Consider the following 142,473-nt stretch of genomic DNA (forward strand, 5'->3'; position numbering starts at 1 on the left):
GATTTACTGTTGTAAATAAAAATGACAATTGCTTTTGTAGAGAAGATTTGAGATTTGCTTTCAAACAAGAGTGAGACAGATGCCATATAAATAACATTTTTATTTTTGTAATTGGATTTCAAGACAACGCAAGATCGGAGCTTCCTCTTGGCTTCAAAAATAGAGGTAATTTTGGGTGAAAAGAAATAGAGAAATAGCCTCCAAAGATAACATTGACTGTCCAAAACAATATTACACAACTTGTAATTCAGTGAAGAACCAACAAAATTAGAAAATGAATCATTCTAATCAAACAGTATTTACATGGTATCACTAGCCCAGGATTTTAACTGTAATTCATCCGTATCACTGAAAGTCACACTAAATTGTTTAAAAGCCACATCAACATAGCTAATCACCTAGCGAGAGAGAACAAAGCATTGCTACAGAAATATATTCCATGAATAAATTAACTTTGTATCAAAACAAAAGGGGAAAAAGAGGTGAAGCACATTCTGCCTGTGATCATCAGACATTAAAGAAACAATTTAATTCCAACCAAGCGGTTAAGCGTGTGAAGGAGCTTGTCGATCGTTGGCATTTGAAACACAGTACATGTAATCAGCTCTTTTAATCTCATCACACAAGGGTTCCAATGAAAATACCAAACTGGGGTACTGAGGACGAGCCACCATTTTGTCCTCAGTGGACAGATATGAGTTAATCTCCCTCTCAAAACTCTCCCAGTGGGGGGCCAGGCAACAGACAGGCCACACTCACTTAATCACTGGTCACCACTGTTGTTGTCTGGCTGCATGAATAGATCCTCAATGCTATGCTATCCTCTAGTCCAGTTGATGCTATCTGTTAGTTGCTTAGGTGGTGATGTACTAGACAGTTTTTATGAATTCCAGGTCTGCGCTTACTGGTCAGACTGGGCTAGAGGTCAGAGGTCAATTTCTTCTTTGACCTGGGCCCCAGATGAGCAGACACTTAGCCAGGCTGGGAAGAAAAGGATAGGAGACCATTGCGGTGTCCCAAATATATCTATTTTTAGTTAGGGACATAATTGCAATTGAAAGGGGAGTTTTGGAGCGTGGAAGTTGGTGCAATTTAGCACTATGTGATGCAATATAGTTGAATATCATGCAAGCATCATATTTAACTGTGTTTTGACCAATTCTCTGTTGAGAGATAATAATAATAAAGTTCAGGGAGACAACCCAAATATTGACCTTCTGTCTTGGTTTATAAACTCCTCCACACTATATAGTCTCAAAGGTTTCCTACTGTATAGGAATACATCACACAAGCAGAACAAATATTTTGCCATTACAATTAACAACACTGACAATATCAACCCCCATCATTTCCTGTTTACAGAAAACAAACTTAAAGAAATACAGAAAACAAACTCTGATCATAAACTGTAATGATCACATCTCAATCCACAATCTGACAGATGATGCAGTCCATCCAGAGTTGAAAATAAGTTGTCAAGAGTATCTATCACAAATAAGAAATTGCACCCACATATCTGTTATAGAAACCTCACAGGATCTGGCAAGACTAGGGAAGAGAGAAGTATTGGGCCTGCTGTACAAAAGATGTCTTTGACATCATGTTTACTATGAATGTACTCAATCTAAAACACTTGGGTTGTATTTCCCTGAGGTATGTCAAGAACGTGTGTACTTTTCAGGGTTGTAGAATGATTATAATGGATAGACAGGTGGATGAAAATGCCTCTGAATAAGGTATGGTAGTAGGTGCCAGGTGCACTGGTTTGAGTGTGTCAACGCTGCTGGGTTTTTCACGCTCAACAATTTCCTGCGTGCATAAATAATGGTCCACCACCCAAAGGACATCCAGCCAATTTGACACAACTGTGGGAAGCATTAGAGTCAACATGGGCCAGTATCCCTGTGGAACGCTTGACACCTTATAGAGTCCTAACACCGACCAATTGAGTCTGTTCTGAGGGCAAAAGGGGGTCCAAGGAATATTGTACACTCAGTGTACAGTGGATATCATGAGTATTCCACCACCTTGGATGTCTTCACATTGTATTGCTTTAGTGGGATTAAAATGGATTTGTCATTTTTTGTCAACGATCTACACAACATACTCTGAAATGCATAAGTGAGATTTTTACTTTTTACATTTCTTCAAATGTAATGAAAAATAATATACAGTACCTTAATTGGATAAGTATTCACCCCGAGTCAATACATGCTAGAAACACTTTTGGGCAGCAATTACAGCTGAGTCTTCTTGGGTTAGTCTCTAAGAGCGCTTCAAACTTGGATTGTGCAATATTTGCCCATTACTCTTTTTAAAATGTGTCAAGCTCTGTCAAGGTGTTGGGGGTCATGGCTACAAAGCCATTTTGAAATCTTGCCATATATTTTCAAGCAGATTTAAGTCCAAACTTTCACTTGGTCACTCAGGAACATTATAACGGTCTTCTTGGTAAGCAACTTCAGTATAGATTTGGCTTTGTGTTGTAGTTTATTACCCTGCTGAAAGGTGCATTTGTCTCCCAGTGTCTTGTGGAAAGCAAACTGAACTGTTTTCCTCTAGGGTTTATCCTGAAAAATTCCAGTTTTTGCCAATGTCAAGCTTACCCATACCATGATGCTGCCATGCTTGAAAATAAGGAGGCAGTTACTCAGTGATGTGTTGTGTTGGATTTGCCCCAAACATAAGGCTTTGCAATTAGGCCAAAAAGTCTATTCCTTTGCCGTGTTTTCTCGCAGTATAACTTTAGTGCTTTGTTGCACACAGGATGCATGTTTTGGAATATTCTGTATATTTATAGACTTCTTTTCACTCTGTCATTTTAGGTCATTATTGTGGAGTAACTAGAATGTTGTTGATCCATCCTTAGTTGCTTTCTCCCATCACAGCCATTTATCTCTGTAGCAGTTTTAAAATCACCAATGGCCTCATGGTGACATCCCTGAGCAGTTTCCTTCCTGTCCTCCAGCTCAGTTCAGAACAGCAACTGTTGTGTCTGGGTGGTTTAATACATCATCCACAGCATAATTATTCATTTGACCAGGCTTAAAGAGATATTCAATGGCTGATTTGTTACTCATCTACCAATCACTGGCCTTCTTTTTGAGGCTTTTTTTGTGGCTCCCTGGTCTTTGTAATTGAATCTGTGCATGAAATTCAATACTTGACTGAGGGACCTTACAGATGTCATTTGGAGGACAGAGGAAGGTGTAGCCATTAAAAAAAAATCAAATCTATTATTTCACACAGAGTGAGTCCATGTAATTCTTGTAATTTGTTAAGCCAAAATTTACTCCTGAACTAAATTTAGGGGGTGAATACTTATGCAACGACTATATTTGAGTTATAAAATGTTTATTTGTAGAATTATTTTCATTTGACATTGAGTATTTGATGTAGTATAATGACAAAAAAAAAAAATCACAATTACATCCATTTCAATCCCACTTTGTAAATACATCCAAGGGGGATAAATATTTATGATACCCACTGTAATGACAGCCTAGGTATTCATTAGCATTTCTAAGACTTGGCGTTCATATGACAGTACCTGCAAATGATTTCTATATTTCTAACTACCATCGTATGTTTAAAGTAGCTGTCCAGTGTTTCCTGATTTCTATTAAATATTTCTATGATCTATAATGAATTACAATATGAATTAAATAATGTCCACATTTTGGAAGGGAAACTGTTAAAAATCAGATTATCTGTGTTTGAATGATGTGGGGGTATTACCGGTCAATAAAAGTATTCATGACAAGTAAACCGCTGATTGGCCAGCTCAGCCAATGAGACGTCTCGGCCAAAAACCTGACGTCCTCCTCCATGATGAAATAGCAAGCATTTTTTAAGCAGTCTGTTTCAGATATGTTTTTGAAGTGTTTTTTTTTCTCCCTCAAATGTATGCTTTGGCCACAATTACAAGTGTAGGACGAGTCAACAACATTATTTGGCTATGAGTGAACAGATGAGCTTTTAAAAGTGAGCTTTTCCCTGGACAGTTAATTTAAGTTAGATGATAGAATGCTTATGAATGTTGACAGATGTTTCTGTCAGGTAATGGTGATGTAGACCTAAAGGGGTTTTCAATTTGCAAAGTGTAAACAAATGTGCCATGAAATCCTGAAATCTCATTTTGTGGACAGTGTCTCTGCCTTAGTTTTCACTGATTTGATCTCCTATTGCCCCATTAACAATACATTAATGCAATGCCAAACAGATCATCATTACTATCATCACTATTATTATTCATGTGTTTGTTTTTTTATGACCATGTTTTTATTTCTGCTTGCATTTTGTATTGATGTGTTTATTTTCTGTAATTCAGGGCTAATCTGTGAATGAGACATTGGTCTCAGTATGACTCCCTGATTAAATAAAGTTTGAGAAACATAAAGGACTGCAGTTCTCGATGACTCATGGCAACTGATCATGATAACTGACGCAGTATTAAAGGCTTAAAGTCCATCTTAGGAAAATATGACCGTCACAGTTAGCATTTTTTGCTGACATTACAGATAAACCATAGTGATTGCAGAGCTGTGCTGCCCAAAGGACTGTGTTGGCAGAAATGTCTGTCCTGGCAGTGGGTAAAGCAGGGACACTGACCACCAGAGCAGAATGGCAGGTAGTTACAACAGCTCAAAATAACCTCAAAACCTCTGTACAGCAGTTGGAGTAACCGTGAACACAAATAGCGCTCAAATTAACAAAATATCCTCATACTATCTTTTAGAAAATATGGTCATCCAACATTTACATATTTCAAATGTTTATAAGAAAGACGAGAGCACTGGAGAAGAGGATGTTTCTGGGTATACTGCAGGGGTTTGTGGGCAAGTAGTGGGGATCCCTCCCCCCATGCAGAACATCAGGAGAGCGAGCAGGAGAGGACTGTTGGAATACAGACATATCCGTGGTCGACATCAGAGGTATTTCATGGAAAGGTGGGTACTTGCTCGGTTACTATGATGCCAGGTGAGGGCGAAGGTACATGGCTACACTACTATGTGATGCCCATTTCTGCCCCGAAGTCCACTCAAACCGAGAGTCTGTTCAAGACACTAAGGGTTGGTCTGAGTCAGTCCTCAGAGATGCCCTCCCAACGCAGGGCATGCTAGTTAGGATACGTACAAAAGTAAGGCTGTGGTGGGTTGACTGACAAGAGGAAAACTACCCCCATATTACAGTATATCAGAGCATAAAATAATTGAAGGTAAACCAGGTTCAACAATTAAGAGAATTGTTACACATAGGAACAAATAAGAAAATGTGTGTATTTACAAATGTGTGCCTCCTCCATACTGTTCTCTGTTGGTAAGGAGTGTATGCAGAGAAAAACACAGCATAAATAATCCCAACCGTGGTGGTACTGTGGGACTTGCTCCAGAACCTTCTCAGTGCTTTAAACCTTGACAATAACCTCATCTTCAAAGCAAACATTGAAGTATTCACAAACGCACACACACAATAAAATGTGACTTGACTTGTGTCATGAAGTGAACATAATGTCATATTTTAAATAGCATGACACCTCGAGACCTTGGGACTATCTGCGCAAAGCAGTTCTGAGATATTGAGCATAAAAGTCCACACATCTCAGAACTGTTTTGTAGTGAATTATTCTCTTAATTAACATTCATCACATTTGTTAAAGCGAAAGTTCCCCAAAATGGCAAATACACTATATCCTACAGAGAACTAGTAACATTGTTAAAGCTTAGCTATGGATACTGATACTGTTCTGGTCTTTGACACAAGGTCAGTAAACTACTTGCTATTAAATCGATAAAATCTGGTAAATTTATAATTTCAGTGAAATAACCTCCATGGAGGTTTTCGTATTGATATAGAACAAGACAAAAACAGTAATGCCTCTAAGTGCCTAAAATATGCTCTAATGCACCTGTATTTATTAGTTTTTACCTTACATTATGGCCATTGTTCTGAAAAAGTGGTGAGAAAAAAAAATTGAATTGAAAAAGAGGACCAGAACCTATGATCTAATAATCAAGAACTTGGGACTATAAGGTTATCTGCAAAATCTATCATTTTTAGATGGAGTAATTTTCAAGTCCCAGATCTCAGAACTGTTTTGCGATGTCTTACTCTTTTATGACTCAATAAGTATATCACCTTACATGCAATTATTTTTGATTGACAACCCAGCATTGTGAATGGATTGCAGATAGAACCTTAAAGTTAAAAAGGTGTTTGCGCAAATAGAACTAACAATGTATTCATTTTCTTTCCATTACAAACCGGACCTCTCTCTCACCTGTAAAGGACCACCAAAAGACCAACTATCTGAATAACTCATTTTTGACCAAAATGTAAGATAGAATCTGATAGTCGCAAGGTCCGGTCTTTCATTCAGGGATTTAAATGAAAAAATTACCATACAAAAAGGCGTGGGACTTCATTGTTAGCAAACAAGCTAACCTTCGTTCAGTCAGGGTATAAACAACAGAACTTGTGACTTTGGAGAAGTAACATGCTTTTGTTGTTTGAGAATGTAAATATTCAACTTAAGTTTGTTTTACATTTGTTGTTTGTATTGTCATACAGAATCCATGTGAATAACTAGGCACTAGGGTTTTACCGAACAGGGGTTACGACAGGTTTCATACCATCATTACGAAGGCATTATGAAACCTTTATGAAACGTTATGATGACCAAAAATCTAATCTTTCTTTATTCTACATGCTGGACAGATATGCCTACAATCTCAGGATCAATTGCCTGAGTGTACAAAACATTAGGAACATCTGCTCTTTCCATGACAGACTGGCCAGGTGAAAGCTATGATCCATTATTGATGTTACCTGTTAAATCCACTTCAAATCAGTGTAGATGAAGGGGAGGAGATGGGTTAGCGAAATACTTTTAAGTCTTGAGACAATTGAGATAAGGATTGTGTACGTGTGCCATTCCGAGGATAAATGGGCAAGACAAAACATTTCAGTCTCTTTGAACAGGGTATGGTAGTAGGTGCCAGGCGCACCGGTCTGAGTCAAGAACTGCAACGCTGCTGAGGTATTCATGCTTACAGTTTCCTGTGTGCATCAAGAATGGTCCACCATCCAAAGGACATCCAGCCAACTTGACAACTGTGGGAAGCATTGGAGTCAACATGGGCCAGCATCCCTGTGGAACACATTCGACACCTTGTAGAGTGTCCATACCCAGACGAATTGAGACTGTTCTGAGAGCAAAAGGGAGTGCAATTCAATACTAGGAAGGTGTTCCTAAAGTTTCGTACACTCAGTGTATATTATACACACAACTTCTCAGTTACAGTGTCATCTTCATTTCATACACACTCTGGGCTTAACATAGGCTTGTTTTAATAAGCATGACATACTTATGGAAATGGTTGCGTTTTGCAGCTTACTGTTTTGAACAGTAAGGAGTTGGTTCGTAGTCTGTGTAATCCTTTAGCAGAGCATGAGCAACCCCTCAGCTCACACTAACCCAGACTGGGAGGCAGTGCATTGGTCACCATCAGGCCCCAACTCTGCCCACATGCGTCTCTGAAGCCCCGATTTGTCCACTGTCCAATTTACTGAAACTTGATTCGCTGTGAGGATTAGAAAGCTGCATCTGCAGGGGCCACTGGCTGTTGAAGTGGAGCTTCTCTGAATCTGCCGGGTGGAAGCAGATTGACGGACCGCCTCTTCTTACCCTGGGCAGTGCCCTCCTTGCCTGGCACCGGTTGGCTGGGCAGAAGAGGTGGTGGGGGTGAGTGGGGTGGGAGCAGTTGAAGAGGGATGTGGGGTCCTGGGAGCAAGGCAAACTCACCTGGGCACAGGTAGGGAATCAATCATTACAAGCCCACCACATGTAAGCTACTGTACACTGTCTCCAGCACACACAATGAGAGAACAGGCACACACCTTGAAACTACGCTACAGGCCAGTCTCCATTCAAGCATTATGGGGAGCCAACAAGGCTCAAGCAGCAACACACACACATATATCCTCTCGATCTCCTACCTGTCCTCTCACACACACACACTCTACTGCATCACACAGCAGTCAGTAACTGTATACTGGTTTGTGTGTAAGTCTGAGAACGAGAGGTGTAACTTCTACGCACGGGTGTGTGTGTTTCTACATCTGAGCAGCTCAGCACATAGAGATGGTGACGTTGATCCCCAGGTTGCCGTTGTCAGCAAACAGGTGAGCAATGGACGTGTCAAACACCAGACAGTCGCTGTTCATGATGGCGGCCGCCACGCCGTCGTGGATGGAGCGGGGCGTGGCCTCCCAGGTGAGGCGCCGCCGGTTCCCGTTGAGCTCCAGGCGGTAGGCGAAGTTCTCTGCCTGCTTCCTCGTTCCGATGAGCAGCACCACGGCAAAGAACTGCTGGTGGCCCTCGTACTTCTCCTGCTTCTCCAGGACCAGCATAAAGTGGTGGCCGAAGCAGGACTGCATCATGACCCAGTCCACAGCCCCCGGCAGGTTGATGTCTGTGGCCAGGAAGACGATGTCCTCTCCCTGCAGGGTGGTGATGGACTTGTGGGCATGCATCAGGTGGGGCATGACAGCCTCCAGGGAGCCCTGCCACTTACAGGAAGCTCCGGGGCACGGGCAGGTGTAGGGACGGAACTCACACACTTCCTCGTGTTCAGGCTTCTCACTGTGGTGGAGGGACAACAGGCAGCCGGCTGATGCGTACTGGAGGGGGGAGAGCGAGAATGACAATTGTTTACAATTTGGTTTTAGGTATGTTGATTGATAACCTATTCTTGTTTATGACAATAAGCTTGAAGTGGAGTGGAGTTGAATGAGCCACAGATGGGAGAGGAAAGATAGAATGGGAGAGGGAAAAGAAAAGAGATGACAAAAGGAGATGGGGGAGGGGGGAGAGGAAATGAAGGAATGATGGTGGAGAGGGAACGAAAGAAGAACAAATTGAGAGAAAGAAAAATGTGGGGGAGGAGAGAGAAAAGAGGCAGGGAAAGAGTGCAAGAGAGAGGGAACAAAGACATGGAGGAGGGAGGGGGTGTGAGGGAGAGCATGTGAAGAGTAGTAGATAAAATGAGGAGGGTAAGGAGTGGGGGAGGAGAAGAACATGATCAAGATAAATGTTCATCAAAAGACCCATGACATTGTAATATCACCAATTACCATTCATGAGACATTACTGTCCAACCAATGTCATGCATAGAAAACTAAGGCTATACAGATGATGGGAGCCAAGGTTGAGTGTAAATGCCAGCTGCATTCCGTTTTCAGTGAAAGTGTCAGGGTACGAGTGTGTGATGTGTACGTGTGTGGTGTGCGTGTTTGTCGACGAAGCAGCTGCCTATAGATGTTTGTGTGTGCATGCTTATGAGCTGGTGTGAGGCATGCATGCATGCTCTTTAAAGGAGGAGAGGCTCAGGTCAATCAAGAAGAGATGAATTGCATGGCTCCAGTACAGGGCTTTCTCCTTGATCATCTTCGACAGGGAATACCAATGAAGGTCATACTGGTATGCTCTCCCTCCCTCTCCTCCTCATACAGCTGCTTAATCTAGTTGAACAGCAGCAGCACCTCTAGACAAACCCTCTGGCACTACTACAGCTTCCAAACACATCAGTGGAGATGTTAGGCAGGACAAATCTTAGAAGATTCGATGGTAATGAAACAATGTACGAAAGCAATGCAATACAAGGCCATTCAACTAAATGAGACACATGACATCGTTAGCAGGGATGTTTTTAAAAGAAATGCACAATCTGAATCATCAGCAGACAACAGTAAAGATCGAGTGTAGCAGGAGAGGAGAGACAGTATGGGAAGACATGTCATGTGCGTAGCTCCTCCATTTCTGGGAGTGCTGGGGAGGTATTGAATGGTTGGAGTAATAAATGGATTATCTAATGAAAGGTGCGTAGAGGCGGCGGATCTGGCTGTTTGGCCTTGATTAGACTGGAGGGAGAGGGCTTCTGCTGAACTAGAGCGGGACTCACGTCCTGAAGGGCTACTAACAAGGCCAGGAGATCCATTTGATGTCATTAAGGTGGATAACCTGGGATAGATAGACAATAGGTTGTCTATGATGGAAAGCTTGAATTTGAAGTTCCTTCAGGAAGGAATTGAAGCAAATGTCACTATATACCCACTCAGTTCTGTAAGAACAGTCATTACTCTAAGCAAGGTAGGAAGGAAGAAATGATGCATCTTTCTAAGCATTCCAACAGGGCCTATGTGCTGTGTCCTCCTTTTAACCTGGGATTGAAAAGATGGGAGCGTGTGAAGGAGGAGGACCGAGGGAGGATGTGGGGTGACATGGTGTGAAAGATGCTTGTGTTTTGGCCCCAGTTAACCAAGGTCAATTCAGAATTTAATAGAGAATGACTCAAATTCCAATTGAATTATTGGATTTTAATTTTAAATAGTAAACATGAATTAAAAGGAAATAGAATGCAATGAAATTCAAATGCCTCTTCTATTCTATATCAATACACATCTTGTACATAAAACATGTCGTTATACACATGCATATAAAATATGGTTGACATTTTCCAGAATGCATTAGTAACCCTCAAATTATAATGGACTATTCTAAGCACTAAGGTCAAAAGAGTATGAACATTGTTTCCATAGAAAAGTGATATATTCTTTGGTATCTGGAAGTGTGTCAGATACAATGAAAATCTCATGTTCTATGACGGAGTGGAATTTCTTTGAATTGCACTGAATTAAATTCTACTTCCTAAACCTCAAATTCTACATCCTGTGGGGTGTGGTCAATCAAGTCAAATTTCAACTCATGAGTTGAATGGGAGTCAATTCAAAATTCTGAATTGAGCACAACCCTGCAGTTAACTGCCCTAGGGGGCAAGTTTTAATATTTGCCCCATTAAATATTAATCTATGTGGCAGATTAGAGGCTTCCCACTTGGTGTGATCTAACATAGCTATTGGACCCACTGGACCATTTGAGAGAATAGAAGCATGACCGACAAACCGTGCGTTATGTATAAGGTAGCTGGGTATTAAAACCATCAGGGGCCAGACACGCACAACTGCAACTGTTTGGGTTAGAACATGTTGGTTAAAATCAAAGTGATTTCCCTCTCCATTAAACGTTTCCCAATTATTAACCTAACAATGTGGTTAAACGTCATTCCATTCGGATTTTCAAATGGGCCTACTTGCAGTCACGCAAATTCCTCTGTATCCTTTCTCACCCTCCCCCAGACCAAATATTTGTATAGAAGTCAGTCTGTTTCACTGGTTGAGTCCCTGGGGGAAGCTGATCCTCTTATCCACCTTTATTAATGAGTGATTGACAGGATTTGTTGCCATAATCCTGGTCGGCAGGCCGTCTGTGATAAAGCTCGCTCCCTCCTCTCCCCTCCTTGATGAGGGGTGTGCGCGCTGGGGGGTTGGGAGGGAGAAGGGGTAAATGAGGACCTCTGGAAGAGTGCCCCAATGTTGCCAATTAATTTAGGCAAATATAATTGAAAAACCTTGCCCATCAAAAATGGTCACATTTCCTTAGAGCCACCAAAACATTAACACACGCTAAACAACTGAGCAGTGTTCACATTACATCTCATGGAATGTAGCGTGTCCCTGCTCCATTTGGATCAAACCCCTTGTTCTCCTCTTCATCTCTGAATACAATAAGTGATTGTACACCTTGCCCTACCTCCATCTACTCCTCCTCCAGTGTGTGTGTGTGTGTGTCGGACCAGAGTCATAGCCCGGCCTCTCTCTGTGGGGTGCTACAGAGTCTCAGGGTTTTCATGTCAACTTCACTTCTCTACACTGTCAATGATGTAGTGCGCACACACACACACACAACCCCCTGACACTTATTCACCCATAAAATTTAAACTGTCTAAAATTTAAAATCTAAACCAGGGAGTGAAAAACCAACTGGTTTGTTGGCAATCCCCTGACATTAACAAAAGCTGGTAAATTCGCCCAGTGGTGGTAAATGCTATTTTCTTCCTCGCACTTATTTTAATTAAACCTAATCTAGCCCGGGCCTGGGCTCTGGAGGCCTGCTAAAATCCTAACTAAAGCATTCTTTCTAGTACTGGCTGGCTTGGGATAACTGCATGGTGGGGGGCGATATGGTGGAGGCTGGGGGAATAGGGCTAGCAATAGGGATGGGACTGGTGCTGGGCAGATAGAGATGGGGCTGAGGCTGGGGAGATGGGGATGGAGATAGGTCTACTAGGGTATGTGGGCTGGAGCGGAGGCATGGGGCCAAGGTCTAGAGCAGGGTTTCCCAACTGGCGGGTGGTTTTATTTAAAAAAGGAAATGGCCTGCGGCCGAATCTAGTTGATGGTCCCTGGTCTAGAGAGATGGGGCTGGGTTCCTGCCAGGAAACGGGCCAAACCTTTGAAGAGGCACAAAGGTCAGCCCAGCCGCTGGCTGCTGAATTAATGAATTTACACATTTAAGTTGCAAATCATGTGCAGTGAGCTTGGCCAGCGAGGGGAGTCTGACTGGAGCTGCTGGTGAACGTTTCCTAGACTTATGCGTTCACGTTAAATCAAAACAGAAGTTCGATAAACCGCCTTGGCTTGTATCCCTCTGCTTTGACATTCTTAAAATGTACATTTTTTTCTGAAATTCTGTATGCTTCTTTGTTGGCTTGATGACAGCTTTTGACTTGAGGGTATTTCCATCAAAAAGGAACCATGAGCTTCAACATGAAGTTCAAAGGAGCTTGTCGAAAAGCTAAAAGTAAATCTATTTATTTGGGGGAAATTAAGGCATAGATAACATTTTCAACCATTTCCCATTTTTAAAATTTGGCATAATTAAAGGCTTGGATTTCTGGATAAACAGGTGTAAAAAGGGTCTTAAAAAACATCTGCCAGAAAGTCTTAAAAAGGTATCAGAAATACATAAAAACACAATAATGTTGATGTAAAGACCCCTGCCAACTAACATCAACACATATTTAGTTTTGGAGAAGCTGTTTACCTTCTATGAGTTAATGAAATACTCTGCCTTGTCTCAGGATGGTAAGTGAGTGGTTATAGATATCCCTCTAGCGGAGTGGGGGCTGTGCTTTGGCAAAGTGGGTGGGGTTATATCCTGCCTGTTTGGCCCTGTCCGGGGGTATCATCGGATGGGGCCACAGTGTCTCCTGACCCCTCCTGTCTCAGCCTCCAGTATTTATTCTGCAGTAGTTTATGTGTCGGGGGGCTAGGGTCAGTCTGTTATATTTGGAGTATTTCTCCTGTCTTATCTGGTGTCTCGTGTGAATTTAAGTACGCTCTCTCTAATTCTCTCTTTCTTTCTCCCTCTCTCAGAAGACCTGAGCCCTAGGACCATGCCTCAGGACTACCTGGCATGATGACTCCTTGTTGTCCCCAGTCCACCTGGCCGTGCTGCTGCTCCAGTTTCGACTGTTCTGCCTGCAGCTATGGAACCCTGACCTGTTCACTGTGATTACTATTATTTGACCATGCTGGTCATTTATGAACATTTGAACATCTTGGCCATGTTTGTTTATAATCTCCACCCGGCACAGCCAGAAGAGGACTGGCCACCCCTCATAGCCTGGTTCCTCCAGGTTTCTTCCTAGGTTCTGGCCTTTCTAGGGAGTTTTTCCTAGCCACCGTGCTTCTACACCTGCATTGCTTGCTGTTTGGGGTTTTAGGCTGGGTTTCTGTACAGCACTTTGATATATCAGCTGATGTAAGAAGGGCTATATAAATACATTTGATATATTGCCTTGTAATTCCACTAACGAAAACTACCACATATCTAAGATATTTTCTAATCTCTCCACCTCATGGGGGAGGATAATGAAAGTTCACAGAATTAACAAGTAATGGTAGACCTACCAATAAATTGGTGATTCTACTGATATACATGGTTTATTAAGTGATTAAAACTTGTTACCAATTTAGTTACTGAATTACCAACAAAAAAAATATCAGTAACGCCATTACTGCAACTGAATTGGCTGCAATGGGAAATCATAAGACACAAACCACTGTTGGGCCACCTTCTACCGTCCTTTCACTGGCATACTGTTTTTAAAAAATGTTTTCATTTTATTTCACCTTTATTTAACCAGGTAGGCTAGTTGAGAACAAGTTCTCATTTGCAACTGCGACCTGGCCAAGATAAAGCATAGCTATTCGACACATACAACACAGAGTTACACATGGAATAAACAAAACATACAGTAGAAAAATTTAAAAAAAACATCTATACACAGTGACTGCAAATGAGGTAAGATAAGGGAGGTAATGCAATAAATAGGCCATGGTGGTGAAGTAATTACAATATAGCAATTAAAACACTGGAATGGTAGGTGTGCAGAAGATGAATGTGCAAGTAGAGATACTGGGGTGCAAAGGAGCAGGTGGCGAAGTAATTACAATATAGCAATTAAACACTGGAATGGTAGATGTGCAGAAGATGAATGTGCAAGTAGAGATACTGGGGTGCAAAGGAGCAAGATAAATAAATAACAGTATGGGGATGAGGTAGTTGGATGGGCTATGTACAGGTGCAGTGATCTGTGAGCTGCTCTGACAGCTTGTGCTTAAAGCTAGTGAGGAAGATATGAGTCTCCAGCTTCAGAGATTTTTGCAGTTTGTTCCGGTCATTGGCAGCAGAGAACTGTAAGGAAAGACGACCAAAGGAGGAATTGGCTTTGGGGGTGACCAGTGAGGTATACCTGCTGGAGCTCGTGCTACGAGTGAGTGCTGCTATGGTGACCAGTGAGCTGAGATAAGGCGGGGCTTTACCTAGCAGAGACTTGTAGATAACCTGTAGCCAGTGGGTTTGGCGACCCGTATGAAGCGAGGGCCAACCAACGAGAGCATACAGGTCACAATGGTGGGTAGTGTATGGAGTTTTGGTGACAGCTCATAACTGTTTTCTTTGTCTTTCTGTTGGTCAAACCAAAAGTGTTTAAACAGCCAGTCTCGACAACCCTTCTCTATCACCCCCTCTCTGCCTCTCTCTCCTGTTAATGTCACCTCTCACAGTTCTTACTGACACCTACCCATGAGCCCCCTCTTTCCATTTACTGTAAGCAGCATCCTCACCCACTGAGCACCGACCGACACTGGAGGTCCATTGCCATTGAAAAGTAGTTGAAATTGTCAGTCTACCCTGGCCTTGATGTTAATGGATTGTACCAAATCTGAACCCATCATAGACGAATGTTTCACAAGTTTGGATATCACATTACAGTTAAGTGAGTAGAGCACAGTAGAGTAAAGTCAAATACAATAAAGTAAGGTACAGTTATTGTACTGTACTCTACTGTGTTCTGCGATGTCCAATTATGCATTTCTGTGTTTTACACATCAGGGACCCATGATTTAATTCCGTTAGCAGGTGTTAATCCACTTCAAACACATGGTGCCATGACATAGCATGGCCATGACGAATTGCAAACGTCGCTGAAGTTTGAGACTTATCTCCCTCACCAACTTTAAACATCTGCTATCTGAGCAGCTAACCGATCGCTGCAGCTGTACATAGTCCATCGGTAAATAGCCCACCCAATTTACCTACCTCATCCCCATACTATTTTTATTTATTTACTTGTCTGCTCTTTTGCACACCAGTATCACTCCAGTGTTAATCTGCTAAATTGTAATTATTCGCCTACCTCCTCATGCCTTTTGCACACAATGTATATAGACTTTCTTTTTTGTCTACTGTGTTATTGACTTGTTTATTGTTTACTCCATGTGTAACTCTGTGTTGTTGTCTGTTCACACTGCTATGCTTTATCTTGGCCAGATCGCAGTTGTAAATGAGAACTTGTTCTCAACTTGCCTACCTGGTGAAATAAAAAATAAATAGCAGACACCGTATTCTTTCTGCAGACATCTTTGAATCTTAAGTCGAAGCAGATATTTAAGAGTTTTTTGGAAACCACGTTCGCATATAAAACTGAAGGGAGATTCTGTTACCAAAGTTTACATTTGCACAGTTCAACCACAACATTTTTTTTCAAATGTTTCAGTGTAAACTGTTAAGTAGTCCTTGTGCATGGAGTTGTATGGTTTATGTATGGTTTACTATGAAATCAATGGTGTTTTTTTGGAATACATTTTAAAGTGAAAAAAAAAAAAAAGAAAAAAGTCCATGATTCTCACTCTTAAATTCTGTCCAAAAACCAACACAGCCAACCTCAATTATAAGCTAGTCAGCAATCAATTAACACATGACATGTAACCATCTCAAATTTGAGAAGATGAATATAAACACCCAGTTGTGTGACCATTAACTGTGAGGACATTGCTAGAAAATTAATTTACGGACAACCTCCTGAAGCAGCAGTAAAACACTGCCAACCCCACCTCAATTCAGCTGCGAGACCCAGCTTCTCTCCCACCACTACCTCTTGTGATGACCAACTCAAAGTACACAAACTACCTGCTCCTGCTGTGCATGAGTGGAACAGTCAGGCCTGTTCTAACAGTTAAAAGTTGTTAGCTACACTGAATTATTGAACAGCTTCTCAGACTAAAACAACGTTCACCTGGGCAACTTCCTCACTGCTGTGCCGGGCTGGGTTGGTATCGACTGACTGGCTGAGGCACTTTGGAAGCACTCCTTCTGAGGTAGGTGACTTGTCCTCCCTCCAGGATGTGTTCCATCAGGCCTGTGAAGTTGCAGACTCATCAGTCCTGCTAAGTGGCTAAACTTCACAAGGCAGCAGGGCTGGCTGGGAGAACTGGTCCAGACACTACAAGGTACCTGGGTTAATGGGCCTCAGACTAAGCTGATGGAAGACTTTACAGGTCAGTCGATTAGAGAGTCTGGGATCACAGCCCTGGAGTAGTGTACATTAGTGCCATTTTAGTCGTTGTGTTTAAAAACAGAACTATAAACTAGAGGATGCCCGATTATGATTTTTCAACGCCGATGCCGATTATTGGAGGACCAAAAAAAAGACGATACCAATTAAATCAGCCAATTGATTGAGTGATATACAGATATATATATATATATATTTGTAATAATGACAATTACAACAATACTGAATTAATAGTTTTAACTTAAAATACACATAAAATCAATTTAGTCTGACATAAATAATGAAACATTCAATTTGATTTAAATAAAGCAAAAACAAAAGTGCAATATTTGCCATGTAAAAAAGCTAACGTTTAAGTTCCTTGCTCAGAACATATGAATGCTGGTGGTTCCTTTTAACATGAGTCTTCAATATTCCCAGTTAAGAAGTTTTAAGTTGTTTTTAATAGGAATTATAGGACTATTTCTCTCTATATCATTTATATTTCATATACCTTTGACTATTGGATGTTCTAATAGGTATTTTAGTATTGCCAGCCTAATCTCAGGAGGTGAATGGCTTCAAGTCATAAACAGTGCTGTGCTTCAAGCATTGCTAAGAGCTGCTGGCAAATGCAGGAAAGTGCTGTTTGAATGAATGCTTATGAGCCTGCTGCTGCCTACCACCGCTCAGTCAGACTGCTCTATCAAATCATAGACTTAATTATAATAAACACACAGAAATACGAGCCTTAGGTCATTAATATGATCAAATCTGGAAACTATCATTTCGAAAACAAAACGTTTATTCTTTGTGAAATACGGAACCATTCCATATTTTATTGAAGTGTAAATATTAAATGTTACATTGCACATCCTTCAATGTTATGTCATAATTATGTAAAATTCTGGCAAATTATTTAGTCTTTATTGGGAAGAAATGGTCTTCACACAGTTCACAACGAGCCAGGCGGCCCAAACTGCTGCATATACCCTGACTCTCCTTGCACTGAACGCGAGTGAAGTAACACAATTTCCCTAGTTAATATTGCCTGCTAACATTAATCTTTTAACTATATATGCAGGTTTTTTTTAAATATACTTGTGCATTGATTTTAAGAAAGGGATTGATGTTTATGGTTAGGTTCATTGGTGCTACGATTGTGCTTTTTTCACAAATGTGCTTTGTTAAATCATCCCCCGTTGGCAAAATAGGCTGCAATTCATTTATAAATTAACAGGCACCGCATTGGTTATATGCAACGCAGGACAAGCTAGTTAAACTAGTGATTGTTAGATTAATTGTTTTTTTATAAGGTATGTTTAATGCTAGCTAGCAACTTACCTTGGCTCCTTGCTGCACTCGCGTAATAGGTGGTCAGCCTGCCACGCAGTCTCATCGTGGATTGCAATGTAATCGGCGTACAAAAATGCAGATTACCAATTGTTATGAAAACTTGAAAATCGGCCCTAATTAAATCGGCCATGATGATTAAATCGGTCGACCTCGACTATAAACGGAACGATTTATTTCATATTGACAGAGCAGATTGGAGAAAGTGAGATGGTGGCACGGATACTGTACATTTGTGTGTGTTGTCTAGGCAGATCCTCTGAGACAGAGCCCTGGGGGGGGAGTGATGGTGGTGCTGAGGGGACTTAACTCCTTGGAGCCTGACTGCATCATTAACCGCCATCAGACTCAGAACACAAACCCTGCTAGCTAGCCTCCATCCTGCAGCTCTCTCTCTTCTCCACGGATGGCTGGAATGTCCCACGAGACAGAGAGAGGGAGGGAAAATAATGATCAAAAGGGAGAGAGAAGATGGATGAAGTAAGCAAAAAAAGGAGAGGGAAGAGCTCAAGAGAAGTGTGAGGAGGGTGGCGAGATCAAGAGAATAACCAAGTGGATGTAGACGTTCCCTAAAAATAAAAAAATCCCACTGAGCTAATTTCAGGTCTACTGAGCGCAAACTTGAACGTTGTGAAAATTCTGTGCAACTTCCAGTGCGTGTTTACTGTGAACACTGAGGCTGTACCCGCTTTAAGTTAGTTTTAACAGTGGCCAAGTAGACTACTGTGGCTATTTGATCATAAATGTAGACCTAACAGAGTGGTCTACCATCATCAATGGAGAAAATGCATCCCAAATGGAAATAGCTCACAGTAGCAACCAAAGTGTGGTGTTTATTGTAGGCCTACATTCCATGAGACGTTTGAACAAAACCATGCGGAGCTTGACATGAACCTGTTGACATGAACCTACTTGTCCTTCAGACAAGGTGAGTGAAAATGTTTGATGCAAGAAACCACTTTACAAAATAAAATGCATCATTCCCATACCATTATTCTATAGAATCAGACAAATGATGTTACCCTCTACCTATTTTGCCTATTCAAGTCCGTCTCAAAATACAACACGACCCCTTTACTTGACTTGATTTTCAAAGATGTCTAGAAATGTACACGTTTTGTGCTCGTAGGAAGCAATCAGTACAAATGATTTATAACTGGGCTAATCTCTCACACGTGGCTACATGCAGCTCTTGCTTTGATCTCAAAACAAGCACATCTACTCTGTGTAAACACAGTCCAGTTCAACGTAAATGGCACAGATTCATATATGGCAATGGTCCATTTGCATAGGCCTACTGCAGCTCTGATTGGTTATCCTGCGCTGGTCTGTGTAGAATCCTTCTCCGATGCGTTCTGCCTACAACAAAATCTCTTGCATATTTACTTTTGCATACTCAGTCTGGCATAGTTTGTTTTGGTAGGTTGCATTGAAAGTGGATAATATTGCGCTGATTCGATCACAATTCCCACAGTAAAAGGAAACGTTGATAGTGTTAACTAACATGGAAAACTCTAGAAAGTTGAGTGAAGTTCAAGCTCATGTTTCTCTGCGGAAGGTGATATTTCTTCTGCGCGCAGCTTAGAGGAAACAGATGTAGAGGTAGACGGAGAGAGAAACAAAAGGAAAAAACAATGGTGAACTGTAGAAGAAAAGCAAGAAGCTGGTGAGGAATAGAAAGAGAACAGGTGTGGTCCTCTCCTGTAGTTCCAGTGAGAGGCAGTGACATCATGGTTCTCTGCCTGGGAAGCGTGATGAGGTCATAATGACAGACTACTGAACAGAGTATCCAGAGGCTCATGTGTCCCGAACAGTCATCCAGCTGCCGGACCAGGGGTGTTTGATTACCCTCTTGGCCAGGGAATGAGTCACAGAGGGCTGTCTGCATTCTCTCCATCTCCCCCCATCCCCAGCCATTACACCCACCACCTCCTCTCCATTCCTCTTCGCACACTAGGATCAATAGCAATCTGGCTAAAAGTTTGGGATGAGATTGGCTGGCAGTGAGAGACTGTCTAGTAATTGGGTTAGAGGCATCACATTTCCCGGATCGAACACCACACGTTCCATTACCTGTTCTTCTCATCCAATTGTTTTTCCTTCAGTCACACTGGCTGCAATAGCAGGCTTCAAAATGAGATACAGCAACATTGTTTTGATGCCATGGTGAGGAGAGCGCTTCTAATTTTAGTACAAGACTTTCCTTCATCTGCTGCTAAATATTCAACATCATGCAGAACAGAGGCAAGAATTTCATCAAACGAGTTACATTCTGGTGGTAAAAACGGTTCTGGGCATAACAACCCTCACATCAGCAGCAAGACCCCCAAACTCTTCTCAAAAGAATACAGAACTCTGAGGGGAGAGAGACCTAAAAGATGGGGTTTATAAATTATTCATTGCTCTTTTAGCAGTATCTAGCTGATCTAAAGTGTGGTGTAAAAATACTAGGTTTAAACTGTCTGAAAGGTTGCTGAGTAAATTAAGGTACTCACCTTGCGCCCCTGTTGAGGATTGGTGCGGCAGATTGGTCGAGTCGTGTCCCCCACCGCAACCCTGACTTCTGACCCCAGCCCAGCCCCTGCCGTAACCCCCGTGCTGACCCCGTGATGGCGGTGCCACCCCAGCAGGCAGCGCCACTGAGCCATCTCCCTCAGGAGAGGCAGGCAGGATGCAGGGCACAGCATGACGTGTGAGAATGGACACACACACACACACACACCCCCTCTGTCTGACACACTATCCCTCAACCAATTTCACGCACCACTGAGTCTTTACTATACCCCCCCACGAGACCCATCAATGACCGCGCTCTTCCTTCACAAGTGGATCCAATCCAAATCTCAATTCCTGTATACCAAAGTCCTGCTGAATTCAGTCTCAAGTAGTTTAGGTGCTAAATCCCTTCTGCACTCTAAGGATAGAATACCTCTCCGGCTCCACCATAAGCCAGGTAAGAGAGATGAGGGGCTCCACAGCTGGCCTGCTGGCTACATAAAGCAATCTGAGTATCAGTCCCCAAAGCACACTGCTGTAATGTAACGGCAGCCTGAGGTGTAAGGAGAGCTGCCTGCCTAACTGACTGCTCTAATGGTGCAGTAACGGCTGAAAATACACAAAGTCCCTAATATCGGTTCCACACAGTCAATGGCATGCATGTCTCTCTAAGTGTGAATGAATCGGTGTTGTGTCTGTCCGGTCCACAGTCACACTAAGTTACCTCTAGTACTCAGGCACCAGCCAAGCTCAGCTCACATATTTATTGTGCCTCTGACTGAACACACTGAAATCAGCCCAATGTTTCTCTCCTGCCAGACAGCCTAAACAAAGCCACGAGGAGCTCCGAACCTCTCTGCTGTGGGGGAATTCAGTCTCTTCTCGCTCTCACACAAACAGTCTGATGCGAAGCACACAGTCAGCTGGGATCCATGCTGCTAGCTACCTCGCCGTCTGTCCTCTACCCAGAGAGAACATTCAGTACCGCCATTGTATGACTTCAGCCTGGCTCAGGCATGTGCTGTATCAGCCACACAGCTAAACACTAGCAAGCAGCATCTCTAGAGAAGATGAACAGACCAATGGACATGGAGGGTAACATCTGTCTCTCTTTCACTCGTTCCAGCACTCCCCCTTTCCTGCTCCCTCCCTTCCTGGCGGTCTCCTGCTGCAGTCAAATACAAACAGCCCTCAATGACAGCTCCTCCTCGATGTCTTACCGAGCTAAACACACGACCAACAGCAGAATAGTGGCTGCCACACACAGCAAAAGCGCCTACTGAATCACCTGAAGCTGGACAGAGGAATGCCTGCATAACACACAAACACACTCTGCTGTGCTCTCCTTTCAGCTCAGCGCGGTGACAGACAAGGCGCCGCGCAAAAACATTCCCCCATCGAACGACTGCAGCACACACACGAATGGAGGAGGCGGGGAGACACACTGCCTGTGTGTGTGTGTGTGGGTGGGGGGGGCCACTGTGTTCGTCACGGCAGCATCCCTCCCTCTGCATATTGAGATACATCCTCAGTGTAAATCAGTTTATACTCCAGAGTTTGTTCACTGGATTTCCATTGAATGTTCTATATGTTTACTATGTGTCTATTCAGTTTGTACATTGTCTATGTCAACAACCCCTGGCCTTCCTCTCCCATGTTTTTCTTTGTCCTTCTCCCTCTGCATCCATCTGCCCCTGTAGGTCAGACTGTTCGGACTCCAGAGCAGAATCACCATCCTCTGGCCTTTTCCTTGCAGATTGTGTGTGTGTGTGTGGGGTGGGGGGGGCTGGTTTCATTGATTCTGGCAGGTAGCTGATCGAAGAGCAGCTGGCCTTGGCCGACTGACTTTCCATTTCCCCAGCATCTTTTCCATTGTGTCCCCCCTATCCAAGGCCAGCCTCTAATACCTCCCTCAACGGGATGTGGATGAGATGCCGGAGACACATGTATGCGTGTACACTTGTGTCTGGAGGCTAGGGACACACCTCAGTCTAAAAACAACAACAGATTCAGCAGGTCCTGCCAGAGGAGAGGTTCTGCTAATGCAATGCCTTCAGAACACCCACCACCTCCAAGTTTATAAACAAGCGGTATGGCAGTAGGTACACATACAGTGTGTACACACTCATAAAGACACCAAAATGCATATGGATAGATGTGCAGACACAGACAACCACACCCCTACATAAGCTGCATAGCTAACTGTCAGCCTCCCTGCAGCGTACATGGCTAAATATTTAGTGTTAGCTGTGGGTGACAGTATCAGGTGAGGTTACAATTAGGGAAAGGGAGATACCTAGTCAGTTGTACAACTGTATGCCTTGATTGCCTTCAACTGAAATGTGTCTTCCCCATTTAACCCAACCCCTCTGAATCAGACAGCTGGAGTCGTGTGATGTAATGAGGCACACGCATGCACACACACACAAACCCATACACTGCAGTGCAACATGGACAAGTGCCATGGACAAGGACAAACAGGATGCCCCTGAAGCCAAAAAGTACCAGGAGCCTCCATTACTGCCAGATAATGGATGATTAAAGAGTGAGAGCAAAGGGACGGAGATGGGGAGCAAGACTAGAACAGGAAAGGAAAGCACTCCCTATATATTAGCTTCATTCTTCTGGATTTGATTTCTCCTGTTACTATTTCTATAATTTTTTCTTTCACTCCGCATCGTTGGAAGGGCCCGTGAGCAAGCATTTCACGGTCAAGTCTACTCCCGTTGTATGACGCGTGTGACAAATAACATTTAGTTTGAAAGAGAGAATGAGGCCTTTTGCCAGGTCGTTATTGTAACTAAGAATTTGTTCTTAACCGACTTAACTAGTTAAATAAAAGGGTAAATCAATAGATAAATAAATTATAAATGAGTGATAGTGAATGAGGAAATAACAAGAAAAGGCATGAGACAGGAAGAGAATGACGAGTGAGAAAAGGCATGAGACAGGAAGAGAATGACGAGTGAGAAAAGGCATGAGACAGGAAGAGAATGACGAGTGAGAAAAGGCATGAGACAGGAAGAGAATGACGAGTGAGAAAAGGCATGAGACAGGAAGAGAATGACGAGTGAGAAAAGGCATGAGACAGGAAGAGAATGACATGAGAAAAGGCATGAGACAGGAAGAGAATGACGAGTGAGAAAAGGCATGAGACAGGAAGAGAATGACGAGTGAGAAAAGGCATGAGACAGGAAGAGAATGACGAATGAGAAAAGGCATGAGACAGGAAGAGAATGACGAATGAGAAAAGGCATGAGACAGGAAGAGAATGACGAATGAGAAAAGGCATGAGACAGGAAGAGAATGACGAATGAGAAAAGGCATGAGACAGGAAGAGAATGACGAGTGAGAAAAGGCATGATTAAAAAGACCCACATCGCGCAGAGACAGACGGGTGCTCAGTGTTCTTAATCACCAGGCAATTCAATTCAGTGCTGACGGGTTTATGGTGCAGTCAGGTGTGAATGACTCCTCACACAGGAGAGAGGGAGGAGGAGGAGTAGAGATAAGGGGAAGGAGAGGGAGGAAGAGTAGAGGACACACTGAAGATCTGGTCATTGTGATTCAGCAGTATAATAGAATAGGACAGGTGTGGTGGTAGCTGGGCTAGGAGCTCATAAAGCAGATAAATCATGTTCTTTTGTTTTCATGATGACATTCATTCAAGTACATCTCACCCCCACTGAGCCCAGGCTGCTAATACAGCATGATGAAAACAGGTTCCAGTCAAATAAATCCCATTCAGGGGCTTGGTGAACACACACAGCAACCACACACACCCTACCGCAGTGGTCACCAACCGGTTGATTGCGATCGACAGGTCGATCTCCAAGGCATTTCTAGTCGCCAAACATCTGTAAAAAAAATAAAACGATAAAGCCTCGAGTTCCCCTCAAAAAAAAAAATTCTCGCACAGTTGGCGGTAGAGTGCACGTGTCTGAAGGTACAAACTCTGCCTTCCCGGCGGGCCCGGAGAACCAATCAAGCGCACTACTGTTCTCTCCCGCGCTGAGACTGACCATCAGATGCAGGCACCATCAGCCCAGTTAAATAAAAAGCTAATTATTTAAAATGTATGTTCACTCAGCTGTGCCTCATAAGTAATACAACTGATCGATTGCCGGTGTGATCAAATAGCCGACCAAAAAAATGGTCAGGACAATGCATTGGCAGGGCAATTCAAGCAAAGCCAATATGCGTGATAATGTATTGGGCCTGTGTGTGTTCACCAAGTCCCTGAATGGGATTTATTTGACTGGAACCTACTCCACAAACCTCATTGCTACAGTAATGTTTTTAATAGCTTCATGTGGCATAGGATTACATTTTTTAAGTCATGTTTTAAAAAAGTCTAAGCGGAAGATCTCGGTTTGTATTTTGATTCAGAAAGTGATCTTGACTCAGAAGGTTGGTGACCACTAATCCTACCGCAAACATCAGTAGAATGAAATATTGAGATGGAGTGGTGTTTTTCAGATATACAAGACAGTTCTATACATTTATGCAAGGGAAAGCATATCACACTACTGGAACAATCAATACGACAGACAGGTAGACATGTTATCATATGGCTCCGGCTAGAGACTCTCCCCTCAGCTATAACCCCAAGACCGCAACACAGAAGCACACCTGTCAATCACAACACTGACACACACACACAGGAGAGCAACACTTCAGAGGGGGAGAGGGGATGGGGTTGGATTGGCAACCTGCCAGCGCGTGTGTGGAAACACACACACACACAGTGAAACACACCAACTGGAGACATGAGGAAATGTATTTGTGCATAGGATGATATTTTCAGGTTGACTGAGTGTGAAAATGTGATGATGTTTTTGAGAAGGAGAGCTGAGGAGATGCAGGGAAAGACTGACGAGGAGAAAAAAAGAGGAGAGGAGATGGAGGGAAAGACTGACGAGGAGAAAGAAGAGAGGAGAGGAGAGCTGAGGAGATGCAGGGAAAGACTGACGAGGAGAAAGAAGAGAGGAGAGGAGAGCTGAGGAGATGCAGGGAAAGACTGATGAGGAGAAAGAAGAGGAGAGGAGCGCTGAGGAGATATAATGCCCCAGAGTCTGCTCACGATCCTCTTCATTAAATCACACACTTAACAATACTGCAGTAGTGCGATCCAGACAGCTAATGCTGGTTTAATCAAATCCCCATTAGAAACCCCCATGGTGAGACATCACATCAGCTGTAATAGCTAGTAGAGGTCGGGTATACTGACTCGCAGGATCTACTACATACTCCCTGCATTACAAACTCACATTTTATTGGCAATTCCATTTCATCTCCAAATGATGTCTATCATTTTAAATTGATAGTCTAAAAAATAAACACTGCAGTTCCGTTTCCCTTTAGGAGATAGCGGCACTACAGACATGTTGCTGTACAGAGCAGTTGATACATTCACTGAAAAACAACCACAACAAACATTGCACCGTCCTACTTCCTAACACCTCCCTTGACTTGACATCCTAACAAATGAAAACAAATAATGAATGAATAAAAGGTCATGCAAAAGTATGCAACCAACGAGACTGCTAATACAAAAACCACCAAAGTAAGGAAGCAGCTCTCACACAAATACTGTAAAACACACCAAATGAACAGCCATTCCATCCACACCACAACTGAGCTGAACTACCATCTGCCATACATCAGCCCTGCTCTCTCTCTAACACACGTCTCAGCAGGCGTCCTGCTTTATCGACTAACCACGCCACAACTTTAACCACACTTCACACACACACAGACTGCCTGCTCCCTCCCAGCAGAGGTCTCAGCTCGGAGGCAGAGGAGTATGCAAAGCAGATGTCACATAGCCTGCTTCTAAAAATAACATGGGGCCATAGAGGCAGAACTGAAGTGAGGAATCACATGCTCAGGAGTGACGTGCCAGGCCAGCGCAGCACCACAGGCCATGCAACCGCAAGGGGGATGCTGTAGGGTGGAAGGACCAGACATAGTTAGCATTTCATAAATAGTCCATCAATACAGACCTTACACATCCAATTAAAATCTGTACTTGTATTGGGATAACCAATCATGAAATAAGGGGAAGACGATTCTCGACCTGCTAACAGTTTTACTGCTCCTAAAAAGAGAATGTCCCAACAACACCTGGACCCTGAAATCGAGTTTTAAGCTTAAGGTTTTTTATTGAGTGGAAATGCCAAATATCCTGAGTGGAATTAACCAAGTTCGAGTTCCTCTCCATTCAAGTGCGTTTATTCAGTCGTAAACTCATTTCCTGAAAATGAGTAACCAGAACTCCCTAAGAGGATTTTGTTTTCTTCGATAAACAGGAAATAGTGCATCTTTCCTGCTAAGACAATTGTCTCATGGTGTGTGTGTGTGTGTCTGTTCACATGGCCCAATGCCTGATTTCGACAAAAGCTGCAAGGGCACATGGGTCACCCTGCAATCAGCGAAACTGTGAAATTAGCCAGAGGCAGCAGGCTAGGCATCCTCACTCCCTCAGCCATATTATGGAGGGAACACACCTCAGAAAGGAGGGGAACAATGTTTGCATGTGTTTGTGTGGGAGAGAAAGAGATAGGCTAATGAGAGAGAGAGAAAATGAATGAGCAAGAGTGTGTGTGTATGGGCTTTTGATCTGCTTCTAAGCTCAGCTGAAGTGTGAAATGTTGCAGATTTCTCATTAAAATCTCCATTATGAGAGTGGAGGGGAGTGGAGGTAAGTGTGTGTGGGAGGGAGTGTGTGAGAGGATTTGTGAGTAGGCCTACCTGTTGTGTGTGTGTGTGTGTGTGTGAGAAAGAGAGAATATGAGACATTACTATTATGATGCATAAGCGACTCCTAGTGTGTATAATGATGTTTGTGTGTGTTGTTCCCCGTCTGCTGCAATGAGGCTCTGCCATTCTAAATTACTCAGATAAGGGGTGTGATTAGAGGGGTCCAAAAAGGTGTGCGTTTGTCTGTCCGCACCCGAGCGTCTGTTAGAATCAGCTTTCGTAGCCAACAATAAACTGTCAGGAAGGCAGTTGAGTGCCGGCAGTTGGCAGTGTGTGTGTGAACAACCAAAAAAAACAGGAACCCGTCCAGAATAGACTGACTCCTACCGAAATAAACTGTCAGCCCATGCAGGCAGGGAGGCAGGCAGGCCTGGGGCTCAGCATATCCGTGTCTAATCCCATTACGTGGTTGCAGGCCAACGCTGAGACCGTTACAACAGGAACACCAGGAGAGGATCTGGTTGGGAAAAGTCCAAAATACATCAAAAGTAGCTGCATAAAACAGAGCTCACTGAATAGAGGCAGGATGTCCAGACAGACCATCAGTGATGTAGCCTAAACATTGAGCTGCTCCTGAGGAAATGGGCATGCATAAAACCACCATATAACACCTCTATGTGCAGTGGAGAAGTGGGCTGAGGCTTTAGAGAAGATAAACACAGACATTCAGAAGAAAAACTACTGGAAGAACAAGAGCTGTCATGTTTGGGTCAAAGGGTCTGCTTAGTCCTGTGCTGTTATCGGTCATAGTGATACCTGTCCGCAGTGGAAGTTAGAGAAGGTTAAGGGTACCGTGTTGTTGGTACTACTGAGAGATGAGGGCTGAAGATGGTTCGGCTGACGACTGAGGCAGGGCTGGGAAGGACAAGGAAGGTTAAGGGTATTGTGTTGTTGGTACTACTGAGAGATGAGGGCTGAAGATGGTTTGGCTGACGACTGAGGCAGGGCTGGGAAGGACAAGGAAGGTTAAGGGTATTGTGTTGTTGGTACTACTGAGAGATGAGGGCTGAAGATGGTTCAACTGACGACTGAGGCAGGGCTGGGAAGGACATGGCAGGGCAGGGCAGGGCTTCATACAGCTTTCAAATGTTCGTCTCAGCAGGCCTGGGTCTCGCAGAGGCCTTAGCACCCCAACGAAAACACTTGAGGACATATGGATGTACAGGCAGGTATTAAATACCAAATTACTGACCTTAGTCTCTTTATCCCCGCTTCTCTCTGACACAGCCTTTAGCTTCAGCCAGAGAATGAGAAGATGAAGCAGGGATCCCCTTTCAAAGGATTGTAGCACCACAGAGCGCCGATACATCTTTAATGCGGCCACAATGCAATTACAGCACCATTAAGAGGCAGGAGCTACTGCCCTGGCTGACAGAGAGAGGAAATACATGTGTTTCACACTACCATGAAGTCAAGCGATGGCTTGACTGAGTGGATCCAAGCAAGCATGAATGAGAGTAGTGAGAGCCAATTTAATGGTACACATTAAGCCTACTCTGCTCCATTTTGAATGTCGGAATCCAAAGGGATTCATGACCCTCAGGACCCTGGGACATTGAGGGAGTTATTTTACGCTGGCCCAGTTTGAACCGGGCAAAAGCCTGTCATGTCATCAGTTGAAAGCGGGGAGGGAGGAGAGCCCTTCTCAAATCAAACTGAAAGGCATCCTTTTGTCAACAAGGCAGCATGGTGCATCATCCAGAAGCTCTTTCCATAAAATACATTTTGAATTTTCCAACTAGTTCTCACTGGGAAGGCAGATAAAGCATATTTATCAAAAGCAATTATCTTTTGCGTGGGAAAACACAGAATCTTAAAAATTACAACACATCCTTAATTATGTCACTTTTGTTTTGAACTGACTTTGCAGTTGAACAGAGGGGCACCTGGCTCACGCACTGGGGAGGGGGGTTAAGAGTGATGATATCAGCACCATCTCAGCAGGTCCAATGAAAGGGTGTGAACTACAAACTGAACCTCTTGATTTGTAAAGGTCATTTGAGCAGTCATAACTGTGTGAATGATTGAGCGGATTTACAGAATGTACTGTTGATGATTCACAAAGACAATGACAACACATCTGGTCCTTATGACAACACCAGATACTTTATCTGACAATGTTAGTTCAGACAAGCATTCTACAATGTTGTGGTCCATTCAATTCTGGTCTTCTCTGACAATTACATGGCAAGTGACTAACCATGACGACAACACAGTATAGATCATAACTAGCTACTTCCCAGTAGTAAAAAAAATATTTAAAAAAGCAGAGATGCAATAGCGTGGCGTCAACGTCCAAACCTTCAATTCGAAAACACTTTGTTTGTTATAGACTAATTTATTTGACCTTTATTTAACTAGGCAAGTCAGTTAAGAACAAATTCTTATTTTCAATGACGGCCTAGGAACAGTGGGTTAACTGCCTGTTCAGGGGCAGAACGACAGATTTGTACCTTGTCAGCGCGGGGATTTGAACTTGCAACCTTCCGGTTACTAGTCCAACGCTCTAACCACTAGGCTACCCTGCCGTTGTCAATCTAACACTGGATATCTGATGGGAAAGATGCAGTATGGAGAGTTACAGACCTGGACCTTGTATCATCATCAGAACTCGTTTTGATCTAGTTACCGGAGCGCACGAGGGACTCGCACACACACTTGTGAAAGTCACTACGCGCTCTTAGCTGTCAATCTAGTTATTAATTGGCAATAAGTACAACAAGCTAGTTAAAATCAGATATCTGCGTATTTCGGATTCCATGCATCTCTGTATTTTCTTACCTTACAAGGAAACGGTAGAGTAGAGGCAACTTTTTCCATAGCCAAGTTCCTGATACTCGGGGTAAGAGGGCCTCGACAAGTTGGACAACAACTTAGCTTTTGACGACATTGGTTGCAAACTAGATGCCCGGCCTGGCATTGCAGAATCGGTGGCAGAACGTAGTCAAAACAAACCGGGCACTCAAACAAGGCTGTAAGTTCAGCAGATTGTCCAGGTAGTGCTGCTGAGGGCAAGGAAACAACAGCGGCAGGTAGAGCCGAGACAGACCCGGCCACAGCTCCTACTCCGGCGGCCGCGGCGGCGACTGCAGCAGCGGCGGCCGCAGCTCCTCCCGAACCTCCGTGCTTTCCTCCTCCTGCTTTCCCGGCACCAAGTCCTCCGCCCCCGCCGCCCGCAGAGGACGGGTGGCTCATAGCGATTAGTTCAGTTCTTTAGGATAAACCCAGCGCGAAGTTTGAAGCCCAGAACACTGTTTACGCACTCCTCGGCGTGGCAGACTCCGCTCCAAGAAATCTACAAGCCCCCGGGGACAGAACATGGCGGCCTGTGTTTGACAGAAAGCAAGTGGTCCATTGGAGAGCATGGTTTGGACTGACAGCTTCTGCGCCAATTAGAAAGTGAGCCTGGGCGGTTATATAACGTGCCCAGGCTTTGCTGACGCTTCCCAGATCTTCCAACGCCTGGATAGGTATTTTATGTATCAGCTAACCACATGCTATAGCAATCTGTCAGTCGCTGACAGTCGACGTGCCAAGCAACCAATGGTTGATGCATGCAACGCCTGAGCAGGGGACCGCGACCGTAGTCACGGGGTAAAATGAACCATGGGATCAGAGGTTTTGATAAACCATTGATCGTAAAAAAACATATCGTGTAAAACATTTAGAACGCTGCATAATTTATTGGACAGTTTGAAGTCCAAGTTATTCATGTGCAATATGATTGTTGTATCCTAGTAGCTGGGTAAGGTTTGACAGGACAGTCGTTTCTTACTGTTCATCTCAGGACTATATATATTTTAAAAAAGAGCACCAGCCTACTGCTTTGATATTCAAGTGTATATTGCCAATAAAATGATAATCAGATTAGGGAGCCAGACTGAAGTCTCCCTCTATTGGCCACTAAATGGAATACATCTGAACTATGCCCAAACAACTGGAAAACCCCTATTGTATTCACTCACTTCTTGCTTTCTTCATTTTAAGTCCCATTATAACAGTTAAAATGGACTAGACTTGCTATTGGAGGTGGCAGAAAGCCTAGCAGTTAAGAGTGTTGGGTCAGTAACTGAAAGGTTGCTGGTTTAAATCCCTGAGCAGACTAAGTGAAACAAATCTGTCAATGTACCCTTTTCAGCAAGGCACATAAAGAGCAACTTATAGGAGCAATTGGGGTTATGTCTGCTAAATGACAAATTTATTATCTTCGTCACATATCTTTATTTGTATGTACAAAATTTTGTGGCAAACGGGCATGACAGTTAATCATTTTACACAATGTGATGGGAGAATTGTAAACTGGCTGGCTAACCTCAAAACTAACTTCTACAATATTTACAGCACACAGCTTTCATCTAGCCGATTCCTCCCTGCTTTATCTACTTATCCATGAGGTCATAATGCATCATAGTCATCATCTTCGTGCTTCCTTTTCAGCGATTCACTGGCCAAGTTCTGTGACACCATGTTGGTGGTGATGAGGATGTTCTTAGAGCCGATCAGGGAGGGATTGATTAGGACGTTTTGAACCGTTGGGGTGGATGGTGTGGCTGTCGGGAAAACAAGACAAAAATAATGATTTATTATTAACATTTTGAAATTACATTTTATTCACTGAATAAATGCTAAGACAATCCCCACAAACTACTGAATTGAAGCTTCAGAGACCTGAATTACTCTAACTTTAAATCTCTGAAACTGGAAACACTTATCTCCCTCACTAGCTTTAAGCACCAACTGTCAGAGCAGCTCACAGATTACTGCACCTGTACATAGCCCACCTATAATTTAGCTCAAACAACTACCTCTTTTCCAACTGTATTTAATTTTAATTTATTTAGCTCCTTTGCACCCCATTATTTTTATTTCTACTTTGCACATTCTTCCATTGCAAAACTACCATTCCAGTGTTTTACTTGCTATATTGTATTTACTTTGCCACCATGGCCTTTTTTGCCTTTACCTCCCTTCTCACCTCATTTGCTCACATTGTATATAGACTTGTTTATACTGTATTATTGACTGTATGTTTGTTTTACTCCATGTGTAACTCTGTGTCGTTGTATCTGTCGAACTGCTTTGCTTTATCTTGGCCAGGTCATAAATTGTAAATGAGAACTTGTTCTCAACTTGCCTACCTGGTTAAATAAAGGTAAAATAAAATAAATAAAAAATAACGATGTACAGTGCATTCAGAAAGTATTCACAGCTCAAGCTGTGTATGCAACTGGTTCACCTCTGATGCTCACAGGCAATGTGTATTGGAAGAGATTTCTGAATGTTCTTCCCCCAACATACACCCCTCTAACCAGACATGCTTTATCTACTAATTTGCTGGATGCAGAGTTCAAGTGAAGGTCCAACAAATCATAGAGAAAGCAGACTGTATTGCAATCATCTCTGATGGGTGGTTGAATGGTCGTGGGCAAGGAATAATTAACTACATAATCTCCACCCCCCAACCAGTATTCTACAAGAGCACAGACACAAGGGACAACAGACACACTGATCTCTACATTGCAGATGACAGACAATGCTGCAAACATGAAGGCTGCTTGGTCTAAAGTGGAGGAGTCCTACACTCACATTACACCCATTGGCTGTGCTGCTCATGCATTGAATCTTCTCCTCAAGAACATCATGGCACTGAAAACAATGGATACACTCTACAAGAGAGCCAAGGAAATGGTTAGGTATGTAAAGGATCATCAAGTTATAGCAGCAATCTACCTCACCAAGCAAAGTAAGAAGAATAAAAGCACCACACTGTAGCTGCCCAGCAACACCCGTGGGGTTGGTGTTGTCATGTTTGACAGTCTCCTGGAGGGGAAGGAGTCTCTCTAAGTGTCCATATCGCAGTCTGCCGATATGGACAGCCCCATCAAGAGGATCCTCCTGGATTATGTATTTTGGGAGAGAGTGGTAAGCAGCCTGAAACTCCCAAAATCTATAGCAGTAGCCATTGCACAGATTGAGGGAGGCAATGCCATCCTGTCTGATGTTCAGACTCTGCTTGCAGATGTAAGAGAAGAAATCCATACTGCCCTGCCCACTTCACTGTTGCTCCAAGCAGAGGAAACTGCAGTTCTGAAATACATTAAAAAGCGTGAAGACTTCTGCCTGAAGCCCATACACGCCGCAATGTACATGTTGGACCCCAAGTATGCTGGCAAGAGCATCCTGTCTGGTGCAGAGATCAACAAGGCCTATGGTTTCATCACTACTGTGTCTCTCCACCTTGGCTTGGATGAGGGCAAGGTTCTTGGCAGTCTGCGAAGTACACTTCCACGCAAGGGCTTTGGGATGGAAATGCAATATGGCAGTCGTGGCAACATCTCATCAGCCACCTGGTGGAAGAGACTTTGTGGATCTGAGGCTCTTTCCCTGTTGCCTACATTTTCCAAATCCCACCAACATCAGCTGCCTCAGAGCGCAACTGGTCCTTGTATGGGAATACACACACCAAATCAAGCAAGATGACCAGGGTTGAAAAATTGGTGGCCATCCGGGCAAATTTGAGGCTTTTTGAGCCTGACAACGAGCCATCCTCAACAAGGTTGGAAAGTGACAGTGAAGATGAGGCCTCAGAGTCTGATGTTCAAGAGGTGGACATTGAGGTCATCCATGGAGAAGACATGGAAGCCTGAGGGGAAGACAACCAAAGCTTTAGTTTCTAGGCTATCGTTTTACAGATGTATGTTAAACGTTTTTGGGAGATACGATGGATCATTGGGGATCATTCAATATTATTTTTCTTTTGTTGTTCAGTGAAATCATCCCATGTGAAGAGTCACCTCATTTAATTAAAGTTAAATTTGTAACTTGTTTTTTTTTTTATATTGGAAGGATTTAATCATTTGCAATTATGTCTACTTATGATCATGTAAAAGGTCAATGTTTGTCTCCATATGATATGGTAAATATATCCAATGGAAAAAAACATCTACATTTAAATGGTATTAATATTAATTCCCATGGAAAGTTTCCATGACTGAATATTCCCCAAAATGTGCAACCCTAGTTACAGCCCAAATAAAAAACGGATTAAATTGATGATTAGTAACCCATCTACACACAATACCCCATCATGAAAAAGTAAAAACATGTTTAGAAATTTTAGCAAATGTAATGAAAATGAAATACATAAATATCTCATTTACATAAGTATTCACACCCGAGTGAATAGATGTTAGAATCACATTTAGTAGCGATTACAGCTGAGTCGTTCTAGAACTACAGGATTAAGATTGAATCCTACTACACCGGCTTTGACGCTCGTTGGATGTGGCAGGGCTTGAAAACTATTACGGACTACAAAAGAAAACCCTGACACGAGCCTACCAGACGAGCTAAATGCCTTTTATGCTTGAGGCAAGCAAGAATGAAGCATGCACGAGAGCACCAGCTGTTCTGGATGACTGTGTGATCACGCTCTCAGAAGCAGATGTGAGAAAAACCTTTAAAAAGGTCAACATTCACAAAGCCGCGGGGCCAGATGGATTACCAGGACGTGTACTCAAAGCATGTGCAGACCAACTGGCAAGTGTCTTCACTGACATTTTCAACCTCTCCCTGACCAAGTCTGTAATACCTACAAGTACCTACAAGTTTCAAGACGACCACAATAGTCCCTGTGCCTAAGGAAGCGAAGGAAACCTGCCTAAATGATTACTGCCACCTGGCACTCATGTCGGTAACCATGAAGTGCTTTGAAAGGCTGGTCATGGCTCACAACAGCATCATCCCGGATACCCTAGACCCACTCCAATTCGCATACCGCCCCAACACATCCACAGATGATGCAATCTCAATCACACTCCAAACTGCCTTTTCCCACCTGGACAAAAGGAACACCTATGTGATAATGCTGTTCAGTGACTACAGCTAAGCATTCAACACGAAAGTGCCCACAAAGCTCATCACTAAGCTAAGGACCCTGGGACTAAACACCTCCCTCTGCATCTGGATCCTGGACTTCCTGACGGGCCACCCCCAGGTGGTAAGGGAAGGCAACAACACGCCTGCCACGCTGATCCTCAACACTGGGGCCCCTCAGGGGTGTGTACTTTGTCCCCTCCTGTACTCCCGGTTTACCCACGACTGCGTGGTCAAACAACTCTAACACCATCATTAAGTTAGCTGACGACAGTGGTAGGCCTGATCACCAACAACAAGGCGGTCTTTAGGGAGGAAGTCAGCGTACAACAACCTCTCCCTCAATGTGAGCAAGACAAAGGAGTTGATCATGGACTACAGGAAAAGGTGGGCCAAACAGGCTCCCATTAACATCAACAGGGATGTAGTGGAGAGGTTTGAGAGTTAAGTTCCCTGTTGTCGACATCAACAACGATCTAACATAGTCCCAACACACCAAGACAGTCGTGAAGAGGGCACAACAAAACCTATTCCTCCTCAGGAGACTGAATTGTTTTTTCATGGATCCCCATCTCCTCAAAAGGTTCTACAACTGCACCATCGAGAGCATCCTGACCGGTTGCATCACCACCTGGTATGGCAACTGCTCAGCATCTGACCGTAAGGATCTACAAAGGGTAGTGTGTACAGCCCAGTACATCATTGGGGCTAACCTTCCTAAAATCCAGGACCTATGTAAATAGGCAGTGTCAGAGGAACGCCCATCCAGTCATAGACTCTTCTCTCTGCTAACGCATAGCAAGCGGTTACAGAGCACCAAATCTAAGACCAAAAGGCTCCTCAACAGCTTCTACCCCCAAGCCATAAGACTGTTGAACAATTAATTCAAATGGCCACCGGACTATTACATTGACCCCCCCATTCGTTTTGTACACTGCTGCTACTCGCCGTTTACCATCTATGCAGTCACGTCACCCATACCTACATGTACAAATTACCTCAACTAACCTGTACCCCCGCACACTGACTCAGTACCAGTACCCCTGTATATAGCCTCGTTATTGTTGTGTTACTTTTTATAATTTATTTGGTAAATATAGGACTTCTAAGTAAGCATTTCATGGTAAGGCTACACTTGTTGTATTCGGCACATGTGAAAAATAAATGATTGAACTTTGCACACCTGGATTGTACAATATTTGCAAATAATTTTTTATTAATCTCTGTGAAGTCGGTTGTTGGTCAGCCATTTAAGTCTTGCCAGAGATTTTCAAGCCAATTTCAATCAAAACTAACTGAGCCACTCATGAACATTCAATGTCGTCTTGGTAAGCCACTCCAGTGTAGATTTGGCCTTGTGTTTTAGGTTACTGTCCTGCTGAAAACTGAATCTCTCCCAGTATCTGTTGGAAAGCAGACAAACCAGGTTCTCCTTTATTTTTATCCTAAAAATAAATAAAACTCCCTAGTCTTTGCCAATACATATCCTTGCCACATTTTTTTGCAGTTTTACTTTAGTGCCTTATTGCAAACAGGATGCAAGTTGTGTAATATTTTTATTCTTTACAGGCTTCCTTATTTTCACTCTGTCATTTAGGTTAGTATTGTGGAGTAACTACAATGTCGATCCATCATCAGTTCTCCTATCACAGCCATTAAACCCTGCAACTGTTTTTAAAGTCACCATTGGCCTCACAGTGAAATCCCCGATCGGTTTCCTTCCTCTTCGGCAACAGAGTTAGGAAGGACAACTGTATCTTTGTAGTGACTGGGTGTATTGATACACCATCCAAAGTGTAATTAATAACTTCGGTCAAAAGGGATATTAAATGTCTGCTTTTTAAAATTGTTAACCAATCGACCAATAGGTGCCCTTCTTTGCAAGGCATTGGAAAATCTCCCTGGTCTTTGTGGTTGAATCGGTGTTTGAAATTCACTGTTCGACTAAAGGACCTTAGAGTGTGTGGGGTAAAGCGATGAGGTAGTCATTCAAAAATCAGTCCATGCAACATATGACTTCTTAAGCAAATTTGCACTCCTGAACCTTCAGGCTTGCCATAACAAGAGTTGAATACTTACTGACATTTCAGCTTTTAATTTTTAATCAATTTGTAAAAATTTCTAAACGCATAATTCCATTTGGACATTATGGTGTATTGTGTGTAGGCCAGTGACACAATCTCTAAATTCAGGTTGAACAAAAATGTAACATTTAAAAAGTGTTAGTCCCATGTTTAATGAGCTCAGATAATAGATGCACAAATTTAATAGGTACACAAATTTGTTGAAATCCCTGTTAGTGAGCATTTCTCCTTTGCCAAGATAATCCACCCGACAGGTGTGGCATATCAAGAAGCTGATTAAACAGCATGATCATTACACAGGTGCACCTTGTGCTGGGGACAATAAAAGGCCACTAAAATGTGCAGTGGTGTCACAACAATGCCACCGATGTCTCAAGTTGAGGGAGCGTGCAATTGGCATGCTGACTGCAGGAATATCCACCAGAGCTGTTGCCGGAGAATTTAATGTTCATTTCTCTACTATAAGCCACCTCCAACAATTTTTGAGAATTTGGCAGTACGTCCAACCTATGTCACAACCGCAGACCACACGTAACAAAGCCAGCCCAGGACCTCCACATCCGGCTTCTTCACCTGCGGGATCGTCTGAGACCAGCCACCCGGACAGCTGATGAAACTGAAAAATGTTGGCACAAACTGTCAGAAAACGTCTCAGGGAAGCTTACTTGCGTGCTCTGTGTCCTCACTAGGGTCTTGACTTGACTGCACTTTGACATAATAACTGACTTCAGTGGGCAAATGCTCACCTTCAATGGCCACTGGTATGCTGGAAAAGTGTACTCTTCATGGATGAATCCCGGTTTCACATGTACCGGGCAGATGGCAGACAGTGTATGATGATGTCAACGTTGTGAACAGGGTGCCGGTGGGGTTATGGTGTGGCCAGGCATAAGCTACGGACAACGAACACCGTTGCATTTTATCAATGGCAATTTGAATGCACAGACATACTGTGATGAGATCCTGAGGCCCATTGTCGTGCCATTCATCCGACGCCATCACCTCATGTTTCAGCATGATAACGAGACATGGGACCGTACAAGGACCTGTACACAATTCCTGGAAGCTGAAAATGTCCCAGTTCTTCCATGGCCTGTACACTCACCAGACATGTATCAATTGCGCATGTTTGGGATGCTCTGGATCGATAGCATGTTCCAGTTCTCACCAATATACACAAACTTTGCATAGCCATTGAAGAGAAGTGGGCCAAAATTCCACAGGCCACAATCAGCCTAATCAACTCGATGCAAAGGAGATGTGTCACGCTGCATGAGGCAAATGGTGTTCACACCAGATACTGACTGGTTTTCTGATCCACACCCCTACTTAAGTTATCTATATTCTCAGTATTGTGAAAACCATAGATTTGGGCCTAATGATTGTATTTCAATTAACCGATTTCCTTATATTAACTAACTCAGTAAAATCATAAATTGTTGCGTTGATATTTTTGTTCAGTGTACATAGTATAAACCTAATAGGACTACAGTAGACTTGTTCACCAGCCGTCTGAAACATGTTAGCAGTGTGAAATGAAGGATAGTCTCTTACAGGACTTGGAGGCTGCAGTCTGTGAGGATGGAATCTGAACGGTGAAGCGCTGCCCCGACAGAGACATTGGCGTCCCCACTTTGGTAGTGACTGACTGAACTGAGGGAGTGCCTGGAAACATGCAAGAAGAAAGGAGTCAATGTTTTTGTAATGAAACAGAAAATACATCAGATATGGTAGCAACAGGGCTGCACACCAAAAGGCCAACCCAAATCCCAATGTCAAATGTACGTGCTTGGGACAATGTGTTCGAAAAAATATGTAATACAATGAAGAGATAACTGAAAAGTTAATGCACTAAAGGGTCCCTCACCAAAGGTAGGTGTGCTGGACCTGCTGGATACAGCTGCTACACTGAGACGAGGCACTGTAATTCTCCCCGCGGATGAGGACATCTGCACAGGAGAGGAACAATCAGAAAGATTCACAAAATAGAACAGAATACAATAAAGATGAATTGCAAGTGCAGAGCAGATCATGAGGTTACCTTTTTCTGTATGGATTTGAGCCTGTAGTTAGGAGCTGTTAGACAGTAACGGTCTGGGGGCAGGCGGGGCCCAGTGTATGGCTTAATTAAAGGCAGCGGGGTCTGGTTCTTCTGCCTAGCTACCTCCAGCAGGAACTACACAAAGTCAACATAGTCAGGTGTTAGTCTTGATCATATATGAACACCTGAATAGGCAAATAATGATGTCGGCCTTGACACTGCTACTCAATCTTACATCTCGTGGTGGTGGGGAGGTGAAGGACTGGTCCATGCGACTCTGGATCGCCAGTCTTATATCGTCAGCATCCACATTGTTCTTCTTAGCATGTGTTGCATAGATTTTGGCATCCTCGATTATGGTTGTCACATATCCTGTAAAATCAAATTACTTTATTTTCTTGTAGTGCTCAGTGATCAACCAACATTTGAGTTATTTTGGGGTTTTAAAAATGTATTGACCGACGTCTGTTCAATTATTTAAATTCCATTTCGTTCTTTTTTTTTTGTGAGCGCAACGTGCAGTTTTTCTAGAGATGAATCAGGTCAAGTCCGATCTGTGCGATGTAGTACAGAGTTGTAATTTCCAACAGGCCAATATTATAAATAGCTTAGCCCAGAAATCGTGGTAATGAACTACAATGACCATAATCCATTGCACGCCTACTTGTCTGGTCTGAGACGGAGAGAAGAGATAGAAAAACGAGCGATCGAGATGGATAGAGCACTTGCTTCCTGAGGCATCTTCTCTACCTGAAAAAACATTATATAAGAATAATAGTTGGTATTCAGCAGTCAAAAATATGCCTTATTTACTTTCAAAAACTACTAAAATAGTGATTGTCAGACAGCAGCTCTATAGAGATATGAAATAATAAAGTCATCAAATAGGCCTAAAACACTTTTTTTTAATATATTTCAGTTGTTTATTTAAAGTAAACTCATGTGAATAAATGATGGTTAATAACTGATAAGTAGTAATGGGCAATCAATCACAACCATCAGTCATTGCTTTTATTAATTGCTTTATTCTGTGTCATTACAGCATTCAACCCACATAATACATTTAGTGTGTAAAAGAAATTGACTCTGAAATCCACTGAAACGACCACAAAAAGCACTAATCCCTCAGCACTATTGTTTTGGTACGTTAACGTTTGTCTTGTAGCTGCTAATATGTAATATTGCACACAGAGCATAACAAACAAGGGAGTGTTGAATGTATACTCACTGTAGGTAAATTCCAGCATTTGATTAATCACTCTGGGCTCATACTCTGTTATCCCCATGTCTTTGAGGATTTGAATCATAACCTTTGCAAAGGAAGAATTAGAGGATAAGAAGCTAGAAAAGCAGTATACTGTGTCATCAACTCGTCAATGCAGACATTAGCTTTGAAGTCCCATGGGCAATTCAGACAGCTGACAGGATTTTTATAATAAAGTATGTGTTGGTTTGAATTGACTTTTTGTTCTTAATGTGTTCAATTGTGTATATTTATCTATACCTACCTGTTTATGTGCTTGTTTGTGTATTGTGCAGGGCTCAATTGTGAAATAAACTTTATTTTCAATATGACTTCCTTGTTGAAATAAAGATAAATAAACTAGCTAAGAGCTAGATACAACAATAAAAATTATGCTGGCTGCTGACGTTAGCCTGTTAGTTATCAGTACAAACTAACGTTAACTAGCTACTATAGCTAGTTAAGTTACTGTTCCCAATACAATAGGCAAGTAGATGCATTATGTAAATACATCCAAATAGAATGACATGGGGTTATATTTCTGAACAGCACCCTACATAAATGGACTTTGAAAAAGAAAGTCTTATGTTCTAGTTCTAACGTTATCTACCTAAAAGATAAATAACTGTCTAGCTACCTAGCTCGCAAGCTACCGTAATTTAGCTAACGTTAGTTAACTTAACTAATGTTAGCCACCTAGCAAACGTTAGCTAGCGAGATAATGTGCTGAAAATCCTGCAAAAATCTACTTAAAAACTTAAGACAAAGCCACAATAGACATTTAACTAAACACTCATCATTATTGTGAATGATTGAGACTATGACATTTCACAAATTGTAACTAGGTGGTATACTCCTACCTGTGCATCTTTAGGAACAGTTTTCGGAGTAGCCATTTTCACGTTTGTTCCTTTCCCGCGCATCCACTTCCGCACTAAAATCTAGGTTGAAGATGGGATAATAATAATAATAATAATAACAATAATATTCTTCTGTATTATGCCGGTCCGGAAACAGATGTTGTAGGTGCAAGACGCCACCTATTGTATCAACCTACTATTCTGCAGTATGATTTTATTACACTTTGCGGGGAAAAAATCCCTACCAATTTACCCTACCGCCATTAAAACCTCACCATTATTCCACTAATTTGGCTCTATCTGATGCTACACGAGTCCAGCAGCCAGAGAGGATGTTCAAAACACCTTGTAACTCTTCTGCAGTAAAATCTCATACACCCAAGTACTTCTCTGCAGCTGCCACCACAATATCTATCCTCTGTGATAAACATTCCCTTCCTGAGGTACAGTTGACAACCATGGCCATGAATGTAAAAAAATATATATACTTATTGAACCACACGTAATTCCTATCACTTTCTATTGGCCTTGGCCTACTCACAGGGATTCTCTTTGGACCCATCTTCCTCTACTACTCAATTCAATTCAAGGGGCTTTATTGGCATGGGAAACATATGTTAACATTGCCAAAGCAAGTGAAGTAGATAATATACAATATTGAAATGAACAATAAAAATGAACAGTAAACATTACACTCCAAAAGGATACAGACATTACAAATGCCATACTATGTATATATACCGTGTTGTAATGATGTGCAAATGATTAAAGTACAAAAGGGAAAATAAATTAACATAATTATGGGTTGTATTTACAATGGTGTTTGATCTACACAGGTTGCCATTTTCTTGTGGCAACAGGTCACAAATCTTGCTGCTGTGATGGCACACTGTGGAATTTCACCCAGTAGATATGGTTGTTTATCAAAATCGGGATTGTTTTGAATTCTTTGTGGCTCTGTGTAATCTGAGGGAAATATGTGTCTCTAATATGGTCGTACATTTGGCATTAGGTTAGGAAATGCATCTCAGTTTCCACCTCATTTTGTGGGCAGTGTGCACATAGCCTGACTCTTTTGAGAGCCAGATCTGCCTACGGCGGCTTTTCTCAATAGCAAGGCTATGCTCACTGAGTCTGTACGTAGTCACTTTCCTTAAGTTTGGGTCAGTCACAGTGGTCAGGTATTCTGCCACTGTGTACTCTCTGTTTTGGTCAATAGCATTCTAGTTTGCTCTGTTCTTCTTGTTAATTCTTTCCAATGTGTCTAGTAATTATCTTTTTGTTTTCTCATGATTTGGTTGGGTCTAATTGTGTTGCTGTCCTGGGGCTCTCTTCAGCATATAACACCACCTGCCTTTCTCTCACCGGACACCTCTGATCTCCAGCACCATGGGTACCCCTACAGTTTACACACACAACTTTTTCCACGGATACTACACATTCCTTTGTATCATGTCCTCCTGCACGCTTCTCACATCTAGGAATCTCCCTCCCACACATTGCTGCCACATGACCATATGCTTGACACCTAAAACACCATACTGGGTTCGGGACAAAAGCTCTCATGGGAAAACTGACACATTCTAACTTGACTTCATCTGGTAAAGACTCTGCATCAAAACTCAGTAGTACAGACAGTGTCTTATCTGATTCACCAAGCTCTTCAGCAGGTCTGTGTTGCACCAAACGACGGGCGTCACAGACACCGGGAATCTTCAACTTCAGTTGACCATCCTCAACACTTAACGCCACTCCAGTTATCACTCCATTCAACAGCGCCCTGCTCCAGAGAGGAAAGCAAGTCACAGTTCTTGTCCCCAGTCACGTGGTCGAAGCACACGCTCCCTCTGGATGACAGAAACACAAAAAATCAACACAACTCCACTTGGAGTTACCTTTACCGACCCAACATTCCCCAATATCTTCTCCACCCAACCTGACAACACATATGGATAAGCCAGTAGGCAAGGGTCCATTCTTTTCAAATATCTCACTCCCACTGGGCCAAAAATCACCTTTATCACTATTGGGATGAGGATCAAACTTAGCTTCACTGCACCTGCCACTGCAGTTAATTTACCCTCATTCTCATCATGTTCAATTTCCTTCTGTAGCATTCCATATTTACTCTTAATATGTTCCACTTTATTTATTTTTTATTTATTATTCCCAACCTACAGTTGAAGCCAGAAGTTTACATACACCTTAGCAAAATACATTTAAACTCAGTTTTTCACAATTCCCGACATTTAGTCAGAGTAAAAATGACCTGTCTTAGGTCAGTTAGGATCACCACTTTATTTTAAGAATGTGTAATGTCAGAATAATAGTAGAGAGAATTATTTATTTCAGCTTTTATTTATTTCATCACATTCCCAGTGGGTCAGAAGTTTACATGCACTCAATTAGTATGTGGTAGCATTTCCTTTAAATTGTTTAACTTGGGTCAAACATTTCGGGTAGCCTTCCACAAGCGTCCCACAATAAGCTGGGTGAATTTTGGCCCATTCCTCCTGACAGAGCTGATATAACTAAGTCAGGTTTGTAGGCCTCCTTCCTCACACATGCTTTTTCAGATCTGCTCACACATTTTCTATAGGATTGAGGTCAGGGCTTTGTGATGGCCACTCCAATACCTTGACTTTGATGTCCTTAAGCCATTTTGCCACAACTTTGGACATGTGCTTGAGGTCATTTTCCATGTGGAAGACCCATTTGCAACCAAGCTTTAACTTCCTGACTGATGTCTTGAGATGTTGCTTCAATATATCCACATAATTTTCCTGCCTCATGATGCATTCTATTTTGTGAAGTGCACCAGTCCCTCCTGCAGCAAAGCACACACACAACATGATGCTGCCACCCCCGTGCTTCATGGTTGGGCTGGTGTTTTTTGGCTTGCAAGCCTCCCCTTTTTTCCTCCAAATATAACAATAGTCATAATGGCCAAACAGTTCTATTTTTGTTTCATAAGACCAGAGGACATTTCTCCAAAAAGTACGATCTTTGTCCCCATGTGCAGTTGAAAACCGTAGTCTGGCTTTTTCATGGCGGTTTTGGAGCAGTGGCTTCTTGAAATGAAAACTACACATTTACTGTGAATACATTGCTCTTATAGAATATAAAGCTATTCTATGTTGCAAAAATATGGTGAATTTCCAAGTGTAATGAATTAAATAATCTCACTAGGTGGTGCTGTGAAACTTTAGGTTAATTTAGCTGGCCTTTAACAATCATCAAAGAAGAATTTGTGTGTGTGTGTGTGTGTGTGTGTGTGTGTGTGTGTGTGTGTGTGTGTGTGTGTGTGTGTGTGTGTGTGTGTGTGTGTGTGTGTGTGTGTGTGTGTGTGTGTGTGTGTGCAAATTACTTCTACCTATTTACATATTGATTGCCAAAGCCTGGACTTAATTGACATATGGAGAGTTAAAAACCCTGGAGAGAAACAATACACATGGAGTAATAGAGATCGTTCACTACAATCAAGAATTGACTTGTAGGTGATAACCTCTAGTCTTGAGCCCAACACTGTAGAGGTAAAAAATACTGCCTGCAGTCCTAACGGATCATAAAGTCATATGGCTGACTTTCAGAATGTGCAGTAACGATGATTAAAAAATACTCTGGTGGTTATTGGAAATTAAACAACTCATTGTTATTGCATGATGATTTAGAAAATGTGATTAAGAATCTAATTTCTGTTTACTGGAATCTATCTACATCTAATGCAGAATATGGGAAATATTGGGAACTGCTGACATTTCAAATCCGCTCAGCCTGTATTACTTGCTTTAAACGGCTTGCTTTAAGAAGGAAATGTGAGGTAGCTGAACTCTCTAAGACAGTTGCGGATATCACAGAGATTGGGCATCTTGATCTTAATGAGAAAGCTAAATTGAAGGATTCACAGAATCAACTAGATACATTTTATGAGGAAAAGGCTAGAGGAGCCTTCATAAGATACAGAAAACAATGGTTTGAGGAAAAAAAAGAACAGTAGATACTTTTTTACCACTGAGAATGGAGAGTTGTAATCAGACTTTAACACTAAGTTTTATGAGAATCTTTACTCCTTAGATAACAATTTTAGTGACTCTAAGGATCGCATTGATTCTATAGAGAATGTTAACTGGTTAGTGAAGAATTAAATTCTCTCTTTGGTTAGGTCAGGGTGTGATGTGGGGTGGGCATTCTACGTTCTATTTTCTATGTTTTGTATTTGTTTGTTTTGGCTGGGTATGGTTCTCAATCAGGGACAGCTGTCTATCGTTGTCTCTGATTGGGAACCATACTTAGGCAGCCCTTTTGCCCACCTGTGATTGTGGGTAGTTAACTTTGTTTGTGGCATTTAGCCCTGTTGAGCTTCATGGTTGTGTTCTTGGTGACATTTATCTTAAATAAAAAGAAATGTACGCTGCACCTTGGTCCAGTTCTTTCGACGGCTGTGACAGCTGCTCAATTAAAAAATAACAAATCTCCAGGATGTGATGGATTAACCTCTGAATTTGACAAAACCTCTGAAGAAATAGCACAATTTTACTTGAAACCTTTAAGGAGGCTAAAAAGTAGGGCGAACTACCTGCCTCTCTGAAGCAAGGGGTTATTACTCTTATACCTAAACCACACAAGGATCTCTTATATATTGATAATTGGCGTCCAATCCCACTTCAAGTCTTGCTTGAATGGAATATTATACATCATTTTGTTCTTCAGAAGCTCGTAGGGCTTAATTTTTTACTACAATGTCCCTATATTGTGGGTTAACTTCCTGTGAAATTGTCGGCTTTTGACAAGCAGGCTTTAATATGCTGGGCTTTGCTGTTTAATAAACAACTTTTTACCTCAAATGTTTGATATAGAATAATGGGACGATATTACATAGAAACAAGATGTTATTTTACCGTAACTGGTTCTCGAAAAACAATGTCCTTGTCAGCCAATCAGTTAGTATTAGTGGGAATCTTTTTACGCTGAGAGAATTTATGGAAAGATACAACTTTGAGGTTTCAAGCACGAAATATGACACTGTTATAAAAGCTATACCTAGTGGGATAAAATCTTTACTTCAGAATAATGCATATTTTGGAATATCTCCTATTGTAAGCAATATCCAGGTGAATGGCATGGGTTTACTAGATAAGAAATTCAACAATCGTTTAAGGAATATTTTCTTCAGGAAGTCTATTCCCACTGCGAAATTTTGTTGGGCTTTATCATTTGATGTAAACTGATGCTGTGCTTGGCTCACTCCACACACATTTATGGTGACCAATAAAGGAAAGAAGATCTCCTTTAAGATTACCCATATATTCTATCTGTGTAATAGCTTGATTTCCAAATATAAAGCTGAAGTTACCAGTGAATGCAGTTTTTCTGAACGAGAAACTGAATCTATTGAACACTTATTCTGTCATTGTTTACATATTGAAGTGTTCTGGACTGATACAAAACTATATCTTGGCAAAAGAAAATCTAAGTTTGACATTATTTTACTACACTGATTCCACAATTGAACTTGAGTACGTCAAATCTCTTTATTTCATTAGGATACACAAATCAACATTTATGAAGAAAAGGTCCCTTTATTTTCTGATTTGGAAAACTATTTAGAATCATTAAAACGTATACAAAAAAAATGTCCCAAAAAATGATTCACTACATGTCTGTATTAGAATTGATATGTGGATTTGTATTATTATTTTTTTCTTTCTATTTCTTTGTGGAATCCCTCTGGCTGTTCTGTTTTTGTGTTTTGCATGTTACTGTTTAATTTTAAAAATGTAAAAATATAAAGGGATTTTGTTTTGTATTATTAAGTAAGCAAGCATCCTGTAGGAAAGCAAAGTTCCACTCCATACTAAATCATGACATTTGAATTTACAGTTAGCTACTGTAATGTGGTAACGTCAAAGACTAGGAGTCACATTCTAGCCAAGTCAAGTGAGTAGGTTGTTCTTTGGCTGCTGGTACATTAATCTCAATAATTGTGAATCACAACCATTGGAAATGCTGATCTTTGACAGTCTGAGCACACAGTAGTTTAGTTGATGTCAAGCTCTTTATACTATTGGACCTTGCTGCATTTAGCAACGCTAGTATTTACACTAGTGTTGATAGGAAATAGCTTACAAAAAAAATAATGTCCTACGGAAGCCAGAAGTTAAATACAATTCAATTTCAATTTACTCGAAGAAAGAAAAAATTGTAATAGAAAATAAATTAAAGACTTTCCAAACGGGTGTCTGTTGTAGACCCAACTCCTCTCCATTTACCTCATGTCAAAATAAAAGTCCCACACGTGCACAATACCTGAAAAAAATAACTTGTTGGGGAATTGTATTTTGACATGAGGTAAGCAAATAGGAACTGACCTTGCTGAGGTACTGCATGGGTCTACAACAAACCAACTTTTGGAAATGCTGTTTAATTACACAATCTAGTAGATCTATTTTTTTAATCTCAAATTTCCCCCTGCAAAAGGACCAAGCCTAACGAAAATCGACAGATTAAGTTGAAATTGTATTTGATGTAATTTCCGGCGGACTATTCAGTTTTTTTTTCAAGCTTATTCCCAGCAATGCTATAGTGTGTAAATACTAGCATTGCAAAAAGCAGCTAAATTGGATATAGGTTGATGTTACCCATTAAAGTTAACATGCATTGTTTTCTTATTATTGTTCTCCAGGAAGATGAAATCCCAGGTGTTCTTTTCCTCTGAAGGAGATGACCTCATCTACAAAGACTGTATCCTCCTCCTACAGGCCTGTGTCACTCCTCAGCACCTTATCTAAAGTTGTTGAGACTGAGATTAGTGTTTTATCAACTTTAAGTATACCTTCTCAAGCATAAACTACGGAGACTGATACTGACATTATAGACCTTTTTGAGCACATCAAGCAGGAAAGTGAGAAGGGGAACTATACAGGTATGGTCATGTTAGACTTGCAAAAAGCATTTGACACTGGACAATGACATTCTTCTGATGAAACTGAAATGCATAGGTCTAAATGATATAGCAATGGATTGGTTTAGGTCTTACCTGACTTAACAGAACACAAGGATGTAATGTTATTAATGTTATAATAAATATCCTGTGGCGTACCGCATGGATCAATCTTAGGGCCACTCTTATTCCTTATATACTGTATGTCAATGATATGCCATCTGCAATAAAGTGCAAACTCATGCTTTATGCTGATGACTCAGCCCTATCAGGGAAGGGTACTGCTTATATAGAGGAGACCTCGAGTAAGGAATTGCATTCTGTTAGAGATTGGTTGGTTGACAGCAAAGTGTTGCTATATTTGGCCAAAACTGAATCTATTTATCCAGGCATTTGTCTGTGGAAGGTTTACTTTTGGACAAGATTGTCTAACTAAGAGAAACCACTCCACTGCCCCCTTGTGACATCTATGTTACATTTGTAATTTATTCTGAATGTATTACAAGGCTTACGTACTGGGCGAGTACATTTTTGAAGTAATCTGCCCATGTCAACAAGGATGATGACGAAACATCACGTGATTCCTGTGACTTGTTCAATTGCATACAGATAAGATCATTTTTTATAGACAAAGCTACAGTACAAGCTGTTTTCAGACAGGTCACACAGCCAGTCGTGTGTGTGCAAACGCACCAGCCGGGGGAGGCTTGCAAGCCGAAGAACACCATACCAACCGTGAAGCACGGGGGTGGCAGCATCATGTTGTGGGGGTGCTTTGCTACAGGACGGACTGGTGCACTTCACAAAATAGATGGCATCATGAGGCAGGAAAATTATGTGGATATATTGAACCAACATCTCAAGACATCAGTCAGTCAAAGCTTGGTCGCAAATGGGTCTTCCACAGGGACAATGACCCCAAGCATACTTCCACAGTTGGGGCAAAATGGCCTAAGGACAATAAGGTCAAGGTATTGGAGTGGCCATCACAAAGCCCTGACCTCAAGCCTATAGAAAATTTGTGGGCAGATCTGAAAAAGCCTGTGCGAGCAAGGAGGCCTACAAACAAGGCAATGCTACCAAATACTAATTGAGTGTATGAAAACTTCTGACCCACTGGGAATGTGATGAAATAAATGAAAGGTGAAATAAATCATTATCTCTACTATTATTCTGACATTTCACATTCTTAAAAAATAAAGTGGTGATCCTAACTGACCTAAGACAGAGAATTTTTACTAGGATTAAATATCAGGAATTGTGAAAAACTGAGTTTAAATTTATTTTGCTAAGGTGTATGTAAACTTCCAACTTCAACTGTATGTATGTATGTATTCAAAACTGTATTTTCCCTTCTGTCTTCAGGGAGGCAAAAACAAGATATTTGTGAATGTGATTGAAAGGATGTCTGTAGTCATTGGTGCCAAATCACTTTTTATTGATCGCAGACACACATTTAGAAGATGTTATTGCTGGTGTAGCGAAATGCATGTGTTCCTAGCTCTAACAGTGCAGTAATATCTAACAATGCACACAAATCCAAAAAGTAAAATAGTGGAATTAAGAAATATAGAAATATTAGGACGGGAAATGTCGTGGTCCGGAACGGTAGTGTATACAGTATATACACTGCATTTCAAAAGTTTGGGGTCACTTAGAAATGTCCTTGTGTTCCATGAAAACATACATGAAATGAGTTGCAAAATGAATAGAAAATATAGTCAAGACAAGGTTATAAATAATGATTTTTAATTGAAGTAATAATTGTGTCCTTCAAACTTTGCTTTCATCAAATAATTCTTCATTTGCAGCAATCACTACAGCCTTGCAGTGATTGCTCCTTCCACTACAGCCTTGCAGTGATTGCTCCTTCCACTACAGCCTTGCAGACCTTTGGCATTCTAGTTGTCAATTTGTTGAGGAAATCTGAAGAGATTTCACCCCATGCTTCCTGAAGCACCTGCCACAAGTTGGATTGACTTGATTGGCACTTTACGTACCATACGGCCTAGATGCTCCCACAACTCAAAAGGGTTGAGATCCGGTGACTGTGCTGGCCACTCCATTATAGACAGAATACCAGCTGACTGCTTCTTCCCTAAATCGTTCTTGCATAGTTTGGAGCTGTGCTTTGGGTCATTGTCTTGTTGTAAGAGGAAATTGGCTCCAATTAAGCTCCGTCCACAGGGTATGGCATGGGGTTGCAAAATAGAGTGATAGCCTTCCTTCTTCAAGATCCCTTTTACCCTGTACAAATCTCCCATTTTACCACCACCAAAGCACCCCCAGACCATCATATTGCCTCCACCATGCTTGACAGATGGCGTCAAGCACTCCTCTAGCATCTTTTCATTTTTTTTGCATCTCACGAATATTCTTCTTTGTGATCCGAACACCTCAAACTTCGTCTTTCCATAACACTTTTTTCACCATCTTCCTCTGTCCATTGTCTGTGTTCTTTTGCCCATCTTAATCTTTTCTTTTTATTGGCCAGTCTGAGATATGGCTTTTTCTTTGCAACTCTGCCTAGAAGGCCAGCATCCTAGAGTTGCCTCTTCAATGTTGAGACTGGTGTTTTGTGGGGGGCTGTTTAATGAAGCTGCCAATTGAGGACTTGGGAGGCGTCTGTTTCTCAAACTAGATACTCTAATGTACTTGTCCTCTTGCTCAGTTGTGCACCAGGTCCTCCCACTCTTCTTTCAATTCTGGTTAAAGGCAGTTTGCGCTGTTCTGTGAAGGCAGTAGTACACAGCGTTGCACGAGATCTTCAGTTTCATGGAATAGCCTTCATTTCTCAGAACAAGATTAGACTGACGAGTTTCAGAAGAAAGCTCTTTGTTTCTGGCCATTTTGAGCCTGTCATCGAACCCGCAAATGCTGATGCTCCAGATACACAACTAGTCTAAAGAAGACTAGTTTTATTGCTTCTTTAATCAGAACAAAAGTTTTCAGCTGTGCTAAATTAATTGCGAAAGGGTTTTCTCATGATCAATTGGCCTTTAAAAATGATACATTTGGATTTGCTAACACTACGTGCCATTGGAACACAGGGGGGATGGTTGCTGATAATGGGCCTCTGGACGCCTATGTAGATAATCCATTAAAAATCAGCCGTTTCCAGCTACAATAGTCATTTACAACATTAACAATGTCTACACTGTATTTCTGATCAATTTGATGTTATTTTAATGGACCAAAAAATTTGCTTTTCTTTCAAAAACATGGACATTTCTAAGTGACCCCAAACTTTTGAACGGTAGTATATACAGTATATGTGTGATTGGATGTATGGACAACATGGACAGTATATGGATAGAATATATAGTATATCTGAAGAATAGTATATGTACAGCAATAGTTAAATAGGATAGTCCTTGACTAGAATACAGTATATACATACGAAGTGGTTAAAACCGTATGTAAACATTATTAAAGTGACCAGTGTTACTTGACTATGTACATTTGACAGCAGCCTCTAAGCCTCTAGAGCAACTGGGTGGTAGCTGGGTAGTAACTAAAGTTCGGGGCAAGGTGGAGGGAGGTGGAGGCCGGCTAGTGATGACTATTTAATCTCAGCTCACTGGTCACGATAACAACACCCACCCGGAGCACTCGCTCCAGTAGGTATATCTCACTGGTCATCCCCAAAGCCAACACCTCCTTTGAACGCCTTTCCTTACAGTTCTCTGCTGCCAGTGACTGGAATGAATTGCAAAAATCGCTGAAGCTGGAGACTTACATTTCCCTCACTAACTTTAAACATCAGCTATCTGAGCAGCTAACCGATCGCTGCAGCTGTACATAGTCCATCTGTAAATAGCCCACCCAATCTACCTACCTCATCCCCATATTGTTTTTATTTACTTTGCTGCTCTTTTGCACATCAGTATCACTACTTACACCATCATCTACTCATCATCATCTGCTCATCTATCACTCCAGTGTTAATCTGCTAAATTGCAATTACTTTGCTACTATGGCCTATTTATTGCCTTACCTCCATGCCATTTGCACACACCGTATATAGACTTTCTTTTTTCTCTATTGTGTTATTAACTGTACGCTTGTTAATTCCATGTGTAACTCTGTGTTGTTGTTTCTGTCGCACTGCTTTGCTTTATCTTGGCCAGGTTGCAGTTGTAAATGAGAACTTGTTCTCAAGTTGTTTACCTGGTTAAATAAAGGTGAAATAAAAAATAAAAAACAGTCTGATGGCCTTGATATAAAAGCTGTTTTTCATTCTCTGTCCCAGGTTTGATACACCTGTACTGACCTCACCTTCTGGATGGTAGCGGGTGAACAGGCTGTGGTTTGGGCGGCTGAGGTCTTTGATGATCTTATTGGCCTTCCTGTTACACCGGATGCTGTAGATGTCCTGGAGGGCAGGCACCACACCCTGGAGAGCCCTGCAGTTGGGAGCGGTCCAGTTTCCGTTCCAGGCAGTGATACAGCCCGACAGGACGCTCTCAATAGTGTATCTGTACAAGTTTGTGATGGTCTTCGGGCACAAGGCAAATTTATTCAGCCTCCTGAGGTTGAAGAAGTGTTGTTGTGCATTCTTCACCACACTGTCTGTGTGGGTGGACCATTTAAGATTGTCAGTGATGTGTATGCTGAGGAACTTGAAGCTTTTCACCATCTCCACTTCAGCTCTGGCATTGTGGATGGGGGCGTGCTTCCTCTGCTGTCTCTTGAAGTCCACGATCATCTCCTTCGATTTGTTGACGTTGAGGGAGAGGTTATTTTCCTAGAAAAACTCCGCCAAGGCCCTCACCTCCTCTCTATAGGCTGTCTCATCATTGTTGGTTATCAGGCCTACCACTGTTGTGTCGTCAGCAAACCTGAGGATTGCGTTGGAGATGTGCGTGGCCACGCAGTCATAGGTGAACAGCAGTGGAGGCTGCTGAGCGGAGGACGGCTCTTAGTAGTGGCTGAAATGGAGTAAATGGAATGGTATCAAACATGTTTGATTTCATTCACTCCATTCCAGCTATTATTATGAGCCATCCTCCCCTCAGCAGCCTCCACTGGTGAACAGGGAGTACAGGAGGGGGCTGAGCACGCACCCTTGTGGGGCCCCTGTGTTGAGGATCAGCGTAGTGGAGGTGTTGTTGCCAACCTTTACCACCTGGGGGGGGGCGGCCCGTCAGGAAGTCCAGGATCCAGTTGCACAAGGCAGGGTTTCGGACCCAGGGCCCTAAGCTTAATGATGAGCTTGGAGGTTACTATGGTGTTGAAGACTGAGCTGTAGTCAATGAACAGCATTCTTACATAGGTATTCCTCTTGTCCAGATGAGATAAGGCAGTGTGCAGTGCAATGGCGATCATTCGTGGATCTATTGCAGTGGGTCTAGGATGTCGGGAAAGGTAGAGGTGATATGATCCTTGACTAGCCTCTCTAAGCACTTAATGTTGACAGAAGTGAGTGCTACAGGGCAATAGTAATGTAGTTCAGTTACTGATAACATGGTGGAGCCATGCATGTGATAATTATCTCCTCCTTAACCTATACTTCCTTTCTGTACTTACGTTTTAAACTGTACCAGGTCAGAAATATAATTTAGGTTTTTATATTTCTATAAGGATACACTCTAAGGATTATATATTTATGAATGATCATAAACTGATGAAATTCCCTCACTGTTCTCCAGGGATTCCTGATGAAATCAGACAATGAGGGAGAGATTAGAGTGAAGTGTTACATGTCAAGCTGCTCAGGTGAGCTTTCTTGTTTAAAGTCTTCATTTTGAATAATGTGCTGTCAGAGGCAAGTACAACCTTAAATAGGTTCTGACTCTTCCATGCCTAATTTTTATTTATTTTATTTATTTCACCTTTATTTAACCAGGTAGGCAAGTTGAGAACAAGTTCTCATTTACAATTGCGACCTGGCCAAGATAAAGCAAAGCAGTTCGACAGATACAACGACACAGAGTTACACATGGAGTAAAACAAACATACAGTCAATAATACAGTATAAACAAGTCTATATACAATGTGAGCAAATGAGGTGAGAAGGGAGGTAAAGGCAAAAAAGGCCATGGTGGCAAAGTAAATACAATATAGCAAGTAAAACACTGGAATGGTAGTTTTGTAATGGAAGAATGTGCAAAGTAGAAATAAAAATAATGGGGTGCAAAGGAGCAAAATAAAATAATTAATTAAATACAGTTGGGAAAGAGGTAGTTGTTTGGGCTAAATTATAGGTGGGCTATGTACAGGTGCAGTAATATGTGAGCTGCTCTGACAGTTGGTGCTTAAAGCTAGTGAGGGAGATAAGTGTTTCCAGTTTCAGAGATTTTTGTAGTTCGTTCCAGTCATTGGCAGCAGAGAACTGGAAGGAGAGGCGGCCAAAGAAAGAATTGGTTTTGGGGGTGACTAGAGAGATATACCTGCTGGAGCGTGTGCTACAGGTGGGAGATGCTATGGTGACCAGCGAGCTGAGATAAGGGGGGACTTTACCTAGCAGGGTCTTGTAGATGACATGGAGCCAGTGGGTTTGGTGACGAGTATGAAGCGAGGGCCAGCCAACGAGAGCGTACAGGTCGCAATGGTGGGTAGTATATGGGGCTTTGGTGACAAAACGGATTGCACTGTGATAGACTGCATCCAATTTGTTGAGTAGGGTATTGGAGGCTATTTTGTAAATGACATCGCCAAAGTCGAGGATTGGTAGGATGGTCAGTTTTACAAGGGTATGTTTGGCAGCATGAGTGAAGGATGCTTTGTTGCGAAATAGGAAGCCAATTCTAGATTTAACTTTGGATTGGAGATGTTTGATATGGGTCTGGAAGGAGAGTTTACAGTCTAACCAGACACCTAAGTATTTGTAGTTGTCCACGTATTCTAAGTCAGAGCCGTCCAGAGTAGTGATGTTGGACAGGCGGGTAGGTGCAGGTAGCAATCGGTTGAAGAGCATGCATTTAGTTTTACTTGTATTTAAGAGCAATTGGAGGCCACGGAAGGAGAGTTGTATGGCATTGAAGCATGCCTGGAGGGTTGTTAACACAGTGTCCAAAGAAGGGCCGGAAGTATACAGAATGGTGTCGTCTGCGTAGAGGTGCATCAGGGAATCACCAGCAGCAAGAGCGACATCGCTGTTGTATACAGAGAAAAGAGTCGGCCCGAGGATTGAACCCTGTGGCACCCCCATAGAGACTGCCAGAGGTCCAGACAACAGGCCCTCCGATTTGACACACTGAACTCTGTCTGAGAAGTAGTTGGTGAACCAGGCGATACAGTCACTTGAGAAACCAAGGTTGTTGAGTCTGCCGATAAGAATGTGGTGATTGACAGAGTGGAAAGCCTTGGCCAGGTCGATGAATACAGCTGCACAGTATTGTCTCTTATTGATGGCGGTTATGATATCATTTAGGACCGTGAGCGTGGCTGAAGTGCACCTATGACCAGCTCGGAAACCAGATTGCATAGCGGAGAAGGTACAGAGGGATTCGAAATGGTCTGTGATCTGTTTGTTAACTTGGCTTTCGAAGACCTTAGAAAGGCAGGCTAGGATAGATATAGGTCTGTAGCAGTTTGGGTCTAGAGTGTCTCCCCTTTGAAGAGGGGGATGACCGCGGCAGCTTTCCAATCTTTGGGGATCTCAGACGATACGAAAGAGAGGTTGAATAAGCTAGTAATAGGGGTTGCAACAATTTCGGTGGATAATTTTAGAAAGAGAGGGTCCAGATTGTCTATCTCGGCTGATTTGTAGGGGTCCAGATTTTGCAGCTCTTTCAGAACATCAACTATCTGGATTTGGGTGAAGGAAAAATGGGGGCGGCATGGGCAAGTTGCTGTGGGGGGTGCAGGGCCCTTGACCGGGATACGGGAAGGCAGGTGGAAAGCATGGCCAGCCGTAGAAAAATTCTTATTGAAATTCTCAGTAATCGTGGATTTATCGGTGGTGACAGTATTTCCTAGCCCCAGTGCAGTGGGCAGCTGGGAGGAGGTGCTCTTATTCTCCATGGACTTTAGTGTCCCAGAACTTTTTGGAGTGTGTGCTACAGGATGCAAATTTCTGTTTGAAAAAGCTAGCCTTTGCTTTCTTAACTACCTGTGTATATTAGTTTCTAACTTCCCTGAAAGTTGCATATCGCGGGGGATATTCGATGCTAATGTAGTACGCCACAGGATGTTTTTGTACTGGTCAAGGGCAGTCAGGTCTGGAGTGAACCAAGGGTAGTAATTTATTTAACTTTGTCTCCTCGGTAAGAAAAGCACCACTTATTTTTAAAATTAGGAATCCAATGTGCCATTTGTTTATTTCTGTGTTTACGTGACTAATGCTACTACTTTTTGGAAAATGTGTTGTATATCTGTTCCTGGTTCTAATTTTTTTGAATAGGGCATGCTTATTTAAGATGGTGAGGAAAGCACTTTTAAAGAATAACCAGGCATCCTCTACTGACGGAATGAGGTCGATATCCTTCCAGGATACTCTGGCCAGGTCGATTAGAAAGGCCTGCTCGCTGAAGTGTTTTAGGGAGCATTTGACAGTGATGAGGGGTGGTCGTTTGACCGCAGACCCATTACGGACGCAGGCAATGAGGCAATGATCGCTGAGATCCTGGTTGAAGACAGCAGAGGTGTATTTGGAGGGCAGTTCGGTTAGGATGATATCTATGAGGGTGCCCGTGTTTACGGTTTTGGGGTTGTACCTGGTAGGTTCATTGATAATTTGTGTGAGATTGAGGGCATCAAGTTTAGAATGTAGGATGTAATAGTTGTCATCTACAATTAACTTATTTCCAGAATGTTCATATATAATAGTGTAGAACAGGAAATGTTTCACTATACTGTAAAAAAAATATAACATTTTTTTTTAAAGGAGCTCTGTTCTACACATTGCAATTCTGTTTGCAATGCTCTGAACGTTGCATCCCCAAAAGCACTACCATTTGGGCGTAGCGCCTTCTGATAGTGCGTAGGTATTGCGCAATGCTACAGTACTCTTCCCCAAAAGCGCATCTTTATTGCTGCACGGATCGGATGAGTTCCTGCTTTTGCGGAAGCGAAATTGCTAGCGCTAGAGAGCAAATAAGCTTGCAAGGGTGGAAGAAAAGACACCATAAAATTAAGTGAAAAAAATAGGAAAAATACATCCATCTACCGAAAGCCCGTCGAGGAGATGGGGGATAAGGCCGGCACCAGGTAAGGATGAATTCCCCCGCAATCTCGTATTTGCTGGTGCCTTGTGTGGAGGCGAGGGTACAGCGAGCTAGTTACACTAGCATTTGAGCTAACTAGCGAGACATTGGACTACTCAGCCTTCTCCACATGCATCAACATCATATTGGTATTTACTAAGGCAAGAAGAGGACCTAGCTGTTTAATTAAACATTGGAGAGTAGCTAGATTATTAAGACAAAACTCCTATACTCGTAACATTTCGTTGATCGTGTTTTTATTACAGTATACAAAACAGAAACAGGTAGACCCGTGTGTTCCCTAGCTAGTTAGCAGCGGTAACTAGCTAGAATTGTTCGCGCGGGAGACTTCGCTTTCCTCTTGAATGCCTTGTACATACTAATGGCGATATCATCTTTGTAGTTTTAACAAACATGTTCTAACAGCTAGCTGCAGGGTGGGGTCAGCTTTGATGGCCAGCGTGGTGTGTGGGTTAAGTTCTCTCACACCAAAAACAAGCTAGCTCAAAATGAATAAATGAGCTGACCATATGATTGATAGCTATGCTGTTTTGAGTAAACGAGCGTATAATTAGCCGTCGTTTCTCTTGTTTGACACAAGTGTTGAATGTTGATGATTATTTGTCCCTCATCAGTGACGTATATTTGACGTAGGTTTTACGCATAATCGCCCACATTGTACTTTTATAAATATCCTGCATGGAAATGTAAACAAACAAGCACACACTTCTGTCCAGCTATTGATATCATGTGCCATACACGTGATGGTTACTGTATATAGCATGATGTTGTAAAGCCGCTGCTGTGCACTGTCCATATCAGGCCAGGGCAATTTACCATGCAACTATTCATACACTTGCCTGCCTGACACATTTGATCACTTCAAAGTATTTTGCTCTTGGTAATCAGCTGCTTGCATCTGCCTCAGTATGTACAGTCTGACTCTGAGCAACTGTACTTCCCCACTAGGTTATTTTGGATCAGTGTCTTCTGCAAGTGACTAAATAATGTGGAATAGAGTTGGTGGTTGTGCAGCATGATTCACTACTGACATTAATTGATTTGATGTTGAAATTCCTTGGTTATTCTGCTGTGGGCAGAGTCCCTTTATTCACAATAGTTTGAAATAAATGGTCAGGTTGTGTTTAGGGTCAAGGTCCTGTGGTTGAGAAAGTCCAGGTTAATAGATGATTTTTGTGTTGTGGTCTCTGAAGCGTCAGCAGCACTGGCAAAAGGTAGTGGGCCTGTGGCGTGTTTGAGGGGTCGTGTTTGGCTGATATCTGGTGGTGAGGTATGAAATATACCACTGGCTCGTAAATGAAGAGACGGCAGAGCTCTAGGCCAAGGAGATCCAAACTGAGTGTTTGCAGAGAAGACACATTCACCCTGGACCTGTGCTAAGGGGATATGCACCATGTAGTCTCAGAAACCCAGACCCTAGCTTGCTAGCTACTATTTGTATCCGGGGGATGTGGGCAATGAGCGGATAAGGCAGTGAAGTACACTGAACAAACCTATAAACGCAACATTTAAAGTCTTTGTCCCATGTTTCATGAGCTGAAATAAAAGATCCCTGAAATTTTCCAAATGCACAAAATACTTATTTCTTTCAAATTCTGTGCCCAAATTTGTTAACATCCCTGTTAGTGAGCATTTCTCCTTTGCCAAGATAATCCGTCCACTTGACAGGTGTGGCAAATCAAGGAGTTGATTAAATAGCATGATCATTAAACAGGTGTACCTTGTGCTGGGGACAATAAAAGGCTACTCTAAAATGTGCAGTTTTGTCTCACAGATGTCTCAAGTTTTGAGGGAGTGTGCAATTGGCATACTAACTACAGGAATGTCCACCATAGCTGTTGCCAGATAATTGAATGTGCATTTCTCTACTATAAGCCGCCTCCAACGTCATTTTAGAAAATTTGGCAGTGCAGACCACGTGTATGGCGTCGTGTGGGCGAGCGATTTGCTGATGTCAACCAGTGCTTCATTTGTAAATCGGGAGGTGCCGGAAACAAAAAGTGAGCGCACGATGGGGGTGACCTGGGGAGCTCTGAGGTACCGGAACGCATGAGGGGAGGCGGGGTTGAGGAATTAACGAAGAGGCAACTCGATTGAACTTAGATTGCCTTTATTTAAATTTTTACATTGCAAAAAGTGACAATTATTTTTAATTCCACGAGAAGTATCCGGCCAAATATGTTCTGTAACGAAACAGTCCAGATCCTGTTCCGGCAGGATATGGCAGGATATGCCTCAAATTAATCACTGATGTCAAAATTTTGAACAGAGTGCCCATGGTGGGGTTATGGTGTGGGCAGGCATAAGCTACCGACAACAAACACAATTGCATTTTATCGTTGGCAATTTGAATGCACAGATATACCCCTGAGGCCATTTTTTTTAGGTGTCTGTGAACAACATATGCATATATATATTCCCAGTCATGTAAAATTCATTGATTTAGGGCCTAATGAATTTATTTCAATTGATTGATTTCCTCATATGAACTGTAACTCAGTAAAATCTCTGACATTTTTGCATGTTATTTATATTTTTGTTCAGTATAGTTCCACTATTTCAAACTGACATTTTATCGTACAGATTTATAAGCCAGAACATCAAGCACATTGTGGGAGGCAACCTTGCTGTCTATATAGAGAATGCACCATGCTCTGTGTCCACTACACACTCACTAAGGTTAAATAATATATAAGTCAAACTTAGTACCCTATGCTGCTAGTGTGCTTATGTTCTCCATCACTGGTGGGAAAGAGTGGAGCATTCACCTTCCTCCCCTAGTCTTGCTCAGAAATAGACTAGTCAGTGGTCCCCCTTCATTCCCATATTGTCAATGAATTGTTGACTTGTCCTTATCAGACAGTGGCAGTAACTGGGAGGTTCGATGCAAAGATATTCGATCTAGATATTTTCATTTATGACAGAGACAATAGTTGTTCAATGCTCGCCAGTTAATATCCTCTTTCCTCTTACACACACACACTGTGTTACACCTCGCCACATTCCCAATGGTTAGAACATGGTGCCTGGGACTCCTGAGTGGCGCAGCGGTCTAAGGCACTGCATCGCAGTCACTACAGACCTGGGTTCAATCCCAGGCTATGTCGGAACCGGCCGCTACCGGGAGACCCATGAGGCGGCGCACAATAGACCCAGCGTCATCCGGGTTAGGAGAGGGTTTGGCTGGCTGGGATGTCCTTGTCCCATCGCGCTCTAGTGACTCCTTGTGGCGGGCTGGGCGCATGCACACTGACTTCGGTCACAAGTTATAAGGTGTTTCCTCCACCACATTGGTGTGGCTGGCTTCTGGGTTAAGCGAGCAGTGTGTCAAGAGTCAGCTTGGCAGGGTTGTGTTTCGGAGGACGCATGACTCTCGCCCTTCGCCTCTCCTGAGTCCATAAGGCAGTTACAGCGATGGGACAAGACTGTAACTACCAATTGGGGAGATAAGGGGTAAAAAGTAAAAACTTTCAAACATCTGAAAGCCAAAGGTTAATTTTGTTAATTTGGCCGCAGTGTAGGTTTGTGGTCAGTTGTTATATTGAAATGTCACACGCATTTACTTTTACTTGTACTTTTATGCAGGCTCTATTTTAATCAACATACCTTTATTCATGTATCTCTGTTTCCTTATGACAGCGTGAAGTAGTATCACAACCTGTCCAGTAGATGGCAAGGTGTAGGACTGTTCAAAGCATTGAAAATCATATCCGGATTCTGTTATCTTGATGTTGTGGTATATGGATCAGAATGAAAAACCTTCTCAACAGCCAGATCGATCTGATCCTGAATAGCAAAAAAGAGGATTAGAGTCCGGATCATTCTGATCCAGATATAGAGTTTGGAAAAACTGGGCCCAGAGGTGTAAAAATCACACCCTGTACTTTATAGGGGCCTCAAACTCAACTCTGGACCTCAAAGCCAGTTCCACTGCTTTGTTTCATTGTTCCCCTCTAATCAGGGAGCTGGGACACCAGGTGGGTGCAATTAGTTATCAGGTAGAACAGACCCAGCAGGCTCTGGACCTCTTAGGTTAAGAGTTGAATACCCCCTGTTATAAACTAGATCTTCCTGCTTGATAATCTCTTTCTCGCTTTCTATTTTCCTTATCCTTTCCCAGAGTCTTTAAGAAGTCAAGCCCCAACTGCAAGGTAAAGGACATGAGTATTGCATTTTTAGTTGTATCCTTTGATGCTTGACTTTGTTATTCATTGTGATATATTTGTCTAAGTACCTCTACTTCCCTCCTGTCTGCAGGTCACAGTATACCTGGGAAAGAGAGACTTTGTGGATCACCTTGACCAGGTGGACCCAGTCGGTAGGTGTAGGATGATCAATGAATTTACTGGTTAGAGCAGTGGTTCCCAAACTGGGGGCTCGCCCCCTAGTCGGGGTCACGAGGGGTCGGCAATGGGGGAGCGAGGAATCAGATGATCACTCCTAAAACGGCCAAATTCTTGTGTTTGTAAATAGTGTTTCAAACAATTAATATTGTCTCAGCAAAACCTCACCTCTTTACATTTTCCTTTCTTACAGATGGTGTGATCCTAGTGGACCCTGAGTATCTGAAAGACAGGAAAGGTATGGCGTCTTCCTCGTTCTCTACACAGTTTTGTCTCCTCAATGGTTTGACATTTGATATCACCCTCTTCAAATCCCTCCTCCCCAGTGTTTGTGACCCTGACGTGTGCGTTCCGCTACGGCCGTGAGGACCTGGACGTGCTGGGCCTGTCTTTCCGGAAAGATCTGTACATCTCCACCTTCCAGGCCTTTCCCCCCATCGCAGAGGAACGCAAAGCCAACAGCCGCCTGCAGGAGAGACTACTGAAGAAACTGGGCCAGCAGGCACACCCCTTCTACTTCACTGTGAGTCAAGAAGACACCCACACGCACCAGACCTGGGTTCAAATACTATTTAGGGCAGGGATGGGCAATGTTGATAGGGGTGGGGGCCACATACACTTTGCCATAGGGTGGAGGCAAATGTTTGCAGTTTTTAAATGATAACTGATGATCAATGGGCCTCACGCTGGTCAGTAATTCAATCATGCTTACTACAAGTTTAGATAGCTGGCCGCTAGACTAACTTACAAATCCCCCAAAAATGAGTGACTGATGATGCACAACCAAATTTCGAAAATTGCACATTGTGTATTCTATTATTCTAACTATCAATGTTTTTATTATTATTATTTATTTATTTTTAAAGTATTTTATTTTGAATTGGTCTGCGACCTGCGTGCAGCCAGTTGCTCATCCATGATTTAGGGTATTTAAATAGTGTTGAATATTGGAATGTATTTGGAAATACACTTGGAAAGTATTTTAAAATGCACTCCCATGCATTTAATCTAGGTATTTGAAATGGGTATTTGAAAATACTTTCAAATTGTAGGCCGCTTATAGCAGAGTATTTGAAAATACTTTGAATAGAAGTAGTTGTTTCTAGCCACATTATTTGAAAATACTCAAATACACAGAAAAAAGTATTTAAATGATCAAATACACGTGTGTATGAACCCAGGTCTGACTGACACACACACACATATACTTTGAGCCTGTAAAATAATACCAACAATATGGCAACTGTGTCTGTCTCAGATTCCCCAGAACCTGCCGTGCTCAGTCACCTTACAGCCAGGACCAGAGGACACAGGGAAGGTACAGAAGCTTCAGCAGCACTTTATGCAAACGTACACATTATAATATATGACTCCTATCTAAACGTAGGAATTTTCATGCCTGTAGAGTCAACAATTCAGACCCACATCACACTAATAATGCCTATTCTATAATTGATGTTTCTGTCTCTCCTCTTTTCCTTTCCTCCACCTTTCCCTCTTTAGGCATGTGGGGTTGACTTTGAGATCAGAGCGTTCTGTGCCAAATCGATAGAGGAGAAGATTCACAAACGGTACGAAAACCATTTTACTTTGTGTGTGTGTGTCTTCTGCAGGAGCTGTTTAGGGTCTGTGGTCCTTGAAAGTGTGTGATATGCATGTCTATTCTCTGTGTGTTTTTAGTTAGTCAGCAAAGGTGGTGATCTGTACAGAATAACGTGTGTGTGTGTTGTGTAGGAACTCTGTGCGGCTGGTGATCCGTAAGGTGCAGTATGCCCCAGAGAAGCCTGGGCCTCAGCCCATGGTGGAGACCACACGGAGCTTCCTCATGTCGGACCGCTCACTACACCTGGAGGCCTCTCTGGATAAAGAGCTCTACTACCATGGAGAACCCATCAGCGTGAACGTTCATGTCACCAACAACTCCACCAAGACTGTCAAAAGACTCAAAATCTCAGGTACTTGTCTACCCGTCTTTAATCAAAGTTTCCTCAATCATGTTTTTTATGACTCTAGGCTCTATTCACTCTTCTCCATTCAGTTTTTGTGTGTGTGTGGTTAACTCTTTCTATCCCTCGCTCTCTAGTGCGACAGTATGCTGATATCTGTCTGTTCAGTACGGCTCAGTACAAGTGTCCAGTGGCTCAGGTGGAGGCAGAGTGAGTATTTTACCTGACTATTATGCCTACATCTCTTGTTACTTTGTTTCTCCTTTGCCTTTCCTTTTATACATGATTCCATTTATCCTTTTTCAGGCTTCCAAGACATCTCTCTTAATAATGTCTAGCTTGTGATCTTATGTTTTCCCAAACCTTATTGTCCAGATCTATTGAAATTCCAGTTATGGCCCAGGTGTGCTGATAAGTGTGTGTGTTCCTCTCCTCAGTGACCAGGTGTCGTCTAGCTCTACGTTCTGTAAGGTGTACACCCTCACACCCACGCTAGACAAGAACCGGGAGAAGAGAGGCCTTGCCCTGGATGGAAAGCTCAAACACGAGGACACCAACCTGGCCTCCAGCACCATGTATGTTGACCCGCATGTACACACACATCTGCCCTCCAGCACTGTGTTGACGATGACCGACGCACACTCACACAAACGCTGTAGTCTGGCATCCAGGACCGTGTTAGATAACAAGAACACTCACTAGCCCTCACTATTGCGAGATATCACACACCACACACTCTAACTTGGCCACCCTACAAGTTTACATACACATGCTAGGGTAGAGGTTGAGCTCGTAAATGCATTGTGATTTATGTTTGAGCACAGCACCCTAGAAGATGCAAGAACCCATTCCTTACTGAGAACCTTTTTCATCTTTCTTTTGCTCGTGTGTGTGTGTGTTTCAGTGTTAAGGATGTGACTAACAAGGAGGTTCTTGGAATCCTGGTGTCCTACAGGGTCAAAGTCAAACTGGTAATATCTCGTGGAGGGTGAGTTCTACAGGAGTCAGTGGTCAATATTAATATGCATGGTGTATGGGGGGGATTATGTGCAGGTCCTCACACACCCACACTCACAAACTTTTACTGACCAAAGACATGCTGTATTCTACAAACACAGACAAGCACATACTCAAAAACACATTTACTCTCCCTCCTGTCTCATACACACGAACACTCCTGATACTCTGCCACTCCAACGCGTGTATAAACTCTGTAATCACGTCTGCCAGACCCTCACTAGTCGCCATTCTTTGTCGTCTCCCCTCTCGGTTGCGGTTGCCTTGGTTTTGAGTTTTCGCCTCATTTCATCTCTCCCCTCCTGTGGCTCGTCTCTCCGCTCCTGTGTTTGTCCGCCCGTCTGTGCATCTCTCTCTCCATCCGTGCGTCTGCTCCTGCGTTGGGTCGTGTCAGGCTGCTGAGTGGCGTGTTAGAAAGGTAATATGATATCCCAGCCGCCACCTGCGTGTATGTGGTGATCTTACACCCTATAGCCATCTGTGTGTGTGGTGATCTTACGCCCTATAGCCATCTGTGTGTGTGGTGATCTTACGCCCTATAGCCATCTGTGTGTGTGGTGATCTTACGCCCTATAGCCATCTGTGTGTGTGGTGATCTTACGCCCTATAGCCATCTGTGTGTGTGGTGATCTTACGCCCCACCGCCATCTGTGTGTGTGTGGTGATCTTACACCCATCGCCATCTGTGTGTGTGTGTGTTTGGTGATCTTACGCCCTATCGCCATCTATGTGTGTGGTGATCTTACGCCCTATCGCCATCTGTGTGTGTGGTGATCTTACGCCCTATCGCCATCTATGTGTGTAGTGATCTTACGCCCCACCGCCATCTATGTGTGTGCAGTGATCTTACGCCCCACCGCCGTGTGTGTGTGTGTGGTGATCTTACGCCCTATCGCTATCTGTGTGTGTGTGTTTGGTGATCTTACTCCCCACCGCCATCTGTGTGTGTGTGGGGTGATCTTATGCCCTATCGCCATCTGTGCCTCTTAAGTGTGTGTGAGTGTGATGATTTTACATACCAGCTATTGTGTGTGTCAAATCTCACCTGCAGCTGCTAAGATCCTTTATAACTGCAGCCGTCCCAGTCTTCTACCTTTCTGAGTCAGAGTCCTAACCCTAAGGATGGTGTGAGGTTTCATAAGGCTGTTGCGCAAAGCCACACTCATAATTCCATGCTGAGTTATCAATGCAGTGTTGAGGGTAATGAGGCTTGAATATAATAACACTGCACGTCTTGGTGTTTAGGCTTTGATTTACGGCAATTCATTGGTTATTACTAAAAAAATAACTTATGTAAAATAAAGTGCAACCCAGCACGGAAGAGTTCCAATTGGGTGAGAAAAACAATTGACAGCAAAGGAGGGTTGATGTGCTTTATTTCCCCCTTCACTGATCAAACATGTCACGGATCACTATTTCCTATGGGTTGTTTCCTGTCAGATATTGGATTATTCATGGTGCAATAGTATATCATCATATGTACAGTACCAGTCAAAAGTTTGGACACCTACCCATTCCAGGGTTTTTCTTTATTTTTACAATTTTCTACATTGTAGAATAATAGTGAAGACATCAAAACTATGAAATAACACATATGGAATCATGTAGTAACCAAAAAAAGTGTTAAACAAATCTATATATATGAGATTCTTCAAAGTAGCCACACTTTGCGTTGATGACAGCTTTGCACACTCTTCACATTCTCTCAATGAGCTTCATGAGGTACATGAGGTCACCTGAAATGCATTTCAATTAACAGGTGTGCCTTGTTAATTTGTGGAATTTCTTTCCTTCTTAATGCATTTGAGCCAATCAGTTGGGTTGTGACAAGGTAGGGGTGGTATACAGAAGATATCCCTATTTGGTAAAAGACCAAGTCCATTTTATGGCAAGAACAGCTCAAATAAGCAAAGAGAAACAACAGTCCATCATTATTTTAAGACATGAAGGTCAGTCATTCCGGAAAATTAAGAACTTTGAACGTTTCTTCAAGTGCAAAACAATAACCATCAAGCGCTATGATGATACTGGCTCTCATGAGGACCGCCACAGGAAAGAAAGGATAAGTTCATTAGTTACCAGCCTCAGAAATTGCAGCCCAAATAAATGCTTCAGAGTTCAAGTAACAGACGTCTCAACATCAATTCAGAGGAGACTGCTTGAATCAGGCTTTCATGGTCGAATTGCTGCAAAGAAACCACTAAAGGACACCAATAAGAAGAAGAGACGTGCTTGGGCCAAGAAACATGAGCAATGGACATTAGACTGGTGGAAATCTGTTCTTTGGTCTGATGAGTCCAAATGTGAGATTTTTGGTTCCATGTGTGGTTCCCACAGTGAAGCATGGAGGTGCTTTGCTGGTGACACTGTCAGTGATTTATTTAGAATTCAAGGCACACTTAACCAGCAAGGCTACCACAGCATTCTGCAGCAATACGCCATCCCATCTGTTTTGCGCTTAGTGTGACTATCATTTGTTTTTCAACAGGACAATGACCCAACACACCTCCAGGCTGTGGAAGGTCTAGGAGAGTGATGGAGTGCTGCATCAGATGACCTGGTCTCCACAATCACCCGAACTCAACCCAATTGAGATGGTTTGGGATGAGTCGGACTGCAGAAAGAAGGAAAAGCAGCCAACAATTGCTCAGCATATGTGGGTTCTCCTTCAAGACTGTTGGAAAAGCATTCCAGGTGAAGCTGGTTGAGAGAATGCCAAGTGTGCAAAGCTGTCAAAGGAAAAGGGTGGCTACTTTGAAGAATCTCATATCAAATATATTTTGATTTAACTTGTTTTGGTTACTACAAGATTCCATATGGGTAATTTAATAGTTTCGATTGTCTTCACTATTATTCTACAATGTAGAAAACAGTAAAAATATTGAAAAGCTCTTGAATGAGTATGTGTCCAAACTTTTGACTGGTACTGTACATATGGATGTTTCCATAGAATAACAATCAAATTGTTATTGATTGACATGCTTATTATTGATCCTATGTAATCAATGGATCTTGTTTATATTCTGTGCGTTTCCAGAGATGTGTCGGTGGAGCTGCCCTTCGTCTTAATGCACCCTAAACCCACAGAACTGCCCATATCCCGCCCACAGTCAGGTACCTACAGACTTCTACCACCTCTCCAGAAGCCCACTATCAAGGCTTTATCTTAGTACTTTGGATGCATCTCAGTTCCTCTCTTCTCCTTCCCTTCATTTGCACTGAATTGAGAGTTGAACAAATCCTCTCTGACAAGCTTCTGCCATATTCTTCCATATTACATTCACATAGCCAAACATTTAGATCAGTTCAAATTAAGAGCGGAAGATGAGTACTTTCGAAGCTTGCTTTTTTAGACTGATTGGGAAGCAGTGAATTGTGTAGTGGAAACTTCTACTAGGCCTATGCAGTGTCTGAAAAGGGTTTGAAAATGGACACAGTCTTGTGAAATATTTGTCAGTAGTTTAGTTCAGCCCTGGACAACAGTCCCTCACATACAAGCCCCTCAAATACATCATCTCACTCTGGTATTTCCTGCCTGTAAGTTGCCATGGAGACACTAAGCTGTTCCCATGGTGACGTCACGCTGACATTTCATTATCTGTGTGTTCTAACAGCTGTGCCGGATTCGGACCCTCCCATCGACACCAACCTGATAGAATTTGAAACAAAGTGAGTATTCTTCTGGTCTGTCTGGCCATTGTAAGCACTGCTGCTTTACTATGATCAGAGACCCTAAGACTATTCCGTCAGATCTAAAACACTCCATGTTTCCTTGTTGCTTCTCGTCCTGCAGTTTCTCCCAAGACGACGACTTTGTGTTCGAGGACTTTGCTCGCCTGCGGCTCAAAGGAATGGCTGACGACAAGGACGACGACTGCTAGAGCTCACGTGTGTGTGTGTATGTATGTATGTATATATATAATACACACACACACACAGTGGAATGAAGGCATGTGGACGGAGAGATGTGGTGGCCTCGTGGTCTGCTGAAAAGATGTCACTCAGTGTTCATTTGGGGGGTGGGAAACACAGCACCATGTAAATGGACTTAATGTTGTGCCATGGCGATGCTGACTGATTGAAATGTCATGGCTGTTCACACCGAGGAAGAAATAGTGCCATTAAAAAGGAAGCGGGCTTTATATCATTTTTCCACCAATAATGATTTAAATAAGTATTTCTACAAATATTGATCACCTTGGTCAAGTATTGATATAAAACAAAGTTGAGTACCTGCTTAAGAGGGGAGAGAAGGGAAAACAGACTGACACCTTTCATCTGCCCCATCTTTTCATTCCTCTGAAATTCTACCATGTCATCCATTCTGTAAAAAAACATGTTTTAGAGGAAGTTTGATTCACCCTCTTCTGCAATATGAGGACAGACTATACACTACCACTTAAGTAAATGTGCACAATCTGGACCCTCACTGTAAAGCCTAGGGCACGCGTATTCAACTCTTACCCTACGAGGTCTGTAGCCTGCTGGTTTTCTGATCTACCTGATAATTAATTGCACCTGCCTGGTGTACCAGATCTAAATCAGTCCCTGATTAAAAGGGAACAATGAAAACAAGCAGTGGCACTGGCTTCGAGGTCCATAGTTGAGTTTGAAGGGCCTAGGGATACTCCTTATAGTCCGCCTCAATGCAGCAGCATGACGTTCACTTCCCCATTTCGCTCAGACACTTGCACATGGTCTAAGAGCATGAATAATTTCTCTCCTGTGCTAAATTCCAAATCATCAACCCCTCCATTGGCACTGAAAGGACTGGATAGGTGTATGTAATGTAGGAAAATTCAAACTAACCAATCAGAAGGCAGGGTGAAGCAATTACCATAATAGCCATACCTAGCCGATCCGAGAAGTGCCTAGTGACAGGGCTAGCTATGGGTCAGTTTGAGATTCAGCATCACCTTGGCAGTGCAACAGCAGTACCAATGGAGCATATTTTTCAGCAGTGCTATGAACTGTTGTTTTGCTTCTATGGGGTACCTGTTCACAGCTCTGCTAAGTGTGAATATTTAGAAGTGTTGCCACTGAGCTGAGTGCCATAATGTCTACAGGAAGGATACTGATATGATTTTGGTGGAACATGACAGGAAACAATGAATATTATTACTACTGTGTCATTACCATGATTATTCTCAATCATTTAAGGAAAAAATTGTTTGCCATTTGTTTTTCAGAATTTTAATTTTTTTATTAAAGGCAAAATGAATTCACCTAAATTGTCGTAGATCGTTTGTACTTTCTACTAAGTCTCACATCCACAGACAGAAAAAGTTATTCGAGCAATTGACAAGATACATTATCCAAAAATGGTCATGGACTTCCTTGTCAGAAGCTCAAAGTGCAATTTCTTTATCAACAATGTTAGAGTTCAATTTGATTTGCACAGTAGGCAGTCAATGTTTTAATCAAGATCACATGATTCACCATTTGGGTCTTAGTGCCACTGACACGTACCGACTTTTGAAAAAGACAGTCACACACAAAAGCAGGAAGCATTGCAGTCACAGGACAGAGGTGTTTTAGTGAAAAATATGACTGAACAGTTACTTTATTCTCATGGTATTTGAAAACATTGAGTTAGGTCTTGGGTACTAATTTACAAGCCTATATATACCGTATCTGAAATTCACAACAGTATTGATTAAAAGCCCACATTCAAATATCCTTCAATATATATACACACACACAAAAAAGTCACATTCAAGTTATAGTTTTTTCGGTGTGTCTTATAGGAAGGAGTGTTTCAGTACAGGAGGCTTTTGGGATAAAAGGTCCATCCTGGGCAGTGTGCACCACCCTCCTCTGATCAAAGCAGACATTGACATTAGTTGGGACACAAGAGTGTGCCTGCCACTGCTGTGTGTTTCAGGAGAATGGACAGTGGGACAGTTAAACACACGTCACAACATACAATGCCTTCGGGAAAGTATTCAGAACCCCTGACTTAAACAAAATGTTCCGTTTTAGCCTTCTTCTAAAATGGATTAAATAAATCTCAGCAATCTACACACAATAACCCATTTTTTAAAAATGTACCCTCTGTTTAATTAGGCAAGTCAGTTAAGAACAAATTCTTATTTTACAATGACGGCCTAGGAACAGTGGGTTAACTGCCTTGCTCAGGGGCAGAATGACAGATTTATACATTGTCAGCTCTGGGATTCAATCTAGCAACCTTTCAGTTACTGGCACAACGCTCTAAGCACTAGGTACTTGCCGTCCATAAAGAAAGCAAAAACAGGTTTAGAAATTTTACCAAATGTATATTTTTTTTGTTGAAAATAACTTATTTACATAACTATTCAGACCCTTTGCTATGAAACTCAAATTGAGCTCAGGTGCACCCTGTTTCTATTGATCATCCTTGATGGTTCTACAACTTGTTTGGAGTCCACCTGTGGTAAATTCAATTGATTGGCCATGATTTGGAAAGGCACACAACTGCCTGTAAAAGGTCCCACAGTTGACAGTGAATGTCACAGCAAAAACAAAGCCATGAGGTCGAAGGAATTGTCCGTAGAGCTCAGGGACATGATTTTGTCGAAGCACAGATCTGGGAAAGGGTACCAAAATATGTCCTCAGCATTGAAGGTCCCCAAGAACACAGTGGCCACCATCATTCTTAAATTGAATAAGTTTGGAACTACCAATACTCTTCCTAGAGCTGGCCGCCCGGCCAAACTGAGCAATCGGGGGAGAAGGGCCTTGGTCAGAGAGGTGACCAAGAACCCAATGGTCACTGACAGAGATTTAGAGTTCCTCTGTAGAGATGGGAGAACCTTCCAGAAGGACAACCATCTCCGCAGCACTCCACCAATCAGGCCTTTATGGTGAGTGGCCAGACGGAAGCCACTCCTCAGTAAAAGGCACATGACGGCCCGCTTGGAGTCTGCCAAAAGGCACCTAAAGACTGAGACCATGAGAAACAAGATTCTCTGGTCTGATGAAACCAAGATTTAAATATTTGGCCTGAATGCCAAGCATCACGTCCAGAGGAAACCTAGCACCATCCCTACAGTGAAGCATTGTGGTGGCAGCATCATTCTGTGGGGATGTTTTTCAGCAGCAGGAATTGGAGACTAGTCAGGATCAAGGCAAAGATTAACAAAGCAAAGTAGAGATCCTTGATGAAGTCCTGAGCACTCTGGAGCAGGTTCTCAGACTGGGATGAAGGTTCACCTTCCAACAGGACAACGACCCTAAGCACACAGCCAAGACAACGCAGGAGTGGCTTCGGGACAAGTCTCTGAATGTCCTTGAGTGGCCCAACCAGAGCCTGGACTTGAACCCGATCTACCATTTCTGGAGAGACCTGAAAATAACTGTGCAGCAACGCTCCCCATCCAACCTGACAAATCTTGAGAGGATCTGTAGAGAAGAATGGGAGAAACTCCCTAAATACAGGTGTGCCAAGCCTGTAGCGTCATACTGAAGAAGACTCGAGGCTGTAGAAGCTGCTTCAACAAAGTACTGAGTAAAGGGTCTGAATACTTAAATAAAATGTGAGATTTCAGGGTTTTTTATTATTATAAATTAGCAAAAATGCATAAAAACTTGTTTTTGCTTTGTCATTATGGGGTATTGTGTGGAGATTGAAAAAAGCTATTTAAATCAATTGTAAAATAAGGCCAACATAACAAAAACATTTAAAAGTCAAGGGGTCTGAATACTTTCAGAAGGCACTGTATATCACTGTGATTAGAGTATGCATAAAGATCTACAATAGCTACCACCCAATGAGGATCATTTGAGGCTATTGGAAGTCTTACTCTGTATGGTGGTTGCTGGTTCAGTTGTAGGCCTACCAGTCGTCCAGGAGTTGGTCTGCTCACATGGTCGCAGCATCTCTCTACGGTGATGCTTGTTGAGTCGCCGGGTGAAACGATGCCACCTGGTGAGAAAAAGCATTCAAATACTGTACCTATGTCTAAGTCCAGTACTGAACACCACCACTTTTCTCTTAGCCCCAACCCTTTATACATATTAGTTTACCCCTAGGGGAAGGGGATAGGGGTTTAATTTAGATGGGAAAATACATTTTCAAAATAAAATATTCAAACTAAGTCCAGAACCCTTGGTCTATCACCTTTCCTGTGTGTCATTGTGCCTGTTCACCCTCTCTGCCTCCTCCTTCTTCTCATCCATCCATCGCTCCAGAAGCTCTTCTTTCTCTCTCCAGGCCGCTGCAAGCCCCTCCTTCAGCTCCCGCTGCTCCAACCGCAGAGCTGCCAACTCCTCTGATTGGCTCGCCGATGCAAACTCAAATTCTGATAGGCTGGCTTGCAGAAGGTTGGCCTCCCTGGCTTGAGTGACAGCTTCCTTCCGATAGCGGGAGACTCTAATAGAAGATGGTGACAGGAGTCTATGTAAGCTTATATCAGACAAGACATTAGACAACCTCACAACTTATGATGCCTCAGTTTCATGCATCATCTTTGTAGAACATTTCATGGATGCATTATTAAACCATATAGACTACTGTACCATAACATGAATGTATAAACAGATCTCATTGGTTGATCACTTACTGTGAGTGGCAGTATTGAAGTTCAGCATCTTTCAGGTACATGACGGTGGTCAGGTCAGAGACTGTCTGAGAGAGCTGGGGAGGAATAAGAGGAGAAGAAGATTGGACTAGTAAGAGCAGGTCAAACATATGATAAACAATCACTCACCTGTGTACAAGGCTATTATGTGAGTAATCTATGTGAGGGCTGGGGTTGCCAGAAGACAGAGAATCCAACTGATAGGATGACGTAGAACCTTAATGTAGCAGTATCACACATACACACCTCCCTTTCCACAACCTGTGAAAAAGTGCACAAAAATCTTGAAAATTGTGACTGGATCCAGTAAGATCATTTTAAGTCACCTTTTCTGTTATATGTTCACTCTCTCTGAGCTGGAGGTATAGTTCTCTGTGGTCAACCGTCAGCCCAACATCTCCTTCAGAACTGTGGAAAATATTGACACATCATTAGAGAATAGTCTTCAAATCATTATTTGCAACACATTTGCAAAACTCAGCATTTTCCCTAGGTGTTACCTTTGTCCTACCTGGGTCTCTGTACCTCATCCCAAAGTGTATCCCGTAAATCAAGCTGTTCCGCTAGCTCGGACACTGAAAAGAGACAATCACAATATGTTGTCAAAGAACTAATGATTCAAATGTCATCAATACACAGATATCTCCGACAACTTACAGGTGTTAAAGATACCACTGAAGGGGTCCTTTTGTGTACAATCTCTCTGGAACAGTCTAGCGCGCACGTGACTCTTCCACCCGTCCATTGCGGTCTTTTCTCTGAAAATGTAAACGCCTTGTTCGAGGTTGCGATTGTTGATACAATTGAAAAACTTTAAATTGGCAAGAAACCTTGAATGAACACTGCGTCTGCCACGACATTAAAACTTTCTGTGAGCAGTCCAGTCTATCACTTAACTTTGTGATATTTTAATCCCTCCACACTTCACATTCATTTCAGTGGCAGTCAAACCCAAGAGTGCCTGTGGTAAAACATACACTGACAAAACAAATAAGCTATTTGCCTGGGCGTCAGTTTATACAACAGTACAATTGATCCAGTGGATAAATTAATTAGCTAATGTTGCTGTTGTACCAGGTCATTCTGTCTTTGTCTTACCAGCAACATACTTTTATCTGAAATTCACACACGAATGTATGCGCTAACCTTAGCTGCGCTGATGAATGATTGCTTGCAGTTGCAGGGCTGTGCTCACAAACTTCAACAGGACTGAGGATGCGGAGAAAAAGACTACACCGTATACAGATCAAAGCAAACGCACTGCTACTCATGGCTGTCTGGGCTCATCTGCAACAGGATGTCTTCTTTCCGCAGTATTATGGCGGTCCGCAAACAATCCTATAGGTGCATGCCGCCACCTACTGTAGGGGTGGTAAACTATAGAAATATATCAAATGTAGGAAGGGGAAAAACGACAACGAAATCATACAAAATACAAAAATAGACACATAAAATTACATACAAAATGGTCACTTCCTTCAGTCACATCCCTACACAGGCACATGTGAGGGCGGAACATCATTTGTCAGGATTTCTTGCAATGTATCGGATGTTAACACATTGAGTTCCAATGTGTTCTGCTGCACTCACAATGACTTAAATTTCTCAGATTTCATCTTCGTTTGTGCTGTGTAGTTTATCAGCAATGCAAAAATATACTAAAGTCCACATGTAATATATTTCACAATAATATATCAGGATTCCTTGGTAGCCGAGAAACGTTCACTTGTGTAGGCTCAGTTATCACTGTCTTCTCACGCTCCTTCAAATCTTCTCACCGCCTCCAGATAGGAGACACGCTGGAAAGCCCTTACTCTTGCCACCTGTCTCCTTCACCCTAACAGGGCAATCCGGGAAATCAGGCATATGTTTGCCACCAATGTTGCAGTATATATTCTCAACTGGCACAGAATATTCTTCCCGTCTGCATACACTTGATACATGACCAAATATTTTGCATTTACTGTCGTAGCCAAAAATATTTGCACCCTTGCACTTTTATGAAATAATGCAATTTTTTTCCCAGAAAACTTTTGAAATTAAAACATATTTTGGTATCAGCATATTTATGTATTTGGTTTGCAGTTGAAAAAAAATCGGAATAATTTACTAAATGTTAGTTTATTCCACAAAGAAATCCTAAAATGATCCGGACAATTAGATTCCAAGCAGGTGATTCTCCTTTGCTTTGGAATTGAACTTACCTGTGGTGAGTTGCAGGTGCCTGCAATGTAAAAATCCCTCATTCAACCAGTTTTAATAAAGGAAAGGACTCATTCTCCTGTTTTGTGTCACAATGAGGATGGAGAAAAGAAAGAAAACCAGAGAATTATCTGAGGAGGTCAGACACAAGATTGTAGCCAAGCATGGACAATCTCAAGGTTACAAGTCCGTCTCCAGGGAACTTGATGTTCCTGTTTCCACCGTATGTAAGGTTATCAAGAAGTTCAAGGCCCATGCCACAGTAGCCAACCTCCCTGAACGTGGCCGCAAGAGAAAGCTTGATGGAAATTTGCAGCGAAGGATTGTTCTTATGATGGAGAAAGCACCTTGATCAATTGCCACACAGATTCAAGCTGACCTTCAGACACAACTCGCACCATACATCGCCAACTCAATGAAAGGAGGATATGGTAAGAGACCCAGGAGGACCACACTGCCGAGAGAGACATAAGAAAGCCTGACTGCTATTTGCCAAAACACACCTGAACATGCCAAAATCCTTCTGGGAGAATGTCCTGTGGACAGATGAGACCAAATTAGAGCTTTTTGGTGAAGCACACCATCTATGTTTACAGAAAACACAATGAAACCTTCAAAGAAAATAACAAAGATTCAGTGAGGTTATCGGGTTGCAATGTCAGACCCAGTGTCAGAGAGCTGGGTCTCTGTCGAAGGTCATGGGTCTTCAAGCAGGACAATGACCCCAAACACACTTCAAAAAGCACCCAGGAATGGTTCAAGACAAACCACTGGACTGTTCTGAAGTGGCCAGCAATGAGACCAGATCTAATTCCCATTCAAAACTTGTGGAGAGATCTGAAAACAACAGTTGGGAGAAGGCACCCTTCAAATCTGGGAGAATTGGAGAAGTTTGCACAAGAGAAGTGGGCCAAACTGCCAGTACAGAGGTACAGGAAGCTCATCGATGGCTATAGGAAGTGCTGGATTGCAGTTATTTTGACCAAAGGCTGTGCTACCAAATTTTAAGTCTAGGGTGTCAATAACTTTGTCAATATAATTTCTGTTCATTTTTTCATTACATTTTTTTTGTTGATATATTAAGTTCTGAATCAAAAACAGGTTCTGTAATATTAACAGTAAAATAAAGAATTGTGGAGAACAAATACTTGGGTCAATTTCAATGTATTTTTAGGTAATAATTGTGAGTTACTTGAAAAAAGTGCAAGGGTGCCAAATTGTTGCCCACTGTTGTATAACACTGAAGTGGCTTGTGCAAAAACTCTAAAAGGATATGTCATAAAGAAGGGAGGGACTCATCAAAAAAAAAATAACATGCAAGAAGTGGGTTTCCTGTGGTGGCATATTTCTGCTTTACCAAATGAGGAGAGTTACAAACTACACACCAGTCAGAGTTATACTTAAACTACATCTTTAATAATAAGCTTTTCAATAGCATTTGACTTTCAACAATTCACTATTTCTAATGAACCGTTGAGAAGTGACTACAGAAAAATACAAAGATCTTTTATAGCCAAGATAAACCCCTCTCAACTTACATGACGAACCACAGATCTTAGGAACTGTTCACAAATAAATACTTTTTCTTGAGAAAGGAGTATCCCTTAGCCAGATAACATTTGCTATAAATTATCGTTCAGTTTGGTCCCTCAGACGAGGTTCTAGTCTCGTTCCTGGTACTTCATAGTACAAAAACACCAACTCATCCAATGGCATATATCAATGATCAACTCTAGAAACTCCCATCTCAAGTAAACCCCCTCTTGACCCCACTCCTGGACAAGCTCACTGAGGGGAGTGAGCCTCTAGGCCATACACTATCCCAGGATAAGTGTAAGATCAGAGAGGACATACAATGTTTCCAGACACTGCCATACACCTCCCCCCAATGGGAAAAGGAGGGAGTGACTGGCTGTCACGTAGAGTAGGCCAGATGGCTAAACTGGATAACCTAACCTCTATAAAAATAAAAAGATGGCGGAACCGCAAAAGTTCTTCTGTGCAAAGGTGTTTATTTACAAGTGATTCCGGAACAGAAAATAACAGTACTGCCATCAACGTCTACCTTATGGGACAGCTTAACAACAATGCTGCCCCATCCACAGCTCAATCCCCAAAAAAAATCCCCTTTAGAGACTGGAGAGAGGCTCCTTTTGTAGGGCTAGCCCCTCCCCTCAGAACAATTAACCCTAATTAATTAATCAATTAACAATACAAACCTACATTTTCCATGAACTAAACATACTAAAGGATATACATTGCAACACGGTTTTAAACAATATCACAACATAACATTTACAACATTACATCATTACTGACAATATCTTTCAATATGCCCATATGCATTAATGAGCCATTTGGGACAGGCACTATAAAGCCAACCCAATTCCCTTAGCTCGGGTCCTTTTCCAGCATACCCAGAAGCTACAGAGATGGAGAGAGAGGAACAGAACAAAAAACTATGCGCTCATCCACAACATTGATAAGTATAATAATTATTGTATCTCTCAAATATGAACATTGACAAGTGTGAAATGCATGCACCAAGACAGAAGTTAAATTGTGTGTCGACCCACATTGTTAACTTATGGTATAATGGCGCAGGGAGGAGTGATGAATATGTGTGTGCGTTAAAGAACCAAATGCTGCCCGCGGCCAGTGACGGACTTCTACGTCACACTGGCGCACAGACATTGTGGAGACAAGTCATTGGTTCCCCATTAGTCACGCCATCCCTTCACATGGTTTAAGAATAGGTAAAGACACATTCACATATGAAGACAATGTTCCATTCTGTCCTCTTCCCTTTCTGATATTCTGCATAGCACCAGGGACATGTGAAAGACAAGCCTGACCTCTCCGCTCTCTGGGCCCCAAGTGACTGAGCCTCAGTTTAGGGAAAAGTGAAACTGCCAACACTATAGTCCAAAAGGATACATTCTAATGACAAGAATCTCACATAAGCATATTATGCAAATAAAACATCTTAATTATCTATGTTACCCAACTATTTCTGATTCATCTGCCACATTCCCTACTCCATATAGGACAGTCGACGCCCATCAATCACTTCGCCTACTTCCTCAGGTACACTATATATACACAAAAGTATGTGGACACCCCTTAACATTAGTGGACTCGGCTATTTCAACCACACCAGTTGCTGACAGGTGTATAAAATTCAAGCACACAGCCATGCATTCTCCACAGACAAACATTGGTAGTAGAATGGCCTTACTGAAGTGCTCAGTGACTTTCAACGTGGCACCGTCACAGGATGTCACCTTTCCAACAAGTCAGTTCGTCAAATTTCTGCCCTGATAGAGCCGACACTGTCAATTGTAAGTGCTGTTATTGTGAAATGGAAACGTCTAGGAGCAACAATTGCTCAGCCGCGAAGTGGTAGGCCACACAAACTCACAGAATGGGACTGCCGACTGCTGAAGCGCATAAAAATCATCTGTCCTCGGTTGCAACACTCACTACCTAGTTCCAAACTGCCTCTGGAAGCAACTTCAGCACAATAATTGTTTGTCTGTTTGAGCAGGGCTTTTGAGTAGGCTAAAATAGCTATCTACAGTGAGTGAAACTGAAAGTGAAAAAAATTATCTTTCTCTCTCGCTTCATTTTGGAAGAAATTAATTTGTTCAAAACTGTTCAACTATTGTCTTTCTCTTTGAGTCAACTACTCACCACATTTTATGCACTGCAGTGCTAGCTAGCTGCATCTTATGCTTTCAGTACTAGATAATTGTCTGATCTTTGATTGGATGGACAATATGTCAGTTCATGATCTTTCATGCTGGAAGGATCTGTGGGCCATGGAAGCGAGGCGGTTGAGCTTTTCCATCAGAGCAACATATGACGTCCTTCCAACACCAGTTGGTATGGTGAAGATCCGGACTGTGCCCTCTGTTCCATGCCAGCCAACCTCAGGCACATTCTCACAGGGTGTAAAACAAGCCTCACCCAAGGACGCTACACTTGGCGTCACAACCAAGTCCTTAAAAACCTTGCGTCCGCCCTGGAGGACAAGCGAGCTGCCACCAACTCCCTACCACCCACAGCAGCATCACACTCCTTACGGACAAACTTTGTCTGCGAAGGGGCTAAACCACCGAAGCGGCTCTACACCATTAGAGCGAGACCAGCTGCGCTTGGCCCGCGACTGGAAAATGCTAGCTGACATTGGCCGGCAACTTGTGTTTCCTCCGGAGATCGCAACCACCACCCTAAGACCTGAGGACACTGCGTGGATCAGACCTTCATGGTCGAATTGCTGCAAAGAAACCACTACTAAAGGACACCAATAAGAAGAAGAGACTTGCTGGGGCCAAGAAATACGAGCAATGGAAATTAGACCAGCAGAAATCTGTCCTTGGTCTGATTAGATTTTTGGTTCTTTGTGAGATGCAGAGTAGGTGAACTGGGGATCTCCGCAAATGTGCTTCTCACTGTGAAGCATGGAGGAGGAGGTGAGGGGGTGAGGAGGTGCTTTGCTGGTGACACTGTCTGTGATTTATTTAGAATTCAAGGCCCACTTAACAAGCATGGCTACCACAGCATTATGATTATGATATGCCATCACATCTGGTTTGCGCTTAGTGGGACTATCATTTGTTTTTCAACAGGACAATAACACAACACATCTCCAGGCTGTGTAAGGGCTATTTGACCAAGGAGAGTGATGGAGTGCTACATCAGATGACCTGGCCTCCAAAATCAAAGAACGTCAACCCAATTGAGATGGTTTGGGATGAATTGGATGGCAGAGTGAAGGGAAAGCAGCCAACAAATGCTCAGCATATGTGGGACCTCCTTCCAGAGTGTTGGAAAATCATTCCAGGTGAAGCTGGTTGAGAGAATGTCAGGAGTGTGCAAATCTGTCATCAAGGAAAAGGGTGGCTACTTTGAAGAATATAAAATCTATTTTGATTTGTTTAACACTTTTTGGGTTTCTACATGATTCCATGTGTTATTTCATAGTTCTGATGTCTTCACTATTATTCTACAATGTAGAAAATAATACAAATAAAGAAAAACCCTTAAATGAGTAGGTGTGTCCAAACTTTTGACTGGTACTGCATATATTTTGTATAGTTTTATCAAAAAAGTATAACTTTTATTTTTATGAAATTCAATGAGGAGGATGGTCCTCCCCTTCCTCCGAGGAGGAGCCTCCACTGGTGGAAAACCTTCCCTTAAGAGTGGAGGCTGTTATAGCAGCACAGGGGGGACCAACTCCATATTAATGCCCATGATTTTGGAATGTTTGACAAGTGTACGTAGAACTCCATATTAATGCCCATGATTTTGGAATGTTTGACAAGTGTATGTAGAATTGCAGGAAATTAGCTTTAAAACAGTATAATTTTCCTGGGGGACGTCAGCCCCCGTCCCCCGTCATTTGGTTGTGGCAGGGGGCAATACAATTCACATAGAAAATCTCACTCCAAGCTTTCTTCAAAAGTTGTTAGCCGTGGATAACACCCTTGACAGACGCCCTGCTTCGGAAATCCCATTCAAAAATCTTTTTGAGGTGCAAAAGCACGCTTCTTCTGTTCCACGGACAAACAAAATTCAGAATAAGACCAGCTCTTGCAACTCTCACCGATGGCAAACCCACCCAATGCATATATAACACTCCTCGTGACTTCAAATGGAACCCCCTAGGTAACACATCTAGTGATTTCTTAGTTTCCATCAAAACTTAACTTATTCTGCTTCCTTTGTTTTTCACTACTGTAGCCCACTTCCTGTACTCTCATTTTCACCCGAGCTCTCATCAGTTTCGAACACATCCATTTCCACCATCTTCTGTCGATCTTCATCATGTGTCCTCTTTCTAGAGGACGTATAGGTCAGGCATCATGTGCACTGCTGCATAACAAATATACATATAGATACTATATTGATCTTCAAGGGGGGAAAAAACAGAATTTCCCCTCAGAGATTAATATTGATTTATCTACCTATTCTAACTCATTGTCCATATACCTCTGATGTGTGTTAATGGTCTCTCCTCCAGGAACTTAGTGCTGGAGCTTTCCAAGGAGATGCACAATGCCAGCTCAACAAGAGACTAAGCTCAGCTCTCAGAACTCCCTCACACACACCTGTCTCAGTCTCCAGTATTTATGCTACAATAGTTTGTGTCGGGGGGCTAGGATCAGTCTGTTATATCTGGAGTATTTCTCCTGTCTTATCCAGTGTCCTGTGTGAATGTAAGTATGCTCCCTCTAATTCTCTCTCTCTCTTTCTCACTTTCTCTTTCTCCTTCTCTCTCTCCCTCTTTCTCTCTCTCTTCTCTCAGAGGACCTGAGCCCTAGGGCCATGCCTCAGGACTACCTGGCCTGATGACTCCTTGCTGTCCCCAGTCCACCTGGTCATGCTGCTGCTCCAGTTTCAACTGTTCTGCCTGTGGCTATGGAACCCTGACCTGTTCACTGGACGTGCTACCCTTTCCTGGGCCTGCTGTTTTGGACTCTCTCTCTACCGCACCTACTGTCTCTAACTCTGAATGACCGGCTATGAAAAGCCAACTGACATTTACTCCTGAGGTGCTGACCTGTTGCACCCTCTACAACCACTGTGATTATTATTATTATTTGACCCTGGTGGTCATCTCTGAACATTTGAACATCTTGGCAATGTTCTGTTATAATCTCCACTCGGGACAGCCAGAGGAGGACTGGCCACCCCTCAGTGCCTGGTTCCTCTCTAGGTTTTTTCCTAGGTTCCGACCTTTCTAGGGAGTTTTTCCTAGCCACCGTGCTTCTACATCTGCATTGCTTGCTGTTTGGGGTTTTAGGCTGGGTTTCTGTACAGCACTTTGACATCGGCTGAGGTAAAAAGGGCTTTATAAATACATTTGATTGATTGATTGATCTTGCCTTTAAATCTTCAGGTTGCAACAGGACAACTGCACAAGGGTTCCACATACTCTGGCCACAAAGACTGCCAGATGGCCCTAAACCGGGAAGAATACACCCAGGTCAAACTGGGACGAAGCTCTGAGGTCATGCTGGATCTTCATAAGCTAAATGTTCTCATTCAGCAGATTCTTAAGCTCCTCCCTGCAGGGTTACTATATCTTTAGTAACATACAGGTAGGGCAATTGCCATTTTGCTATGTAGAAATTTGTCTGTCATTAGCCTACAGTAATCTACCTCTTATGCAACTACCCCGTTTTTGTTACAGGAAATGCTAATGGCAATGGTGGCTTGGTTTGTTTCCTGTCACAGAATAACGCATTTTGATTTCTTTGCATTGGTTTTGACTGTCAATATAAACAAATGTTTGAAATACAAATACATGCATTTCTTTATGTAAAATGGATATTTTAATATATTGCACACTGAAGCAGGGATTGCGTCATTTCCAGCTACATGCAAGAAAGTGGCACATTTAATTTTCACATTTGTCTGATACCACTGGCATTTATTTAAAGGTTGAATTTCTGGATCTACACTCCAATTTTCGGTATTTGGTGGTCTCTTTTGTTCCATGTTTCGTAATGTTGAGCTTTCCTTTATATTACTTTTTGACTTCTGACACCATGGAATATATTGCACACTTGAAGCGTCAGATAAACAACCTTCATGGGTCAAGTACAAGCAGATGATCACATGTAGTAATCAGTAACAGTGCCATCCTCAGACACTCCAGGTAAGTACATGTACATACATGACATATAGTGCATTCGGAAAGTATTCAGACCTTTTTGTTATGTTACTTACAGCTATATTCAAAAATGGATTCAATTGTTTTTTTCCCTCAGCAATCTACACACATTATCCCATAATGACAAAGTAAAAACAGATGATTTTTTCTTCTCACATTTACATAAGTATTCAGACCTTATCTCAGTACTGTGTTGAAACACCTTTGGCAGCGATTACAGCGTTGAGTCTTCTTTGGTATGACGCTACAAGCTTGGCACACCTGTATTTGGGGAGTTTCTCCCATTCTTCTCTGCATATCCTCTCAAGCTCTGTCAGGTTGGATGGGGAGCATTGCTGCACAGCTATTTTCAGGTCTCTCCAGATATGTTCGATCAGGTTTAAGTCCGAGCTCTGGCTGGGCCACTCAAGGACATTCAGAGACTTGTCCCGAAGGATCTCTCTGTACTTTGCTCCGTTCATCTTTGCCTCGATCCTGACTAGTCTCCCAGTCCCTGCCGCTGAAAAAGATCCCCACAGCATGATGCTGCCACAACCATGCTTCACTGTAGTTATGGTGACAGGTTTCCTCCAGACGTGACGCCTGGCATTCAGGCCAAAGAGTTACATCTTGGTTTCATCAGAACAGAGAATCTTGTTTCTCATGGTCTGAGAGTCTTTAGGTGCCTTTTCGCAAACTTCAAGCTGGCTTTCATGCAGTGGTGTAAAGTACTTAAGTAAAAATGCTTTAAAGTACTACTTAAGTTGTTTTTGGGGGTATCTGCACTCTACTTTACTATTTATATTTTTGCCAACTTCTACTTTTACTTCACTACATTCCTAAACAAAATAATATACTTTTTACTCAATACATTTTCCTTGACACCCAAAAATACTCACGACATTTTTTCAGGAAAATGGTCCAATTCACACACTTATCAAGAGAACATCCCTGGTCATCCCTACAGCCTCTGATCTGAAGGACTTAACAAATGATTTGCTTGTAAATTATGTCTGAGTGTTGGAGTGTGCCCCTGGCTATCCGTCAATAAAAAATAAATAAAACAATTGTGCCGTATGGTTTGCTTAATATAAGGAATTTTAAATGGTTTAAATTGTACTTTTACTTTTGATACTTAAGTACATTTTAGCAATTCCATGTACTTTTTATACTTAAGTATATTTAAAACCAAATACTTTTAGACTTTCACACGTAGTATTTTACTGGGTGACTTTCACTTTTGCTTGAGTCATTTTCTATTAAGGTATCTTTACTTTTACTCAAGTATGACGATTGAGTACTTTATCCACCATTGCTTTCATGTGCCTTTTACTGAGGAGCGGCTTTTGTCTGGCCACTGTACCATAAAGGCCTGATTGGTGGATTGCTACAGAGATGGTTGTCCTTCTGGAAGGTTCTCCCATCTCCACAGAGGAACCCTGGAGCTCTGTCAGATTGACCATCAGGTTCTTGGTCACCTCCCTGACGAAGGCCTTTCTCCCATGATTGCTCAGTTTGGCCGGGCGGCCAGCTCTAGAAAGAGTCTTGGTGGTTCCAAACGTCATCCATTTAAGAATGATGGAGGCCATAGTGTTCTTGGGGACCTTCAATGCTGCAGAAATGTTTTGTCACTCTTCCCCAGATCTGTGCCTCGAGACAATCCTGTCTCAGAGCTCTATGGACAATTCCTTTGATACTTAAATAAGGTATTTATTTTATTATTTTTGAAAAAACTGTTTTCACTTAGTCATTATGGGGTATTGTGTGTAGATTGATGAGGATTTAATTTTAATTTTATCCATTTTAGAATAAGGCTGTGACTTAACAAAATGTGGAAAAAGTCAAGGGGTCAGAATACTTTCCGAATGCACTGTATATTATACTATACTGTATTTCCCAGTATTACTATCCATAGAATGTAATCATAACAGAAAGGATTCCATTTTAGATTTGTTTGGTCTCAGAATTTCAATCATCCAAGTCTCATCGAATATTTGGTCAAACCAGTCTTTCAAACTTTGTGTGTGTGTCAATTATTTACAAAATTACGTCTACAGGACTTCATGAATGAAAAACGAAACTAGATGAAACATGTTTTCGCGGGCATTATTTTGAGACGCCTGTACGCTTTTTTTTTAGCTATGTCATATGATTTATTGGTCAATTTTGTTGTAAATGTTTGAATTTAGTTGACCCTGTGATTATGTTAAATGTTGATTCAATACATTAGATTTATTGTAGGCCTATAGTATGAGCGTGAAAAACGTATTACCTATATGGGTAATGTTAGGAAAAAAATGAAAAGAAAATGATATGCAGTGAGGCAAAAAAGTATTTGATCCCCTGCTGATTTTGTACATTTGCCCACTGGCAAAGAAATTATCAGTCTATAATTTTGATGGTAGGTTTATTTGAACAGTGAGAGACAGAATAACAACAAAAAAATCCAGAAAAACGCATGCCAAAAATTGATTTGCATTTTAATGAGGGAAATAAGTATTTGATCCCTCTGCAAAACATGACTTAGTACTTGGTGGCAAAACCCTTGTTGGAAATCACAGAGGTCAGCTGTTTCTTGTAGTTGGCCACCAGGTTTGCACACATCTCAGGAGGGATTTTGTCCCACTCCTCTTTGCAGATCTTCTCCAAGTCATTAAGGTTTCGAGGCTGACGTTTGGCAACTCGAACCTTCAGCTCCCTCCACAGATTTTCTATGGGATAAAGGTCTGGGGACTGGCTAGGCCACTCCAGGACCTTAATGTGCTTCTTCTTGAGCCACTCCTTTGTTGCCTTGGCGTTGTGTTTTGGGTCATTGTCATGCTGGAATACCCATCCATGACCCATTTTCAATGCCCTGGCTGAGATAAGGAGGTTCTCACCCAAGATTTGATGGTACATGGCCCCGTCCATCGTCCCTTTGATGCGGTGAAGTTGTCCTGTCCCCTTAGCAGAAAAACACCCCCAAAGCATAATGTTTCCACCTCCATGTTTGACGGTGGGGATGGTGTTCTTGGGGTCATAGGCAGCATTCTTCCTCCTTCAAACACAGCAAGCTGAGTTGATGCCAAAGAGCTCCATTTTGGTCTCATCTGACCACAACACTTTCACCCAGTTGTCCTCTGAATCATTCAGATGTTCATTGGAAAACTTCAGACGGGCATATATATGTGCTTTCTTGAGCAGGGGGACTTTGCGGGCGCTGCAGGATTTCAGTCCTTCACAGCGTAATGTGTTACCAATTGTTTTCTTGGTGACTATGGTCCCAGCTGCCTTGAGATCATTGACAAGATCCTCCCATGTAGTTCTGGGCTGATTCCTCACCGTTCTCATGATCATTGCAACTCCACGAGGTGAGATCTTGCAGGGAGCCCAGGCCGAGGGAGATTGACAGTTCTTTTGTGTTTCTTCCATTTGCGAATAATAGCACCAACTGTTGTCACCTTCTCACCAAGCTGCTTGGCGATGGTCTTGTAGCCCATTCCAGCCTTGTGTAGGTCTACAATCTTTCACTGACATCATTGGAGAGCTCTTTGGTCTTGGCCATGGTGGAGAGTTTGGAATCTGATTGATTGATTGCCTCTGTGGACAGGTGTATTTTATACAGGTAACAAACTGAGATTAGGAGCACTCACTTTAAGAGTGTGCTCCTAATCTCAGCTCGTTACCTGTATAAAAGACACCTGTCCACAGAAGCAATCAACCATTCCAGCAAATGAATTACTTAAAATGCAAATGAATTACTTAAAAATCATACCATGTGATTTTCTGGATTTTTCTTTTAGATTCCGTCTCTCACAGTTGAAGTGTACCTATGATAAAAATGACAGACCTCTACATGCTTTGTAAGTTGGAAAACCTGCAAAATCGGCAGTGTATCAAATACTTGTTCTCCCCACTGTATGCATAATATTGCAAATATAATAGAGGACTTTTATATATGGGGGATCGTCTCGTCTGACTACCCGATTGATATAATCTAGTTTATTGTAGCCTACATCTTTTCAAATTAATAGCAAGTTAGCCAAGGGTGCCACAGTAGCTTGATCAATGTGCATTTGTGCATTTGAAAATGTGCATTTGTAAGTTATATTTTTAAGATGTATTTTCCTTTTTCCAGAGATGACTTCAAGCAATGCAGATAAGTGACATTCAGTGCCTAATAGCATTATAGAGCACCTGAATGATAGTGATTACAAAAAGATGCTCAACTGTTTAAAACAAATTCCAGAAAGTGTACAGAAGGCCACCGCAAGAGAAGACATGGCTAGAATCATTATCAAACACTATGGATTGGTTGAGTCTACCCTTGAGGTGAAGAGAGTGATGGAAGAGATCCTAAGAAAGGACCCTACTGTCCAGAACCTACTGCTCCCCATTGTTAAGGACCAGAATAGGAAAATGCAGAAAGAAAATAAAGATATTACAATTTCACAGAAAGTGTAGCATTATTGACTGTACATTCCCATTCCCATCTCACTTTCCATCTCTGGTCAGCAGAAATTGTTGAGTGCAACCAGTTTGTTGATAATGTAGTTGTTGATTATTTTTCCATCCCTGTAGGTAGGCATAAGAATCACACAACATAATTGATTCGGAGTCCGAGACATCTAGCCACTGTTATACATTTTAAATATGTATAACAAGTTTTGATAGCATTACAGACTTCTTTTTCTGTATTGTTTTCCTTACGAAGATTTCCCTTTAAATTAGTAACATTTCCTCAGGGTGTGTGATTGTTCAGTGAATGGTACATTTTTATGGAAATGATGGCACCGTATGCAGTTGTACTGTTACTAGGCAAATCAGGTGCGTTTTCACTGCTCTAGTGTAATGGTAAATGGCTGCTGTGCCTCACCCAGTAGGATTTAAACATTAAGATGAATAAAATGTATTATTTTATTGAAATTACATTTTTACTCAGGACAGAGAGTGAGAGAATCGAAGGACAAGGAGTCAGAACCAGATTATAAAGAATATACGTTTTCAAGCTTAAAATAAAATTGCATTTGTTTCAATCATTCAATTGAATTTATACAGTAGGTGTACAGAATGGCCATACATATTCTGAATGGATGTTCACTTGACAAGTTTTATGAACAATGGTGATTTTATTTACTCCTCATGCCTATGTTTGATTAATTAATATATTTTGTTTTAAAGGGCAAAAGAAGAAGGGGCAAGGGAAAAGCAACATGTTAGGCCCTGAGTTAGGGATCTTTTCACAAGTAGAATAAAAATTAGCGTATTAGCCTTGTCTGAAATGAAGAAAAAAACAAATCAGACAGGTGGCCTCTGGTAGACAAATTGTTTGATGGAAATACACCATAGAATTTGAATAAAATGTCAGCTCTACCCATGTTATATGAAAGAACCACTTATAGTTTCATTTTCTACTTGACATCAGGGTCATCCTCCTCCCTCTTCCAAGCGCACTCTCAAATCCTGGGTAAGTGTTTGTCTCTTTTATTTATTTAAAATGTGGAGGACCAACATGACCACCATTACATGATGAGTAACATTGTCTGAGCCCTGAAGACTCATGTTAGCTCCCAAAGTTTGAGTCAAACAGATGTCTTGGGTTTAATACCTGGTTGGTTACATAGGCTGCGTTTACACAGGCAGCCCAATTCTGATTCTTTTTTTGTGTGAAAAGATCTGACGTGATAGGTCAAAAGACCAATTAGTGCAAAAAAGATCAGAATTGGTCTACCTGTGTAAATGCAGCCATTGACTGATCCTCTTTCCCCCTCTTTGGTCAGATGATAACTATCGCAAAGCGGAAAACCTTGGAATAACTCATGATAAAGTGATACTTGGGAAGATGATCACAAAGTCTGATTTGATACCTAACAAAAATAAAAAAGGTTTTTATCTCAAGATCGGTCTGGTTGATGACACAGATTGTATCGAAGTCATTGTATTTGGAAAGGAGAGACACGACTTCTTCAAAAAGGGAATCTACTACCTGTTAAGGAATCTAATCATGAGCGACAACACAGTGAAGGTCACATGCAGAATCAATGTTTCCACAACAAGCCCGTTCGAAGTTCCTAACTGGCTTGTTGAGAAGGCCTGGATGCTCATTCATCAGACAGTCCTCTCCATAGCTGATGCCAACGAATCTGATTCCGGCACCAAGATGAGCATTCAGGGAACTGTAATTAAAGATGTGTCCTCATAACTTTTTACAGACATATGACCTTCAATAAATCTTTTCTTGGTGAGTTTTGTGAATTGCCCCCTCTGATCTAACTTAGGGGACTGGGAAAGAGAAAAAGCAGAGAAAGCTGACTGCACAGCGCTTCCTGGCCTTGCAGGACGAGACCAAACAAAACTCCATTGAGATCTGTTTCTGGGGGGACCAAGTGAGCTGCGCTGCAATGGTTGGCATTGGAGACACTATCAGGGTGACCAATGTGTACTCCAGTGAGTATGAAGACAGTATTTCTCTCAACTCAACAAAAGAAACCAGGGTTGATATGGTAGGTCCCTGTTATCTAAGCCATATGCACTATCTTCCAATCTTTCGCCTTCTAAATCAAATCAAATCAAATCAAATTTATTTATATAGCCCTTCGTACATCAGCTGATATCTCAAAGTGCTGTACAGAAACCCAGCCTAAAACCCCAAACAGCAAGCAATGCAGGTGTAGAAGCACGGTGGCTAGGAAAAACTCCCTAGAAAGGCCAAAACCTAGGAAGAAACCTAGAGAGGAACCAGGCTATGTGGGGTGGCCAGTCCTCTTCTGGCTGTGCCGGGTGGAGATTATAACAGAACATGGCCAAGATGTTCAAATGTTCATAAATGACCAGCATGGTTGAATAATAATAAGGCAGAACAGTTGAAACTGGAGCAGCAGCACAGTCAGGTGGAAGTTGAAACTGGAGCAGCAGCATGGCCAGGTGGACTGGGGACAGCAAGGAGTCATCATGTCAGGTAGTCCTGGGGCATGGTCCTAGGGCTCAGGTCAGTTGAAACTGGAACAGCAGCATGGCCAGGTGGACTGGGGACAGCAAGGAGTCATCATGTCAGGTAGTCCTGGAGCTCAGGTCCTAGGGCTCAGGTCCTCCGAGAGAGAGAAAGAAAGAGAGAAGGAGAGAATTAGAGAACGCACACTTAGATTCACACAGGACACCGAATAGGACAGGAGAAGTACTCCAGATATAACAAACTGACCCCAGCCCCCCGACACATAAACTACTGCAGCATAAATACTGGAGGCTGAGACAGGAGGGGTCAGGAGACACTGTGGCCCCATCCGAGGTCACCCCCAGACAGGGCCAAACAGGAAGGATATAACCCCACCCACTTTGCCAAAGCACAGCCCCCACACCACTAGAGGGATATCTTCAACCACCAACTTACCATCCTGAGACAAGGCTGAGTATAGCCCACAAAGATCTCCGCCACGGCACAATCCAAGGGGGGGGCGCCAACCCAGACAGGATGACCACAACAGTGAATCAACCCACTCAGGTGACACCCCCTCCAGGGACGGCATGAGAGAGCCCCAGTAAGCCAGTGACCCAGCCCCTGTAATAGGGTTAGAGGGGCAGAGAATCCCAGTGGAAAGAGGGGAACCGGCCAGGCAGAGACAGCAAGGGCGGTTCGTTGCTCCAGAGCCTTTCTGTTCACCTTCCCACTCCTGGGCCAGACTACACTCAATCATATGACCCACTGAAGAGATGAGTCTTCAGTAAAGACTTAAAGGTTGAGACCGAGTTTGCGTCTCTGACATGGGTAGGCAGACCGTTCCATAAAAATGGAGCTCTATAGGAGAAAGCCCTGCCTCCAGCTGTTTGCTTAGAAATTCTAGGGACAATTAGGAGGCCTGCGTCTTGTGACCGTAGCGTACGTGTAGGTATGTACGGCAGGACCAAATCAGAGAGATAGGTAGGAGCAAGCCCATGTAATGCTTTGTAGGTTAGCAGTAAAACCTTGAAATCAGCCCTTGCTTTGACAGGAAGCCAGTGTAGAGAGGCTAGCACTGGAGTAATATGATCAAATTTTTTGGTTCTAGTCAGGATTCTAGCAGCCGTATTTAGCACTAACTGAAGTTTATTTAGTGCTTTATCCGGGTAGCCGGAAAATAGAGCATTGCAGTAGTCTAACCTAGAAGTGACAAAAGCATGGATTAATTTTTCTGCATCATTTTTGGACAGAAAGTTTCTGATTTTTGCAATGTTACGTAGATGGAAAAAAGATGTCCTTGAAATGGTCTTGATATGTTCTTCAAAAGAGAGATCAGGGTCCAGAGTAACGCCGAGGTCCTTCACAGTTTTATTTGAGACGACTGTACAACCATTAAGATTAATTGTCAGATTCAACAGAATATCTCTTTGTTTCTTGGGACCTAGAACAAGCATCTCTGTTTTGTCCGAGTTTAATAGTAGAAAGTTTGCAGCCATCCACTTCCTTATGTCTGAAACACATGCTTCTAGCGAGGGCAATTTTGGGGCTTCACCATGTTTCATTGAAATGTACAGCTGTGTGTCATCCGCATAGCAGTGAAAGTTTACATTATGTTTTCGAATAACATCCCCAAGAGGTAAAATATATAGTGAGAACAATAGTGGTCCTAAAACGGAACCTTGAGGAACACCGAAATTTACAGTTGATTTGTCAGAGGACAAACCATTCACAGAGACAAACTGATATCTTTCCGACAGATAAGATCTAAACCAGGCCAGAACTTGTCCGTGTAGACCAATTTGGGTTTCCAATCTCTCCAAAAGAATGTGGTGATCGATGGTATCAAAAGCGGCACTAAGGTCTAGGAGCACGAGGACAGATGCAGAGCCTCGGTCCGATGCCATTAAAATGTAATTTACCACCTTCACAAGTGCCGTCTCAGTGCTATGATGGGGTCTAAAACCAGACTGAAGCATTTCGTATACATTGTTTGTCTTCAGGAAGGCAGTGAGTTGCTGAGCAACAGCCTTCTCTAAAATTTTGAGAGGAATGGAAGATTCGATATAGGCCGATAGTTTTTATATTTTCTGGGTCAAGGTTTGGCTTTTTCAAGAGAGGCTTTATTACTGCCACTTTTAGTGAGTTTGGTACACATCCAGTGGATAGAGAGCCGTTTATTATGTTCAACATAGGAGGGCCAAGCACAGGAAGCAGCTCTTTCAGTAGTTTAGTTGGAATAGGGTCCAGTATGCAGCTTGAAGGTTTAGAGGCCATGATTATTTTCATCATTGTGTCAAGAGATATAGTACTAAAACACTTGAGCGTCTCTCTTGATCCTAGGTCCTGGCAGAGTTGTGCAGACTCAGGACAACTGAGGTTTGGAGGAATACGCAGGTTTAAAGAAGAGTCCGTAATTTGCTTTCTAATAATCATAATCTTTTCCTCAAAGAAGTTCATGAATTTATCACTGCTAAAGTGAAAGTCATCCTCTCTTGGGGAATGCTGCTTTTTAGTTAGCTTTGCGACAGTATCAAAAAGGAATTTCGGATTGTTCTTATTTTCCTCAATTAAGTTAGAAAAATAGGATGATCGAGCAGCAGTAAGGGCTCTTCGGTACTGCACGGTACTGTCTTTCCAAGCTAGTCGGAAGACTTCCAGTTTGGTGTGGCGCCATTTCCGTTCCAATTTTCTGGAAGCTTGCTTCAGAGCTCGGGTATTTTCTGTGTACCAGGGAGCTAGTTTCTTATGAGAATTTTTTTAGTTTTTAGGGGTGCAACTGCATCTAGGGTATTGCGCAAGGTTAAATTGAGATCCTCAGTTAGGTGGTTAACTGATTTTTGTCCTCTGGCGTCCTTGGGTAGGCAGAGGGAGTCTGGAAGGGCATCAAGGAATCTTTGTGTTGTCTGTGAATTTATAGCACGACTTTTGATGTTCCTTGGTTGGGGTCTGAGCAGATTATTTGTTGCAATTGCAAACGTAATAAAATGGTGGTCCGATAGTCCAGGATTATGAGGAAAAACATTAAGATCCACCACATTTATTCCATGGGACAAAACTAGGTCCAGCGTATGACTGTGACAGTGAGTGGGTCCAGAGACATGTTGGACAAAACCCACTGAGTCGATGAGTTCTAGATATGGTTATGATATCCATTCACGGTTTTCAAAACACTTTTATTACCCGCTGTTTGTATGCAGATCCAGGCTGCTAAATCGAAGACTGTAATGTTGTCCATTCAACCAATTGTGTGCAATGACGAGGTGACCCTGGAGGCAGAGAGGATGGAACACTAAACACATTCATTGTGGCATTAGAACTCCAAAGACCTATGGAATTAAACATCATGAAAGTGTTGAGAAGATACTTGTTGATATGTTTCTACTCTCTGTGGAGGAAGAAATACACGGGAATAAGATTACAGCTCTAAAAAAAGGTGAAAGTCCAACCTGACTGATAAAATGTTTCCAGGTTGGAAAGTTTGATCATAGGCTGTGCAAATTCAGCAACCTAACCATTAACCAATGGCTTGAAAAGTCATGCTTGTGATAGTATATAATTCTAACATGTATTTCGACATTAACTTATTCATTGTGTAATGACTTGTGTAAAATATGTATCTGGGAAAAGGTTATTACCTTGCTGGGATGTGGCAAAGTGAAGTGATACACCACATTTGCTCATGAATACTTTCCATTTCTGTCTGATTTCTAGTGTATAATTTTGGATGTAAACTATTTGTATTTCACCAGTGGCAAGGGTAGAGTCACGAGGTGTAAGGGGTTTCTATCGGTCTTTTAAGTAATAATAATTCTGTGCAATTATGGAGCTTTTAGTAGATGCTGAAAGAGACATGGCTGATAATTACTGTTTATAATCAATACATATTACTAAGAACTGATTCACTGTAATCTTAAAAAGAATTCTTAGAATTGTCAACTTGATAAATAGAATGGACAAACTTAAGAGACAGCATGATTGTGTTTAGTTACATATACGTAAAGCTTGTTAAAGAGCAGTGATACTATCAAGAGCAGTCTACGGGCTTCTTATTTTATTCAACTGTTACCACGCACCTGCAAAAAATATAGCTCAGATGTGCTAGTGCCTTTTGATGTTTAATTTTGAAATTAAACTGCCGTGGCAATATGTCTTGTTTTGTTTCATGTTGCTTTGGAATTTTATTTTTGACATTTTTTATTATCATATTCAATGAAGCGATTTAATTTAATTTATACTTCCAGTTTATTCCAGGGAAAATCGACAAGAGAGTGAAGTCCTTCACATAAAGTACCATTTATACATTTCACATCATTACACTCCGGAGAATAGCGAGGCCGGGGAAAATACAATAAACACATTAAATAAATGCATATTTAATTTGAACATTTTATACACCATCCTTTTCTGAGGAATTACTATAGCAGATTTAACTAATACAAGAACTATTAGTTAGGGCTGGAGTCAATCCGTATTGCGGCAGTTCCACGTTATAGCTCGATTGAAATGTTTGGGACGTCCCTACCCTAAACCCTAACCATTTCAAATGTTAACTTCAATGGGGTGACGTCCCAAGGATCCCAGCAAGCAAGGACTGTTCGCGGAGACTATTCACAGCTGCCTGAGATATTAGAGAAAGGAGGAGATAGGAATCCCATTGGGCAATGAATTGAGAAACGATTCCAGCCAGCGGTTGCTAAACTAATGGTCACGCAATCCCTTCTCAAAGTCAGGGTATGTAGGTGCTTTCAAGACAACTGGGAACTCGGTCAAATCAAGACATCAGTGATTTTCAGGTCGGAAATTCGGTGATCAAGAAAGATGCCTGTGTTTCCGACTTGGAATGGATGACCAATCAAAAGCATTTTTCACTGTCGGAGCTTATTTTTTCCCCTAGTTCCCAGTTGTCTTGAAGTCTGAGATTTCTGAGTTCCCAGTTGTTTTGAATGCGGCATGTGTTGAGAAACTGGCCTTTTTTCCTAGAAAGTATGTAATGGCACGATTCCAAAGCTATAAGATATTACAGAGAATGTATTTTTATTTTATTTAACTAGTTAAGAACAAATTCTCATTTACAATGACGGACGACGCTGGGCCAATCGTGCCCAGCTATGGTACTCCCAATCATCGCCGGCTGTGATACAGCCTGGATTCGAACCAGGGACTGTAGTGACACCTCTTGCACTGAGATACAGTGCCTTAGACCGCTACGCCACTCGGGAGCCAAGAACAAGTTAATTATCTCACATCTCTGAAAGATGTGTAATGTTGTACTTCTGGTTCACAACATTTATGCAAATTTTGGGATGAGCTAGCACCCAATTGACTCCCATTCACATCTTAGAGAATAGGGCCTATTGTGCCAAAATTGCATAGAATGCACTGCACAGCCCATTGACGACGCATGGGCAACATATACAATAGCCGTTAATACGATTCAAATGGAGTTTCCCATCTCCTCAAAAGTATCTCTGACGCTGCATGTCGGCTCAATCGGAAATTGCCTTTACATTTTAACATGAATCTTCCGCGATATGGACTGTTCCCAGACCCTATATTTTTACAGCATACAATTCACAACAGCACATAAATAAACACAAAATGTATTTAGCCATTTTTTTTACATAACTCTTGTTTTGTCTGACAGACACTTACCATCTATCAATTTGCTGTCAATTCAGGCTGATAATTACATATTTCTGTAACTGTAGTGGTCTGTTGAGTTGCATCTAGGAATTTGTGGTGAGTTATCTAGCATAAATGTAATGTTTGGTCCATGAGGGGAACAAGACTTACATTTTTATTGATCATTATCAATATTGTCAGTTAGCATTGATGGGTTACAGTTTAGGTCAATTCAATAAATAGTTGTATGCAAATACAAAGAATGATAACATTTCAATCAATAGCATAACAGAAAGGACTTATGTTCAATGTTTTACTATACAAATAGCTTTTTATAAGGTTGCTTCCCTTGAGAACTTAAATTAGTGTGTTTATAATCTTCTGATGCTTCAGGGGAACTTATGTCACCATGTACTCCTGCCTCTTGTTGAGTCTGACCTGGCAGAGTGACACCGCCCCCACTGCAACATAGATGGCTGCTGCAATGAAGCAGTTGATGCCCACCTGGTTATAGAGTCCATAGATGGTTCCCGGTGGGTTCTTACTGTGGGGCAGAGAGAGATGAGCCAAACAGATGAGTTTGGGGAAAACAACCCAAGCGAGGCAACATGGGATGGTTTACAAAGAGTGAATTCAAAGGGCATCTACACTAGTAGTCAAACTAAGCACCTAATGGTCCCTTTTCTTCACACCACTTACTCATTGCGGATGTCCTCCTCAGTGAAGGGCACATCCTCAATCAGCACAGCAGACTTTGCACTGAAGAAGATCCCCAACATCACCTGCAATACAAAAAGATGATACATATGTAGGGATGCACGATATATCGGTAAACACATCGGAATCGGACGATATTAGCTAAAAATGCGAATATCGGTCGATGTCTAGTTTAACGCCCAATGTGCAAAACCGATGTCAAAGCTGACGTGCATACCTATATAACGAAGGTACATGATGTAATGACACCACGTAAAATTTAGCTCTGTACGTGCAACACAGCATTCCTAAACTAGCCCACAATGTATTCTGTGTGGATCGAGCAGTCAACAAGTCAAGCAGTCATTTGAAAGAGTACCAACATTTCAGTGAGACAACTTAAAGGCAAAATCAATTAAAGCCAAAAGAATGGAATTCATTACCCTTGACAATCAACCTTTCTCTGTCGTGGGTGATGTTGGCTTTCGCCGACTGGTCGAGCACTGGTTAACACTACCAGTAATAGTGTCACTGTTATTATCTTTATGACATACATACTATGGAACGTCGATGGGTCTTTGCGTGTCAAAAAAGATACAGTGGCATTGTCAAAGCTGTACAAAAAATCATCAAACAAGCAACACCAGCCATGAACAATGTGTTTACAATACCAGGTTGATAATAAAGCATAATTTGTTCGACCGCAACTTCTGGGGTGGCTAGCTTTAGCTTGGTACCTAGCTAGCACCAATACAACAAGCCTGAAAACAATGACCAGTAGAAACTGCAGTCATTTTCATTATTCTTCGCAATGATTTAGGAATCCTTGTGAGTAAATATTAGCTAGGTTGCCACTTGTTGTTCACCTATTGAAATTGAACTTCAGTTCATGAAAATAAAAAGCTAGCCAGCTACTTAACCCTGTTTCCCAAAGCTTCATCTGTCTAGTGAGGCTTGACCCGACAGGGTTATGTGTTGTGAAGCCAGTCACAATAAGGATTAGACACAATAGTGGAATTTGCAGTTTGCCTTCAAATTAAAAATATGTCATTGACTGATGGAAATTAATACAAATAGTAGAATTATGCCATACGTTTATTTTGAAGGCTAACCGCAAAGTCCACTATTGTGGCTAATCCTTATTGTGGCTAGCTTTACAGATGGGTCCGAACACCATTAATCAAATAAGAACTGTCTTAGAAATTAGGGTTATTTTAGATGATGACACCTAGCTATATAGTTAGCTAGCTAACTATTGCTACTGAAACAGATGATGACGTTTTGCTATGTTTTTTGGGGGGGAAGAACATGGTTTGCATCCATGAGCTAGCTAGCTTTTTTTAATGACCAGCACTGTAGGTACGTGAGACAACTTTTCCAGCATCATAGCATAGGTATCGATGAATCGTTGTGACAATTGAAATACGAGTGATAGTGTAAGCAATGTGTAATAACTACATAAAACATTTATGAACGCGTTGAATTATTATATGATGTGCAGTCAAATTCAGGTCCTGATTGGTCAAATAGTATAATAGTTATTTGATGCGTCAAATAGTGTTAAATAGTATCTTTTTTGATACGCAAATAGCCAAAGTGCGTTCCATAGAAATCCTGATTGAGAATGAAACGACTGAACAAATGAACAACGAAACAGCACAGCAAGTAAGTGAAAGAAATACGTTTTGATTATGAATTACTGGTAATGGGGCATACGTAAATGCAAACAAAATATTTTTTGGGGTCAGTGTGGTGTGTATAACATTTATTTAACTAGGCAAGTAAGTTAAGAACAAATTCTTATTTACAATGACGGCCTACCCCGCCAAACCGCTGGGCAAATTGTGCGCCGCCTGATGGGACTCCAAATCACGGCCGGATGTGATACAGCTTGGATTCGAAACAGGGACTGTAGTAACGCCTCTTGCACTGAGATGCACTGCCTTAGACCGCTGCGTCCATGTGTTAGCTATTTAACTGTACTAAAATGCTTAAAAGGCCGCTAACATGTTAAATATCGGTATAGTTTTTTGGTTGGGAAGGAAAATACAGGATATCGGTATTGGACAAAAATGTAATATCGGTGCATCACTATACATATGTATTGCATTATCCACATTCAGTCTGGTCAAGAGTGTTTACGGTCAATTAGGGCCGAGTCAGTAGAGACATCCTGTGCATACAGGGTCGATTGACAAACTCAGTCACACAATCTGTCATCAAACATCAGCCAATTCATTCCACTGCTATATCTAGCATACCCGTACAGTCAGTCAAGAAGAGAGGTTCTAGCAACACCAGACTGTTATTTTATTTGGTTAGCTATAATGACCAGATTCTGGAAAATGCAAGTTAACGTTACTTAAGCCCACAATCAGCTATAGGTGTCTTATCAAATATGCTGATTGTTGACCGATATTGAAATGTGGAACATCTTGACACCTAGCTAGCGTTAGCAGATACTTTACTTGCAAGCGTGCGGGTGGGAAATACTGACTACAGTACTACTGTCTGTAAAAAAACAAAAATGTTTTAAAAAGTACTAGTCTGTAACGCTAACATTAGCTAGCTAGCTAATCCTTACCAACATGATGACTCCCCATATGCTGATCACTATTCCACAGGCGGCCATTTTCGGACCGCAGAATAAAAGAGATGGCATTCTTCTAGTTGATATTTTCTACCAAAATATATAATTTCGATACACTAATCTAAAACAGTCGTTTTCTTTTCTCAATGGACGAGCGTCAACCTAACCTCCATCAGCTGACACTCGATTCATTCCGTAGTAGCCCTCAGTTACGCCACGCCTTCTCCTTTCTCGACTCTCGCGCGACGACAATCAGCAACTATAACTAGCAAATATTTTTGAAATAGCTAAATGTAGTTTGCGAACGAAAAAGTTACACTTTGTTAAGTCATTAGTCTATGTGTCTCTGTCTGTCGTGTTAATTGTTGAAACGCTAAATGTACCGCCTTCTATGGTAGATAGACACCTCCTTACTAACGTTAGCTTTCTAAGATATTGTTGTTGAGTGGGATAGGAATCTAGCTAAGTTAGCAGGCTTTCCAGGTGGAGTCAGCAGCAGCACAAAATGACTTCCGCCTCTACTAAGGTAAGAACTGTCTAAAAGAGATATTAAACAGTGCTGCTCAAATGTACTACTACTGATAATAATTATAATTTGGTGAGTGCTTATATTTGTCCTATTTCACACACGTATAGGTTTAGTCACAACGGCGACCCTGGAACAATTAGGGTTAAGTGCCTTGCTCATGGGCACATCGACAGATTTACTAGTTAACCATGGGGACCATGATGGTGTGCATTAGTCATACGACCCTAAGCTAATGCAGTACTATTGATATAAAGTTAAAATTGTCCATGCCTCTTTCTGTGACAGGTGGGAGAGATCTTCTCAGCTGCAGGAGCTGCCTTCACCAAGCTGGGTGAGCTTACCATGCAGCTGCATCCAGTAGCTGACTCCAGCCCTGCAGGGTGAGTGTGTACACTCACAGACACACACACATGACAATATGGGGATTAAGGTGTATTCTCTGTACTTCTCTCCCCCAGAGCCAAATGGACAGAGACGGAGATCGAGATATTGCGTTCAGCTGTGCAGCATTTCGGTGATGATCTGAACAGCATCAGCTCTGTGATTAAGGAGCGCACTGTGTGAGGACCCTTCCTTTTTCTTGCCATCCACATTTTTTTCTATCTTGCCACACTTTTGCTCTCTTTCTCCCTCTCTTTTATCATACGGCACCCACTCTTACCTGTCTTTTCACACTTTCATCCATTGATCTTTCATCTTTACTGCCTTATTTCTAAAGAAGATGTCTGGTGGGGTTAATAAATCTGTTGGCAAATTATCTAGTTTACAATGTATACATCCTGTATGAAAATCACATTACCAATCTGTTGCCTGTTTTAATGCAGAGCCCAGATAAAGACAACAGTGAAGAGGAAACTGTATGAGGACAGCAGGATGCCCCTCTCCTCAGACTCTCCCAAAAAGACCACCAAGAAGACCATGGCAGCCGCACCAGCAGCCTTGGCCCCCACAGTAATTGCTGTGCCCAACTCACAGGTTGTCCTGACAACAGGGCTTCAGAGCGCCTCCCCTATGCCCCCTGCCATCAAGAAACAGAAAACCGCAGGTGTGTGGAATGATATAGGCCTTTACCTCAAGGGGCAGGGATTGTGTGATGAGTATGGCTTGTATATGGAATTTAGTAGAGTAGATTTTCAACCAGTCAAAAGACCAAGACATTTTGGGGGGGAATTTTACCCCTTTTTCTCTCCAATTTCATGGTATCCAATTGTTTAGTAGCGACTATCTTGTCTCATCGCTACAACTCCCGTACGGGCTCGGGAGAGATGAAGGTTGAAAGTCATGCATCCTCCGATACACAACCCAACCAAGCCATCCAACCCGCAAGCCGGCCGCACCAATGTGTCGGAGGAAACACCGTGCAAACCTTGGTTATCGCGCACTGCGCCCGGCCCGCCACAGGAGTCGCTGGTGCGCAATGAGACAAGGATTTCCCTACCGGCGAAACCCTCCCTAACCCGGACGACGCTAAGCCAATTGTGCGTCGCCCCACGGACCTCCCGGTCGTGAACCCAGTCTCTGCTGGCGCTGCAGTACAGCGCCCTTAACCACTGCGCCACCCGGGAGGCCCTACCAAGACATTTTTTGTAGAAATTACTTGAACCTTTTATCGAATTGATACTTCTGATACATTTACTCCAAGCATTGGCCACTTTGAATGTGCAAGTTTATTAACATATTATATGTTTTCCCTGTCTGTCCATGTGTAGATGTGACGCTCAGTGCTCTGAATGACTTGGATGTGAACAGCGACCTGGTGGACATTGAGGGACTGGGAGATGGATCCAACACCAAGCTCAATTTCGATCAAGGTGAATAATATCAGTTCCATCACTGGCTCTCAATCAATATGGTTCACATTGTGTCATTATGCTGAGGTCACAGGTATTTAGCTCAAAATATAGTTGTCTTCATCTGTTCTGTTTTTAAATCTGTGTGGCTCATCTTGTTTTCTCAGAGAGCCTCAACCTGGACTCCAGCCTCATCATGAACTCCAGTGACTTGCCCCTCCTGTCTCGCTGACCTCTAACCCCACTGTACCCATGGGTTGGAAAACCTGGGTCCCTCTATCACCAGAAAGCAGATTAATTGGTATCCTTGTTAGAGCTATTTTGGACAGATTTTAGCAGATTAATTTTTATGAACAGACCCCCCACGACATGTTCTTGAACAGACTTTGAAGTACGTTTTCTCTGTTTGGTAGGTGTGGCTTGAAGCAATGAGTGAATATTTAAAGGGCAGCAGGGTGTTCCACAACCCAGTTCCCTCCCTGTTTTTTCAACTGGTTGTTCAGAACACTACCGTTTTTGTTGCTTTAAGTATTTTCTTGTACTGAATGCAGCCATCGGGCAAATTCTGTTGAAAAAAAAATCTTGAAAGCAAACAAAATGAAACCAGGAGGGACTTACCAGAATCAGTCCAATAGAAACTCTTATTTAGCTCTGTTTACTTCCGCTGGGTTATTATACGGTTTCCGTAATGGAGTGAGTGTACATGCTGTGTACCACGGGTTGATATATTTATAAAGACAAGATATAGGCTAGCCAAGTATTATTTACTGTTGTTCAAACAATGGTTGTGCATGACATGATTCCTTTTTATGCTGTTTAGTAAAATGTAACATTTTTTTTTTTTTGTCTGTTTCACTGTGCTTGTAGAATTGTGACACAGGGTAGCAGTCGACTGCCATCTAAGGTGGTTATAATGAAAGCTTGCAGAAATGGACAGGTAACCATATCAAATGATCTATGGAGACAAAGGAAAGTCCACAGGTTTTCTGATATAATACAGTGACTTTTATTATCATGATTTTATTTATATATTTAAAAGTTGTACATTATTCCCCCCCCTAAAACTAGACACATTTTGTGTCAACTTTACAGGCATGAGAAAGGCTACTCGGAGGGAATTAATATAGTTTCTCTCACTCTCTATTAAAAGTTCCATTAAAAAATACAATCTTTTTATGTAGACTTTTCTCAAAGCTATTTACAGTTTGAAAATACTTGAATGGTCTGGCAGATGTGCTTTAGTTCCTTTTCACCTCTTCTTTCCTTTCTCACCTCTTTCATCCTATCACTCTTCTGTAGGCCTCATTCTAATGTCAGTTTGAAAATCAGAAGAAAAAGGAGCCCTCTAACACTGACATGTCATTTTTGGAGAACAAAATGTAAGATTGTGGCTGATTTTTGTAAAATGACACCACAATGAAAAGGAATACTAAAAGAATCAAAGAACATCTGTAAATTATTATACAAATGTAGTGTTTTAACTGACCACAGCACCAGTCAGATAGTCTCCTGGTTTGAGGTTTGCAATTGAGATGGCCAGATGAGTCCTCGGGCCGTCTCCTAGGTCTCAGACCCAGGATGGGATTGGTGAAACTACCACTGATTATTAATGCCATTTGATTGCAAGTTAACCTCTGGCTAACTGCAGATACAATTGAGTTAGTTATGAGATCTTCTATTGATCATGTAATTTAACCTAAATATGCATTTACAGGATCTTCCCATACTCAGGAAATAGTATAAAATACATGTCGAAAGCCACCTTATATTTCTGTACATGGTGTATGAAAGATAATAATTTGGGGTTGGCAATGTGAGTTGATTGATGATCTACATTAAGTGTCTCAATCATACAGCTTTTGAGAGAAATGAAACTGACACTGGTTGTCAATTTAAACAATGTATGCTAGTGTCATAGAATATTTTGGGCCAAAGGAACCAAACTACATTATTGAGAACAAGTTAACATGAATAGAACTTAACAACTGGAGTTTTTATTTCCCTCCAAATTCACTGATTGTCACTGAGGAAAAACAAACTAAGTTTCTAAATCTGGGGTTAAGATCAGAAGATGACCCTCAACCCTTGCTGACCTAAGCACTTCTTTGAGACAGGACAGAGACCTGATGAGAAATGAACAAATTAAGCAACAGCATGTCTTAATCAGGATCCCATTTGTGTAACAGCAATATTGATTAATAATGTGAAACTAATACTGTGCAAAATCTTAATTGGAAGTAGAATGTTCCGTCCACAAAAAGGGAGACAAAATATAGATAAAAGAATCTGTTGCTGTAAAACTCAGCTCTGGAAAGGGCATTTGAAGAGTATTACACATAGTTACTATCAATAACAATATTTTTTTGTTGTTGTATAAGACACTTCTCTAAGCAGCTTGTACTCAATTTCACAAGTCAAAAGGTCTGGAGGTCACAGACTCATGCATGGGATTAAAAAACAGAACTTTCCCATAGATTACATCAACCCAAACAACATGATATACCCATGATGTCACTTATGATATTTCACAATATCTATGAGGGTCCTGAGCATATACCACATTACAGAAGTCAAATAATAACATTCATGTAATCAATGGGAAAATGTGATAACACCCCAAGGGCTACCCTTTTTAAAGTAGTATGCATGTAGAGAAAGGGTAATATCACGCACTACCCAGAGGACTGAGATCACCAGTCGAGGTCCCTTCTATCAAACTAAAGTTTACACACACCTGTCAAGAGGTGAGTATCCATGCCAATCTCTCATTAGGTTTAGGCCATAAAGGACCAGGACTTGGTGGGTCCTCTGGGCAGAGCTTTGCCTAGGGATTCTATATCTACAGAACAATCCCCCTCAGCCAGAGAACCCACTCCCAGTCCTGCCTTAAAGGCAGCCCTTCTTATATCAGTATTCACATATTAATACACTATTCACATAGACAAACTGAGCCACCGCTGGCTTGACAGTCTGCTGTGACACCTCATCTTCATGTCTCATTTTTGAGCGCTTACTTCTGGACTATCAAAGAATACTGGACTATTGGGTCACGTTCAGTGGGATTACAACATGCCCTCACCATTACCCCTGAACACAACACAAAAGGCCTTTTAACACCTCTAACTTTGATATAAACAAAAGCCCAACAAGGAAAAGTATAGTCTCTTCACCCCTGACTTCCTTTGGCAAGGCATTTCATGCAACCTTCTGATTAACAAAGCACAGGTGCCAGTCTTTGTGTAACATCTATACATTATCTTGATTACAACTCAAGACATGATTACTTCAGGAGCCAAGGAATATGATGAGTTTCCCCAAGGCTCTGATAGGCTGTGAGTAGAATCTAGGACTGACTGTAGTCCTGGTCTGTGATAGGCTGCTGGTGTTGTGGTTTCTAGATATTGGGCTGGTGAGAGGTGAATGAGGGGGGAGGAGACAGGTACAGGGTACTACCCTGGGGACTAGCACCACACACAGACACACCACCTGTAGGAGAACCAGCAGATGCCTGAGTCACACTGGGGGAGAGGGAAAAAAACAGGAAGTTAAAAGAGATGCAGCTAGCACCATATTCAAAAGTGTGCAAGAGTTTGAATGTCTCTAGTTCTCACCTGACTGTGTAACTAGTTCGGTGAGCAGGATCTGTTACCCCGGCAACAAACAGCTTCTTCGGCGGACCATCAGACTCCACTCCTCCTATATGACAGAACGACAGGATGAAAGAGAAGACAGACACGCACACACACACACACACCAAGGCTGAGTAAAGTAAGCACCATTCTTGAAGCACTGTTCTTACCTTTCCTTTTCAGTGGAGTCAGGGCAGGCCATCTCACAGTAGAGCTGACTGTTGGCCTGGCAGTGAAGAGACACTGTGTTAAATAGGATAGCTATAAATCTACACAAGTTAGTTTGTCAAGCAATGTGAAACTCAACTCACCCCCTAAACCTTCGAGTTGGACTAGGGGACGAATTGGGTGTGATACCACTGTCCGGTAAATGGAATCCCTGTGAAAGACAGGACGAATATAAGTAAATATGGGAACTCTTTATCCATCCATTTATTCATCATCTATCCATCAATCCTCTCTCCATGCTTTGGTATGACAAAGCACTACAGTCACATGCAGAGGGAGTACTCACCACTGATGAATGGTCATGCCAGTGACTGACAGGAGGGACCAGGTTGGAATCACTACAACAAGAGAGAGAAAACACAGTTAGAGAGAGAGAGAGAGAGAGAGAGAGAGTGTGTGTGTGTGTGTGTGTGTGTGTGTGTCTACCTTACCTCAGTCTCTGAAGACTACCCCTGAGTGTCATCTCCATATTCTCTTCCTTGAATGAAAATACACGCTTTCAGTCAGTGGTCATACACACATACTAGAGTGTGCCATACACACATACTAGAGTGTGCCACACACACTGAAACACCAATATGAGCATTTACATAAGATAACCTCACACTAAACTGTACTAACACACTGGCTAATGTATAAGCAAACACTCAAACCAGCATCATTACTCAAAGGCAGGCATTTGCACAAATAGAGGGAAGAGGCCCACAATATCCCTAACCTTGTCCTCACCTGCCTTTTGTGGTCTGGTCTCTCACCACCCAATGAGAAAGGGGACAGGGGGACGGCCTATGGAATCAAGACAATGTATTATTGTTGGTCTGTTGATAGAGTAACTGACAGAATACTGAATGATCACACACAAACTCACCAGAGAAGGACAGCTGGGGTTGACAGAGACACTGCTCCGTCGATACCGGGGTGAAATAGTTGGACTGAACACTGTCATTCCATCGCTGTTATGTGGAGGGAAACAAACAAAAAACTCAGAATCATTCCAAGGCAAACATATTACCAACATGACTGCAAAAATCTAATTTCATAAATGACAGACAGACAATTCTATTTCAATCAAGTAGAATATCAATTCCACTAACCTGACACTCGTGATCATGGGGGCGCTGTTCGATCTACGAAGAGCCCCGCCTCCGCTCCCGGCAGCTGCGCCTGCGCACTGGTCCACTTCCATTCGTTCCATTTCTTGAAATCACCGGCCTCCAGCCTAGCAGCGCGAGCTGCTGGCCTAGGAGCGCTCAGAGGCGGCGTACGGCCCTACTCTATCCGGGTGAAAGCCCGACCTGCAGGCCTCACACACAAACCTTTCGGTCCAATTCAGAGCAGCTAAATCAGCGGGAAATGTCCTTGGTGTCTTCCCTCTATCTCATTTTTGTAAGATGAAGTCAGACTTGGCTCAAGTTACAGCAAGCGACTATTCGTAACTAGCTAACCTTATAAAGTACTCAAATGCAATTCCTGTTGTCGCACAAAGGCTAAACAAACACATACTTGACCAATACTGTCAACTAGAGAGATATATCCCTTACAATAACTTTTAATGGAAATTAGGTTAGGCGGCCAGCTGAGACGTGACTTTTTATGGTTAGCTAGCTAGCTACAGTAGCTAACCATAAACACTCCAACTTGGCTAGCTAGCTAGTAGCTAACCAGTCAGAGAATAAAACACAACAGTCCTCAACAAAACATTTGCGTCGTTGAAAAGTTCCATCCTCCGGTTAAGTTGTCCATTGCGTCCTCAACGAAATCGACAAAATATCCCAAAAATGTTACTATTTATCAAAATATAACTAATTGAAAGATTTCACAACATAGTCCTCCACCAAATAGAGGCACTTCGTAATCTGTCATAACAGCGCCTCTCCCTGGTTAGATATAATATTGCATGAAGGAGATTCACTCCAACAAAGCTGGAGAGACGAATGTGCACCTTGCCTGACTGCATCACTTTTTCCAAACATATTTTAATAGCAAACACACAAGATAGGGGTTGGGAATAAGTCCAGGTTTTTAGGGTGAATATGAGGATGTTTTTTGCCCCTAGGGGTGGTATGCCTATTAGGTTGAAATACAATGGTTTGTTATGGGGTGCCCAGTCCCCTAGCCCAGTTGTAATTCGAACCCTGTACTGGATTACAATAGTACATCAAAGTTGATTTTATAACAGCTTAAATCAGTGACTGCGCAGTTGTCCTTCTATAACAATTACTGTGTTGAATTGGACTATTGAGACTTCCTCCATGGTTTCCTCTAGGATTGTCCTCAACATGTTTAGAGTGTTCTGACTGTGCTATTTGTGCTGGCTGCTGCTACTGGTCCTATGCCTACAGCTTTTTCACACACGCTTTTCCATTAACAGAGGCAGGGGAGGGAACAGTAGTCAGCAATAATATTTGTGGTCCAGGCTTCGTGGGTCACTGGCTGCTGATAAGCAGGGGCAGAGCTGCTTACTGTCCCAGCCTGAGTTGTTGCAACATCACATTTTATACACCAGCTGTCCTCTGGCCTGGAGAAAGGGGTGGAGGGACGGTTATGACTGGGAAATGTATGAATGGAGGTTGTGTGTGTGTGCACCTTCCCAAAAATGTGTGAGTGATTGAGAGGGACAGACATGTTTTGTAAATTAATACAGAGTTCAAAGATGTGTGAGGGTGTCAGATTAAGCAATGTGCAGTGTTAGAGGACCAGATAAAAGGGAGGCTCATTAACCTACCTCTCTTAAAGATTGGCTAATTATCACAGGACACTCCTCGTAATAACCAGTCTTTGTTGGCTGGTGATCACACAAATAAAGTTAAACACGAACAAGAAATAGACCACACTGTTCAGGATGATAACTTGACCTGCATTTAATGTCAACATGCCGACTGAGAAAGTAACAAATGTAACAAGTCCAAATGAAATAAAGTGCAAAACTACTAGGTGTCCCAAATAGAAAGGTAAAAAAAAAATACACACACACACACACACACACACACAAATGTACACTTAAACAATTCCGTATTTGTTCTGAACGTAAAATCTCCTAAAAGACAATCCCAGAAGACTTTGACTCATTGTCTCGACGAATCTCCCCCTCCTTCTTCTTTTCTGTCTTCTTTTCTCTCTTCACCTCCTCCTTCTCTCCCACTCTGTCTTTCCTCAGGATCCTCAGTGGCCAGAGAGAGGGGTTGCGGTGGTGGTCATGCCGACTGGCCGTGTCACAGCAGGGGACACTCTTGTCTCCAGTGAGGAAGTACAGGAGAGCGTTCAGCCAGGCATTACAGGAGGCCAGTGGCCTAGTGACCTTGTAGCAGATAGAGATTGTCTTCATGGCATTGCATCCTCCCATCTGACCCCTCCTGAGGAGCAGGAATAGTGTCCGGGTAACGTGGAAGGGGAGGAAGCAGAGTGCGAACAGGAGAGTGATGGTGATGATGGTTTTGATGGACTTGCGGCGCCTGCGGATGTAATGGGAGTGCTGTGAGCTGGAGATGGAGATGGACGTTCTCTCCCTGCGCCCTTCTGACCCCCCACCACCTCCCTCCTCGTCTCCCCCCACCTGGGAGCTGGATGGGGAATGCAGGGTCCTAAAGATGGTCCTGACTACCTGGGAGTAGCACCATGCGATGATGGTGAATGGGACGAAGAACCCCAGTAGGTGCAGGACGAGGCCGTACGGGACGTATTCTGCAAACTCATTATCAATAGCATCATCCCAACAGTTCACAAACACATTTGGCCCACCACCGACTACATCTCCACCCCCCTCCTCCTCAGACCCATTCCCCCGCTCTCCTGCCCTCCCTCCACCACCTCCTCCTCTCACCACATACCCCGTCTGGGCAAACCTAAAGATGGGACAAGTAAGCACGAACACCACCACCCACACCATGGCACAGGTCCCCCTCACAGCCCCCCTGCTCTCCAGGGTGATGGTCCTCATGGGGTGGCAAATGCCCAGGTAGCGGTGGACGGAGATACAGGTGAGGAAGAAGATGGAGCAGTAGAGATTGAAGTAGAACAGGAAACGCACCAGGCGACACATGAAGTCTCCAAACACCCAGCGGTCTTGCAGCATGTAGCTGGCCACCAGGAAGGGCAGAGACAGGCCGTACATCAGGTCTGTGGTTGCCAGGTTCACCATGTAGATCAGAGACGTGGTCCAGCGGCGGGGGGCATTGCCGTGGCGACAGCCACCATAGCGACGGCAGGAGCGCACCAGGACAACGGAGTTAAGCGTCAGGCTGAAGAAGAAGGTGAGGGAGTAGCAGAGAGGGAGAAAGATGTACTTGTAAGACTCGTCAATACTGCAGGGGGAGGGGGAGAAAGGGGGGGATGGGGTGAAGGAAGAGAGGGTCTCTGTCACAGATGTGCTCTCTGTGGTGTTGGAGGCTTGGCTTATACTCATGGCTGACTGTGGTTGTTTTTCTCTCTTCTGCAGCGTCTCATGTTCCTTTTTCATCAAGCCTTCCTTGGGGCAAATTCTTCTGCTTGTCTAGTGTTCCTGTCATTTGCTCTCTCTCAGGTGTGGTTGTCTTCTAAACTGTTCTCTCCAGGTTTGCAGATAGTTTGAGGGAAGGAATGTTCTCTGCATAAGGGAGAAAATAAGTGCTTTAGTTTGGAAATACTCACTAGAAATGTTTTTAGCTGATTATGGACAATTCTCGGTCTATTGGCTCTTCAATCAGTAACACACTCTTCCGGAAACTCTCCATTCATCCATACTGCATTTCTGATCCACTTTGACCATGAGTACACTCAAGCCCATGTTTTGGAGTAGATTGATCCACTGTCCAAGAATGTGACATATTTTGAATGTTTATGCTAAGTATCAAGAATGGAAATGGGACCAATGACAGTGGGTTCTTCTTGTGTGTTGTTGTGCACAGTGTGTGTGTTTGTGTATTTGTATGTTTGTTTTCTTAAGAGGATGCACGTAAATGAATGCTAAATCAGTTGGAAAATGTTGTTTATGTGCTCAGTGTTTACCTTCCTCATGTTTATCTTCCATGTTGGGAGTGTTTATCACACAGAACTCTCTCATGGCCTTCCAGTGGAAGATAATTGGTTGAAACTTGGTTTAGTTATTCCAGAAGCCTTCACATGTGTCTTTTTCTAATAACACGTGGATTGGAATATTTAAAGGAGCACATTACCTCTTGGTGCAGGGGGGGTGTGTATTTCATGGGAAGGTGCAGCGAAAACTGTCTTGGTCCCGATGGACCTCCTATGACCTTCGCTGGTGCTGTAAATAATTAATATCCATTCATTCAGACAGATATGCAGAACGGAAACCCAATACAAGCAACTGCAGACGCTACTACTGCTACTAATTTTTTTGCAACATTTTATTATCATCGCTTCAAATGACGTGTATTGAACATATTAACCATTTTTTTAAATCAAGAATGTGTGGAAATTGGGTATTTATACAATTTTAAATGTTTTATTACAGCAGTAAGGAAAATATTTATTCATCATCCTCTGCATGTTTGTGGGGATGGTGTTGATATTTTCACTTTGTTGTAATAATTCACGTTATGTATATTTAATGTGTGTACAAAGCAATGTCTACAGCAGAGTATTATTATCTGTTAGGTTTAAAGTATAAATATAATATCTTACCTGGTTTTCTGGTGATATAGATGTATTGTCCTTTGTTTGTCACTTTAAAAAATACCAGCCTGTTTCTTCTCCTACTTTTGTCCCCGTACCCATTGAGCTCTTCAGTAAAACACTGCTAATATGTAACATTAACTTCCGCTTACCTTTAACACACTCATATATCTCTATTTTATTCCTCTCCTCCTCCTGCTCTCTCTATCTCTCCTCTGGTGCGGGTTAGTCATCCCTGACTCTGTTGCTCAATTATCCCTCCTCCCTCTGTTTTACTTTATCCTCGTCAATACCCTCCCTCTCCCTCTATTTTTCTCCTCTAAATCATTAGTGCTGAGCTAGTCAAGTGAAGGTACGCAATGGTACACACACACACTCATTTGCTTGCTCGTACGCATGTACACACACTATAGATTCAAACAAATAAATGAAAATCTTGTAGTGACCAGCTGGCAGGTGTCTTCACTGACATTTTCAACATGTCCCTGATTGAGTCTGTAATACCAACATGTTTCAAGCAGACCACCATAGTCCATGTGCCCAAGAACACAAAGGCAACCTGCCTAAATGACTACAGACCCGTAGCACTCACGTCTGTAGCCATGAAGTGCTTTGAAAGGTTGGTAATGGCTCACATCAACACCATTATCCCAGAAACCCTAGACCCACTCCAATTTGCATACCACCCAGACAGATCCACAGATGATGCAATCTCTATTGCACTCCACACTGCCCTTTCCCACCTGGACAAAAGGAATACTTATGTGAGAATGCTATTAATTGATTACAGCTCAGCGTTCAACACCATAGTACCCTCAAAGCTCATCACTAAGCTAAGGATCCTGGGACTAAATACCTCCATCTGCAACTGGATCCTGGACGTCCTGACGGGCCGCCCCTAGGTGATGATGGTAGGTAGCAACACATCTGCCACTCTGATCCTCAACACTGGAGCCCCACAGGGGTGCGTGCTCAGTCACCTCCTGTACTCCCTGTTCACCCACGACTGCATGGTCAGGCACGACTCCAAAACCATCATTAAGTTTGCAGATGACACAACAGTCGTAGGCCTGATCACCGACAACGTCGAGACAGCCTATAGGGGGAAGGTCAGAGACCTGGCCGGGAGGTGCCAGAATAACAACCTATCCCTCAACGTAACCAAGACTAAGGAGATGATTGTGGACTACAGGAAAAGGAGGACAGAGCACGCCCCCATTCTCATCGACGGGGCTGTAGTTGAGCAGGTTGAGAGCTTCAAGTTCCTTGGTGTCCACATCAACAACAAACTAGAATGGTCCAAACACACCAAGACAGTCGTGAAGAGGGCACGACAAAGCCTATTCCCCCTCAGGAAACTAAAAAGATTTGGCATGGGTCCTGAGATCCTCAAAAGGTTCTACAGCTGCAACATCAAGAGCATCCTGACTGGTTGCATCACTGCCTGATACGGCAATTGCTCGGCCTCTGAACACAAGGCACTACAGAGGGTAGTGTGTACGGCCCAGTACATCACTGGGGCTAAGCTGCCTGCCATCCAGGACCTCTACACCAGGCAGTATCAGAGGAGGGCCCTAAAAATTGTCAAAGACCCCAGCCACCCCAGTCATAGACTGTTCTCTCTACTACCGCATGGCAAGCGTTACCGGAGTGCCAAGTCTAGGACAAAAAGGCTTCTCAACAGTTTTTACCCCCAAGCCATAAGACTCCTGAACAGGTAATCAAATGGCTACCTGGACTATTTGCATTGTGTGCCCCCCCAACCCCTCTTTTTACGCTGCTGCTACACTGTTTATCATATATGCATAGTCACTTTAACTATACATTCATGTACATATGTATATACTACCTCAATTGGGCTGATCAACCAGTGCTCCCGTACATTGGCTAACCGGGCTATCTGCATTGTGTCCCACCACCCACCAGCCCCCCCTTTACGCTACTGATACTCTCTGTTCATCATATATGTATAGTCACTTTAACCATATCTACATGTACATACTACCTCAATCAGCCTGACTAACCGGTGTCTGTATGTAGCCTCGCTACTGTATATAGCCTGTCTTTTTGCTGTTGTTTTATTTCTTTACTTACCTATTGTTCACCTAACAACTTTTTGCACTAGTGGTTAGAGCCTGTAAGTAAGCATTTCACTGTAAGGTCTACACCTGTTGAATTCGGCTCACGTGACAAATAAACTTTGATTTGAGCTAGCAGCATTACAGACACACACACACAGTGACAGCACACAACATGAAATAGGTTTAATGAATGCAAAATTATTTTTTAAAGTAAATACTGAAAAATACTTCAGAGACAAAAAAGTTAAATGTTACTTCAGGGTACTCATCCCCTTCCCATAGCTATGAATCTGCTATCACAGTTCATTCTTCCATCAACCTACAAATACACAAGATTGTGAAAGTACGACATATAATAATTGCTTGACAAGGCACAATAGGTCATATGGCCAGGAGTTTTACCTGACTATATAACTTGAACAGGAAAGAGGGGGTCAGTAACTAGAGCCAGGTGTTTGCTACTGGTGAGGTCACATGGTCAGGAAAATCTCTTTTACCTAGACATAATGAATGGAACAAGGCAATTCCACTCCAGCATGGCCCAATTTATTTTTAGAGTATCTCAAAATGTTCTGGCAATTCTCACATAAAAACTTAATTGAGAGGAAGGATGTTTAACATGCCTTATACATTTGTATCACAAACCATTTTTTTGAAAATCTGATGAATGTGGCCATTTTAGGCTCTTTTAGACCCTATAATCTGTGACCCGTACACGGTACAGCCATCTTGGTGTAATTATACTCCTTATAGTGTGCTTTCAAATATGGATTATGGCTGTATTCTGAAGAAAAAAAATCCCATTAATTTATTCAACATTAAAAATATTATCAACATCTCAAAGGTACCCTTTTTGATGTAGCTTATTTTTAGACATCTTGTTCAGAACAATATACTCTTCAAACACATCTTTCGAAGGTGGGCTCTGCTAATTTTGAAGAAATTATCAATTTAATACATAGAAAATGACATTGGTTTAAGGTAGCAGAGAGCCCACTCTGGAACGTTGATGTACTTGTAGAGTATATTGTTTAAATCAATATTTCTAAAAAGGGCCTAAAATGACCACTATAATCATTTTCCAAAAAATGGTGTGTGTCACAAATGTAAAAAGCCTATCAAACATTCATCTTCCCAATGACGTTTCTATGTGATAAATGCCAGAACAATCTGAGATACAAAATTATTTTCGGGCTTTGCTCACATGGAATCACACAATAGCAGCTTTGTGGTTTCCTATGCTGATAGTAGTTATAGTTATGGACGCAAACCACCTAGGTATATCACAAGAGTCAACATAGATGTCAATACCCAAAGGCTTATAGGCAATATAAGTGGACAATTCCCTTACATCAGCAACTATACAAGAGGATAATTCTCCTAAATTAGAAACAAAGAAGCTTCTCTACCAAATTGTTACAGGACAGTTCCCTTTAGCCTGAATATGTAACCCCTTAGCTTGTTTTACACAGGCTGTAAGTGTACAATTCCCTTACATTAATAAGTCAAGGATATTGCAATTTTTATACAATGAAACTTGTGGAAAAGCTGGTATCCCTCAGATATGTAAATGGTTTAAACTATGGCTGTGAAGATTCTCCGTCAGAAGGTTCTCCCAAGAAAAATATGATTTTTCTTACCACTGGCAATGGACTAGGAGTCAGATATTAGAAATGTTTCAAACATCACAAATGGCTTAAACTCCTCTTTCTGATATGAAATATTTTTTGTTAATTAAGTGCATGCATCAATCAAAATAGGTCCTAATACAGTACTCTCTCCACTAATGATGATAATGAAGATTATGCTGTTCGAGATTAGGGGGGATGATGAGGAGAAAGTTATCCATCAAATGTATTTATAAAGCCCTTTTTACATCAGTAGATGTAAGTAGATACAGACACCCTGCCTAAAACCCCAAATAGCAAGCAATGCAGATATAGAAGCACGGTGGCCAGGAAAAACTCCATAGAAAGGCAGGAACATAGGAAGAAACATACAGAGGAACCAGGCTCTGAGGGGTGGCCAGTCCCCTTTTGGCTGTGCCGGGTGGAGATTATAAGAGTACATGGCCATTTAAGGCCAGATTGTTCTTCAAGATGTTCAAACATTCATTGATGACCAGCAGGGTCCAATAATAATCACAGTGATTGTAGAGGGTGCAACAGGTCAGTACCTCAGAAGTAAATGTCAGTTGGCTTTTCATAGCTGAGCATCCGTACCATGCCTGTATAATGTGGATTGCATTATGATGCCGGTCCAAGATGGTGCTCATTAGTGTTCATCAACATTTCTCCTTTTTATCGAAGAATCATATGTTAAGTAGGATATTATGGCAACACTTCTGACAGTCTCATAGTGGCATATCTTGGACAGCATCACTTTATCCACTGTTGAGCACAACGACTTCCTGTCCTGTGCACCTGTGGGTGAGGGTTATGTCAGATCCTGTACGTCCAGGAGCATGGCGTCCTGTTTGGTTCTCAGCTGGTCCCTTATCAACAGGTGACCCACCAACTCTGAGCTCAGGTCTGCAAGAATAGAATAGAATATTACTTTGCACAAAAACATATAGATCCTAAAACACAAAAACCGTACAGCAAGCACTCACCTGCCAGTTCATTTACTGACACATTATTATTATTATTATTTAAAATGTTTTATCTAACCTTTATTTAACTAGGCAAGTCAGTTAAGAAGACATTCTTATTTACAATGACGCTCTAACCACTAGGCTACCTGCCGCCCCATGTAAAGACCATGATTACCATGCAATGACCGCCTACTGACCGTGTATGTCGTGGTTGAGTGAGGTCCTGAGGGAGTTGAGCTGCTGTATTGAGCAGGTCTGCAGGTCACAGCGTTCCAGATGCGTCCTCTTAGTGATCACACTACTGCAGGCAAGGTGCTGTGACACACAGGAATTATTTACACATACCAATCCTTACCTCTCTCCCACCACATGCCCACTGTTTCCCTCTATTTCTTCCAACCCTATTTCTTTCACTCCACAGTCCACACTTCTCCATTCTTCTCACCTCCTCTTTCTGTTCAGCTAACAGCTTGTTTTTGAGCGCACTCAGCGCGGCCCTCACTTCCAACTTCAGGCCAGAGGGGTGGTAACCATAGCTACCTGGTCCTATAGAACCCTGACAAACAGGAAACAAAACAAACGCATGGCATGGGTACATATGCATATCTTCATATTTGGCCCTAGAGTGCCGCAATGTGTGTAGGTTTTTGTCCCCGTTTTACGCTATACTATAAAACAGGAGGGACTCGCTCACTTCTTTGACAGCCCCCTCCTCATCCTCACTCTCACTGTTGTTGATGTAGCATAACTGTAGATTTTTTTGGTTGTGGAATCTAAAATAAGAAAATTAAAAGCCAAAAACAACATGAACACTTAAAAGAGAGAACATAAATTATATGGTTTCAGAGAATAAAGAATGAAGTTGAGAATGAGATTGACTGTTTTTGACTTTTGTTACCTCGACGAGACGACCGTGACTCGACATCTTCCGTAGTCCTCCTCATCCTCCCATTCATCTTTCCTCCACAGCCCACCCTGCCTCTCTTCCGCCCAGCCCCCTGACACACTCCCCTGTTCCGACCCACTCGTACTCTGAAAGAGAGGAACAGAGGGAGGGATCAGGGATGGAGGGATGACATGGGAGGAGGGAAGAGGTGAGATGTGTGGTAGCGGGGGAGTTGAGAGTGTAACAATAGGTGTCATTAAACCCATCATCGCAGTCTTTTTCAATGCCGGTGGATATTATTAACATGTATAAAGCAAAGAGAGTCGGATTAAGTTGCCCCTAAATGCCGATGGGCCCTCTGACTATTTGCATTGACCCCCCTTATTAATTTTTCAATTACATTCTTGCACTGGCTCTATGCACTCACTAGACTCTCACACATACTACACTGACACTCCAACTACACTCCAACACACACACTTCACATAGAGTGGGGCAAAAAAGTATTTAGTCAGCCACCAATTGTGCATGTTCTCCCACCTAAAAAGATGCGAGAGGCCTGTAATTTTCATCATAGGTACACTTCAACTATGACAGACAAAATGAGAAGAAAAAAAATCCAGAAAATCACATTGTAGGATTTTTAATGAATTTATTTGCAAATAATGGTGGAAAATAAGTATTTGGTCAATAACAAAAGTTGATCTCAATACTTTGTTATATACCCTTTGTTGGCAATGACAGAGGTCAAACGTTTTCTGTAAGTCTTCACAAGACTCCATGCAGATCTCCTCCATCCAGATCTCCTCTAGAGCAGTGATGTTTTGGGGCTGTTGCTGGGCAACACAGACTTTCAACTCCCTCCAAAGATTTTCTATGGGGTTGAGATCTGGAGACTGGCTAGGCCACTCCAGGACCTTGAAATGCTTCTTTCGAAGCCACTCCTTTGTTGCCCGGACGGTGTGTTTGGGATCATTGTCATGCTGAAAGACCCAGCCACGTTTCATCTTCAATGCCCTTGCTGACGGAAGGAGGTTTTCACTCAAAATCTCACGATACATGGCCCCATTCATTCTTTCCTTTACACGGATCAGTCGTCCTGGTCCCTTTGCAGAAAACAGCCCCAAAGCATGATGTTTCCACCCCCATGCTTCACAGTAAGTATGGTGTTCTTTGGATGCAACTCAGCATTCTTTATCCTCCAAACACACGACGAGTTGAGTTTTTACCAAAAAGTTCTATTTTGGTTTCATCTGACCATATGACATTCTCCCAATCTTCTTCTGGATCATCCAAATGCTCTCTAGCAAACTTCAGATGGGCCTGGACATGTACTGGCTTAAGCAGGGGGACACGTCTGGCACTGCAGGATTTGAGTCCCTGGCGGCGTAGTGTGTTACTGATGGTAGGCTTTGTTACTTTGGTCCCAGCTCTCTGCATGTCATTCACTAGGTCCCCCCGTGTGGTCCCCACGGGGTGAGATCTTGCGTGGAGCCCCAGATCGAGGGAGATTATCAGTGGTCTTATATGTCTTCCATATAAGACCACTGATTTTGACCCCACGGAGTGACTATTTGACGGTTGTGTACAGGTGTATTTTATACTGATAACAAGTTCAAACAGGTGCCATTAATACAGGTAATGAGTGGAGGACAGAGGAGCCTCTTAAAGAAGAAGTTACAGGTCTGTGAGAGCCAGAAATCGTGTTTGTTTGTAGGTGACCAAATACTTATTCTCCACCATAATTTGCAAATAAATTCATTAAAAATCCTACAATGTGATTTTCTGGATTTTTTTTCTCATTTTGTCTGTCATTGTTGAAGTGTACCTATGATGAAAATTACAGGCCTCTCTCATCTTTTTAAGTGGGAGAACTTGCACAATTGGTGGCTGACTAAATACTTTTTTGCCCCACTGTACACCGCTGCTACTCTGTTTGTTATCCATCCTGATTTCCTAGTCACTTTTACCCCTACCTACATGTAATATTACCTCACATCCCTGCACATTGACACGATACTGGTACTTCTTGCATACAGTATAGCTTCGTTATTGTGTTACTATTTCCTTTTTTTTATCCTTATTTGACCATTGTATTTGTTTGTCTTACTTTTAACTCGTTTTTTGGGGAATGGCATTTCACATAAATAAGCATTTCACGGTCTCATCTGTTGTATTTGGCCGCATGTGGCAAATACAATTTCATTTAATCTATGGTCAGTGTTGTGTTGTTCCTGATAATTATTAAGGTCAGGGTTTGGGGTGGGTAAGCTGATCTCAGAACTGTCACAACATCTTCACACTCCCTTCATGCCCGCTGACCTTTGCCCTTTCTCTCCTCTCCTCCTCCTGTTTCTCCAGTTCAGCGATCCTCAGGCTCAGGTCTTCCCAGTGCATGATGGGTAGGTCCTGGTCGTCCTCGGAGGACTCTCCATTCTGACGAAGTCGCCCTGCCCCTTCCCCAGCAAACGGCTGTGTCTCATCACTCTCCTTCTCCTCCGCTGTCTCCTTCTCCGTCTCTCCCTCCATCCTTCACCCTGTTGTGGTGGGCAGATGGCAGAGAAAGGGAGGCCAAGGAAGAAGATTTGATTAATTTTAATTTGGTATAAAGTGATTCACGGTGGGTTGTCTCTGATGAATAAATAAAGTTTGTTTATCAATTAGCAGCTGCCAACACCATTATACACTGTGCACAAACTTACAATAGGATACCAGGATACTCAGGGGGAAAAAACAACAAGTATTGCTTAGAGATGTTGGGAAACACTTGGCCTGAACTGTAGGAGAGACTAGTCTATTTCCTAATAGTGAATTGTTTACCTTTCCCATCAACTGAACTAAGATTACATGCACTAGACTACACCCAAAATTCCCACTCTGTTTTAAAAGCTGGAAGTAAATAATTTTCAGACTCGCTATGTCTGACTGTAGAACGATTGCGCTCAGATTTCTTGCCATGAATGTGCTGGAAGGCGCGCACGACACGAATACAAAGTAACTCTTCTTCATTGATATTTAACTCACACACACACACATCGTTGAAGACTTGTTGTTTACAAGTTGAACATTGAAAGGGGCGGGTGGCAAGCGGATACTTTGATTTACCTATTCCAGACCGTGGTGCAGTTTTCCTATTCCCAACATCGCGGTCTCCTTCTCTTGTTTGTGTCTTTTAAAAATTGATGTACGGTTTCCCAGTGGTGTATCGTTTTAATAGCCCACAATAATCTATTAACTTGATTAAACTCTTCCTTGAAGTTAAGGAAACACCCTGCCTGCCTGCCTGCCTGTCTTTCTCCCGTACCCCTTCCCTTTCCTCCCGCCCCCTCTTTCCTCTGAGACGTTCCCACAGATTTTTAACCTCTACCTTCTGCAGCAGGGGAAATACGACCGCTTCCTACATCCAAAGCGCCACCAGTTGAGCCCTCGGTGCATATCCCGTTTAATTATTGTTGTGTCGGATTTCTGTAAGGGTTGACATTACATGCAATATCCATTTAAGATTAAAACGAGCGGGTGTGATCTGACTCTGGTCCTACATTTCGATCGGGAAACAATGTAAAGGATTAGAATATACTCTTAGGTGTCCAATTTCACAATTTTTGGAGATGACGATTCAAACCAGATGGGAACACCCGGTGGGAAACAGAAAGTCACGAGGATTGCTTTTAGTGACAGTCAAATGCATTATAGCATTTGGCGAAAAAACGTAAACATCTCAATTGTTTTTCCAATAATATCATTCTTTATAAGGGACATGTAAAAAATATTAAAATAGTAATTTAATAAAAAGTGGACAATTTGGTTCTATTATTTTCTTGTATTTTTTTATTTCCGTGAAGCTGGGCACTTTTGACATTGGAAACACATTTTGTAAAGTTAATTAAGGATTATATTGAAATACAATATTCCAAAAAATATTTAATATTGATTAATGTGACAATAAGATATTACATGTTTCTATTTACAATAAGTGAAAGAAACTAAGTCGGTGCATTTGTTATAGACTACTAACATGACTTTATCTAGGATTGTGGATGAAAATGTATATATTACTTACATTTACAATACATAATGTCAAGGTAACATTTCAGGAGAGAAGACCTATGTCATTTTGTCCATTTATCCAAAGCTTTCAAGCAGGGGCGCAACTTTGGTTTTAGAAGTGGGAGGGATATTACTATTATTATATATTTTAAAATCTAGCCAGATAAACACTCCAAACAGCCAACTCGACCGCTTGTAGGCGTCCGCATGGACCTAAAGTATACCGTTGCCTCGTTTTGTATCACATTCCAATTATAAAACTGGGGGGTGACAAAAATGACATTTCAGTAATTTTCTATTTTCTACTCCCCTCTCCCAACCTGGTCTAAGAGCATTTCATATTATTGTGTATTCTGTACGTAAATCCGTCCCACTCCATTTGTATGATATGTTGCGTTTCGTATGGTATGTATTAATTTGTGAATGTCCATCACCCATTTCGTATTTTATGTTACAAATTACAATTTCTATTATATGTTACGAATTTGCTAAAAGTACAATATATTACAAATTTGCAAAACGTACAATGTTACGAATTTGCTAAACTATAAATATATTACGAATTTGCAAACTGAACAATATTTTATGAATTCTAGCTAGGTGGCTAACGTTAGCTAGCTGGCTAATATTAGCTAGGCGTTAGGGGTTAAGTTTAGGAGTTAGTTTAAAGGGTTAGGGGAAGGCTTAGCTAAAAGGGTTAAGGTTATGGTTAGCTAACATGCTAAGTAGTTGTAAAGTAGTTAAAAAGTAGTAAGTATACTGTACAAAAATATAACCACAACATGTAAATTGTTGGTCCATGTTTCATGAGCTGAATAAAATATCCCATAAATTTTCCATATGCACAAAAAGCGTAATTCTCTCAAATTTTGTGAACAAATTAGTTTACACTTCATAAGGGAAGGGAATCAGTCATTTTAAATAAATTCCTTAGGCCCTAATCTATGTGTATGGATTTCACGTGACTGGGAATACAGATATGCATCTGTTGGTAACCGATAGATAATTTATAAAAAAAGGTAGGGCCGTGGATCAGAAAACCAGTCAGTATCTGGTGTGACCACCATTTGCTTCATGCAGCATGACACATCTCCTTCGCATAGAGTTGACCATGCTGTAGATTGTGGCCTGTGGAATGTTGTCCCACTCCTCTTCAAAGGCTGTGTGAAGTTGCTGGACATTGGCAGGAACTGGAACATACTGTCGTACATGTCGATCCCGCGCATTCCAAACATGCTCAATGGGTGACATTTCTCATTTGCCAAGATATTCCATCCACCTGGCAGGTGTGGCATATCAAGCAGAGAGCATGATCATTACACATGTGGACCTTGTGTCGGGGACAATAAAAGGCCACTCTAAGAGCTGCAGTTTTGTTGTTACACAACACAATGTCACAGATGTCTAAAGTTGTTACACAAGGCCATTTTAGAGAGTTTGCCAGTATGTCCAATCAGCCTCACAACCGCAGATCACGTTACTACACCAGCTCAGGACCTCCACATTTCAGCTTCTTCACCTGCATGATCATCTGAGACCAGCCACCTGGACAGCTGATGAAACTGTGGGTTTGCACAACCAAAGAATTTCTGAAACTGTCAGGAACTGTCTCAGGGAAGTTTGCTGATGTCTTGACCTGACTGCAGTTCGGCATGGTCAGTGGGCAAATGTTCAGATACTGACTGGTTTTCGGTTTAATACAGGCCAGCATGCCCCTACCATGGTGGTTTTTAAGAATTCTGTGACCAACAGATGCATATCTGTATTCCCAGTCATGTGACCTCCATAGATTAGGGCCTAATGATAATGATTTAAATTGACTGATTTTCTTATATAAAATGTAAGTCAATAAATCTTTGAAATTGTTGCATGTTGGGTTTATAACTTTGTTCAGTGTAGTTGAAAAGTTGCTAATTAGCTAAAATTGTCTGTGATGAGATTTGAACTCGCAACCTTTGGGTTGCTAGACATTTGCGTTATACACCCACCCATTTGAGTTTTTTTTTAGTCTTAAGTAACCATCTGTCTTACTTACGTAACCATACCAAACATTACATATCATACAAGTGTCACTGTTCTGAATTTACCCATTCACTATGTTACATCTATATGAGACCAGGCTGCCTCTCCTCCTCATTCACCAGCCTGCAGTTCCTGTTGCTCCCACTGGGAGTCGATAGTTTAGCTGCCTGAAGTTCTGTGGGTGAACATGTCTCTGCCTCCATACCTCCTCATACAGGCTCTGCGTGACAGGGGGCAGAAGGGAAAACCTCCCAGTCTGAGCAAAGGTCTGGGCACTGGTCCTTGTCCATCTTCAGCATATGTTTGAGCTGCACCCCCCTCTCCGCCTTCCTCTTCATCTCTCTCTGGTCCTCCTCTTCCATCTCAGCCGGTGACCGCAGGGCTATGGAGCCCTCCGTCACTGCAAGGGCAAACTGAAGAGAGAGAGGGGTAGTGAATGAGACATGGTGAGGGAGAGGTGGGATAGCCAGACATTTTGTTCAACAAAAAATAAGATTATCAACAACATCAACCATCTTAAAGCCTCCTTCCTCACCTGGCAGTGAAAGTGGGGGAAGGGGCAAATAATTTTGCAGATGTCTATGATGAAGAGTGATGGGAAGGCTGGAGGCATCAAAAACCTGTAGAGTGGGTTACCAGGTGCTCCAGCTGGGCTGGCTCCAGGAAGGGGTAGCTGAAGTTGTAGCCCGTACTGAGCAGCAGGACCTGGGCCTGGATAATGGACCCATCCTGGAACTGCAGAGACCCACCCTCCTGGACCTCCATCACAGCCTGGCAGACCCAATAGGGCAGAGGGAAGGGCAGGGGCTCAGAGTCACCTGGGCATTAGATCAACCCAGTTCTAGTGAGATGTCCAGTCCTGAGGTATAAAGAGAGATGGCATGAGGCAAAGGCCATGAGTGTTTCCTGACCACCTAACCTGGCCCAGACGTTTTCCAGATCAGGTCATATGGTCAGGAAAACCCAGGCATTAGATATACACTACATTAGCAAAACTATGTGGACACCCTTTCCCTTCACTGGAACTAAGGGGTCTAGTCTGAAGCATGAAAAACAGCCTCATACCGTTATTCCTTCTCCACCAATCTTTACAGTTGGCACTATACATTCGGGCAGGTATCCTTCTCCTGGCATCTGCCAAACCCAGATTTGTCCGTCGGACTGCCAGATGGTTAAGTGCGTGATTCATCACTCCAGAAAACACGTTAACAGTGCTCCAGAGTCCAATGGCGGCAAGCTTTACACCACTCCAGCCGACGCTTGGCATTGCGCCTGGTGATCTTAAGCTGTGTGTGGCTGCTCGGCCATGGAAACCCATTTCATGAAGCTCCTGACGTTGCTTCCAAAGGCAGTTTGGAATGTGGTAGTGAGTTTCTTTATAGCACTTTGTGACATATGCTTATGTAAAAAGGGCTTTACAAATACATTTGATTGATTGTTGCAACCGAAGACAGACAATTTTTACGCGCTACATGCTTCAGAGGTCCCGTTCTGTGAGCTTGTGTGGCCTACCACTTTGCGCTGAGCCGTTGTTGCTCCTAGACATTTCCACTTCACAATAACAGCACTTACAGTTGACCGGGGCAGCTCTAGCAGGGCAGAAATTTTACAAACTGTCTTGTTGGAAAGGTGGCATCCTATGATAGTGCCACGTTGAAAGTCACTGAGCTCTTCAGTAAGTCTATTCTACTGTCAATGCTTGTCTATGGAGATTGCATGGCTATGTGCTTAATTTCATACACCTGTCAGCAACAGGTGTAGCTGAAATAGCCGAATCCACTAATTTGAAGGGGTGTGGCCACACCATTGTATATATAGTGTAGGAAGAGAGAGAGGGCTAGATGGTGACGCTGGTGTGCACCTTTAAATCGCTCAAGCCCAGGGATGGATGGGATGTGGGGGTCAGAGTAGTGCCTACGGGGAGAAAGGGAGAAAGGGGTCAAGGGTTAGGGTGTAAACGACAGGGGTCTGTTGTCAAGTGAATGTCTAAAGCACATCCACATCTCTTACCCGCTGCAGATTAACACAGAATCAAACGTTTCAGTGTTACGTGATCCCGACTTGTCACGTGAAGTCACCTCCCATGTCGTTATTTGTCCCTTCCCCTCTGTTGCCATGGTGACAGGGATCCCCTCCTCCACCACGGTGTTGAACTAACAAATAGTGGGGGAGAGATGGATTGAGAGGCTTTAGAGTCTTGTCCTATGAAAACGAATACACTTTTTCCTTTTTTCACCTGAAATCGATGTGTGGACATTCATTCTCTACCCCTGACAAAGGACCATGAGGCATTGTGTGTGAGTGGACGGTACCTACCTTGATGTTTGGTGTGATGCGGTGGCTCTGGCAGTATCTCTCCAGATATCTCTGCACTTCCTGGTGTCTTTGGAAGGAGGAAGCTGGGGGTCAAAGGGGAAGTCAGGGAACATCATCACCTCCTTTGGCAAGTTGGTCCTGCATAGAGGGAAGGACAGTAAAACACGAGACACACAATAAGACCTGGGTCATGTCAGAGAGAGAGAGAAAAACAGAGAAAGAGGGGTGAGGTTAGAGTGTTACAGTACCTGAGGTCTCTCTGTACATGATGCTGTGAATGGGCAGCCCGTTGTCATAGCTACCGGTACATTCCTTGTAGAACCAGGTGCCACCCACATGTTCCGTGAGCTCCTAGGCGACGGGTGGTGCAAAGGTGTCTGGGCGGGACAGGATGTGACGTGCGGCACACAGAACTGCATCTCCCTCACCCACCACTGCAACACGCAGCTGGTGCATCGTCACGGTCCTGTCAGAGGACACAGACAGACAGGGGGACATGCCAATCACAAAGTCTTGAATACAATTACATCAGGGACCTATTCAGGAGGGTGTTTATAGCATTACAGCTAGAGAACTGTGTAATAACTGAAGAAAACTGACAGGGGCACTGTGAAACAACACTGACACCCAATAGACAATTTGAACTGCCAGCTGCCTGAATTATTATTATTATTTTTTTGACAGATTCCGTGCCCCACGGGCACAGTAGTTTGAAATGGAATTGTATTTAACTTCTGGCTTCCCATGGACTGTTTCTGTGCAACCCAGTACAATTGACAGCAACACTAGTGTATTTAAATACACTTGCGTTGCTAAAAGCATCTACTCAGGCAGCACACCATACAATCAATTGCCCTTTGGGCCACCATAATCCTTGCTCTCGAAAACCCTACACTCTCGAAAACCGTTTTCTATAAGTAGGGTTTTTACGTAAGCCAATAAATTCACCCACTGTTGTGTCCATGTGAACCACAATTATGACACTGTGTTTTAACATTTTGAAAGTCAATATTAATCTCTTCCAAACCGGTTTTCGAAACATATGCTGATATACCCCTTATCTTTCACATCAAAGAGAAAGAATATTTAAAATAAAAAAATATTGTTACTGTAGCATTTTTACACAGATTCACTAGCTGTGGGTGCCTCCAGTTAACAAACTACACTTCCTCCCCAGTTAAGATTACACACAGGTATTTGGAGAATGCTAGAAAGCTAATTAGCACAGGTGGCCAAGCCTAGTCTCATAGACTAGACGTAACATAGTAAACATGAATCCGGAACACTCAAACTGGTATGATATGTTACGTTTGGTATGGTTACATAAGACAGATGATTACTTCAGGCAAAAACAAAAGGAAGGTGTTTGGTCAGGGTGGATGTATAATGCGAATGTCTAGCAACCTAGGGGTCGCAAGTTCAAATCTCATCATGAACAACTTTAGCATTTTAGCTAATTAGCCACTTCAACTGCTTTTTAGCTACTTTGCATGTTAGCTAACCCCCTAAGCCTTTAACATAATTCCTAACCGTAAAACTTAAACTTGACAGATCCATTGGATTCACTAATACTTTCATCATGGACAACATGCAAAGTGTAGCTACAGCTTTCAATAAAAGTGTTGTACTGTATACAATTGCTGGTATCAACACAGCTCTGTCTTCTGTGGCTAAAGCAGTCTGGACTGGTTGAAGCAAAGTGGGAAGGATTATTTTTTAAAGTGTTTCAGTCTGCCGTGAATCATCATAATTCATACACCAGTAAGCATCTATAGATAACATGCCAAGATAGCTACATGTACATACGTTGTCTCAACTGTATCAAAGTCATTTTCCTTTTCAGAAAGAAGTTGCATACAGATACTGTTATAACTTGCTTTGTCTTGCAATGAGCCATTGTTTACGAATGACTCGTTGCGGGATGAAGCAACGTTAAGACAGCTAACTGAACTGCCAGTTGCTTTTAATTTTTTTTAAACCACAAATATTTAATTTATTTAACTAGGCAAGTCAGTTAAGCACAAATTCTTATTTACAATGACGGCCTACCCCGGGCCAATTGTGCACCGCCCTATGGGACTCCCAATCATGGTCAGATGTGATACAGCCTGGAAGTGACACCTCTTGCACTGCGATGCAGTGCCTTAGACCACTGCACCACTGGGGAGCCCAAATGTTGATTGCTGATGTGCTAAGGCATGCATGACATGATGATAATATTTTTTATGTTTGCCAGTTTGACATGTTTAACTAGCTAGCTACCGAAAATAGCTACTGTTGTGTGAATGCTAATCGATTAGCAAGCTAATCAAACCTCATGTTACGTTGTTGTGACACATGCTAAATTTGCTAGCTAGTTATTGGATTATAGTGTTCAACTAGCTGGCTAGCTAACCAGCTCATAATTATGAAGTTAAATGTTAGCTAGTAATCGTGTGTCTGCATTGTCGTTGTTGGACTAAGTTATGTGTGTACAGGGCATTTTAGTACAGCTGTAGCAGTCAACAGGGAATAACAAGCTATAGGATATGATTTAATTCATGTTTTAAACCTATTTTTCTTTCAGCATAAACCTGCTCTCCGCCGCCAGTACAAGGAGATGATTGAGGGTGAACAAGCAACACTTCAGGTATTTTGTCTGTGTACTTTGAGCTTATTGCTTGGACTTGGGGGTCATTTAATGTTATTACTGGTATGTTATTAATGTTATTACAAGGTTTTAATGTATTTTCAATTTTTGTCTGCTTTCCTCCTTTACAGCTTTAACTGTCTGGAGCTTTCACTCAGATGAAACCAGGTCTCAGCTGCTGTGCAATGTTGATGTCCTTCCTCCCAGAGTTGTGAAAGCATCTCCCGGACGGGTTTTGAGATTAAATGCCATGGACATTACATGTCCTACTCCAAAGGGAAATATGCTCTCAGGCTAGATTCCTTTGTTTATATCATAACATGACCTGAACCAAAGTTACTCAAAGGATCTTATGATATACGCTTAAGTCTAGATATTGTTTTTACCTAAGCTTTTGTGTTTGTGTGTTTTAAGTACCTTTAGCGAAGTGAAATATTTCATTGTTTTTTTACGCACTACCTCACTGCTTTAGCACAATGCCACATTCGCATGTGTTCCAATATGCATTCTTTAAGAGATGGGTGGGTCTAAGGCTTTAGAGGGTCCGAACGATGCTAAATGGGAATAGACAAAGAACAGCACTGTAGCTGTTCAATGTGAAAGGTTATCTTTATTATATAACAATAGACAATTTAATACTGTAAATGGTTTGCCTAATGGGGTAACTTGGTGAGATAATGTTCAGAGAATCCAGTTAGGCAATTTGGTTAAAGTAGTCCTTTTCTAAATATATGTTTCCCAAGGATTAATGTAGAGCAAGTGTGAAGGTTTATTTGTCACATGCACAGGATACAGAAAGTATAAATGGCACAGTGAAATGGTTACTTGCATAGTGGAGTCTTCTGTTTAGACATGTAGCTAGCTAGCTAAACAATGACCCATAATCCCAACTCATAACATTACTGCCCTGCATGAATCTTTGAGTAGCTAAAGATAACCAACTAGGTTCAATGTTAGCTAGCTAACATTAGGCTATAACTAGCAATGCAAATGGCTTTGAGATACGAATATTACTACACAGATCATACTCGTAACGTTAGCTAGCAAGCCAGCCAGCTAACGTTAGCTAACAGTATGCTTTAACTTGCAATGAAAACGACATTCTGACAAACTTAGAAATGTATATCTGAAAATGTAGCTAACTAGACTCTCTTACCCGTCTGTAAACAGTGGGGCAAAAAAGTATTTAGTCAGCCACCAATTGTGCAAGTTCTCCCACTTAAAAAGATGAGAGAGGCCTGTAATTTTCATCATAGGTACACTTCAACTATGACAGACATTAATGAGAAAAGAATTCCAGAAAATCACATTGTAGGATTTTTAATGAATTTATTTGCAAATTATGTGGAAAATAAGTATTTGGTCACCTACAAACAAGCAAGATTTCTGGCTCTCACACACCTGTAACTTCTTCTTTAAGAGGCCCCTCTGTCCTCCACTCGTTACCTGTATTAATGGCAGCTGTTTGAACTTGTTATCAGTATAAAAGACACCTGTCCACAACCTCAAACAGTCACACTCCAAACTCCACTATGGCCAAGACCAAAGAGCTGTCAAAGGACACCAGAAACAAAATTGTAGACCTGCACCAGGCTGGGAAGACTGAATCTTCAATAGGTAAACAGCTTGGTTTGAAGAAACCAACTGTGGGAGCAATTATTAGGAAATGGAAGACATACAAGACCAGTGATAATCTCCCTCGATCTGGGGCTCCACGCAAGATCTCACCCCGTGGGGTCAAAATTATCACAAAAATCCCAGAACCACACGGGGGGACCTAGTGAATGACCTGCAGAGAGCTGCGACCAAAGTAACAAAGCCTACCATCAGTAACACACTACGCTGCCAGGGACTCAAATCCTGCAGTGCCAGACGTGTCCCCCTGCTTAAGCCAGTACATGTCCAGGCCCATCTGATGTTTGCTAGAGAGCATTGGATGATCCAGAAGAAGATTGGGAGAATGTCATATGGTCAGATGAAACCAAAATAGAACTTTTTGGTAAAAACTCAACTCGTCGTGTTTGGAGGACAAAGAATGCTGAGTTGCATACAAAGATCACCATACCTACTGTGAAGCATGGGGGTGGAAACATCATGCTTTGGGGCTGTTTTTCTGCACGAAGGAATGGCTTCGTAAGAAGCATTTCAAGGTCCTGGAGTGGCCTAGCCAGTCTCCAGATCTCAACCCCATAGAAAATCTTTGGAGGGAGTTGAAATTCTGTGTTGCCCAGCAACAGCCCCAAAACATCACTGCTCTAGAGGAGATCTGCATGGAGGAATGGGCCAAAATACCAGCAACAGTGTGTGAAAACCTTGTGAAGACTTACAGAAAATGTTTGACCTCTGTCATTGCCAACAAAGGGTATATAACGAAGTATTGAGATAAACTTTTGTTATTGACCAAATACTTATTTTCCACCATAATTTGCAAATAATGTGAGTTTCTGGATTTTTTGTCTCATTTTGTCTGTCATAGTTGAAGTGTACCTGTGATGAAAATTACAGGCCTCTCTCATCTTTTTAAGTGGGAGAACTTGCACTGTACATGGATGAATGCTTCTCCATATCTGTCACGGATGCCCATAGTTTTAAGATGTAATCTGGAGATAGGTGTTTTACACAACAGCCTTATGCATGTTCTCTTTTCGACTCCCTCAGCATATTTGAAATCAAAACCCTTGAATTTTCTCCATCTCTGTAGCTATCATACTCTGCTTCCACTGGGAATTCCACTGATTTCCAATCTCCGTCCTCCAGAAAGTGGAGAGCATTAGCAACACTTTTGCAGTTCTTTGTGCTATCTTTCAAAAAAGCTGCGTTAGAAAGGATTACTTACACATACTGAGCAGCTCATGTTATAAGTGGGACCACAAAGCACGACACGTCACAGCCAAATGGTAGATTAAGTCACTGGACAGTCATATGGCAAACATTGAGTCTGCCCTCAAGAACATCCTGGCCAGGCTTCCCCTGCCAGGACCAAACCTAACCTCTACCTTTGAATGGAGCATGGTTGTTGAATCGGATAACATTGACGTACTGTCCACAAGAGCCTCCCACTCTTATGACAACAGACTAAGACAACAGACTATGACAACAGACAACAGACTACCGCCCCAATAGATCCACAGACGATGCAATCGCCATCGCACTGCACACTGCCCTATCCCATCTGGACAAGAGGAATACCTATGTAAGAATACTGTTCATTGACTATAGCTCAGCATTCAACACTATAGTACCCTCCAAGCTCATAATTAAGCTTGAGGCCCTGGGTCTGAACACAGCCCTTGCAACTGGGTCCTGGACTTCCTGACGGGCCACCCCCAGATGGTAAAGGTAGGAAACAAAACCTCCACTTCGCTGTTCCTCAACACAGGGGCCCCACAAGTGTAAGTGCTCAGCCCCCTTCTATACTCCCTGTTCACTCAACTCAATCATCAAGTTAGCAGACGACACAACAGTAGTAGGCCTGATTAGCAACAATGACGAGACAGCCTACAGAGAGGAGGTAAGGTTCCTGGGAGTATAGTGCCAGGAAAATAACCTCTCACTCAATGTCGACAAAACAAAGGAGCTGATCGTCGACTTCAGGAAACAGCAGAGGGAGCACGCCCCTATTCACATCGATGGGACCGCAGTGGAGCAGGTGGAAAGCTTTAAGTTCCTTGGTGTACACATCCCTGACAATCTGAAATGGTCCACCCACACATACAGTGTGGTAAAGAGTCTCAAGAGGCTGAAGAAATTTGTCTTGGCACCTAAAACCCTCACAAACTTGAACTTTTACAACTTTTCACGCCTGGTTTGGGGGCAGGACCGAACCATTTCATATAAATAGAGGGTGGCAATACAGAGGCTCCCTGGATGTTTACTTTATTTTTAAAAAAAAGAAGAAATCATTAGTTTTATTTGTACATTGTAAATATAACATTATATTAATGATTATAGGCTAATAATTTAATATCGATTTTTTTAACCTAATGTTGTAATAATTTTATAGGGCCCCTCTCAGTCATAGGCCCCCCCCCCCATATGCCCCTGCCAGTGCATCAATTCTGGCACCAAAAGGCTCTTGAACAGCTTCTATCCCCAAGCAATAAGACTGATATATAGCTAACAAAATAGCTGCATGGACTATCTGAGTCAACCTTGTATCCTCATTGACCTTTTTATTTTTGTCTCTATGCACACTCACAGGGCCCTACACACTCACACACTCACTCCATCATCTGCTCACTCACACATGACATGCACCTACTTTTATACCGACTCTACACACACGCACACACACTCCCATACAAGCTGCTGCTACTCTGTTGATCTTATATCCTGATGCCTAGTCACCTTAACTGTATACATAAACTCAGCAACGAAAGAAACGTCCCTTTTTCAGGACCCTGTCTTTCAAAGACAATTCGTAAAAATCAAAATAACTTCACCGATCTTCATTGTAAAGGGTTTTAACACTGTTTCCCATGCTTGTTCAATGAACCATAAACAATTAATGAACATGCACCTGTGGAATGATCGTTAAGACACTAACAGCTTACAGACGGTAGGCAATTAAGGTCACAGTTATGAAAACTTAGGACACTAAAGAGGCCTTTCTACTGACCCTGAAAAACACCCAAGAAAGATGCCCAGGGTCCCTGCTCATCTGCGTGAATGTGCCTTAGGCATGCTGCAAGGAGGCATGAGGACTGCAGATGTGGCCAGGGCAATAAATTGCAATGTCCATACTATGAGAAGCCTAAGACAGTGCTACAGGAAGACAGGACGGACAGCTGATCATCCTCGCAGTGGCAGACCACGTGTAACAACACCTGAACAGGATTGGTACATCCGAACATCACACCTGTGGGACAGGTACCGGATGTCAACAACAACTGCCCGAGATACACCAGGAACGCACAATCCCTTCATCAGTGCTCAGACTTTCCGCAATAGGCTGAGAGAGGCTGGACTGAGGGCTTGTAGGCCTGTTGCAAGGCAGGTCCTCACCAGACTTCACCGGCAACAACATCGCATATGGGCACAAACCCACCGTCCGCTGGACCAGACAGGACTGGCAAAAAGTGCTCTTCACTGACGAGTCGCGGTTTTGTCTCACCAGGGGTGATTGTCGGATTCGCGCTTATTGTCGAAGGAATGAGCGTTACACCGAGGCCTGTACTCTGGAGCGGGATCGATTTGGAGGTGGAGGGTCCGTCATGGTCTGGGGCGGTGTGTCACAACATCATTGGACTGAGCTTGTTGTCATTGCAGGCAATCTCAACGCTGTGCGTTACAGGGAAGACATCCTCCTCCCTCATGTGGTACCCTTCCTGCAGGCTCATCCTGACATGACCCTCCAGCATGACAATGCCACCAGCCATACTGCTCGTTCTGTGGGTGATTTCCTGCAAGACAGGAATGTCAGTGTTCTGCCATGGCCAGCAAAGAGCCTGGATCTCAATCCCATTGAGCACGTCTGGGACCTGTTGGATCGGAGGGTGAGGGGTAGAGCCATTCCCCCCAGAAATGTCCGGGAAGTCGCAGGTGCCTTGGTGGAAGAGTGGGGTAACATCTCACAGCAAGAACGGACAAATCTGGTGCAGTCCATGAGGAGAAGATGCACTGCAGTACTTATTGCAGCTCTACCCCTCACCCTCCGATCCAACAGGTCCCAAACTCACTGTTACTTTTGATTTTGACCCACTCTTTGTTCAGGGACACATGATTCAATTTCTGTTAGTCACATGTGTGTGGAACTTGTTGAGTTTATGTCTGTTGTTGAATCTTGTTATGTTCATACAAATATTTACACGTTTAATATTTACATGTTAAGTTTGCTGAAAATAACTGCAGTTGACAGTGAGGGGACATTTCTTTTTTTGCTGAGTTTATCTACCTTTATCACTCCAGTATCCCTGCACATTATAAATATGGTATGTTATTCATATTTCTACTTATTTCTTGTTTTTTTCTAGTATTACATTGTTATTGATTATTGCATTGTTTGGTTTAGAGTTGGCAAGAAAAGCATTTCATTGTACTTGTGCATGTGACATTAAAACTTGTAACTTGAAACCCCTGCCATGCCAAGCATATGCACTCACTTAGCTACAGTTCCTGGTGGAGATGGGAATGGTTTTGGCCATTTCCCCTGTATGGACAAATCATTTGCTTCGCTTGTTCTGCCTGCTGCTCTGCCTGCTTCTCTCTGTCACAGTTCAGACCAAGAGCTGCCTAAAAAAGGATGCAGGCCTTCTGATCGCTTCCTACGCTAGACAGCTGCTAGGCTTAGCAATTCAGCAGTGATTCTGCTCTTCTATCAGAAGCAGCTGCAGGAACGCCTCTCCACAAACTATGATGCCATTCATGGTCCAAGCTCCCATTACTCCCGTCCCACAAATTGTCTTTCAACATTCATACTGAGAAAACGGGTGACAGTGCTAGAGAGTCAGTGGCTTCTAGGCCTCCTAGCTGCTGCAGTCCATGTTGTACCAATTGGGCTTTCTCCATATGTGGCCAATAGAGTGCTGGTACAACAGACACAATCTATGTCCCAGAAGGGACAAACAAAAAGTGTTAACAATTTCAATGAGTTGCTGGAGAGCAATACAAAGGTGGCACCAAGCACTTTCCCAGTGGAGTTCTCCTAGGCGCATTTCACAATGTACTGATATGGACAGACAACACAGCTGTGGTTGCACACATCAACTGCCAGGGTAGACTGAGGTCAATGGCACTGCATTAGGTAGCAAGGGACTAACTTCTTTGGGCAAACAGACACCGTATGTCCCTCAGAGCAATAGACCTGCTGGGGCTGGAGAATCAGGCAGCAGACCTTCTCTTCAGAGGGGAGGTCCTCTTCCTTTAGACTGGAAGATACATCCTACAGTAGTGGAGATGATCTGGGCGTGATTCAGAAGGTCCATCGCTAATCTGTTGCATCGCAAGGCTCAACCCATTGTCCTATGTGGTTCTCTATAAGGTCCAGCAGGCCCACTCGGGGTCAATGCCCTATCACACAGATGGCCAAGGGGGGTGCTGTATACATTTCCACCAATTCCCTTGCTCCCTCAGGTCTTCAAGGTAGGTCAGTCTCAAGAGTGTGTAGTTGCTCCACATTGGCCACAACATCACTGGCTTTCAGACCTTGTACAGCTGACAACCTCCCAACAAGCTTTTGCACCCCAAACCCAGAATACTGAAGTTGTGGGTGTAGCCCTTGAATGTGACCGCATTGTAGCTGCAGGGTTGCCCTCCTTGGTAATTGACATTCTCTGTGCGAAGTGGAATGTGTTTAGGAAGCGATGTGTCGACCATGCAGAATCGCCATCTTCCTGCCCAATTTCTGTAATTTTGACATTGCTCCAAGAGCTTTTGGCTGCAGGAAGTCCCCATCGATATTGAAAGTGTATATGGCAGCCATATCTCTCTCTATGGGTCATGACCAGATTGCGGATGCATCACCAGGGACACAACCTCTAGTATTGCAATTCATGAAAAGTGCCCGCAGGCTGCGGCCCCCCAAGGCCCCTACAGTACCCTCATGGGAGTTAGATGTTGTCCTACAATCACTTATGAGCCCACCATGAGCCCGTCTTCACTTGAGCTATGTGAGCTCTCAGTCAAGACTCCCTTTCTATTGGTTATTGTTTCAGCAAAGCCTGTTGGAGAATTATGCTGAACAAAAATGTAAACGCAACATGCAACAATTTCAACAATTATACTGAGTTACAGTGTATAGAAATACATTCAGTAGGCCCTAATCTATGGATTTCACATGACTGGGCAGGGGCATAGCCAGGGGAGGGATAGGCCCACCCACTGGAGAGCCAGGCCCAGCCAATCAGAATGAGTTGTTCCCCACAAAAGGGCGTTATAACAGATATAAATACTAATCAGTTTCAATAATCTGTCCGGTTGGATGGTGTCAGACGATCCCGCAGGTGAAGAATCTCTAAAACAACATTGGAAGTGGCTTATCGTAGAGAACATTCAATTCTCTGTCAACAGCTCTGGTGGACATTCCTGCAGTCAGCATGCCAATTGCACACTCCCTCAACACTTGAGACATCTGTGTCATTGTGTTCTGTAACAAAATTACACATTTTAGAGTGGTCTTATATTGTCCCCATTTCAAGGTGCACCTGTGTAATGATCATGCTGTTTAATCAGCTTCTTGATATGTCAAACCTGTCAGGTGGATGGATTATCTTGGCTAAGGAGAAATGCTCACTAATAGGGATGTAAACAAATTTGTGCACAACATTTGAGAGAAATAAGGTTTTTGTGTTTATGGAACATTTTGGTGATCTTTTATTCCAGCTCATGAAACTTGAGACCAACACTTTATATGTTGCGTTTATATTTTTGTTCAGTATACATGTACTTTCTACCCATCCTTCATGCCTCACTTTAGCAGAAGTTGGATGTAAGGGAGTGCTTCGGCCAAATCCAGCATTCTTACCAAAGGTGCTTTCATCATCACGTGCTAACCAGCCCTTAATTATAGTGACATTTCTTCCGCCTTCTCACAAGTGTCATGAGTTGCATACACTTTGCCCAATTAGGACATTGAGTGCATATCTTGCTGAAACAAGAGCTTTTTGTGTGTTATGGGGAGAATACCATAGTGCAGCGCACAATTGGCCCAGCGTTGTCCGGGTTAGGGGAGGGTTTGGCTGGGGTAGGCGCATGTATTCATGCGCCTTTCTCCAAATCCTTTATACCAGCGTGATAGTAAGAATGAGTTAGCTAGAATGCTATACTTTTAATGGTCACATTAGCTAACTGCTAATTCAGTTATTTCCATGCTAACAGATGAAACACAAATCTACAAACACCAACACAGTTATACTGCACATCTAATGTGCTTCCTTGTGTCTTATCGTCAGGTACTTACATGTGTATTGTATTGTATTTTGTACAATTTTGGTCATGGTTATGTTTGATTACAAAATACCCAGTCTGATATTGACAAATCAAGAATCTACAGCCATCAACATACTGTTGTCCTGCACATCTAATATGCTTCCTTGTGTCTTATTGTCAAAATAAACACCAATCATCTGGGATCACTGGCTGGACAGTCCTTTCTTTAAAAACAGTTAGACAGTTAGACTAGCTAGCTACTCTAACTTGATTAAAATCGTGACATGGTTTATTGGTAGCTAGTTATGAGTTTGGGAGATTGCAAACCTATCTGGGCTAGCTAAAGCCAACTTCATACAATTGCTAGCTGGCTAGTAGTATTATAGAGAAATATTTTGCATGTATTTTTTAACAGATCAAATCTGAGGGGGCATGACGCCTCCGGGTGTAGACATAGGTATCATGGAAATAAGGCAGCATTTATCATCCTGGGGTCCCGGTTATGTTGATTTAGCTTGATTGATACTATAAGGGCTATAATGCTCATGCCTCTGGCCCCCTGCTGAGCTGAAATGTCACTGTTTCCCACAGCTCTACCTGCCCCAGACAGAGAGCCATAGTTCAATGCACCCTTCTGTTCTCACAATACTCTGAATTACAAAACATATATTTTTTAAATCATTCAACCAAAGCATCCAATAACTTAACTGGGAGGGGAAAGATGAAATACACTTGATATTCTTTGACTGTCAGTATGAGATTGATACAGTTTTTTTTGTAGTCAGTCATGTTCTCAGACATGTTCTCTTGTGGTGTTGGTGGACTTAATCCTGTCCTGCGGCGTTTCGTGTGTGGAGGAATACGCTCCTAGTCACTACCCACCATATGTGTGTTAGAAAAAAATACCTGTTGTGGTAATGCATGGCATATACTGTACAGAGGGGTCCACAATTATTTGCACCCTTGATAAACATGAGCAAAATAGACTGTATACAATATATAATACAAATACTGAGCTGCATTGTACGCTCACATTTTGACTGTTATTTTATACTAATATAATTGCTCAGAAAGATTTATTTTAACAAGTAATAAATATATTATTGGCTCCTTTGTTTTCAGTACTCCAGCACCCTACCCTTGCAAGGATATTGACACTGAACCTTTTTCTAAAATGTTTTATGAGATTAGATAACACCTTGGGAGGGATCTTAGACCATTACTCCATACAGAATCTTTCCAGATCCTTGATGTCCTCCGTCTGCGCTTATGGACTGCCCTCTTCAAAGTCAAGACTGAAATGGTCATTGCAAATTGTAGATTTTGTTGTCAGTTAACAATTTCCTTGTGGATTTTGATGTGTGCTTGGGGTTATTGTCTTGCCGGAAGATTGTCAGTTTCCTGGCAGAGGCAACCAGGTTTTTAGCTAAATTGGTTATTACACTTACTGAAAAGCAACTATCATACAGTGCCTTCGGAAAGTACTCAGACCCCTTGACTTTTTCCACATTTTGTTAAGTTATAGCCTTATTCCAAAATGGATAAAACAAATGTAATCCTCAGAAATCTACACACAATACCCCATAATGACAAAGCAAAAACAGGTTTTAAGAAATGTTTGCAAATGTATTAAATACAAAAACAGAAAAACCTTATTTACACAAGTATTCAGACCCTTTGCTTTGAGACTCGAAATTGAGCTCCGGTGCATCCTGTTTACATTGATCATCCTTGAGATGTTTCTACAACTTGACTGGAGTCCACCTTTGGTAAATTCAATTAATTGGACATGATTTGGAAAGGCACACACCTGACTATATAAGGTCCCATAGTTGACAGTGCATGTCAGAGCAAAAACCAAGACATGAGGACGAAGGAATTGTCCGTAGAGCTCCGAAACAGGATTGTGTCGAGGCACAGATCTGGGGAAGGGTACCAAAAAATATCTGCAGCATTGAAGGTCCCCAAAGTGGCCTCCATCATTCTTAAATGGAAGAAGTTCGGAACCACCAATACTCTTCCTAGAGCTGGCCGCCCGGCCAAACTGAGCAATCGGGGGAGAAGGGCCTTGGTCAGGGAGGTGACCAAGAACCTGATTGTCACTTTGACAGAGCTTTAGAGTTCTCCTATGAAGATGGGCGAAGCTTCCAGAAGGACAAACCATCTCTGCAGCACTCCACCAATCAGGCCTTTATGGCCAGACGGAAGCCACTAATCAGTAAATGGCACATGACAGCCCACTGAGTTTACCAAAAGGCACCTAAAGACTCTCAGACCATGAGAAATAAGATTCTCTGGTTTGATGAAACCAAAATGTAACTCTTTGGCCTGAATGCCAAGCGCCACATCTGGAGGAAACCTGGCACCGTCCCTACGGTGAAGCATGGTGGCGGCAGCATCATGCTATGGGGATGTTTTTCAGCGGTAGGGACTGGGAGACTAGTCAGGATCGAGGCAAAGACGAATGGAGCGAAGTACAGAGAGATCCTTGATGAGATCCTTCGAGACAAGTCCCTGAATATCCTTGAGTTGCCCAGCCAGAGCTCGGACTTAAACCCGATCGAACATGTCTGGACAGACCTGAAAATAGCTGTGCAGCAACGCTCCCCATCCAACCTGACAGAGCTTGAGAGGATCTGCAGAGAAGAATGGGAGAAACTCCCCAAATACAAATGTGCCAATTTTGTAGTGTCATACCCAAGAAGACTCGAGGCTGTAATCGCTGCCAAAGGTGCTTCAACAAAGCACCGAGTAAAGGGTCTGAATACTTCTGTAAATGTGATATTTCTGTTTTTTATTTGAATAAATTAGCAACATTTTCTGAGCCTGTTTTTGCTTTGTCATTATGGGTTATTGTGGGTAGATTGATGAGGAATAAGGCTGTAATAACAAAATGTGGAAAAAGTCAAGGGTTCTGAATACTTTCCAAAGGCACTGTAATTTTATGTAAGATAATATATTTATATAATATCAATTGATATCACAATATTGCCATTAATACAAATATAAGTTACAGTATTACAGCGTGTCTTTGCTTTTACAAGTTATTTATCATCCGAGTTCTCTAAGGCTCCCTCATTACCATATAATATAATCATATTATCTGTACATAATAAGTATAAAATACACTGATAATAAACCAGTAAACCAGTGTTCCCATGGCCAGCCCTCTGTTGCCCCAGTGAGGGTTGTCAGGGGTCTCCTCCTCCCTCATCCCCTTTTTGGCATCGGTAGCAGTGGTATTGCAGTACAGGGGCATATGATGGTGTTTTTGGGGTCACCCCCCCTCATCTTCCTGTAGTGATGTTAGCGGTGGTGTTGGCCCAGGAGGGGAAGGTGTCCAGGTTGAAAATGGCTCTACCCCAGCTGTTAATGGCCAGAGTGATACACAGGATCCCAAGGATGTTCATCACTATACCTGTCTTAGCCTAGAGGAGAGAGAGGGGTTAAAGCTGAGGTGGTGGTAGGTTGAGGGGATGGTAGTGAAGGTGGATGAAGAATACGGTGCGAGGAGGAGGTTTAGATTTAAGGTGGGGTGGTAGGGTGAAATATATGCCAACATACAGTACATTAACTTATTATTCATACTTCCTACTGTATAGTAGGTTTCCATAGAAGCAGAGGTCAAAAGTGAGGCTCTCACCATATCCGACACCTTCAGGTATCCATAAGAGAACACGATGGCGTTAGGAGGCGTGGCGACAGGGAGCATGAAGGCAAAGGAGGCACTAAGGGTACAGGGTACCATCACATACAGTGGGTTCACTCCTATGGATTGGGACTGCAACAGAACACACACATATTAGCCAGCACATACGTATGCACATAAATGCACACATATGAGTACATGCACAATTAGTAGCCTATTATCCTGCGATGTGGATGTGAATAGGATGAAGAAAAGTGTGTGTGGCTCTGTGTTGGCTCAGTTATCAAAGATTCTTGTCACTGAATGAACAGAGCTGAGAGCTCTACACACAGTGCTGTTACAGTCTCAATGTCTGGCCTCTAATGTGACCTATTAGTGTGAATAACCTGTCTTGTTTTCTCTCTCTCTCTCTCTCTCTCTCTTTCTCTCTGAGTTGACTTTTCACTCATTCAGCTCTTCCCTCTGTCTTCTCTCGCTATTTGCTTATCTCTTTCATTCGTACATTCTCTCTTTCACTCTCTGAGAGACTCTTCAGTAGTAGGCCTGGCTCAGATCCCCTATTGACCAGCTCTATTCAGTACAATCCAATTTTATCAAAAGGAATCTTGATCCCAGAATGGAGAGCAATCGAGTGTGTTTGTGTGTGTGAGCGAGATGGGGAGAGAGAGAAGTGTGTGTGTGTGGTTGGTTGAGTGTGGGTGTACCATGGAAGCTAGGATGGGCAGGAAGAGTGTAGCGGTAGCCACGTTGCTGGCACACTCAGTGAAGATGGCAGTGAGGAGACAGAGGATGACTGTGATGGCCCAAGGAGGGATGGAGCAGAGAGGTATCATCTGATCACCCAGCCACCGCGACAGACCAGACACCTGGATGGATACACACACATTCAAGCTTATACACATGCACAGACCCATGCATGCACGCAAGCATGCACGCATGCACATACAGTGGGCAGAACAAGTATTTGATACACTGCCGATTTTGCAGGTTTTCGTACTTACAAAGCATATAGAGGTCTGTAATTATTTATCATAGGTACACTTCAACTGTGAGAGACGGAATCTAAAACAAAAATCCAGAAAATAACATTGTAATTCATTTGCATTTTATTGTATTACATAAGTATTTGATACATCAGAAAAGCAGAACTTAATATTTGGTACAGAAAACTTTGTTTGCATTTACAGAGATCATACGTTTCCTGTAGTTCTTGATCAGGTTTGCACACACTGCAGCGGGGATTTTGGCCCACTCCTCCATACAGACCTTCTCCAGATCCTTCAGGTTTCGGGGCTGTCGCTGGGCAATACCTGACTTTCAGCTCCCTCCAAAGATCTTCTATTGGGTTCAGGTCTGGAGACTGGCTAGGCCACTCCAGGACCTTGAGATGCTTCTTACGGAGTCACTCCTTAGTTGCCCTGGCTGTGTGTTTCGGGTCATTGTCATGCTGGAAGACCCAGCCACGACCCATCTTCAATGCTCTTACTGAGGGAAGGAGGTTGTTGGCCAAGACCTCGCGATACATGGCCCCATCCATCCTCCCCTCAAAACGGTGCAGTTGTCCTGTCCCCTTTGCAGAAAAGCATCCCCAAAGAATGATGTTTCCACCTCCATGCTTCACGGTTGGGATGGTGTTCTTGAGGTTGTACTCATCCTTCTTCTTCCTCCAAACACGGCGAGTGGAGTTTAGACCAAAAAGCTCTATTTGTGTCTCATCAGACCACATGACCTTCTCCCATTCCTCCTCTGGATCATCCAGATGGTCATTGGAAAACTTCAGATGGGCCTGGACATGCGCTGGCTTGAGCAGGGGGACCTTGCATGCGCTGCAGCATTTTAATCCATGACGGCATAGTGTGTTACTAATGGTTTTCTTTGAGACTGTGGTCCCAGCTCTCTTCAGATCATTGACCAGGTCCTGCTATGTAGTTCTGGGCTGATCCCTCACCTTCCTCATGAACATTGATGCCCCACGAGGTGAGATCTTGCATGGAGCCCCAGACCGAGGGTGATTGACCGTCATCTTGAACTTCTTCCATTTTCTAATAATTGCGCCAACAGTTGTTGCCTTCTCACCAAGCTGCTTGCCTATTGTCCTGTAGCCCATCCCAGCCTTGTGCAGGTCTACAATTTTACCACTGATGTCCTTACACAGCTCTCTGGTCTTGGCCATTGTGGAGAGGTTGGAGTCTGTTTGATTGAGTGTGTGGACAGGTGTCTTTTATACAGGTAACAAGTTCAAACAGGTGCAGTTAATACAGGTAATTAGTGGAGAACAGGAGGGCTTCTTAAAGAAAAACTAACAGGTCGGTGAGAGACGGAATTCTTACTGGTTGGTAGGTGATCAAATACTTATGTCATGCAATAAAATGCAAATTAATTACTTAAAAATCATACAATGGGATTTTCTGGATTTTTGTTTTAGATTCAGTCTTTCACAGTTGAAGAGTACCTATGATAGAAATTACAGACCTCTACATGCT

General features: G+C 42.4%; 11 protein-coding genes and 1 long non-coding RNA gene across 19 annotated transcripts in view; 4 read left to right on the plus strand and 8 right to left on the minus strand.

The window, feature by feature from the left end:
* LOC112259112 (RNA-binding motif protein, X-linked 2) overlaps nt 1-39 on the plus strand; it is a 2,626-nt gene extending 2,587 nt beyond the window's left edge. The window contains exon 6 of the mRNA XM_024433867.2: nt 1-39. This exon is cut by the window's left edge and continues 769 nt beyond it. The gene's annotated coding sequence lies outside the window, so the exon portion shown is untranslated.
* A 7,115-nt stretch (nt 40-7,154) lies between these two features.
* On the minus strand, nt 7,155-30,796 carry LOC112257787 (E3 ubiquitin-protein ligase Siah2). Of its 4 annotated transcripts, none has more exons than XR_006084081.1 (3): nt 30,132-30,795; nt 7,900-8,682; nt 7,156-7,804 (listed from the first exon to the last, which is right to left on the minus strand). XR_006084081.1 is itself a non-coding variant. In XM_042326793.1 (3 exons), exons 1-2 carry the CDS (start codon nt 30,543-30,545, stop codon nt 8,131-8,133), a joined length of 966 nt encoding a protein of 321 aa, XP_042182727.1. In that variant the 5' UTR covers nt 30,546-30,796; the 3' UTR covers nt 7,157-7,804; nt 8,102-8,130. The 4 variants fall into 4 exon arrangements, 3 of the variants coding, with proteins under 3 accessions (XP_042182728.1, XP_042182727.1, XP_042182726.1); XM_042326793.1 differs by having other exon boundaries at nt 7,157-7,804; nt 8,102-8,682; nt 30,132-30,796; XM_042326794.1 differs by lacking the exon at nt 30,132-30,795 and adding an exon at nt 20,588-22,374 and having other exon boundaries at nt 7,155-8,682.
* A 755-nt stretch (nt 30,797-31,551) lies between these two features.
* LOC112257786 (transcription initiation factor TFIID subunit 9) lies at nt 31,552-41,680 on the minus strand. The gene is made up of 7 exons (XM_024431623.2): nt 41,454-41,680; nt 40,579-40,660; nt 39,586-39,722; nt 39,351-39,485; nt 39,177-39,258; nt 38,864-38,974; nt 31,552-31,900 (listed from the first exon to the last, which is right to left on the minus strand). The coding sequence occupies exons 1-7, from the start codon at nt 41,514-41,516 to the stop codon at nt 31,746-31,748; spliced, it is 765 nt and encodes a 254-aa protein (XP_024287391.1). The 5' UTR covers nt 41,517-41,680; the 3' UTR covers nt 31,552-31,745.
* A 15,651-nt stretch (nt 41,681-57,331) lies between these two features.
* On the plus strand, nt 57,332-70,094 carry LOC112257788 (arrestin red cell). Of its 2 annotated transcripts, XM_024431624.2 has the most exons (15): nt 57,332-57,546; nt 61,684-61,714; nt 61,821-61,881; nt 62,100-62,144; nt 62,233-62,429; nt 63,165-63,224; nt 63,410-63,477; nt 63,641-63,861; nt 63,990-64,062; nt 64,290-64,427; nt 64,757-64,840; nt 65,264-65,287; nt 67,907-67,983; nt 68,484-68,538; nt 68,663-70,094. In XM_024431624.2, the coding sequence occupies exons 1-15, from the start codon at nt 57,524-57,526 to the stop codon at nt 68,748-68,750; spliced, it is 1,245 nt and encodes a 414-aa protein (XP_024287392.1). In that variant the 5' UTR covers nt 57,332-57,523; the 3' UTR covers nt 68,751-70,094. The 2 variants fall into 2 exon arrangements, with proteins under 2 accessions (XP_024287392.1, XP_024287393.1); XM_024431625.2 differs by lacking the exon at nt 65,264-65,287 and having other exon boundaries at nt 57,333-57,546.
* Nucleotides 70,095-70,401: 307 nt separating this feature from the next.
* On the minus strand, nt 70,402-74,934 carry si:ch1073-143l10.2 (uncharacterized protein LOC565165 homolog). Of its 2 annotated transcripts, none has more exons than XM_024431626.2 (8): nt 74,577-74,934; nt 74,088-74,188; nt 73,942-74,005; nt 73,757-73,838; nt 73,413-73,486; nt 72,971-73,222; nt 72,654-72,775; nt 70,402-70,686 (listed from the first exon to the last, which is right to left on the minus strand). In XM_024431626.2, exons 1-8 carry the CDS (start codon nt 74,699-74,701, stop codon nt 70,628-70,630), a joined length of 879 nt encoding a protein of 292 aa, XP_024287394.1. In that variant the 5' UTR covers nt 74,702-74,934; the 3' UTR covers nt 70,402-70,627. The 2 variants fall into 2 exon arrangements, with proteins under 2 accessions (XP_024287394.1, XP_024287395.1); XM_024431627.2 differs by having other exon boundaries at nt 70,402-70,740; nt 74,577-74,933.
* A 7,218-nt stretch (nt 74,935-82,152) lies between these two features.
* Nucleotides 82,153-83,097, plus strand: LOC112259348. The gene is made up of 2 exons (XR_002954827.1): nt 82,153-82,192; nt 82,540-83,097. It is a non-coding gene; the product is annotated as an uncharacterized LOC112259348 (long non-coding RNA).
* Nucleotides 83,098-94,431: 11,334 nt separating this feature from the next.
* Nucleotides 94,432-99,341, minus strand: rnasekb (ribonuclease, RNase K b). The gene is made up of 3 exons (XM_024431631.2): nt 99,111-99,341; nt 96,530-96,612; nt 94,432-96,374 (listed from the first exon to the last, which is right to left on the minus strand). Exons 1-3 carry the CDS (start codon nt 99,186-99,188, stop codon nt 96,230-96,232), a joined length of 306 nt encoding a protein of 101 aa, XP_024287399.1. The 5' UTR covers nt 99,189-99,341; the 3' UTR covers nt 94,432-96,229.
* Nucleotides 99,342-99,369: 28 nt separating this feature from the next.
* LOC112257791 (chromatin complexes subunit BAP18) lies at nt 99,370-102,272 on the plus strand. The gene is made up of 6 exons (XM_024431630.2): nt 99,370-99,642; nt 99,931-100,025; nt 100,104-100,205; nt 100,470-100,690; nt 101,355-101,456; nt 101,603-102,272. Exons 1-6 carry the CDS (start codon nt 99,622-99,624, stop codon nt 101,665-101,667), a joined length of 606 nt encoding a protein of 201 aa, XP_024287398.1. The 5' UTR covers nt 99,370-99,621; the 3' UTR covers nt 101,668-102,272.
* A 1,137-nt stretch (nt 102,273-103,409) lies between these two features.
* LOC112257790 (P2R1A-PPP2R2A-interacting phosphatase regulator 1) lies at nt 103,410-107,164 on the minus strand. The gene is made up of 9 exons (XM_024431628.2): nt 106,387-107,164; nt 106,161-106,245; nt 106,022-106,078; nt 105,724-105,770; nt 105,579-105,630; nt 105,376-105,443; nt 105,235-105,290; nt 105,047-105,131; nt 103,410-104,953 (listed from the first exon to the last, which is right to left on the minus strand). Exons 1-9 carry the CDS (start codon nt 106,485-106,487, stop codon nt 104,830-104,832), a joined length of 675 nt encoding a protein of 224 aa, XP_024287396.1. The 5' UTR covers nt 106,488-107,164; the 3' UTR covers nt 103,410-104,829.
* Nucleotides 107,165-108,133: 969 nt separating this feature from the next.
* LOC112259349 (P2Y purinoceptor 3) lies at nt 108,134-111,132 on the minus strand. The gene is made up of 3 exons (XM_024434060.2): nt 110,912-111,132; nt 110,443-110,531; nt 108,134-109,874 (listed from the first exon to the last, which is right to left on the minus strand). The coding sequence occupies exon 3, from the start codon at nt 109,746-109,748 to the stop codon at nt 108,330-108,332; it is 1,419 nt and encodes a 472-aa protein (XP_024289828.1). The 5' UTR covers nt 109,749-109,874; nt 110,443-110,531; nt 110,912-111,132; the 3' UTR covers nt 108,134-108,329.
* A 3,952-nt stretch (nt 111,133-115,084) lies between these two features.
* Nucleotides 115,085-120,030, minus strand: LOC112257793 (schwannomin-interacting protein 1). 2 transcript variants are annotated; one of them, XM_024431633.2, is made up of 7 exons: nt 119,830-120,030; nt 118,785-118,999; nt 116,475-116,608; nt 116,271-116,349; nt 116,022-116,132; nt 115,774-115,891; nt 115,085-115,514 (listed from the first exon to the last, which is right to left on the minus strand). In XM_024431633.2, exons 2-7 carry the CDS (start codon nt 118,989-118,991, stop codon nt 115,420-115,422), a joined length of 744 nt encoding a protein of 247 aa, XP_024287401.1. In that variant the 5' UTR covers nt 118,992-118,999; nt 119,830-120,030; the 3' UTR covers nt 115,085-115,419. The 2 variants fall into 2 exon arrangements, with proteins under 2 accessions (XP_024287401.1, XP_024287400.1); XM_024431632.2 differs by lacking the exon at nt 119,830-120,030 and adding an exon at nt 119,568-119,789.
* A 19,183-nt stretch (nt 120,031-139,213) lies between these two features.
* The window catches only part of LOC112259113 (solute carrier family 13 member 5-like), a 21,157-nt gene continuing 17,897 nt past the window's right edge, over nt 139,214-142,473 (minus strand). For both annotated transcript variants that reach the window (XM_042326796.1, XM_042326795.1), the window contains exons 10-12: nt 140,695-140,856; nt 139,985-140,122; nt 139,214-139,769 (exon numbers count right to left, since the gene is read on the minus strand). In XM_042326796.1, the coding sequence (XP_042182730.1) occupies nt 139,629-139,769; nt 139,985-140,122; nt 140,695-140,856 (441 nt within the window). In that variant the 3' untranslated portion in view covers nt 139,214-139,628. The remainder of the gene's footprint in view (nt 139,770-139,984; nt 140,123-140,694; nt 140,857-142,473) is intronic.

Source organism: Oncorhynchus tshawytscha, linkage group LG09, assembly GCF_018296145.1.
Source record: "Oncorhynchus tshawytscha isolate Ot180627B linkage group LG09, Otsh_v2.0, whole genome shotgun sequence".
Taxonomy (NCBI): domain Eukaryota; kingdom Metazoa; phylum Chordata; class Actinopteri; order Salmoniformes; family Salmonidae; genus Oncorhynchus; species Oncorhynchus tshawytscha.

Coding starts and splice junctions, on each gene's coding strand:
- LOC112257787 (XM_042326793.1), bottom strand. CDS start 30,545: ATGAGCCACCCGTCCTCTGCGGGCGGCGGGGGCGGAGGACTTGGTGCC. Junction 8,683..30,131: donor CTCTACCGTTTCCTTGTAAG/GTAAGAAAATAC, acceptor TCCCCCCTCCAG/TACGCATCAGCCGGCTGCCT.
- LOC112257786 (XM_024431623.2), bottom strand. CDS start 41,516: ATGCGCGGGAAAGGAACAAACGTGAAAATGGCTACTCCGAAAACTGTT. Junction 39,723..40,578: donor AATGCTGGAATTTACCTACA/GTGAGTATACAT, acceptor TTGATTTTACAG/GATATGTGACAACCATAATC. Junction 39,259..39,350: donor TCAAATCCATACAGAAAAAG/GTAACCTCATGA, acceptor TCTCCTGTGCAG/ATGTCCTCATCCGCGGGGAG.
- LOC112257788 (XM_024431624.2), top strand. CDS start 57,524: ATGGGGGATAAGGCCGGCACCAG. Junction 61,715..61,820: donor AGTCAAGCCCCAACTGCAAG/GTAAAGGACATG, acceptor TCCTGTCTGCAG/GTCACAGTATACCTGGGAAA. Junction 63,478..63,640: donor GAGGAGAAGATTCACAAACG/GTACGAAAACCA, acceptor TGTGTTGTGTAG/GAACTCTGTGCGGCTGGTGA.
- si:ch1073-143l10.2 (XM_024431626.2), bottom strand. CDS start 74,701: ATGAGTAGCAGTGCGTTTGCTTTGATCTGTATACGGTGTAGTCTTTTT. Junction 74,189..74,576: donor CATTCATCAGCGCAGCTAAG/GTTAGCGCATAC, acceptor TTACATTTTCAG/AGAAAAGACCGCAATGGACG. Junction 73,487..73,756: donor GTGAACATATAACAGAAAAG/GTGACTTAAAAT, acceptor ATTCCTCCCCAG/CTCTCTCAGACAGTCTCTGA.
- rnasekb (XM_024431631.2), bottom strand. CDS start 99,188: ATGCCATCTCTTTTATTCTGCGGTCCGAAAATGGCCGCCTGTGGAATA. Junction 96,613..99,110: donor TATGGGGAGTCATCATGTTG/GTAAGGATTAGC, acceptor TTTGTATTGCAG/GTGATGTTGGGGATCTTCTT. Junction 96,375..96,529: donor GAGGAGGACATCCGCAATGA/GTAAGTGGTGTG, acceptor TCTGCCCCACAG/TAAGAACCCACCGGGAACCA.
- LOC112257791 (XM_024431630.2), top strand. CDS start 99,622: ATGACTTCCGCCTCTACTAAG. Junction 100,691..101,354: donor CAAGAAACAGAAAACCGCAG/GTGTGTGGAATG, acceptor GTCCATGTGTAG/ATGTGACGCTCAGTGCTCTG. Junction 101,457..101,602: donor CAAGCTCAATTTCGATCAAG/GTGAATAATATC, acceptor TTGTTTTCTCAG/AGAGCCTCAACCTGGACTCC.
- LOC112257790 (XM_024431628.2), bottom strand. CDS start 106,487: ATGGAACGAATGGAAGTGGACCAGTGCGCAGGCGCAGCTGCCGGGAGC. Junction 105,444..105,578: donor GGCATGACCATTCATCAGTG/GTGAGTACTCCC, acceptor TGTCTTTCACAG/GGATTCCATTTACCGGACAG. Junction 104,954..105,046: donor CGAACTAGTTACACAGTCAG/GTGAGAACTAGA, acceptor CCTCTCCCCCAG/TGTGACTCAGGCATCTGCTG.
- LOC112259349 (XM_024434060.2), bottom strand. CDS start 109,748: ATGAAAAAGGAACATGAGACGCTGCAGAAGAGAGAAAAACAACCACAG.
- LOC112257793 (XM_024431633.2), bottom strand. CDS start 118,991: ATGGAGGGAGAGACGGAGAAGGAGACAGCGGAGGAGAAGGAGAGTGAT. Junction 116,609..118,784: donor AGAGGAGAGAAAGGGCAAAG/GTCAGCGGGCAT, acceptor CCTCTCTTTCAG/AGTACGAGTGGGTCGGAACA. Junction 115,892..116,021: donor TAGCTGAACAGAAAGAGGAG/GTGAGAAGAATG, acceptor TGTGTGTCACAG/CACCTTGCCTGCAGTAGTGT.